This window comes from Alligator mississippiensis, chromosome 3 (genome assembly GCF_030867095.1).
Source record: "Alligator mississippiensis isolate rAllMis1 chromosome 3, rAllMis1, whole genome shotgun sequence".
Classification (NCBI taxonomy): Eukaryota; Metazoa; Chordata; order Crocodylia; family Alligatoridae; genus Alligator; species Alligator mississippiensis.
In genome coordinates, this window is record NC_081826.1 from 133776998 (window position 1) to 133904188 (window position 127191).

Consider the following 127191-nt stretch of genomic DNA (forward strand, 5'->3'; position numbering starts at 1 on the left):
ATATGGAAGTACCCTAAATTGCATTGGCTAGATGCACCTTTCTTCATGTTACTTGTAATAAAAATTAGAGTTGGTTAGCAGTGTGTCAATGAAATGCCTTCTTTTTTTTGTAAGACAATGCCAGTTCATTAAAATCAAAACTGGTCAAGGCAATTGATTGGTTTTGATAAATTTCCTGAAGACAACATTTTGCAAAATGTTTCAAATTGCTGAAATATTCTCTTTCCAGATTTTCTAAATGAAATGGTTCAACTGTGTTAAAAAAGACTGTCATAAATTTAAGTTAAGCACATCCACATATTAAAAATGTAAAAATAAATTTTGAAAGATTGAAATAATTTTTTTTCTTTTTTGCTGATTTTGATTTTGTGTAAACTTTTGAAATTTCAACTCTCCTCCAATTTTACAGAGGAAAATATTGTCAAGCTCTCAAAAATTCTTGTGGTAAAGTCACAATTTCCCACAATACTCTGTTAAAATGACCTCATCATTTACTGACTTAAGTAAACTCTTCCTCCACTTATTATAGCATCCTTGACAATAAATCTTTAAAGTGACCTGTAATAAAACATAATTTGATGTTCTTTCTTTTATAAAATAAATAAATTGGTGAAATTTTATACTTGGTTTTATTTCTTTAGGTAACAGCTTCTGATTTCCAACCCTGTACTCCCTTCCTTTGAGCATTAGCAAGAGATATTACTATTGCCACATTTACAGAAACCATGTTAAAATGTGAGGAAGGAATGTTTTAATAATTTTCACATATAAGAAGAAATTACAGCGTGCGACAGGCGGAGGCAAAGTATTTTTTGGCAAAATGCACACAAAAAAGCTTAAAGATAGAGGATTCACAATTCCTAATTAATTCAAAGTTAATTACATAGCTGATAATCCTGTACTTAAAATCTGCATATAGAAAATGTTTGTGGTAGCAAATAGACAGTAATTTAACAACATTCAGTTTTGTAACATTAAAAAAAAAAAAGAATGTTACATTAAATGCCAAGATTAATGGCAAGTTAACTCAATTACTGACCTGGAATTTCAAAGAGCAGTAATATACAGTATGAAGAGTATATTAAGATGAAGGGAAGCCATGGAGCCCACCTGCTTGCCTTTATTTCTTCATCTAGGTTGAATACCAACTGTGATATGTTTTTTTTCTAGTTATGTTCCTTTGAATAGCTTGTAGCATTCAGGAAGCCTATGCTATGCAGTATATTAATAGCTCTCTGTTTATAATGTTAATTTTGAAATATCTTAATATCTTTTAGTTTTTAGTACCAATTTGCATTATTTTGTTTTTGAACTTATTTCAGATTTTTATGGTACTCATTTTGAATTTATCTCTCCACATTAAATACACCCCAGTTATGCCATTCCTTAATATCCAAAATGATACAACATACGACAGGAAATTTATAACCAAAAGTTAAATAAACAAAAACTAAACTGGAAATGAAGGGAAAAAAAAAGTCTTTGCAGTAAAGGGGAGCTTTAACTTTCTAGCTCAACCATGAGCCAGACTGACAAACTTCAATGTCAAAATATCGTCTCCGTCAGTGATGCTGTCTTTCTTCCCTGAGTCTAGATATGCAGCGTGAACCACCTCACATATGCTCCCTTCCTGTAGGGAAGGTTAGCTCTGTATTAATTTAAGGAGGTCTGTGTTGGTGCATCCTTGGGTGTCTGCTGCACAGTGGGCACGGTTAAAGTGTATTTATGTGCACCTAAGCTTAAGGTGCCTTTTTTTAAGGTACATTAAGGCAATTTAGGTGCACGTCTACACCTGTATGTGCTAATGCCCATTAAGGTGCATTAAATTTAGGTGCAGATAGCTAAGTCACATTAGCGCATATGCAGACGCAGCAATGCACATTAACACAGTGCCTATCCATTGACACACACCGTGTTAATGCTCATTAGTGCATCTACATGTGTACTAACATGACTTAACTACTTGCGCCTAAATTTGATGCCTTCTTTATGCAGGCATCAAATTTAGGCTCACATAGCCTTAAATCACCATTTTTAAGGAGCAATAAGGGCATGCATGTGTAGACACATGCCCTTGATGCACCTTAAAATGGCAATTTTAGGCTAAGCCTGCTTACAAGTGGCATGTGTAGATGCACCCAATAGGAGTAATTTAGGTGATTAAGTGAAATTTGTGGCAGAATTAAGGCACCTATGCTCAAAAAAAGCAATGTAGAACATCCCTCAGAACTCATTAGATGCCTACATTATTTTAGTGCCTACATTTTGGACAGCAAAAATTGCTTGTCATGTGGAAAGAATTCACAGAGAGCATTTGGGAGCATGGTTGTCTAATCATATGCTCAGAGTCTAACACATGCAGAGAAGCACCCTACTTTGAACAGCTGGACACTTAACTGTTGCCTAAGCTTCACTGTGCTCCACATAAGAGGTGAATCAGTTTCTATACCTTGTCTAAATCCTTGGAGAGGCCCACGGCATTAGGTATGCTCCAAGCATGCCTAACACACACCAGCAGCACTGAGGTTGGTGTAAAGCACAGCAGCCACTATCAATTTTAATCCATGTTGTGGTAGTGGTGGTGATGGGAGCTGGTAGCGGTACCTAATTTTGCATAATTGCATCATGTTTACACCACTTGCTAGTTTAGAAGGAGCCCTCTTTTATTTCCCTGCAAATGCTACATCCACCCCAAAAGCTGACACACAACCTAATGGAACATGTACAAAATGCAACATGATTGTGACTTGGCCTGAATAGGAAAGAATCCATTATAGATACTCATTATAACAGCACATGCAGCAAGACGATACTTAGGAATAAGGACCAGCCATGTGTCCTAATCCTTTCTCCTGTGCACAGTTATGGGGGAAGAAAGCAGAAAAATTAGAATCTGAATGGCTTTTGCTACTCCCCAAGTTCAAACTAAGAAGGTAGTGCAGAAATGGAAGTACACTCACCTCTCTCTCTCCCTTTCTCCCCCTCCTCCCCACCCTTCCTTTCTTCCCTGGCCAATAAAAGGTCACCTGAGAGCCAGTGGAATTGTCATACCTCCCATAAGCCTGGGTAGTTAGATTTAGAATGAATTTGGGATTAGTAAGAGGGGGGGAAATCATCTGAAGCCTCCATTAGCATTAAGCATTGATATGTTCTGATGTTTAAAACATAAAACTGTCTGAAAAAATAATTGACATCAGGCTTTTTTTTCAAAAGATTTACAGTATTTCACCTGTTTTCATAACTAGCTTTTCTTGTGGCACATTTTTTACTATACCATACTTTTCAGTTCTCTACCAAAACACACACGTGCCATGCAAAAAGTGAAAAAAAAGCAAAATATTTTTTTCCAACAAAGGAAGTTTAGCTTGTATAGGTTTTAAGTTTTGAGCAAAAGATAGTTGGTTCTTGTTTTACATGGCTTTTTTGGCCATTTTGGAACTGCAAAACTTTTGTGTATGTTTAACTTTAGGCATTACATTACATCAATAGGACTATTCATAGTAATGCATAAAAGTAAGTAGTGCAGCAGTCTTCACCAGATCAGGGCTATGTTGGATCCTTTAGTTAAGTCCAACAATTCTTTTCTAGAGAGTATGTAATAGAGTTTGGATGCTGTACCTATTAAATTTTTTTAATGGATACATATAAGAGAATACGCTCCATTATAATCTGGAAAAATACCTGGCTACCGGTCAGCAAAAAAATAGAGAAATGGAGAGAAGCCCAAACACTTCAAACATTTGTTGGAAGAATATCAAAGAGAATTGAATTAACAACCACTTCACACAGAAACAAATGTGTTTTTATCCTTAGGCTAAACAGCGAAGGTTGGTTATTAGATGTATTTCAACGTGTTCACAGTGATGAAACTGCATTCTTTGTTCCATTTGACCTGGAGATCTCCAATCAGGAGCTGAGCTACATCATGAAAAAGGCTGAGCAATGGAGAGGAATCAATGGTGAAAGACGAAAGGTGAGTAGCATAGAAAAATTCTGTAGAGAGATTGTAATATGGTGGCCTACATACATGCTCTGTTTTCGTGGGTATAAAGTGTAGGAAGAGAAGTTCAAATGGAAATAATTCATAGAGAGCATTTGAGAGCAAAATTACTTAGTCATATGCTCAGAATCTCATACAAATTACATCACCAAAAACAAAGCAGTCTTGGGATGCTCTAACCTCCTAATTCAGCTATGCCAAACTAGCAAGAGCATATGCAACTACACCATCACATAAGCCCCTAAAATAACAGAGTTTTGCAGTCATTGGAAGTAAACATGGCTCATACAAAAAGTGTTTTTTTTTTCCATCTCACCAAATTAAACTCTGAAAGGAATGAGCTTGATAAGCTAGAAACGTCATAGGTGTATCTCACTCAAGGGCACCTGCACCTCAGTGAGTCACAGCTGAACTTCTGTTCCCAGTTACTTCCTAGAGTTCCGTAGAGGCCTGTGTTGTACCAGGAGTTCCATCCAGTGAGGGAGACTAGGATTAGGTGGGCTGAAGCTAGGGTGCTGTATTTGTGTCAAAAGTGGGGAAATCACCATCTGCTGAATGTATAGTCTCTTCTTTTAACCTTTGTTACAAGTTCTATGGAGCAGGAACCATCTTTTATTCTGTATTTGTTTACTGGATCCCCAATCACCACCACAATGCAAATAAACAACAACATCATTATAGACCAGCATATCTGTCTTTTCACTCTATAGCACTAAACTATCCTTACTGACTATTTACAATACAATTATTAAGGAAGTATTAGAGTGCATGTCAACCAGGTTTACAGATTCGTGAGTCCCTCTGGTCCTACCGTTGGAAAAAAAATCTGTTTGGTACAAAATGGACTGTTAAGTCTTGATACTCAGAGGGTGCATCTACACAAGATGCTTTACTGAGTAGTAGACATTTACTTCACAATAAAGCATTGCCATCTACATGTGCAGGCACTTACTGTGCAGAAAATTAGTCTACTGAATTCAGTACCTGCATTTGCAGGTACTGAATTAACTGTGCAATAGTTACTGCACAGTTGCACATGTATAGATGCCAACAAAGAGCAAATTTGCTTCCGGTCACCCTCACCAGCAGGGGGCCAACCTCAGGCTTACCCCAGTGGCATGGGGCTCAGAGCTTCTCCAGCCCTGGGGATGGCTGGGGTGGCTCTTTGCCTGCCCCAGCCTGTTCTTTAAAACTGTGCTGTGACGCCAGACCTATGACACCTGCTGCCTGCCTCTGGCAGTCGGGTCCTGTAGCACTGGCCCTGTGCCAGATGCAGCAGCATCACAGACACTGGCAGTGGCATATGGGCCCAAGCCCACCACCTGCCTGCCTGCCAAGTGCTGTGCCCCTGGGCTGCAGGCACCTGCCCAGACCTGGCAGCATCTGGACCCACAGCCATAGTCCCTGAGGGACATCAAGGAAGCCATGTTACATCTTCCCTAATGCCCTACATCACATCCTGAGGGCCAACTGGTACCAGGATGAGATCGCAGACCTTGTGGCACTGTGGGATGATGCCAAGGTCCAGAGCCAGTTTGCCCAGGGTGGGCACTCCAATGCCCATGTCTGTGATGCCCAGTCAGGTGCTACCCACAGGACCATGCCCTTTATGCAGCAGCTAGACTATGTCCTCACTCCCCTTGATGGAGCCATGCCATTTTCTTCAGCATGGATGGTCTGTCAGAGCCTCCGCTGTGGCCTGGCAATGATGACTTCTCTGTGGGGGAGGGCCTTTAGGGGCACCAGGAGCACATCCTAGTGGATTCCCCAACCCTGGCCTTGTTCAGCACCTCCGGGAGCCTGGGCCAGCAGCTACCACACCAGCTCCAGTTGCACAGCCCCACCCAGGAGTTTGGGGATGGCACCACCTCTCCTAATGAACTCCAGCTCCTACCTGGAGGGGACCACTGTCCAGGCAGCCATGTGCCATGCTCTGCACTCCAGGATGCTGGTGGGAGTCGCATGTCATCACTGCCAACAAGGACAGACTTTGACTGCTGGGGACACCTGCCATTCCCATCTGGTAAGCCCTGCACTGGGAAGACAACGCTTCCCTCCCTGGCCCTGGCCCTGCCCCTCCTCTCTGCCCTGCTTGGCTGAGCTTCCTTCTGGCCCCCAGAGTTCCCCCCACAAAGCATGCAGGGAGGTGGGAGGTAGTGCAAAACTTAATTGAGCAGCCAGTGCTCTCTCAGCTATGAAGCCATGGAACTCTCACACATCAATGCCTGTGGCAATGTCCTCCTCAGCTGCAGAAGGAAGGAATGCATAGCGTAGGCACAGGTACCCCTCCAGGTGGCAGAACATGTTGTGAGGAAGCATGGGTTTGGCCAAGGCACCATCGAAGCCCTGGGTCCAACACCAGGTTCTCACATGCACCTGAGACACCATGGCGATCATCATCAGCTGGCAGTAGTGGATCAGACACCCCTTGGTGTGTGCAAACAGCTCCTTGTGGGGCTTCCAAATGACTCTCACCAGGGGTATGCTTGGAGCACAGGCCATGTGTGGTGGGGTCCCTACCATGGGGCACTTCTTTGAGCCACCCTGGCGCTGGGGACATGGGAGGAGACTGCTTGGCCTGTAGGAAAAGAAGGGGAGGAGTGGGTCTGGAGCAGCTGTGGCAGACACTGCAAGGAGCCAGGCCTAGTCCAGCTTGGGAAGGAGGTGTGGAAAGCAGGCTGCCTGCGGCAAGCACCAAGTGCCCTCATGAAGCAAGCAGGGATGGAATCCATGGCTAGCAGCTGCCTGTACCAGGGTCTTCCTGGCCAGCTTACTATGGTCCCCTTGTGCATGACCCCAGTTTGAGGTCATGCAGTGCACAACCCCCTGGAATAGTCCATGTTACCCCTGAAATGTTGGAAACTCTCACAAACAGCCTCTTTCTCCTGGCTCTGCAGGTCCAGCAGCTGCACACAGGGGAGTGGCACCAGCTGCCACTGGGGATGCACCCTCAGGGTCACCGCCCCCTTGGCTGGGACCTTCCGCATGCACCAGCATGCAGTAGTCCAGCAACAGTGGACCTAGACTGAACCCTGCTGCTGGACCGCCTGGTCACTGTGATGGAAGAGTGGCTGGTAGCTACTCCCAGGCCTGGAATGCTGAGGACATTGCACATGAATGGGAGAGGGATCAGGAGAGGTCCTGAGAGGACTGTGCATTCTGGGAGATGCTCCTATCCCTCAAAGAGAGGCACATCACCCTCCTTGAGAGCATACTGGAGGCCCAGGAGCAACAGGCCACTGCTATAACAGTGGAGGTCATGGAGGAGGACTGCTGCATGTTGGACACCATCCTGGCCCTGACAGTTTCGTTTGTGTGCCTGCTGCTCAGCCCCTGACCCTGGCCCTGATCCTGGCCCTGCCTGGGCCTTTGCAGGATCCTGGACATGTGGGCATCTTCAATGTCCCTGCCAGAGTCTGGACGGTGGCCCAGGGACTGGTCGGCTTCAATGTGGAGGCAAGGGACTTCTGGTGGAGCAGTGAGCATGGCCATGTGCCTGCATGAGACAGAGGGGCAGACGGGGCTGGGGCTGACCTGGGCCAGGTGGCAGTCACTGTGGCAGTGAATGCAGTGAGCATGCCAGCAAACAGAAACTTGGGGCATGGGTCATCACTGCTGGGGCTGTGGGGTGAAGCAGCCATAGCAAAATGGACACAGGCTTTGTAGACAGAGAGAGCTGTGCATAGAGAGCTGTGCCAGCATGCTGCAGACTGCTCTTAGCCAGAAAAACAGGTGGCCAGGGAGCACCATGTGGGACTGTTTTTTAAAGAGTGCCTCGGCACCCAGGCAGCTGTGGCCAGAGCCTCCAGGTCTCCCTAGCTGCTGCAGGGGGACAGAACAGGGCTGGAGAAGTCCTGGAGCAGGCTACTCTCATAAGCAGCAAATCTGCTCCCAAATGGCTGCAGCAGCCTTCCCAGGGCTGATTTACTCAGTAAAATCAAATAACATTAATTGCACGTGTAGACGTGCCCATTTATAGGTGATTTTATTTTATTTTATTTTATTTTACATTTCTTTTTTATACACTGAAACTGCCATTTCAAAATAGGGTCTGAAAATTTGTAAGTCTCTTTAGCTGCATCTACAAGCTCAGCAGTTTATATAAATATATAGCCTCAGTTGTCACTGCTTTAAACATCTGACAGAGTTGTAATTATTTTCCTGTTTCTTTCTTGATGACAGTTTGGACCCCGTAAGGAGAAATAAAAAGGTGAACTGGCCAACTGACAGAAAAAAGACCCAGATAGCTTAAAGGGCTGTGCGAAGCTTCAGTAGCTGATTCAATTCAGAGGAGATTCAGCCCGATTTGGGGACTGAATCTCTGAATCCAAATTGAATTGGGAGATCAATTAAAAGATCTGAATTGATTTGGAAAAAGATTCAGCATTTCAGCCATAGACTAAACAGACAGCTGACATGGATGCCTCTAGCTGGTAAGTCTGTTGGGGTTGAGGGAGTGGGGAGGGAAGAGATGTGGGGGAGGGAGGGATTGGGGCTGGTCCTGGGACAAGCTGCCCAGCCAGGGTGGGGGGGTATGGGAGGGAGCAAGTGGCAGCAGTGCCTGGTTTTCCATGCCAGCTGGCAGGAGGTGGTAGCACCCACCCCTCCTCACCCCCCGCACTGGCTGGCAGTGCTCTCAGTGCTGATGCAGGTGTGGAAGCACTGGGAGCAGGGGCTCTGCCCTGCTGCCACTTGCCCATGCAGGTGCAGCTTGCTCTGGGCGGAAGGGGACAAGTGGCAGCAGGGCAGAGCCCTCACTCCCAGCACTGCTGCACCTGCATCAGTGCTGGGAGTGGGAACTCTGTGCTGTTGCAGCACTGAAAGTGGGGGCTATGCCCTATTGCCATTTTCCCCCTTCCACCAAGAGCAAGCCATGTCTGCATCCTGCCCCTCCATCATGCCAGCTGGGCAAGTGGCAGCAGGGCAGAGCCCCCATTCCCAGCGCTACCATGCCTGAATCCTGCCTCCTGCCCCCTCCCTGAGTCCTGCGTCCCCTGCCCCAGACAAGCTGCTGGGCAGCTTGTCCCAGCCCCAGTCCCAATCCCTCCCTTCCTCCCTCCCTCCCCCCCCACCTCTGCCCAACCCCATCAGACTTACCAGCTGGAGGCAGCTGTGTCAGCTGCCTGTTTAGTCTATGGCCGAATCTCCAAAGCAGTGGCAAATCTTTCAGATCTGATTTGGCCAAATCGAATTGGGACAGATTTAAATCTTCAGATTGAATCACTGTCATCCGAATAGGCCAAATCCGAATCTGAGTCTGAAGTGAATACTTGCCACCATAGGCAACTGGTAGGAGGTGCATAGGGGTGCACGTGCCCCCCCGACGGGGCTGGTACCCCGCCGATGGCTGACACTGATGCTATCGGGAGGGCAGGTGCCCCCCCCCCGACAGGTCTGCTGCCATCGGCAGCTTCTGCAGGTGCCCCCCCCCCAGATTCAGGAGGCACCAGTCATTCATGCTTGCCACTTCACACAGACCTAATAGCTTAGCTTTTCCTAAGTGTTAAGTACTGAGCTTTACTTAAACAGCGTGAAGGAAAGAGTTTCAACTGTAGAACTGCAAACCACAGCAATCTGCTTAAAACAGTCCCACAGTTTATACAGATCAAAATTAGTTCTTTTTTAGCATGAAAAAGGGTGGTTTAATAATTAAACATTCTAAAGTAAATCAAAGGAAAAAAGACATTTTATGGTAATTTTCTGTTTCCTTTAATACATGAGAAAGAAGGTGAAACAAAGAATATATAATTAACTTCCTAACATATCCAACCAAACTATATAGAAAAATGTGGTATATTAGGCAACTGCAAATATCTTTTTTTTCCTATTGAAGAGACAACTACAATGTACTGATTGTATTCAACACATTGTTTTCAGAAGTAATGCAAAAAAGATTTAGCAAAGAAAATGAATGAAAATAAAGGAGAGGAGTAAAAGGTAAGTGGAAGAGAAAAAAATAAAGGAAAATGACTTGTACAATGTTAAGTAGTTTAATATTGAATAGAAACCTAAAGTATTGAATTGAAATCTATATTATTTACTTTTATAATAAATGGCAGGTGTTTTTATCCATGTTGAAACACTGAGAAAAAGATCAATCAATCAGGAATGGAAAAAAAAATCCTATTTTGCTGAGTGTGCAGTTTTCCATGGCCAGAATGCCATATTTACAGACCATGGCTTTGGTTTTGCCATGAGACCTGTCAGCATGGAAATCACACACCTGTGTGGAGTTCCAAAATGTCCCTTCATGTTGCATCCATACACTCCCACATCTCACAACGTGCGAGACCAAAATGCCCTGATGTTCTTAAGGTCTTATTCTGTCTGAGATCCACTAGGGCAGTTGTGTGTCTTAGTACCACTGGATTGACTGAAACCTGTAGGGAATTAGCAAGCAAAAAGATTTAATAGATTTCCTAGATTTTTAGGGTTGGAAGGGACCTTGTAGAGTCTGACCCCCTGCCCTGGATAGGAAAGAATGCTGGGGTCAGATGACCCCAGCCAGGTGTTTGTTCAGTCTCCTCTTAAAGAGGAGGGCCTCTAATGGGCCTCTCTTGGAAGCCCATTTCAGATTCTGGTTACTCTTACCGTAAAGAAATTCTTCCTAATGTCTACTCTAAGTCTGCTCTCTGTCAGTTTGTGGCTGTTGTTTCTAGTTACTCCAGGTAAACAGAGTATCTCCTATTCCTTGATGCCCCCCTAGTGAATTTGTAGATGGCCACTAGAAAGCCTCTCAGCCTTCTCTTGTGGAGGCTGAAGAGATACAGGTCCCTTAATCTCTCCTCATAGGACCTTTCTTGCAGGTCCCTAACCATACAAGTGGCCTTCCTCTGGACCCTCTCAAGATGTATGGATATAAAGAATAGTGCTTTATTCTATGCTACTTAAGAGATGCTTTAGCACCTACCTCAGTGGGCTCAGAAACAAGTCTGCTGTGAGTAAGATCTGAAGGTAGAATATGAACATTTTTTCTCAGCCCAAACTCTTGAGCTGCCTGTGCAAAACATTAATGTAATGGAGACTTGAATGCCCTTTAGACTGAACATTTCTTCTGTTCCAGTCTGTTAATAATATTATTTTCTTTGCTCTTTGTAATTATTAAATGTCTGTTTTTTGCATAGCTACTACTTTTATAAGGTAAAGGTTGTCTGATAAGAAAACTTGGAAAGTACACAGTTCGTTCAATGTTGCACCTAATGATGGCTCATGGATCTGCATGCATCTGAGGACAAGATCAGGGCCCATGATTGCAGGTTTTTTCTGCTCCTTGGCCTGGCAGATTCCAAAGTGGCTTTTCTGATATGAATTTGCATAAGATATTTATCTTGTCCCTTTCTTTTTCTTATGTTTAATTGTTCAAAGTAATCAGTATGGAAGACACATCACCAGGCCTAATAGCATACATTATTAATGTGTTAATTTTTAAATAAGATACCAAATTAACTGTGAGGATTTTTATAAATGAAAGTAGGAGAATGCCATATCTTCTATCTCTGTATATAAAAATACATTTTAAATGGAAGTAGTTCAAGTAAATATTCAGTCCAATCTTTAAAAAAAAAATAGATCTAGGCCTTTTCTTGCTATGTGCTTCTCATTTCTATTCTCTGGATTAAAAATTACCCCATAAATGGATATTTTATAATATGCTTAATTTCCTTTTATTAAATTGATAAATGCAGCAGCAGAGGACACATTTACAGTATGATCAGAATTTAAGGTTATTGCATTTTATAATTTTTATATTGTTCAGACAAGTGATTTGTCATTTCTGGAAAGACAGCCAGGCCATCATTTCAAAGTATTTTTAGCCATTCTTTTGATAGGAAAAAGGTCACTTTCTGTAGTCAGGGAAGACATCACTCTATTAAACTAATTTGCCTACATGCAAATTTTGTCATTTTTACCTCATTAACTATTTATCATAGAGTAAAAAAATATATATATTCATGAAGGGGCAGCTAGCAGCCTGATGGAGCTGGAACTAATATTTTGCAACTCTAATGATTTTTTGCATCCTTAATTAGATAGCATAAGGTTGATATGATTAGGTCAGGATGTAGTGTTTTTCATTAAAATACATTTTAGAAGCTGTATTCATAATCTGCCCTTGCAATTAAATAATGAGCCTATGAGTTTAATATTATCGACCCAATTATTATCCCATGGAAAAGTATACCTTTAATAAATTTGTGCCGTAGGACCTTCATTAGCAACAAAGCAAATTGTATTTCCAGGTATACAGATTACGCAGCCACAATCACATTTATGTAACTGTTTGGAAAGTATTGAGTGGAAAGGAGGGGGAATTTTGAGGACCAATGTATATTTCAGAAATGTGTTTTATTATTTGTGGAGAGCTAACTTACATTTTATCTAATGAGGCATGCTTTAGAGCAGGGGTGTCAAACTCATCTTGCCAAGTGGGGTGGATGAGTGACATGAGGCTAGTCTTCCAGCCAGATTGGGCCCACAAAACAGTCCCATGCACTGGATCCAGTGTATAGGGCTAGTCAGGTGTGGGCGCTGTGAGCACCCAGGACAGAGCAGGTGTGTGGTATGCTATGCGCAAGACAGCTCTAGTCCCTCATGCTGCATGGAGCATGCATCAGATCTGGCACTGTGCACCACAAGTAGTACACACCAGATATGGCCCTTCATGCAGCGTTCAGTAGGCACAAGTTCTGGTCCCACACATAGTGTGCAATGCCTGATGGATCCAGCTTTGCATGCTGCATTTAGTGTGCATAGCTGGTCCAGTGCATGCCACATGTGACATGCGGGTCTGGTCCAAGATTCACAGACAGTCCAGTGGACTGGATGGTAGAGCTCCAGGGACCACATCTGGCTTGCAAGCTGTATCTTTGACATGCCTGCTATTGAGAAGTAAAAACAACACCTACAGGGCATGTCTACAGGTGCACTTTAATGCAAAGTAGACTATTGTACTGAGCATTAGAGCGTCATGTAAAAACCCATGATATTATACTAATGCACAGTAAAATAGTCTACTGCACATTAAGTGTCACTAAAAAAGTGTGCAAATGTGTTACTGTACATTAGCACAGCCTAAACGTGCATTAATTTAGTACCTCTGGGCATTTGTAGACGTGCTCCAGGGGACGGAGATTAGGGGTTGGGTGACGCAATTTAATTAGCACATCTCAAAGAGCTGCACTAATTAAAGCAGCCAGAGTGTCACGTGTATCAGTGTTCCCATGCTGAAACATGGTGGTAGGGCACTTTGAACTAAAACGCATCAAACAAGCTTAGTTTAAAGTGCCCTGCCACCATTTTTCAGCATGGGGAGGATGATACACATGAACCTAGAGTCTGCTGGAGTGCAGCAATTACCATGCTCCAGCAGACTCAATTGATCAAGTCTGCTCTGATGCATTGTAATTACAGCATGTCAGAGCAGCCTCCTTGCACATGTATAGGAGCCCTCACATTGGAGGTAGTAAATTTAACATGCATTAGAAAAGGCGCATTAATATATGTGTGCTGTGAGGCACAGGAAAACACAGTTGGTGATGATGATAGTGTTACGCATATGGGCTCATAGTAGAAACAGTAGGCCCTGATGTTACAGTCTGATCCAGGGATGCACACCTCTTAAGCCTGTAGGGAGGCTCATTTAAGTTATTCTTTTCACAGGAGCAAGAATCTTCTGGACATAATGCACCTCAGGGTCAATGCCATGATTAGGACAGAAAACAGAACTATACAATTGGTTCAGCACTAATAGCAAAGATTATGGGATCAACATTGTTGAGTTAGTCTGCCCTTTTCTTTTTGGTCATTGAGTCCAAATGAATAGTGTCAGTCTGGTAAGCCTGTATACTTGGGGCTGTCAAGATCAGACTGTTTGCAGGGTCTAGTTCTTCTACCTTTAGTAACTCATGTTGAATCCAAAACCTTTGGAATTACTTGTAAAGCACTGAACTGCTCAGCTTGAGTAAAAGAGATGGGGTCCAGCTTGCTATGAAGTTACTGTATTTGGGGCCAGGTCCTATTCTGACTAGTAGGTATCTACATGGTACGTAGGGGTCTAAGTGCTATTCCATCTCACTTGAGTTCCTGGAAAACCATTAGCACCAAAGCTGTTTGGTTTCTTCCCCTCATTGCTTTTTGGGACATAGTCTTAAGGCTAAGATATTGGTGTACAGAAGTAAATGCATCAGTGGTTTTTCAGGGACATGAGCAGGCTGCAATAGGGTTGCATTAAGACCATGTTGCACAGGACTCTTAGACTGTGTTAAATGCACTTAAAACACCAACATCTGCACGTTCAAACAGGATAACATGTGCTAAGTGCTCTCATATCATGTCACATGGTAGTAAAGTTCCAGCTTTTTGAGCAAGGATTATCTCAAGGTTGTATTGAGTAACACGTATTAAGCCAACGTGGGACTGCTCCATGGAAATAATGTGATCAATTGCAGTCCTGGGACTGGAACCCAAAATCTGCCCCATGGATCCTTGAGGTGATAGTGTCAGTCAGCTGTATGGTGTGGTCTAATATTTTAAGTCATAATATAGCATGGTGATGCTTACTACAGTCTCAGATAAAAAGCATGCTAAGTAGGGTGACCACCTGTCCCTAATTGAATGGGACAGTCCTGAAATGTAAGTTTCAAGTCCTGGGCCTGGGCTTAATGTCTCTGGGACAGCATTTGTCCCCGATTCCCCTCAACACAGTTCCCATGTGTCACCCTCTCAGTATGCTTCAGAAGGACAAACCCTCCCTTAGAATGCCTCCCCCCACCGGAGGAAAGCAGCACTCCCCACCACCTCCCGCTTCTACCATGTGCATATATGTGGGGCTGGGGTGGAGGGTGGTTGGCTCGCCTCACCTCTCCCCACTTCTCCAGCCATCTCCCACTGGTGCCCTATGTCACCCCTACATGCTCATTTGTTGTAGAACTCTTCCAGCCGGTGCCAGTGGTACAACACCAAGGCAGTTAGACGTCTAAGTGAACATAATGCCTGATAGGTGGAATGGAATCTGGCTGTTACTTCTTATCCAAGGAAGTTAAAATTCTGGCCACTACACCATTCAAGAAAAAATAAATGCTCCAAGCAAAAAGTGAAGGTATAGCTAATGTGAACGTAAACTGTCTCCACATAGAGAGAATTCCTGGAAAACAAACCCTATATTCAAATAAGATAATATGAAGCGTGTACTTGAAATAAATCCTGACGCACTGCAAAATGTATTTTAATGAGACTTGGGCTAATTTTCTAATTCTAAAATGATATTATAGCAAACTATAAAAAATTACACAGCAGTAGTTTTTTGAAAGGACAATATATTGGTAATTATCTTGAACACACAAGATTACTGGAGGGCCCATTATCAATACAATTTTTGGTAGCACTTTACACTAATTTGCATTTATTACTCTCAGGCCAACTATTAACATGTTAATAAATAAGTCATTAATACTTATTATTTAATTGCTATCTATTTATTCCTGTTCAATAATGCATTAATTACTCATTAATAGTTAAGGGCAAAATTCTGTCCTTGCAAATATATCCTGAAGCTGAGGGGGGCAGGAGCAAGTCTGGCCATGTATGTCTCCATTACCAGAGCATTGGTCCAGCACAGGCTGGAAAGGCTAAAGGGATCCGCTACTTCAGAATAGAGTGTGAACACTAGTGGTCCTTTGAAAAGAAGCAGTGGTAGTTCCCAGCTAGCTGTGCTGTGACATAAATAGTTGGAGCTGATTTAAAGTCCTTTGGAATTAATTAAAATATGTCCATGATGACTGGGGACATGGACAATGGTCTGCTGTAGTGTGGATTTGTGTCTATCGTCCCCTTACCAAGCTCATTCTGCTTTCTTCAGGGTTAAAAACCAACTTTGCTGGGCATGGGGCAAGCTGGATTAGGAAAAGCAAAGGAAAAGACTAGCAAGGCTAAGACCAATAAATTCAGCACTGGGCAAGATCTGGCATTTACTGTGTTGCAAGAAACTGAGCTTCTCTTTCACCCCTGAAATCTGGAAATCTCAGAAAATATAAATGATTGTTCATTTAAAACAAAAAGGGGTTTCCCATTTTGAAAATCTGAGCATCCAGGATTTGTACTTTGCTTATCTGGATATATTATAGGAGAGTTGAAAAGGAATGGCTTTTTGTAATGTAAGGACTCTGTAACTGGCATACTTCCTGGGTGAAGTTTGATGCTCCTCTGAACATGACCGCTTATAAACAGAGAATGCTAACATTTAGACACAGAGAATAAGATTGCGCAAAATGCTGAAAATAAATATCAGTCTGATCACATAGCTCAAATGCACCTGAAGTTTCCATCTAAATCCATAGACAGTTATTGGGTGACATCTTATCCTCAGTGATGTAAACAGGAGATTTGCTATTTACTTCACTTGTGGCACAGTTTCACCCATGACTCTTCAGAAACAGAGGAAATGTGGTGTGGGGAGAAATTAGGATAGGGTTTAGGCAGTTTGTTGGTTAGAGCTAGATCCTGACAGCACACTGAACACTTTCTGGGAGCTGCTGAAGATCCTCTGCTCACACTGACTTAAATAAAAGATGAGGGCACTCAGCTTTTTGCAAGATCAGGCAGTTAAAGAGGGGGAAAAAAAGAACCAAAGGTACGAGTGAAGGTTCAGACTGATGGGACAGGGGCTGAGATCACAACAAAGGAGAAGGTGTCTGTTAGAGGACAGAAAAGCTGGCAGGAAGGAATGCTAGAGATAAGATGACACACTAGAGAGACATTAGAAGAAGACATTAGAGAAAAGGCAGGTAGAAGAAATGGATGGAGAAAATTGCAATCTGTCACAGTTACTCTTGTTAGCCCTGAAAGAAAGCTCTGCCTCAAGGACTGCTGAGTCAGATATCACTTAACCTTAGGCTGAATAACTAAAAAGTGTTGAAAACAAACGTGAAGAAATGTGTGGATTTGTTTGTTGCAGAATTTTCTTTCTGTGGAGTACTCTGAGCACTGAGTATAACTTTTTTCAGCATTCACTTACTGCACAGTAAAAAACCCTAATCACATGTAAATTTGCTACCTGCAAATACAAGTAGCAAATTTACAAGCAATTAGTTACTGTGCAGTTATGCACATGTAGATGCAGCCCAGGAGCAAGTTTGCTCCTGGGTCAGTCTTGCCACTAGGACTAGAGCCAGACATTACACATAAAGTGATTTAAGTGATCAGAGACTGGTTTAAACCTGTAACAGGACAGATGTTCAGTGCACATAAACCGGTTTGAGAATGGCTGAAACTGGTTTGAGATAAACCTGGTTGAATGTAGTATTAGACTTATGTGATTTGACTCCAAATGGTTTCTGTAATGTCTGTCCCAGACCCCTTGCTGGTTTAAGATAAACCAGATACCTCCGCATCCCAGCATGCTCTCTAGGCTGGACTGGGTGGGGCTCTCTGCCCCAAGCAGGGCTGGCCCCTCTCCTCTGCTCCCTGGCTGCAGCTCCTTCCCCCTCACTGTGCCCTGCTAAGCAGGAATTCCCCCCTCCCCTCTTCTCTGCTCAGGAGGTGTCTGTATATTAGCTAGTAGACCACATGCTGGCTATGGTCTGTGCTGAATCAACAGGTAGAATCAATAGGCAGAATCAACAAGTAGCTGGTAATGTCCCTCTGTTCTTTTCTTAATTGTGTGATAAACACTGTTATCAATTCCCTGCTGGGCTAATCACAGCATCCTGCAGGAGCCTGGCCATGCCCTCCCTCAGCTCCATGCTGTGGAAGGAAGAGAGGGCTGCTTTAGCTCTCCCCGATTTCTAGCCTGAGCCACTGCAGGCGTTACAAAACTGATTTAGCCTAGCCAGGTTAGACTAACCTGCAAAGATTGAATCAATTCAGGCTCAGGCTTTTTCAATGTCTGTCCCTAGCCTAGGGGGCTGGCCTGAGGCTAGCCCCATGGCTCAGCTAGGAGCCTATCCTGCAGGCAGATGCCCAGTCCAGCAGCACAAGGACAGCTGTGTGGGGGCCCAGAGATCCTATGTAGGATTTCTGATGGCATCCTCCTTGCCCAGTCCCATGCCCGTGCCTATGCCCACCACCTAGGGCCCCAACTGGTCTAAGGAGGTGACTGGTGACCTCATGGCATTGTGGGATGAGGCAGAGGTGCAGCACCAGTTTGAGCAGGGCAAGGACTCTAATGCTCTTATCTATGAGGCACTGTCAGGCCAGATGTAGGAGTATGGGCACAAGCAGTCGGCACAACAGTGCTGCATAAAGGCCAAGGCTTTGCACACAAAGTGGGTCACCGTGATGAACCACAATCATTGGTCTGGCAGTGCCCACAAATCCATGTCCTTTATGCGGCAACTGATGGACATCCTGGTGCCCTGGGATACAGGCCACAGCCATGCTGTCTACAGCAGCATGGACGGCCTGCCCAAGCCCCCACCCAGCCCTGGCAGTCCCAATGACACATCGCTGGTAGAGGGCTCCTCAGGTGTCCAGCAGCCCATCCCAATTTGTTCCCTGGCTGCACCCTCAACCAGCAGCTTGGGGAACCCCTGCCCAGCACCTGCTTCACCAGCTCTGCAGTCCCAGCCCCTACCACAAGGTGCAGCCAGCCATGACACTACCAACTGCCAGCAGTGCCAGCAGCAGAGGCAGGGAGTTATGTGCCTGCATGCCACATCCCACCATCTGAGGACACCACCCAGAGCTGCACGCCATTGCTGATAATCAGGACTGAGCAGAGCTGAGAGCCATGCCAGCCCTGGCCATGTGGTAAGCCCTGCACTGGGGGGAGTCCCCTCTCTGCCCCTGTCCCTGCCACCCCACCCAACCTGCCCACATTCCTCTGGCCCTGGGTTCCCCTGCACAGCATGGAGGCAGGTGGGAGAAAGTGCAGAACTTTATTGAGCAACCCATGCCCCCACAGCTAGGTGGGCACAGGCCTCTCACATGCCAAGTAATGTGTAGATGCTGGCAGGGATGTCCTCCTCAGCTGCGGGAGGCAGGGATATATAGCACAGACACAGTAGCCCTCCAGGCAGTGGTGGAGGTTGTGGGTCAGTCTGGGCTTTCCCACTTTACTGTCAAAGCTCAGTGTCCTGTGCCAGGTATGCAGGTTCACCCAGGGCACCATGGTGATCAGCAGCAGCAGGGTGTAGTGGGTTGGGTACCCCTCTGTCTGTGCAAATGGATCCTTGTGCACCACCCATGACACATGCAGCAGGGGCACGCTTAGGGTGCAGCACTGGGGGCCTGGCCCTGGGGCACCTCCATGGAGGGGTCCCTTGCAGGGAGGGTGAGAGTGCGGGCAGCTTCTCATTCCAGTCATCCGGGAGCCCTGTACATTCCCGAGCCCAGGCACCATGGACTGGGTGGCAGCACAGGAGAACAGCTGGCCTGCAGGAAGTGAGGGGGAGAGTGGAGTCTGGAGCTGCAGCCAGAAGCCTGATTTGTCCTGCCCTGAGAAAGGGGTGGGAGAAGCAGACTGCCTGCAGGCTGGCTGCCCACCAGCCCTGGGGAGCATGCAGGGATGAGGGGCTCAGCAAAGAACCAAGATTGATGGTGTCCTTGTATCTTTGTTTTATTGTCTCTTTTTTTAGTCGGGCTGTGGTGGCCATTCAAAATCTTTGCAATAGCAAGCATGTACAGATGCTTATTTCTTTTCCTCAAGTCCCTGTTTGAATTTCTTAAGAATTCAACTTCTTAAAGCTGCTGCATCAGGTACCTTATTACATTTTCTTTAGCTGTTTAATCTTTACTGAGACCCTAGATGAAGCCTTTTGTAACAGCAATAGAGGAGTCAAGTCAAGAGCAACAAGGAAAGTAGCAAAAAATAAGTGTAGCAAACAATAAGAAGAAATATGCTATAATTCTTACATAACACCAAACCACCACATAAGTCTAGTTTAGGGTGTTGAACTGGTAGAATAGACATATGAAATATCCATCTTTCTCCTACATAAATTCTCAGAGTGAAATACTGACTCTTAACTCAGTGGGGGACCAAGATTTCACGATAGCAACATAAGAAAAAGAGAATTAAATTATGCCATGTCCTAAGGAGTTGTCAAGGGATCTGTATAGATCAGGGCCTGGAAGCCTTTTGCTGGCATGGCCACCCTTTGCAACATAGCCCCTGCCATGGGCTGTAAGTTTCTGCCCCACCAAAGCAGCCTGCATTTACCCTTGCTGCTGATCTCCACTCCCTATGCTGCAAGGGTAAGCACAGGCATAGGAGAGCAGCAGGCTCTACAGCCAGAGGAAGTGCTGTGAGGGAAGGAGGAGTACAGCATAGCTCCTTGCCACTGATCCCCCACACGAGCCTTTACATGCCAGGTTGGACCTCTTTGCAGCTGTATCCAGCTTATGGGCTGTAGGTTGCCGACCTCTGGTACAGATGAATACAAGAGCCAGATTCTCAGCTGTAGATGCATTTAAGTTTTGATCTATGTTTTGAAGTCATGAAAGACAAAGGCCAATGGTAGGATTCCATTGGGAAAATGGCAAGTAAGGTTAGAAAAAGAATCAGAAACTGTTTGATATTTGAGCTTTCATAGTCTCACAAACATAGAAATGAACATTTCATGAAGCAATGAGGACTTGGATTATGTGCGCTTAACTTTGCCAGATGTTTTTTGAACATTGCACTCCCTCTGCTTTTGGTATATTTAATCTCTACAGAGTGGGGGTGAGAAGGAGAGAGGCAAACACAGATATGGGATGCTGGTATAATCATGAATGTCATTAAACCCCAAAGTCCTTTGTGTCTGTATAGAGGACTGTGTGAGTGAAGGGGGAAGTGGATCCCTGGGAGAGGACAAGTCAATGTAATCTAGAAAATGTGAAGGAATCTTTTTTGCAGGTAAGCAAACCTACAGGTGGAAATATCTGAATGAATGTGCACACAATAATAAGCCCTGAATAGATGGAATGTGATGATCCAATATACTAATGAGAACAGTGTTATGAATTGAGGCCTTTGTTGGTGGAAAATATTTAATTTCCCTTTTTTATGAATAAAAAAGACTGAATAAAGGCTATAGTAAGGCTCAAAGCCAAATAACCTCAAAGCCTTTGATCTGCAGCACGCATGGAAATACATTAATAAGAAAAAAAAAGAGATCGCATGGAAATACATTAATAAGAAAAAAAAAGAGATTGCATGGAAATACATTAATAAGAAAAAAAAAAGAGATCATGGGAGCAAGAGAAATTAAAAGGAAATACTTTTGTGAGATGCTTCATAGCATGTTTTTCTTTGCCACATGAAATCTCATACAATGTTCAGTTGTTCCACACTGTGGACTTAAAATGAAATGACATAGTGAAACTTTATGGGGTTTATTTTGAGAAGGCATTTTTGAACTTGATGCTGGTTTTATAAAACATTCGTTTTATTTGCCACAACTTAATTTGAATGTGAATTTTTTTATACGATTCTACCTAAAAATGTCCCATACGCATACTTGTATTATGTGTGTGTATACAGACACACACACAAGTTTTCAGAGTAAACACAAAAAAATCATTTAGAACCTGTAATGAATACATTAATTATGTAAAGGCAGCAGTGCAGATGTACCTAATTAATTGTCTACTGTCATCCTTCTGATTACTATACCTGGAAGGGAGGTGTTAATTTCTATAATACTTAAGCAGATATGCAAACTGTTTTGTCAGAGTGCTTGGACAGTGATGGAGGAGGAGTACACTTAACTGTAATTTTTGTAGTAATTCACGAGAAGCTCTATTGACATGTGCTAATGGCACTTGATTGCCCTCAAGATGTTTCCACAACAGAACTCGCAAGTGCCACATCAAGGTTTGCTCAGTCAAATAGTTTTTTATCCCTGCATCTAAATAATTTGTGACCACAGGCAAACTTCTGAAAATCCAAGGTGGTTTGCAGCTATTCATTGGGGTGAATCTGTCATCAGTTGGCTGGTACAGATTGGTGCACTAATGAAGAGCAAGCTCTCTGGGTTTTTTGTCATTCCTGTGCAAGCAATCCATTTCATTTCTCCTCAGTGGCAGGGCATGTTATACATCTCATCCCATATAATCTGACTTACATTATAATTTGATTCATGCACATCCTTTCCACAGAGATTAATTAGCAGCAGGTTTGAAGTTTGCAAGTGAAAATATGATAATTAGTTTTCGTAGAATGTTCACATTTCAACACTTCAGGTTCTCTCTAGCTTTCCTTTCAATGAAGCTGCAGTAAACGAGTGCTATTTCTCTTCTAAATCAGACTCTTGTGAGGTTTGAAATACAGACATTTTCATCAAGCTGGATAATTTCCATAGAAAATTTACTAGCTCATGAAATATTGCAAGAGTAATTCATACAAGGAGTCCCTCCTCCCCTCTGTATTATGAAGTATGAGATGAGCGATTCTGAAAACCCCCAGGACTAGCCACATATTTAACAAGAGTGTTTCCTACTCTTTGGATCAAAAACCAGCTGACTCCTCAATTTTATGCAATATATAATTAATCTGTGAAACCAGTATAGAGTTATTGTGTATTGTTAAACAGTAATAAGCTTATGTTAATACCTTTGACTTCCTGGACTCACTTTTTTTATTAAAATCAACACAGCATGATTCACTCACATCAGACATCACAGACTCCAAGAATTTGCAGGGATTCAAAAAAAGAATGAGATACTCAAGTGAATAGTGACAACATTCGAAGTTACACGTGTGAATTAAAATGCTAGATGAAGTATAAACCTTTATGATTTAAGTTCATAACACAGTCACTAACAGATGGAATTCAAGAGGAAATATGCATTATGGACATTTCACTGAACAATTGTCCATTATAGCTGGGGATAGTTGATAAATAGAGAGAACATTTGTGATTAATATCCTCTCAGGACTATTTTGATACAATTTTAATAAAAATTTTGAAATGTCAACCATCTCAAATTCTGGGATCTCATTTACCTGCGTCCAAAACATATGCAATTAGCTATTGGCCAAGATAGGGTAATGGATTAAAACAGCCATTGACCCAACCTCCTGTGGTAATTTCATAGCTCCTGAGTGTGTCTACATGAGACGCTGCTGTGCAGTGATTACTGTAGATTTATTTAGTACTTGTACAGTCAAGTACTGAAGTTACTGCGCAGTTCAGTGCCAGTGAACACCTTTTAAGTAAGACTACTGCGCAGTAGCCTCATAAAACTGTGGGGTAGCATATTAGCACTGTTGGTGCTGTGACGTGCTACTGCACAGTATTATTCAGCTAGTGTGCAGTCGGCATCTCGTGTAGATGCACCCTCTGTTGCTGTCTTGGAATTTAAGGGTAAGAAATTTGAGAACTCCCTTAGTGGTCATGTGATTGTGCTGTCATTGAATTTGTATGTACAATAACATTTAAATTATAGATACACTTGTATCCACATTTTTGTGTGCAGATCAGGATAGCTGACCTTTAGAAAGTCAGACCACTGGTGAGTTGTTGAAAATCACAGAAAAGGCTAAATTCAAATAATGAATTAATTTGGGAGTTAGCTAGGTGCTACTAGAGATGTAGTGACTGAAGCATAATCTTTATCAACTGATTTTCTTCCCAGTTATGATTTAAATACTTAGCTAGGCATTAAGTATTGTGTTCTTAACTATATTAGTTTTCCCTTAAAAAATAAATTCCTGTATCAAAAAGGGGAGCATGGAGGGTAACCCCTTTCTCAACCATCAGTACAGCAATATCTTCATTATATTATACAGGAGAAGGTATCTGGGAAATAGAGACCAGTGTTCCCTCTAAGGAGTAGCGGTCCATGAGCGCGCTGCCTCAGTCCAGTGTAGGACACTTATCGAAGGGGGCTGAGGGCTAGGGCCTATTAGAGATCCACATAATATTGCAGTACTTGGACAAAAGACATACATAAGTGGAGGAATAACTTGAAGGTGTCCTTGCATGAGGGCAGAGGTATGGCCACTATCTATATTTCCAAGGAGTGCCATGATGCCTATTTTAGTGTTGGATCTAAAGTAGCAGCCATAGAGGAGCTCTATGGAAAAAAGTAAATGTAATAGGTTCCCTCTCTCGACCCTGCAATGCCAGGTCTATGAAGAGCCTATTTGCCTGAGGTCTTTGGAGGCATCATGAATTTCACCTTAATAGCTTATTCAGCACAGATATACATTTTATTTTCATGTGTTTCCTAATTTGCGATGTGCCCCTTCCTCCCCCCCCCCCGTCCCCTCCACCATAGCAATCACCAAAGGCTTCTAAATTATCATGATGGCCTGGGTACATTTGAAATCCAGCACAAGTGTCTAAATAGCAGGCCAACTAGGCTTTGTGATTGTGTGTGTTCATGTTTTCTAATGAATGACAAAAGGGACAAGGAGGTGATGCCCTGGGGAGGTAAGAGCATAAGGAATCTCTTCCAAGAACAAAAAAAAAAGAGGAGGAAAATTGTCTGTTTTATTAGGAACATGATCTGTAGTGTTTTTCATCTGAGGAAGGGATTGTTGCATGTTGATGAATATGGGTATCATATCACAAGAGTGCTAAAATGCCCCTGAGCAAATGCACTCTCCTGGTTCTCTTTCAGCTGCCTAGGAATATAAAGAAAGATCCTACCCCTGCCATCCCAACTACTGACCTGTAAAATGTGGTTACCACCACAAATTTTCCCCATATTTTTAAAGCTATTCTTGTCATTCAGCAGAATTTTGGAATAAGCAGTTCAATGGCACTTGCATATACATATTTCTGCTCATTTGTACTAAGGTGTGTTTGGCAGGCAATGTAGTAGTCATAACAGTATAATCTCATGTTGAGACAACTCATGAATGCAGCAGGTGGTAACTGGATTTTTTTAAACTGCATTTAAAAAAATTTCCATTCTGAAACTGAATGAAAATTTAAAACAATTACAATTTATTTGAAATTAAATTAAAACAAAATCATTCAGATTGAGCTAAATACTTCTTTTTGATGAAGTCAAAATGCTTGTTCTGATTTTAATTTTTGTTTATTTATATGATTTTTGTTTATAAAACTAATGTTTATAAATGTATGACAGTTATTTCTACTTGGAACATATATTATAACATGTACATGCATGCTCTCATAAATGTATAACATCTATAAAATGCATATATATATATATATATATAAAATGTTATATAACATAATACACAATTATAAAAATTGAAAGGAAAGGAATTGCAAGTTACATTTCAAACATGTCAGGACATACTGGACATATGTACACATGCGTTTTAATGCACAGTAGCCTATTTTACTGTGCATTAAATCGCCATGTAAAAGGCCATGCAATTACGGTAATGTGCAATAAAATAAGTTAATGTGCATCAAACATCACTTAAAAACTGTGCACATTTGTTACTATGGATTAAGGCAATCTAATGCACATTTCCTTAATGCACATTGGAGGTACTAAATGTAATGCACTTCTGAAAAAGTGCCTTAATGCACATGTAGACATGCTCACTATTTGTTTTTGTTCCTTTCACTTAAATTAACACATTTCAGTGAAATATTGCCATAACAAGTTGTTTTTTGACAGAAAATTGTTCCACCAAAATTTTTCTAATTAGCTTTAGTCATGTTCTTGCAGCCAGAGAGTCTTTACCATGTACAAACTGCCTGACCCCTTTTTCTAATTTGCTGTTGACGTCATTAATTAATGCCTGATAGTTTAGATTTTACTTAGGTAAAACTCTTGCTGTGTTCATCAGTCTTCCTTGCGATAACAGTCTGAGGATTGGACCATTAATTCATTAGCTCACAGTGAAGGAAGCAGCCCAAATTAACTATGTTAATTTTGGTTTTACTGAAAACATTTGGGGTTTGTGGCTGGATTATTCTGACAAATGGAAATAACATGCTAACAGAAAGGCCCTTTTTATTTAAAGAATAAAATAAATGGGAACAATGATATTTGACAGTCTCCTAAAGAATTGTTAGGCCTCCTGCACTTTTTTCCTGACACTTTTTCTTTGTTTAATTTTGAAGGGTGGCAAATAAACTAGAGGCTTGTGAACCTGGGTGTTTAGAATCTCCTGCTGTTAAGCAAAGGTTTATAGACTAGCTACTTTCATTATTGCTTTATAAATGGTGTAGTTAGAAGCAGTGTGTACTGTAGCTTGAATAACAACTTTGAGAGTGTTAGATGATTTCCTCTTTGAAAGTCTACATCTTTCCATGTAGGGTTTTGGTTTTTAAAAATGGTTTTAGTTTTTTTCTCTGTAGCATATTTCAACTAGCTAGGAAACACTATTCAGTATGGAGAAATGTTTACCCTGTCTGTCTTCTCTGTGCAACTGGATCTGCCATTAATACGTAGGTAGAAATGATGGTTATGAGTGCAGACTCATGTTCACACGTGAGCCTCTTAAACCCCTACCCTATAGCACACAGTATGCAGGCAAACTGGGCTGCCAATGTGGAGCCTTGTTAACTTGAGCGGATGATCTCATGGAATGCGTTCACACATACTAAATCAACTTAGAATAAGGCAACTTAACTAAGTTCACTTAAATTAAGCCATATTGGAGTGTACACATATACCATTCCTTGACATGGTAACAGCCATCTTGTGAGCTAAATTGACTTAACTAATGTGACTCAAGACAATACACCTTAGGAGTGCATCCACAAGAGTGCACACATGCCTCTTGCCCCGCCTCAAACCCCTTTGAGGTGGGGCAACAGGCACTTGTGGGGACAAGAAAATGTTCCCTGCGCTGCAAACTTGCAGTGCAGGGAGAAAATTAGACCCCTGGATATCCAGGCGTCTAAAAAAATTGATGTTTAAAAAAGCAGTGGCGGACTGCGCCCTGAGGTAACTGGAGGTTGGGTCCTCCACAGAGATGCTCTAACTGCCAGAGCGTCTCTATGGCTGCCCCTTGCCCTGGGCCACGCTGCATGTTTCAGCACCAGGGCTCCGGTGCCGGTAAGTAAGGGGTTGGGGGGGCTGGAGGAGGGGGGAGGGGATCATGGGGGGACCCCCAATGGCGCCACACACTCCCCCAGCCCCCCTCCCCCCGCCAGCCCTCCCCGAGGCCCCCTACCCCTGCTGGGGCTGCAGGGGGAGGGGGCCAGGTGGGGCAACAATTGGGGGGCTGGGGTGGGACGTGGGCCTTGCAAGGGGGGTGGTAGCCCCTGTGGCGGCCATACCCCTTGTGTGTGGGGGGGCATACCCCTTGTGTGGGGGCCATCGCCCTGTGGGAGTGCAGCAAAACATATATTCATGAATTCATGAAATATGTATCACAGTTCACTTTATTATTATGATATGAGATTTGCTTTAACACTGTAAGATATATCAATAAAACATTGTCCAACTGATCGCTGTCTCTGTCTTGCTCTCTGTCTTTATTGTGGTCTTTTGTTTTCCTTGTGGAGGAACATGGATTTGGGGGTATTTTACAGACTGACTTTGGGATTTTTTTATCAGGGATTTTTCAGTTTTCCAATAGGGAACACCAGAATTCCTGCTAGGGAGGCCAGTGGCAGGACCCTGCCTGCTCAGAGCTGGCACCTAGGACCCATCTGGCTGTGGCTGACCTCCTGGCCAGATGGGGTCAGGAGGACATGCTTTGACAGTTCAAAGCAGGCCACCACACCTGGAACATCTTCTGGGTGATAGCTGCCCAGATGGCTGGGCAGGGGGCACAAATGGCAGTAGTGCCGCAGAAAGGCCAACCCTGCAAGCGCAGTCCACTGGCAGCTGGCCCAGAGGGGCAGATGCCTCTACTGGCTCTGCAGTCCCCATCCGAGTCTGGCAGGTGGCAGCAGGTCACAGTCAGGCAGCACCCCCACTGCCAGACTGCTGCAGTGGGTAGAGGGTACAGGGAACTCTGAGGGCTGCTTCAGCAGTCCAGCTGGCACAAGGGGTAGTGTCCCCAGGTACCAATTGGCTGGGCCCCAGAAGCTACTGAGAGTGAGTAGCCCTGAGCTACTTGCTAGGGCGGCTTTTTATACTGCTGGGGCCAGGACAGGGTAGCTTTTTATACTGCTGGGGACAGCACAGGTGCTGGCCCTGGGCTCTAGCTACCCCTGGCTGCAGATCCAGGAGGAGCCAGGCAGGGTTATTTTGCCCCAAGTGGCACAATTTGCTCCACAATAAAGTGCATGTCCGAGCACATGCGCTGAAGCAAAAAGCCCCAGCTCAAATTTGCACCGCTTCTATTTGAGCTGCTGCAAGCGCACATGCTTGCATGTGTGGATGGGCCCTAGAGGTGCTGCATTTAAGTCGACTCTGCTCCACGTACATGTGTACACTCTGACAGTTAAGTCGACTTTAAAAAGTTAAGTCAGCTTAACTGTCATTGTGTATGCACCTATGAGTGCAGCAGTCCCTCAAAGCTTTCAGGGAAGATCGTACCAAGGGAAATCTATAATACCCACTGATATTCCAGTTCTCCATTTATATATATATAAGCCTATGAGGCCTACAAGACCCAGATATTTCTATCTGACAGGGAAACAAAAAAAGATCCATTGTGTTTACTATCCTAAAAATGTATCTTAATAGTATCCCCTTTTTCACCAGACCCCAGAGACATGACTAACGGTTTTTGTATCCTGGGCAGAGATGCCAGAGACTAGGAGAGTGCTGAGTAACAGAGACTAGGTGAGGGTACTGAGCCATTAGCCATCATCCTGGTGCCCCCTCAAACCACTTCCCAGCTCAGGTGCCCTGCTCACCCACTCCTCCTTACACTACTGGCACACTCTTTCAGTACCCTTCTTGAGATGCAAATTTACCTGTTCATGATTGTTTCTCTTTCTCTTGGATCTCTAGACCTGGATCAACTGCTTACCCTGACCACAACCTTATCTCAACCCTCGGCTTGCTACCCTGGACTAGTATTGACACTCTGCTTTGGCCTCGACTTCCACTGGGAACCCTTTGACCCAGTACAGTTCACTTACAATAACTCTGATCAGCCCTTACACACATCCTACATGTGGTGAGGAGTTTTACTATGCAGGAAGTGAATGTCTACTGAAATGTTTGGCATTACTTTATGACTGCCCCTTCTCATCACCATGAGGCAAATCCTGCTCTTACCTATGCAGGAGAGAGTTCAATGGCAACAGAGTCAGGGTTCAAGGGGACTGAAGTCTGAACGGTTGTTTTATGTGAAGCCAACACTACGGAGGACAACCCTAGCATGTTTGAATCTGGGATGTAGTGGAGCTCAGGAAAAGCAGGGCAGGAATAAGGAATGTTAGAACATTTAAAATCACTTGTCCAAGACACTTTAAACACTTCTAGGTTTCTGAATGAGATAAAAAGAAAGCTATAACAACAGATTTTTTTTATGTTATGGAGACTTTAAACTTAGCTTTCTCTTATTGTAAGAAACTGTATGTATGTTGGCCAGGTTTGCAGGTTTTTGTAATACAGGCATGAAAAGCACTCCTATCAATTATTGCTACAGCTAAGAATTAAAAGAGGCACTTTTGCCTTGATTTCAGTGAAATATTAATACTAGCCCATCAATGTCAAATATGGACAAAAGACACTACCTATTATTCAGCCCCTAACCTTAAATTTTGTAGTGAAAATGAAATTTGAACAGAGAAGTTTATGGGGGACAGAAACAAAAGCAAAGAACAAAATGTTTTCATTTTTACTTGAATGCAATGCTCTTTGGTAGCATTTACAACTTGAAGATTGGGGTCGTGGAAAAAAAGAAAAACAAAATGTAGTTAAGCTTAATATGATTTTATTATTCTTTTTGCCTGTTGTGAGAAAACAAGAAAAAAGCAAATCAACAGCAAAATGTTGATAAATCATATTCTCTAATAGTAAACTTATTTTAATCAGCTCAGGATGAGATGAATTTAACAAAGAAGGTTGTTGCCTACAAAAGCTCGTGCTCTTCTGAATCAGTTAGTCTCTAAGGGCATGTCCCCACATGCAGGGGTGTGCATTTGCAGAGGCACAAATAACAGCAGTACAAACTTGTACCTGTGCGGACCCCAGCAGCCATACCAGGGGTTGGGGGGAGGGGGGTCTCTTGGGCAAGCACGCTCTCTTTTTGGCAGCGCACACATTTTTTTTCCACGGCTTTTTTGACACCAGGATGTCCCGGTGTCAAATTTGGTGTCCCTTTTCAAATCAGCAGTGCAGCAAATGCTTGCATGTGGTTTGCAGTACCTCAAACAACGTTGGAGTGCTGCAAACAACACATGTGGGATCATCTGGATGCTCCCTAAGGTGCCATCCTGATCCACCTTCATCTTAGGAGAAGGTAAATATGGGATAGTAGTTGAGTTTGTTTTAATTATTTGCAGACTGATTCTCATTTACACCACACTGATGGTTAGATAGGGCCCTAATGTGTGTGTAATTTGCATGTCAGAGCTGTGTAAAGAGGCTTTTTATGATAGAAGAGATTTGGGCTATGATTTAGATTTTAAATCTGGCAGGGCCTCTTTAAGCTAACCATGAAGAAACATTACACACACATGCACTCTGTTTCTTCATCTACAAATACTAAGGGTTACTGTTGTCTTTTGTTGAATATGTAGTATGATTTAGAGATGGATTAAGCTAAATGTTTTTGCTTTCCAAGTTGTATTTTTTTTCTTTTTCTTGGAACAAGTTTCTTTTCCTTTTTGTATGCCCAGAAAAGGTTGTGCAGTTTAAACAAAGCTTAATGGAAATTTTTGAATGAGCCAATGATGCCATAGTTCAAACAGATTTGTTCTATTTTCCGGATGATGTGGCTTTATCATAACAATACGTTTCTGTATTTTACTGGCTGATCAGTAGCCAAGCAAATATTAAGCTTGAGATTCTGATTCCCAGTCCATGCCTTTTTTGAGAATCATTGTCATTACAGCTAGACACAAGAGGCTTTATGAAATGCTGTAATCAACTAAAATAAAATCAGAGCTAAGATGAATTTTGTTTTCATTTTTTTACGCACAGTCTCTTATCAGACATCTTACTTTTCAGATTTTTATTGGGCAGTACATTATGAATTGGTCCTGATGGTCATAGGTCAGGGGGATGATCTTTGTTTTTAGCAGGGGGTTGGACCTCATGATTTCTTTAGGCCCTTCCACCCCTTTTCTTCTATGACTCTGTAACTCATTGCTGATTTTCTTTTATTTCAAGAAGGAATAAAAATATTTGTCTTCTCTAATGTTAACTTAAAAAGTGGGAGTGGGGGGTGGGGGTGGAGAGGACTGTGCTTCAAACTCTCTGTATCTGGTAGCATTGAAATGTACATGGCATGTTTTGTAGTAGTGAACTATTAAGCAGCTTGTATTCAACGTGGCTGTTCAATTAAGGTGTTTTAGGTGGGCCACGAAAACCCATCTTGCCATTAGTCTTAAGTTAGCTCTTTAAACTATCAGTTTTCTTTTCACATATACCAAAATGACTTGGTCAAATTCTGTTCTCCTGTACACATGTATTTTCATAGCAATCAAAGGAATGGCATCCATGTAACTTGGCAAAAAATAAAGATAAAAAACAATTCCCCCACCACCAAAAAAAAAAATCTCCCAAGAATGCTCAGGTAGATTCCACTAACAGTTGCTAATGGAATAGTAGGAAGAATAATACATGCGTAAAACAAATAAAAAGAAACATCTTTATTATTTTAAAATCATACTTGTTGCTATTCTTTCAACTTTCCCTTTCAACACTCAAATGTATTCTAGTATTGCCAGGACTCCTACTTGCTGACTGTGGTATTGCTGTGGTATTTTTCCAGAAAACAATCCAAGGAATAGTAATATTTTGACCAGGACAGACATGAGAAATCACTACACTGCAGCATTAGGATGGCTGAATAAATCACAGTTACTGATGTCAGTGGAGTTGCAAGGGTCTAGCTGAGGATATGGAAGATCTGTTTCCAATGGATCTTGCAGGGCTTGCAGTTGGTAGATTTTGAATCTAATAACAAACAGCTGGAATTAAGTACCAGTTCATTAAAAAAAATACAAGCATATGTTTCTAAAAATCTTCTAAATGTCTTATTTAAACCTTGCAAACATAGAAAAGTAGTTGCCTTTTGTTTTAGGCTGAAAGTATGTCTACACCAGTGGTTTTCAGTAGGGCTGTGCGAAGCTTCAGGTGCTGATTCGATTCAGAAGAAATTCAGCCTGATTCAGCAGCCAAATGTCCAAATCCAAACTGAATCAGGAGACCAAAGAAAAGGTCTGAATTGATTTGAAGCTCTCTGAATTGATTCTGAAAAGATTTGGAGAGCTTCGGAGATTTGGGTAGTCCCTGATCGTAGCTGCAGGGAGCTGGACCCAGACTCCGTGGTTGTTAAGTAGGGGGCAGGGGAGCAGGGGATGGAGAAGGTGGGAGGGGGCCGGGGGGGGCCCTACCTGCTCCTTCCTGCTCCCCCAGCCCTCCTGAGTGCCCCCCAACCCCTGCCTGCTCTCATAGCCCACCCATGGCTGCCCCGCCCACCCCAGCTCCTGGCTCTTAAAAAAAAAAAAAAAAGCCCCCACTCACAAGCTGCTGCAGTGGCCTTTGGGCTTCATCATAGAGCCCCCCACACAGCATGGGGATGTAGGTGAAGCGGGGATTGCCCCCTCACCTGGCAGGACCTGATGAGTTGAGGTTTTTATTTTGTTTTAAAGAGCAGGGAGCTTTGGCAGGCAGGACAGACATGGGGGGGGTGGTGATAGTGGACAGGAGTTGGGGGGATCATGACAGAGACCCCCCATGTGGTGTGGGGCAGTGAGGGGCAGTGGAGATTGCCCCCCTGCCTGGCAGCAGCCGGTGAGTGGGGCTTTTTTTTTTTTAGAGCTGGGAGGTGGGGCCAAGAGAGTGGGTGGGGGATAGGGGCTCATGACAGAGCCCCCTACACAGCATGGGGCAGTGGGGAGCAGTGGGGATCACCCGCTGCCTGGCAGCAGCCAGTGAGTACCAGGCTTTTTTTCCAAAGAGCTGGGAGCCATTGACAGGTCTGGGAGAGCAGGTGGGGGTTGGGGCCAATTTGGAGATTCAGCTGATTAGGCAGTGGCTGAATCTCTGAATCAGATTTGGGACAGTGATTTCAATCACCAAATCGAATCACTGTCCCCCTAATCAGCCAAATCCGAAGCGAATACTAGTGGCTTTGCACAAGCCTAGTTTTCCACTTCCTAAAGGCACAGAATGCTTTCATTTCACTTCTTCTGCTACAGAACCCCTATCTCTGCCTTGCCAGGCCATGTAAGGTGATCAAGACCCAGGAGACCTGGCCTCTTGGCCTTCTATGCCATTACCCCCAATCTCTTTCTGGAGCCCTTCCTGAAATAATGAGTCAGTTCACCTGCACCCTCATAAATCCACTGATTTTAATACAATTATTCCTGAACTGTACATGCATAATAATCAGGCCCAAGAAGTGTGTCCTATATGCTATGGAAGTTACCAAAATTTCAAGTCAGTAGAGGTGGATGATTGGTCCATCCATACTGCTTCACTTGACCTTGCCATCTTTTTGCCACAAGATGAGGTACTTCTATAATTATGATCAACTCATGAGCTCAGCTGCAAGCATCTGTATATGAATACATTGGTCAGGAATGATAGCCATGAAAATATTTTCTGGGCAATACTGCTGAGTTCCAAACTGCATGTGAAGTGTTGGTCATATAAGTTTGATCTGCCCTATTGATGTTTTTATTGCAAATATAATTTTTGAAAACTGTCCTATATTGATTTTTATTCAGTTTGGTATCTGAATCAACACAGTTAGTTCACATGAGTTCAACAGCTTGTCCCTTATTCTTTGCCCCTTCTCAGCCCCCTCCCTGTAGTGTTGTACAAGTGTGAAATATTGCACGTCTGTCTTTTTTTTCTCACTGTAACCTATACAAGACTGGCATTTATGCAGTTTGCAAGTTATTCATGAAACAGACCTGAATGGTTTGAACAATTAAGGTCAACACTTGAGATTATGCAGTTTCCTTTCTTTTGTGTTCCAACTGATACCCCAGCCATAAATGTAATGTTTGTCAGATTTATGTCACTCACATTACACCAATGGGTGTCAGACCCTCATAAATCTTCACTCGACTAGTGCCAGAGACTGATCAAAGTATGCTAGTCTTTTAATATTGTTCAGTTGCTTTCTGTTTCTTTGTTCTTTCTGAAAAAAGCAAGACAGTCTACCAGCAGCCACTGACTTAGCTCTGCCAAGTGAAACTTAAACATAGAAGAAAAAGTGCAAACTCTTGTGAGATCAGGTGGCTTCTCCCCAGGAAACTGTCTGTTGAGGGAATGTTGCTAACACCCTTCTTATGTTAAAAACTGTTTCTGCCATAGAGCTGTGCAGTGAAAACAGCAGACTTCTTGGGGGCAGTGGGAGGCTATACATTTAATGAAACCAAATTATTTTTAAAGCATACATTATAAACAGATGTTGACACTTATATCAGTCTAAATGCAAAGATACCTGCAAAATGCAACTTTCAAGTACAGATAAAATGGGAAGAAAAAATATACTAAGCTGTTGGGGGGGGGGAGGGGTGCTTGTTTTTGTTTTTTTTTATGAAATACATCACTTCAATGAAGACAAATTGAAAAGAGAAGATAAAATGGAAAACAGTGGGAGAGAGCGGTCATAATCAAAAAGAAATTTAAGAAAATGCATTTTAGTATGAACAGGTTTATGGGTCTTCTAATACATTGATCTACAGGCATAAGGTAATTCCACCTCTGGAACGTACAGCATACCACATATCAACACAGTAGCCCTGTCACATTCTAAATAAAAAAATGATATGGTTGTGAGAAAATGAAATGGATCTTTTATCTAAAGAAAAGGCTTTTATTTCCTCTTCTCTTCTAACTCTGTTTCTTTTTGTTCAGACCACTACTACAAATGAAATGTTTGAAGGAGGGGTGTTGATGGATCAGTTCAACAAAGAGCAGGGTGATCTGTTGAGGGGCCATTTTCCCCCAGATTTACCACCTAAACTTATCCACTCTTCAGATGTTGATTTAAAAGTTCAGTATTGCATGTGTATTCTATTTTCCAGATTTGTATTGTGTATGAGCATAACTGATTTGCCTATACAAACAGGTTGGCTGGAATTCACTTGGCCTTTTGTTTTCTTTATTAATCTAAAATTTCATGTAGTATTATAACTCCCACAAACCTTTTAAGTATTTCCCCCTGAATGAGATTAAAAGAAATGCAAAATTGAGCAGAGACCCCTGAAAGAATCCTCATGGTTGTGTATGTGTGTCTGTGTATATATATTTCCACAGGAAGTTGGTGATGAAGAGGATTAGACATTTGTATCAAAAATATCTCATTTAAAATGATAAAAAATGTTTTGAGAGATTCATGCTTTACAGTTGAAGACTGTCACAAATAGAGACCAGTTCAGATTAATTCACCTCTACCCTCTATGGGCTGCTTAAACCTTCTGAATTAATTGGTACTGGCCATAGTTTTAGAGCAACTAGACAGCCATCAGGTCCAATTCACTGCTGTAGTTCCTACCTTCATAATGTAAACGTGAGAAATAGACTGTGCATACCTTTAGTGTTTCTTGATTTTTTGGCAATTCACTATTAACATGCCTTTTTCTTAATATAATGTTTCTGGAAATTGACTGGAACTAATCAAGAACGCTTAGCTTGTCTTAATGATGGAAAATGGTTCAAACTGAATGAGCTGGCAGGTGATTCACACGTATTATTTCACAAACCAAGTGTCCAGTAAAGATCTTTTTTTTTTTTTTTTATCTTGGAGAAAGTCCTTAAGCACGCTCATTATTTTTTTTTCTTAAGGCTTTTTTAAACTTTTAGTATGTTGGTAATAATTCCCTACATGGACTGAAACATCTTAATGTCCAAACCATTAAAGTTTAGTTGAAAGTACAGATGTGCCATGAGTTTCCTGATTTTGTTTTTTCTGAATTGTCCACCCATCCCCATAAGAGAGCTGTGGAAAATGACATACAATGTTCTTACTGGGAACTAAAATTCATACTTCTACATGTATCAAAAAATACTGGTTGTCAGCTGAATCAAGTTCAAGTAATCAATATACAGAAACTGGCATTTCTCTTTGGGGCTTTTGATGAGGTGACTATATTTCTTGAGTGTCAAAATGGGACAACCTGAAAATCGTTAATGGTGTATGTGTGTGTTTGTGGGGGGTGGGGGGCACTCTATTTCCTCCCCTTCTGCATCACTCTGACCCAATCTCTGGCATGCATAGCTGTTTCCAAGCTCTGGTTTCAGCTGAGTATGCTGGAGAGTGAGGGTGGAGTGGGGTGGGCTGTGGAGTGGAGAACTGCAGTGTCAGCTGAGAGTGCCAGAGAGTTTTTGTTGGGGGAGGGAGGAAGGAGAGGGAAGCAGAACACTGTGGGATGCTGGAGGACCAGCAAACCCCTATTGCATTCGCTGGTTGGAGAGCAGAGATTTCTGAAAATGTGATGAAATCATTCATTTGAAGAGACTGATGGGATGCCTAGAAAAGACATTTATAATGGGGCTGTCCTGGCCTCCTGTCTTACGGGCACCCTAGATTTTGATAAGTGTTTGGTATTTCTTCTGAATTAAGAAAGTGTTGTAGTTTCCTTCAGAACATTTAAATACCGAAGCAATATAATTGATAATACACTGTTCTTTGAATTATATTGAACAACATGAATATTATAAAATTGGAAAAAATGTTCAAGTCATGTTTCAATACCATTCGTAAATATATTGAAGAGAAAATTGGCAGGCCTGATTCACTTGTAGGTTACTACTGTTTCTCCAATTTTATGTCAGTCTCATTTTATCAAAGGAAGTACATCAGTTTAAAAGAGGGTAACTGCAGTGAATCAGATACATATTTAGGACATAAAAGCATGCTAGTTTTTAATGAGATATGAATTATTGTGATGCATCTAAGCTACTTGTACTGTGCACATTTTTTAATAGAAATGAAAGATTTATATAGTGTGATGCAACTCCCAATATAAGTGGCATAACATTATCCTAGAACAAATATTGAGAGGATAATAGAAACATTTTAGAAACAATATTCCAGATGACAGTATAGATAGAGAGCTTTGAATTTTAATTTTCAATCAAAAGTGAACATTTGCAGAAGGTAGATAAAAAGTAAACTGGACATTAACTATATATTTTTACATGCAATATGACCTTGTTGGAACACTAATCAAGAGTATTCAATCATCAAAGAATGAGTTGGGTGGTTGTGTGTGAGATTTAGAAGTGACAACAATGACAACTGGCCAAACATGGTAATCGGATGTTATGATTCCTTAATCAAGCTTCAGAAAAGGACCAAAGAACAAAACTGCAAAACGGATGCTGATGTAAAATAGGTTGACCACTGCAAGTATGACTTGTTTATTGATTATAGGTACTTTGATTAAGAATGCTACAAGATCTTTTAGAGCTCCTTTGTTACGTTCTAGCTCAATGTGGCTTTTGGTAATTCTCACTTTGTCCCTAGAGTTCCTAATTTTTAAGAAGTAGCCACCTTTACTGTTTAATTACTTGCCCCCCACCCCCTTCCTTGTAGAACCTCTGGTTACTTTGATATCCTTTTTTTAAATGTTGCCATTCATTTAGTTAGGTCTGGAATCCTTTCTTACAAAGTTTCTCCCTTGTTTGCGATGCAGGTACCAGAAATGTTTTATGCCTTTGACTTAAAAAAAATTCAAGCACATGCTCTATTTATGTTAAGCAAAGTAAACCTGTGTTCCTTTTATTGTTTACGTTCAATGACTCTCTTTACTACAATGGCCTCACTACTTTCCAAAATCAAGTCTACCCACAGCATCTCCTCTTATTTGTTCCATGAGTGTTTGGTAAAACAATCTGTCAGTTATCATGTGCAGGAAGAATAATTGATTCTATTAGCAGTTTTTTGCCATTCTCTGCCTGGGAAGTTCAAGTCTCCTGTAATAATACAAATTTTTGTATTAGATGTTGTTGCCATAATGGTCCAGGAGATATGCAAGAGGCAAGAACTCTTGTGGGTGATATGTTTTATTGAACCAACTGCATGGTTGATATAGACATAGGAAAGCTTTCATATATCTAAATTAAAGCAATTTAATTGATAATATGCTGTGCTTGGAATTATGTTGAGCAATATAAACACTATAAAATTGGAAAAATCTTCAAAACTTTTTCTGATACCTAAATACATTGAAGAGAATATAGGTAGGCCTGATTCATTGCTAGTTTACTACTATTTTCACCACTTTTATACCAATCTGACTTTATCAAAGGAATTACATCAATATAAAAGCAGAGTAATTGCAGTGAATCAGAAATATATTTAGGGAATAAAAAAAGAGACCTGAATTATTGTGATGCATCATCTAAGCTGCCTGTACACTGGACATTTTAATAGAAATGAAAGATTTATATAGCAAGATGTAACCCCCAATATAAGCGGCATTACATTACCCTGGTACAAATATTGAAAGGATAATAGAAACATTCTTGAAACACATGTACCTGAGGATAATGTGATACCTGAAAGCTTGCCTATGTCTATACCAATCATATAGTTCGTCTGATAAAAGTTATCACCCACAAGAATTCTTGCCTTGCCTTTCACAAATCCTTGTAGTCCTTATCCTGTTCAGTCCCTGCTGCCCTATTAAAAGAAAAGTTTTGGGGACAAACATAAAGTTTTCTCTATGTTTTTATTTTTTTCTACTAGTACGACATCTCCATTAAAATCAGAGCAAAATGATTTTGAAGCAAGCAGGATCTTGTTTTAGGTTGTCCAGGACCTGATATGTTATTAGATTACCTGATATGTTATTAAAGACCCTGATATGTCATTAGATTAATTCATTGAAATAGAATAAATCAGCACATTTACTTCATAGCTGGTATCAAGTACCACTGCCTAGCTAGAGATAAAAAGAGGATTGTGTAAAACTTACAGACTTTCATTTTTTCTCATTCTGCCAACCTCACTGCATTGTTTCATATTTTTACATGAATAGACAACTATATATCTTCAGTTCCCTTTAAGATCAACCACAAAGTAAGTGGTCTAAAGTATTTAATTCAACATTTTTTAATATTATATTTTGCATTTTGTATATAATGCTAGCAGTGGTAGTGATTATTAAGATTCTGTCCTCTATAATTATATATAGAAATAAAGGCATGAGAGTAGGTACCTGGCTGTGTTTGAGGCTTGTAAAAAGAAGTTAAAGCTAAGCAAGTGGGGACAACTTAAATTTTATTATAAATTGGACTGTATTATTAGCAATATTCACTAGTTCCCCTTGGGGATGCTCTGAGCCTTCCAGACAGAAATACTGAGTTTGGAAAATGTTTTATTTATTTATTTATTTTTTTAAAATAAAAATGATGCTTTATAAATTGCCTGCTTTTGCAAAAAGCCTCAGAGGTAACCATCAGCTTACCTCCCTCCCCCTGCCCCAAAACACACAACCCCAGTTCTATGAATGGTCAGGACTGCAATAACAAAAGAGCCAGATAATGCACATAGATAAGGCTGTGTAACTCCCATTGAAGCCACTGAAAGCCATACATAAGTATCTAGGGACGGACATGGACTCTATATGATGCAATGATACTCAGACTGCACCTCCTGACCCACAGGAGAATGTACGTGGTTTGAATAGATAATAATGGAAATATTTCCTTATTTAAAAAACCTTTTCAACTGTCCTTTTCACTCATTTTTATTTTCTCCTTCCTCTCTTGATTATATAAAGGGGAAATACTGTTTCCATTTGGCATGGAGCATGGGAGGGAGGCTGTGACTATTATGACTCTGTTTGGGGAGAGGAACTGTGGACATACTCTCAAAGGGACATATATGCCACAACCATGACTTCAGGGATAGAGATTAGCAGAGTGGGAAAGATGTGTTGTGTGGTATAGTTCTGAGGCTACTGGATTTATCATGGATCATGTAGAGGTTATATAAAATCCATTTCTTTCTACTAAAACCAATGAGTTAGAAGCCGTGGGTAGTACTAGTACATGCTTGAGGGAGTTGATCTTTTTCACTTTTATTGGTGTTTTGTGAAATATTATAAATAAGTCCATTAAGTCTGTGGAACAAATGACATTTTGTGTGATTCATGACTGACTAGCCAATCCAAAACAGTGGGTCTCCTAGATATTTGTGCAAATGAGCTAAGCTCTAACTAAAATACAATAGGAATTGCTAGATTTAAAGCTAATAATGGATTTGCAATGAAAAAATAAAATGTGGCTTTGGGTTTATTAGACATAAGACATATATAAGAGCAATGATCCTAACATGTACATATATATATATATATCTGTATATTATCTAGATATCAGCCGTATTGGTTTAGAGGCAGAAGGAATCAGGGCACCGAGATATTTGCAAAAAAAGGTCTTTATTTACAAGCTTTCGGGCATAAACACCATTCTTCAGGCATAGGAGAAAAGATTGTAAAAGTTCTCTTGGGTAGAAATGAAAGTTCATATTTCATACGAGAGTTGAAGGTTTGGTAATATCTTCTGTTCTCACTGACATCCTGCCACACTTTCAGCTTCTCTCATTTATTGGAGTCTCAGAACAAGAGACTCCTTATGCCTGAAGAAGGGTACTTGTGCCCGAAAGCTTGCTAAGAACTTTTTTCCAACTATTCAGTTGGTCTAATAAAATATATCACATCTACTCAAAAAACCTTGCCTGCCTATGAAATATGAACATTCATTTCTGCCCAGAAGAACTTTTACAATATTTTCTCCTATGCCTGAAGAAGTGTGTTTGTGCCTAAAAACTTGCAATTAAAGATTTTTTTTTTTTTTTTTTTTTTTTTTTTTGCAAAAATCTAGCTGGTCTAATAAAAGAAAGCACCTCTATTATGAGCCCTGATTCCTCATGTATGTATATATACAACCACCCACTCAGTCCCCTAATATGTTTTAAAATTTATCTCTCAGAAGTCCAGCAAAAATTGGTAATTCAATAGCAGCTTCTACCTACTTCAAATCTAAAGTATTCCAAGGTACAGATTACAAGTATTCCAGTACAAATTAAGTCAACTAAGTAAAAAACATTTTTTTTTTTTATAGGCACTACTTAGTAGATTTGTCTAAACAATGTTTTTGGTTCCAAGAATCTTCTTGTCACCTGGCTGGCTAGCATGTGCTCTGCAGGCTGTTTGCATGTGATTGCACCCCTGGAAGTGGGAAGGTCATATCCCTGGGGATGGAAGGGGAAGTTGCTGCCAGAGCCAGCCCCTGGGCGGTAGAGTTCAGGGAGTAGAAAGTTTACATACAGAATAGGCAACGTTCTTTGGGTAGACGCAATATCTTTTATTAGAGCAACTAAGTAGTTGGAACAAAGTTCTTTGCAAGCTTTTGGGCACAAGTACCCTCCTTCAGGCACAGGGAGACTCTGCTGTTGTTCTGAGATCTCCAAGGAATGAAAGAAGCTAAAAGTGTGACAGAAGGTCAGTGAGAATGTAAATAGGTGGAAATTGGGAAAGCAATGGGTAGAGAAGGGAGGGGAGGGGGAAACACCTGGGGAAAATGGGTGAAGGAATGCTAAAGGTAAGCAAGGGAGACTCTGCTGTTGTAATGAGTTCTCCAGGATACAAAAGAGGGAGTCTGTGAAAAAGTAACCAGCTAGAAATTAGGAAAACAAAGGGTAGAGAAGCTGGGGGTGGGTGGGAATGTAAGGGCACTCAGTACCTTTCTGGCTGTGTTTAGCAGGTTCTATTCTTTATTGCACTTAGTTATATGTTTCTTAAGGTAAGGTGTGCCTTTTGTACTGGTATTTTGGAGCTCTAGTTCACACCTGTGTCTCTTACCCAGTAAATAATACACATCAGAAATATCAAAATAATGAAATGAATAACCAATGAAATATTATTTTATTAATAACAATAATAAAATAATGAATACTAATGAATTAACAAAGTAATAAAAAATGATTACAGAAGTTTTTCATCCCTCTCATCTGTACTGTGGGTTTTGCCACTTTTAGCCTTGTGTCAGATATTACAGTAATGAGCATGTTATAAAAGCCTAGCCAGATAGGGATCCCCCAGGGGAGCACACACCCAAATTCTTTTTCTTCACTAGCTTGTTTTATGTTCCTGCTTCCACAAAAATTATGATTTTTCCCTAATATTTGTTGTTTAATGAATTTTCACATTTGTTCTTGGTGAACATTAGATACCATGGCAGTGTGTTTGTAAACCTACTTTTGCTTTGCTTAGGATGCCAATGCTCAAGACCTGCACCATTGTCAGTTGTGAGGGACTCATCCGAGCTGAGAAGGGGTCAATGTGGTGGGCACTTGCTGAGCGAAGGATTTGAGATGAATAGTCCCTATATTGATTTGTCTATAATGGAGTATAAAAGAAAAATGTACAGGTTTTGTTGCAGGTATTTTCACGGGGTATTAAATTGGTGGATTAGTTGCAAACAGCAGTACTGATAAAGTCTCCTGTCCATCTTGATGGTTGGGCCTTTCTATTAAAATGACACATAAATAACCTATTATGTCCCCCACCCATGGAAATTCAAATGCACCTGTCAACTTGATAAAGCACTTGCCTGGAGGGAAGCATTGTTTACATTTTCACTCCATTCTTCAGAAAAAAGTGAGATTCTAATTATTTTTTCCACTGTAAATTAATGCTGACTATGATGGTTAGCATATCTCTATATTGTTATATCAATGGGAAAGTTAAATAATAGAACTGATCTATCATGTATTATGCAACGTGCATTTTTATGACAGGCTTCCTTGTGATCTTATTATGCCTCTCTTCATAAATACTCACTTCTTTTCAGCAGCTGGGGGAATCTTTTTTGACTGCTGGTTCAGAAGTTGAAATCTGTCCTATGTGTAATGGAAAATGCAATTTACATGCTTACCAGGCACTGACCTTTGCTATTTCATCAGGGAAAAAATAAGGATATAAAAGGTACACTCCACTAATCATGGGCATCATTATGACAAACAATTGATTGCAGTACACTAAAACAGTTTTGTCAAACTGAGCATGCTAAATTCAGTAATACAGCTTATTCTAGATATATTGGACAGAAACTTTTTGAATGAGGAGTGGGCAAATTAGTTCAAATCAAACAAAATATGATTGGGCAAATTAGTTGAGATAAAATGAAATGTGATCTAGACCTCTGTTCAATGCACACAAAAAATGAATAATAATCCCTCCAAATTAAGTCCATGATTGAAATACCATGAGGGAGGCTGCTTTTGCCATGCTGCTACCTAGGTTGCAAGTGAGGAGAGTTCTTTTCAGGAAGCAAAAACAAAAACCACCCTGTTTTCTGGGTTTTTTTCACTAAGTCAAGGAAGAGGAGATGTTCATGTACTATTGGTATGTTCTGAAAACCACGAGAGGGAGAGTGTATTTTCAGTCTCTTTGGTTACTTTTGCAGACCCAGCTGGTTTGAATACTCTTGTGGATGCTTGTGCAAACAGCCTTGAAGCTTTGAATGATTGGCTCACCCATCACTGGTTACAGTGGAATTCTAGATTCATATAATAGCATAAATAGATTATGGTTAAAATATCTGTAACACATCAACAAAATGAGACCATGACCTGGAAAAAGAAAGAGAGCAAATCTCAACTGGAAGTCCCTTTGCATTTGAGGCAGTTTAGCTTTAGGTTGGAAGGAGATTGTTAGAGTGCCTTGCACAATGGAGTCAGGAAAAAGGGGCAGGATAGAAAGGTGGGAATGCCCAAGTCCTTGACAGCTGTCTTTGATGTTTACATTTGAAACTCTTCACTGTCCCTCTCTCTATTTATCCACTTTTGTCTCTTACTTCTGGAAAACGACTCTCCTCCTCTCCACCAAGTTTTTCTCACAAGTATTTGACACCTTCTTTCAGGATCCTTCTTGCATGTGAAACTAGATTGATACTCTTCAAGTGTCTTCGCAAGAACCACTGTATTAATGAGGCCCACATGGGATCAACTAATTGACTGTGATTACATAAAAGAACAAAGGAAAAGGGTCAACACATTTTTAATATTTCTATATATTGATATTAAACATATCTATATAATATATAATTCACAGTTTCCTTCTCCCTTTGTAGATCTAGTTGTAAAGTCTTTGCAATATAAATGGTCTCATTCTAGCATTATCAGACCCAAATCATAAGTTTGGCAGTTCTGGATGCTCCCACAAGATATATTATAAATACGAGTAAGAGGTGCATCAGACCTGTTCAAATATGAAAGAAAAAAATATATGACAATTTTCAAAGATGCTGAAAATATTTCCTTTTTTAGTTTGTGAAGATAATTTATTTTTAAATAATTTTCATGAATTTGGCCAAGATCTCCATTTGGGGAAAGACTTTTACTTCCGTTTTGATTTCCCCAAATTTTCCTCACCTGCCCACCCCCACCAACCTGCCTCTTCCATGTGGCTGCCAGTCCCATGCTGGTCCTCTCTATTGGGTGCTGCAGGCAGCTGCCCAGGCCTGGCACCACAGGGAGAGGCCCAGAGAGCCGGTGTGGGACCCACGATGATGACTTCATTGCCCATGTCCATGTCCAAGCATGTGCCTGCCACCTGGGGCCTCAACTAGTCACAGGAGGAGACTGGCGACCTTGTGGCACTGTGGAGTGAGGCAGAGGTGCATCGTCAGTTTGAGCAGGGCAGACGCTCTGGTGTCCACATCTATAAAGGGTTGTCAGCCCAAATGCAGGAGCGTGGGCACAACTGGTTGGCATGACAGCGCTACATAAATGTGGCGATCGTTGACTACAGTCATTCATCAGGGAGTGCCCGTAAGTCCATGCCCTTTATGTAGCAACTGACAGACATTCTCATGGCCCAGGACCCAGGCCACAGCCATGCTATCTACAGAAGCACAGTCAGCCTGCCTGAACCCCCACCCTGGGCTTGCACCTGTTGTAACACATCACTGAGGAAGGACCCCTCAGGCATCCAGCAGCCTGTCCCACTGAACTTCCCAGCTGCACCCTCTACCAGCAGCTTGGGAAGCCTGGGCCATCACAGCCCCAGCCCCTGGCACAGAGATAAGATGCTCTGTATCAGGGGCCATGCACTTCCTAGCCTCAGGTTGGGGTTCAGGTGTGCATGAGTGCCCAGGGACCATGGTCAGTTGACCAGGCAGGCCTGGGTCCAGGTGGTTGCCCCTGGGCGAGCCCCCCCACCTGCTGCACTCACTGCAGCATGTGCACCCATGGGGAAATGGCCAGAGGCTGAGGTGTTAGCCACGTGTCCCCACCTGCTCCCCCACCCCAGGATGGCCTACAAAGGATAATTTACAGTTTTCATAGGGTAGAAGATTTTTTATTACTGGTGGTGGTGTGGGTGGTGGACAGGCTCTGTTTGCTGAGGGGAGAGGGAGCTCTGTTTATTGGGGAGGTAGAGGAGAGGGGCTGTGGTTGACGTGAGGGGCATGGGATGAGGATGTGGGTCCTGTCCAAGGCCCTGATGCACTGGGGGAATCCCAGGGGGTCACATATGCAAAGCACAGTGCTGCACACCTCCAAGGCAGCCTCACTGGTGATGGCCTTGCCCAGGCCAAGCAGATGGCCAATGTACTGCAGGCTGGCAGGCATGGCCATCTTTAACAAGGTGAGGGTCAGCTGAATGTCTGTGGGGAGGGCAGCTGCATGCCAGTGTCCTGCCACTCCAGGTGTGGCTGGAGCTGTTCCACAAGGTTTCAGAAGGTTGTCCAGATTGTGCAGAAGGCCTCCAACCACTACTCATCATTTCAGATGTGCTAGATGACTTGCCACCACCAGTCTTGGCTTGACTGGTAGGCCCAGTGCTGGCAGGGCTGGAGGCCCATGAGGCTGACAGCAGTCTCAGTGGTGGCATCCTGGAGCCTGTTGTCAACATTCCTATTGGGGTCCAGCCAGGCAGATGGGGTCAAGGTGGCAGGTGTGTGACAGCAACCCTGGGATGGTGTGCGATGGCCTAGCAGGTAGTTGCTGCATGTGGGGGAACTGGAAGGGGTGAGATGGCCATAGGCCAGGTGGTAGTCAGGATGGCAAGCCAGCAGGGTCAGCACAGTCGCCAGCAGGAGCCCAGAGCACTGGTTGTCGCTGTCAGAGGCAAGGGTAGGAATAGGCACAGCCATGGCGTAGAGAAACAAGCAGTGAGGCAAGAGCTGCCACGTGCTGTCCCTGTGCTGTGTACGTTGCTCCTAGTCAGGGAATTGGCTGGTCAGAGAGCAGTGAACAGGGCTGCCTTTTCAAAAGAGCTGCCAGGTGCTGGCAGCAGCAGCCAGAGACTGGAGCTCTCACTGGTGGTGGCAGGGGCCCATTGCAGGGCCCCAGGAAGTGGGAGGAGATTGACAGCTGGGATGAAATTTGCTCCTGGCCAGCCCCACCACCAGGGGGTCACTCTCAGGTCAGCCCCAGGGTCCTGGGGTTGGGAACTTTTCCAGCCCCAGGGCTGGGGTAGCTGTTTGTCTGCCCCAGCCCAAGCCACTTAAAAGCATGTGGGGACATTGGGGCCCTGGGCCACCTGCAGCCAGCCACTGCATGCAGAGGTCCCAGGCCATCCACAGCAGCCTGGCCAGGCTCTGGCACTGGTCCCTGGCACCATGGTGCTGTGCGGCTGCCAGGCCTGCACCATTGTGCTACCATGCTGCACTGGGTGCTGCAGGCTTGGCATCATCCTGGGCCACCTGCAGCCAGTTCCTGGCCACTAGGTCCCTCTCCAGCTGGCCCCAGGTCAACCACAGCAGCCTACCAAGATACCAATGCTGGTGCCCAGCACACCCTCATCATGCACCTGCCTGTTCTACACTGTGCCCTTGTGCTGGGTGCTGCAGGCAGCTGTCCAGGCTCATCAGCACCAGGACTGCCACATGGAGGCCCAGTGAGCCATCAAGGGAGCCACGCTGGTGTCCTTCCTGATGCCACACTCTGGGACCTCAACTGGTCCCAGGAGGAGACTGCAGATCTTATCATGCTGTGGGGTGAGGCCAAGGTCCTCACCCAGTTTCCACAGAACAGGCACTCCAATGTGAATGTCTATGAGGGCCTGTCAGGCCACATGCGGAAGCATAGGCATAACCAGTTGGTATGTCAGTGCCACATAAAGGTCAAGGCCTTGCGGGCACAGTGGGTCATGGTCATTGACCACAACCTCTGGTCAGGGGTTGCCTGCAAGTCCATGCCCTTTATGCAGCAGCTGGATCACATCCTCATGACTCGGGACCCTACCCTGAGCCAAGCTGTCTATTTGAGCATGGGCAGCCTGACTGAGCTTCCACTGCACCCTGGAACCCATGGTGATGTGTCACTGGGGGAGGGCCCCTCAGCCCTGGCCAGGAGCCTGTCTCACCAAGCTTCCCACCCCCAGCCTCCTCCAGTAGCTTTGGGAGCCTAAGCCAGTGCCTGGCTCACCAGCTTCATGTCCTCAGCCTCACCCACGAGACCAGGCTAGCCATGGCACTGTTGGCCTCCAGCAGTTCCAGTTCCTCCACAGAGGGGGCCCTGCCCAGACAGTTGGATGCCACACCACTGCACCCTAGGGCACCGCTAGGACCTACACATTCTCACTGCCAGTGGGGACTGACTCAGAGTGCCATGCATGCTTGCCACAAGTACTTGGTAAGTACTGCACTGGGGAGAGTGCCCAGACGCTGTCCCTGCCACAGTTCCTGCTGCTGGCCCACCCATGCTCCCCCAGGCCCGTGAAGACCCGCCCCACCACAGCATGCAGAGGGGCAGGAGACAGTGTAAAACTTTATTGAACAGCCTGTACCCCCACAGCTAGGCAGGCACAGACCTCTCACATTCTGAGAAATGAGTCACTGCTGGCAGTCATATCCTCCTTGGCTGCTGGGGACAGGGACATGTAGCTTAGCCATAGGTTTCCCTCCAGGCAATGAAGGAGGTTGTGGGGCAGGGCAGGCTTGCCCTCCACACCATAGAAGCTCAGGATCCCATACCAGGTTCGCAGATGTGCCTGGGGTAACATGATGATCAGCAGCAGCAGGGTGTAGTGGGTTGGGTACCCCTTGGTCCATGCAAACAGTTCCTTGTGGTGTGCCCAGGACACTTGCAGCAGGGGCATGCTTGGGCCACAGCACCAGCATAGGCGGGGGTTGGCCCCAAGGCACCTCTCTGTAAAGGCCCCCTGGGGGAAGGTGGGGGCAGCAGCAGCTCTGTGTCCCAGTTGGCTGGGAGCCCCATGCCCCCTGCACTTGGATACCATGGGCTTGGCAGCAGCACAGGAGACAGGCTGGCTTCCAGGAGAAGAGGAGGTTGGGTGTGGCTCTGGAGCTGAGCAGTGAGAGTGTGCAAACATCTCTTGAGGTGGCCAAAGGCACACTCCTTCAAGGTGCAGGTCTGGCCCAGGCACCAGTTGAAGTGTTCCTGGTGGGGGTCCAGCTGGCTGGTATAGGGCCACATGAGCCAAGGGAAGAGCAGGTAGGTGGGGGTCCCTGATGAGGAGAGGCAGGACCACCATTGAGCCCAGCTGGAAGTCCAGCATCCTTCGCGTAAAGCGCCCACTCTCCACCAGGGCTGGCATGGCAGGCTCACGGATCATGTGTGCATCATGGGCACTGCTCACTGAGTCAGTGCTCATGTTCATGGAGGCACCGTGGTGGTCGATGATGGCCTGGAGCATGATGGAGTGGAATTCCTACCGCCTGTAGTAGGGATGGGGCTGCCAGGGCTGAGATTGCCCTGGACCAGGCAGTGTACTCTACGGTGGGCCAGCAGGAGCCTGGGGCAGTGGACATCGCTGCCAGGGCCTAGGACTAGAGAAATCATGGTGTGGGAGGCAGAGGTTGCGGAGACAGAGCGGTTGAGTGCTGCCACCACACTCTGCATGCTGCTCTGGGCCAGAGAAGCAGGTGATCCTGGAGCAGCACATGAGGCTGCCTTTTGAAGATGGCTGCCAGCCACAGGCAGCTTCAGCCAGAGCCTCCCACTTCCTTTGGTGGTGGTAGGGGGCTGATGCAGGCTGGCAGGGGCAGGAGAAGACTGCTGCCATGAGCAGCAAATCTGCTCCTGCTTCTCTGAATGTGTAGACTCCTGCCTGGAGTGGGTCTACTCTACTACTCTAGAGTAATTTACTTTAGAGTAAACCTACCCGAGAGCAAATGCATGTGTAGATGTGCCCACTGAGTGAAAATCCTAAAGAACTTCATGCTGCGCCTAGTATGTACTTCTATTTGAATTTGTATTTTCTTTACAAATTTCTCAGATATAGATCTTTGCAATTTTATTAATAAAGATCTGAAATGGCAAGAAGTTATGGGACTATGTTTGGCAAATGTATCCCCAACAATAGGTTCATAATACATGGACTATGAAATACATGAGTATGTATTATTGGTCTGTGAAGACAAGTCACTTGGACTAGATCTGAATGACTGTCTGCTGAAATCAGTGATTCTCAGTCTTCAGATTAAAGATGCACCTTAATAGGCTCAGGACACCCCTGAATAGACTCAAGGCACCACTTAGAAAATGTCAGATCTTAGTTTTCACTAGATTTTTGACTAAAGGAAAATAATAGATTATTTTTTTCTGTTGCAAATAACTCAGAAAAGCAACAACAAGTCAGAATGTTTTTTGCCCTATGGATTCCTATTTGAAATCTCTGGGCATTTTTTCACGTGTTCCCAGTGCAGTGCCGGGTGCTTTAATTAGTGAACTGTTCTAATTTAAAGCGCCCATGTGTCATATGTATCAGCATCGCTGCACATCTCTGAAGCTGAAAAAATGGTGGCAGGGCACTTTGAACTAAAGTTCATTGGATGTATTTTATTTCAAAGTGCCCTGTCGCCATTTTGTCAGCACAGAGATTCATGGTGATGCTGATACATGTGACTCATGAGGCTTCTGGAGTGCATCAATTTCCATGCTCCAGCAGACTCAATTAATTGAGTCTTCTCCGATATGCTGGATTTCCAGTGCATTGAAGCAGGCTCCCTGCATATGTGTAGGAGCCCTCTTGTTTTATCTTGTAAATCATATTTTCACACCTAATAGTGCTAACAATATGACACCCTGTGGCACCCTTGAAAGGATCTCAAGGCATTCCAGGGTGCCAAGTCACTCTGACTGAGAATTACTGACTTAGACATATACAGCATTGGGCATAATGATATTTCACATTTTAAAAATAAATTAAACTACTGCCTTGTGTTGCTTTACAAAACAGCTCAGCATAAAAATCATTCTTGGATTACTCTGAAGTCATTTTAAAAAAAAGTTGCTCTATGTATATTGTTATTTTATCAATCAATCTGTCCAAGTCAGGTTGTTAAATATTTCAGAAAATTCTGTAACAATAGTGTTTTGGGCATTAATAATTCAACTAAAAAAAAAGCCCCAAACCAGATGGTACTATTGGTCCATTATAGCCATAAATAGAAGCATTTAGAAATAATTTTGTTCTCTGCAGAGTTACACTGCCCAGTAGTAGGTGGGGTTATTATGCTGACATAACTATGCCTCAATTGGATTTTGTAAACATTTGCAATACGGGCAACTCCCGCTTAATGCTGTTTTGCTTAGAGCTATTTCACTATAACGCTCATTTTAAATTGATACCTTATTTCACTTAGCACGCAACGAGTTTTGTTATAATGCCCACGGTCACCATCTTGGGTTATCAGATACTTTCGGTTTTGCTTAATGCTCAGCTTAACACTCGGTTTTTCAGGAACCAATTAAGAGCGCTAAGCAGTGCTGTAGGGGTGCATGTAGATTACCTTCTGTATGTCCAGAGGTGTCAGAATAGTTGTAATGAGATATATATGTGCCTGGGGGAAGTCTTCCTCTGATACCAGGCCAAAGGTCTTGCACTTTCGGGATCCAAAACTTGCAGATGCTTCATTATGTCTCTAGATTCCAAAGAACAGTATTGCCCATGAAACCCTTCTATATAAAGGAATTAAATACAGAAAAATATTATAACTGATTGTTATTTTTATATGAGGATACACATTTTGACAGTCATAATAAGTAGTCACTTTTGTTTATACCACACATTCCATTTCACAACTTGTTTGATTTATTTACAGTTCATTTGATTTTCACTTCTGGTAAATACTGACCTTATTCCCCACAGGAACCCAACATCAACTTGCTTAGTGAGTTCCGAGTTAAGCTTCAGCATGAGAATGAACTGACCTGATCTGAGCCCAGGATGCCCTTGGCTTTAATAGGGTCACAGTGGTGTGCATGCAAAGGACAGAGTCAACTCTTTCTCACCCAGGACTTCTTGGATCCTTAAAAATAAGGATTTTCACAATAGTATTTCAGAGATGTAAATAACCAGTGAACCCCCCTGTAACTTTGAATTCCCATAGGACGAGCTACTTCCTTGGAGGAAAAAACTCCTGTTTTTGTAGAATGGGATTGCTTTTTTACAAAGACTACCTACAAGATGACAATTCCCATGTTCACAGCTCTTACCACAGAAAATTACCTGGTCATATTATGAAAGTCATTTGGGATAACACAACACCGTGGACTTTGGATCTCCTTTGACTATAACTTTATAATTTGTGTCTTTCTCCCCATAGCTAGCTTGTAACTTTTGGTAATTAAGTGCCATGGCCATACTGTAATTCTGTTGACAGGCAGTTATGATTTAGTCCATTTTTTCCCATTTAAAGAATTTTAAGTAGCGATGCCATTTTTTAAATTATTTTATTACAATTGAGAAAACTGTTGTTCAGTATAGCTAAAAAGCTTTGTTTTCCTATATGTGGTAATGATGTGTGATATCCTTAATTATTACAGAAGTAAACAATTAAATACAGGTACAGAACAGAGTTAAAAAAATAAAACAAATTGCCTAGTATTTTTCTATAAGATAAGCATGAATGTTTGCAGAAAATGTTGAGCAGAGTTTTCTCATATTGTATTATATTGCTATTCTCATTTAATCTCAGATAAACCTGAATATCTGTTTCTCTGTTGTGCTTGTTATTTTAAGTCTATCAGATTGGTATTGTAGAATTGTAATTGTAGAATATATGAGAGATCCTGCCAATCTCACAGAAATCTTTATTTTTATCCAGCAACATAGCATTTTCTACTTCCTAACTTCTATCAGCATTATATCAAACAGCCATATATGACGTGTATTTAATTGTATTTAAATACAATTTAAATACATTTAAATGTATATTGCAAATATACATTGCTTGATAGACGTCTTATTAAAAATAATAATACATTCTGCCTAGTATGTATGTTTGTAGGAAGATACAATGGATATTTGTATGTGCATGTACAAATATATAATGACAACATATATATATAGCTGTATAGAAAATACATACTCTATCGGCTCGTCTACGTGAGATGCTACATTGCCGTAGCGATGAGCTACAGCGATGTAGCTCATCTCTACAGCAACATAGCATTGGCAGGCACTAACCATGACGCCGCCGCTACTGCACACTAGCAATGAGCTACTGCGCAGTAGCTTATTGCTATTATGCTGTAAGGTAAAATGTGCTGCTGGGACTGCATAGCATCTGTGGGTACTGTGCAGTCAGGGGCACATATAGATTCACCCTGTATGTAGCTACAAATATGCCTATGGCCCATGTACTTCAGTTTGTAATATGAACTATAATTTATTTTCCTTTTTAAGGCATATGTTCCAATCCTGTAGAAATCTATGCCTTTTTACGTCACAATGTACGTTACAGCAGCAGTGATTGAAATCATTGTTGTCAAGGTATAATGCATTAAAATTATTAATAAGACTTAAATCCACACGAGACTTACTAAATCGTCTGATCTGACCTAAATTTATGACCCTTCCTTCCACTTCTTCCTCTTGCCTACTTGCACAAAAAGAAGCAGTGAAGAAAAAGCAACATTCTAAGTATAAGTAAAAATTATATTACTGCACTAAATCTATGTAACACTTTGTAATTATAATAATACAAACAAATCAACTATAAGGGCATTCACATCAGACCTAATTTCAAGCTGAACTATTATAAAACGATTAACAGCCTCATACTCCTGCTTTAATTATGCTGTGAACTATTCAGCATTTGAACCTGTTCTGGCCTGCCTCTTTTATCATTGAATTACCATCCTTAATTTGTTTCTCTGCTGAAAAATGAATTTCACTTAAGGATTACTGTACATTGCTCTGGCATTTTGTGGTTTCTTGTCAGCCCTTGTGAATCTAGATCATAGCCAGCTTCTGTTCCTCTGACATGTCCTATATGCACAGTCTCTTGACTAGCCTGTCTCAGTGAATTTATTAACTCATACTGTGCTCTTGTAGAAATGAATGGACATTTTTGATTAATGTAATGATAAAGATTTCCGATGACAGTAGAGTTTACTTTTGGAACTAACTTCAGGTTATGCAGGCAACAGTAATTATCTAGCAACTTAGCTTAACAGAAATGCATTGTGAAAGATTCAGTGCTGAGTGGACATTAGTCTGCCAACTACTTTGAAACATTGCCAAGGAGGAGGCACTTCTCAGGGTGCATGAGATTTGGTACATTCGACTCCAGAAACACCTCAGTCTTGGAATTGCAATACTGCTCTCTTTCCTCTAATTTAGCTCTTAGCTTTACACAGAAACACTATGGCTATGTGAAACTTTGGGTGCTGATTCGATTTGGAGGAGATTCGGCCTGATTTGGTGGATGAATCTCTGAATCCAAATCGAATCAGGAGACCAATAAAAAGGTCTGAATTAATTCAAAGCTCTCCGAATCGATTCGGAAAAGATTTGGAGAGATCCAGGAAGATTTAGAGACTCAGGCAGTCCCCACTCACTGCTGCAGGGAGCTGGACCCGGACTCTGTGCCGGTAAGTAGGGGGAGGACGGAAGGGACCATAGGGGAACCTCCAACAGGCCCCATCCCCTGCCTATTCCCTCAGCCCCTCTGGGTGCCCCCAGTTGCACCCACTCTCCCAGGCACATCAATGGCTACCCTGCCTAGCCCCAGCTCTTGGTTCTTTAAAAAAAAAAAAAAAAGCTCCACACTCACGGGCTCCTGCCAGGCTGGGGGGCAATCCCCACTGCCCCCTACTCACCCGCAGTGTGTTCAGGGCTCTGCAAAGTTTTCACTTTCCTTTTGCTCCATGTTAAAAAATGAAATTATTATTCATTTGTATCATAGGACCCAAGTGGCAACAAGATCCAATTGTGCTGTTCATTATACAAATAAAGAGTAGGAGATGGTCCTAGACAAGACTGAGAAGGATTTGGGGAAAGGGTGTAATGTAGAACAGAGTGAATAATATATTGGTTTACAAACAAATGTTTTTTCATTAATTTATTTTTTTTTATTATTATTTTTTTGAAGTTGGGTTTTGTTGGAAAGAGATTAGCTAAACGGTGACAAAGGGAGTGGAAGGATGCTTTGGAAGGAGGGAGGATAGGAGGAAAGGAGAAAGAAGAAGAGGAGGGAAGAAAGGGGCACATGGAGAGCAGATGCAGGAAGAATGAAGAGGGAAGGAAGTGAAGCAAGCAGAGAAACAAGAATGTCTAAATTAAGAGCTGTAAAAGCTTGCTGGGCAGGATAGCATTAGCAGCATCTAAAGGTCCTTGCTGTATCTACTTGTCTCTGCTGTAGGCTGAGTTTCTGGGTGGCTCTTCCCTAAATTCATAAGGCTGGAAGGAGAGGTGAGGTCACATGGGTTTTTGAACATGCAGTGGCTATGGCATGCTCTGTTGCAAAGCTCTGAGTCTTTGAGAGAGGGGTGACCTTGTCTGGGTTCTAACTTTCCCTCCCACATTGACAGTACTTCAGCTATTTCTCTCTGCTCCTGCCTGTGCCACTCCTCCCAGCAGAATGTAATACCTGTTTTGCAGGGTGCATTTACACATACGTATGATCCAGGAGCAGTTTGCCCTCCCCACTGCTCCCGCTGGTGAGTGTGGTCCTGTTGCAAGTGTCCTGGGTGCAGCATGGGGAGCTATTTGGGCAGACTGAGGGGTGCCTGACCCACTCCACCCTGCTGCTGCTGATGACAGCCATGGTGCCCCAGGTACACCTGCACACTTGGCATGGGACCCTGAGCTTCGTTGGTGCAGCGGCAATCCCTTGCTGCCCCACAGCCTTTGACACCGCCCAGAGGGCTACCTTTGGCTGCACTAAACAGCCATACCCACGCTGCCTAGGAGGACATCGCTGCCAGCATCAATGCATCCTTGGTATATGAGAAGCCCATGCCCACCTTGCTATGGTGGCACAGGCCACTCAATAAAGTTTTGCACTGTCTCCCATCTCCCTGTGTGCTGTGGAGGGGGAGCCTGGGGGCCAGGGGAGCATGGGTGGGCCAGGCGAGGAGGGAAGAAGTGCCAGGGGTCAGTTGGGTTCACCACGTGGGTGGGGCTGGTGTGCCTAGAAGCTCAGGTTGGTCCCTGCTGGCAGTGATGGAGTGCAGCTCCCAGCCATGTCCTGGGTCAGAGGGATGCAGCACGTGGCTGCCTGGGCAGGGGCCCAGTCTGGGGAGGAGTTAGTGCTAGGGGCAGCTGGCAATGACATGGCTGGCTGGGCCTTGTGGCCAAGGCTCAGGCCATGGAGCTGGCAGGGCAGACTCTGGCCTGGGCTCCCAGAGCTGCTGGAGGACACTGAGGGTGGAGAGCTTAGCAAAATGGGCTGCTGGCTGGCCAAGGGGCCCTCTCCCAGGGACACATCACCACATGGGCCAAGCCATGGCAGAGGCTCAGGCAGGTCACCCATACTACAGTACACCACATGGCTGTGGCCTGGGGCTTGAGGATAGCATCCAGTTGCTGCATGAAAGGCGTGGACTGAGCATTAAGCATCACCAAAAACAAGTTTGTCTTTGCACATTAGTGCAGCTACTGTGCCTTTATCGAGTACCTCATATTAGAGGTAGTAAACGTAATGCACAGTAGCAAAGGCGCACTAATGAACATGTAGATGCGCCCAGTGTGTAAAAACAGATGAATCAGCATGGATTTAAAAAAACAAAAAAACAAGAAAGAAATGAGTTTCTTCATTCTGCTATCTGATGCCCACTCAAATGTTTCCTAGTTTCGGAGACAATTTACTTATTGCGATTTTGGGACCTTTTTAAGATTTGGTGACTCCTTTTTGCTATGTAAAGAAGCAAAATGTGCAAGAAGTTGCAGTTCTGCTTACAAGCTACCTGAAATGTAAAGCTGGTCTACCATTAAAAAACCCTGTCAGCCTAGCTACACTGGTTAGGAACATGAGGGCTGAAAAAAAGTCATCCTTCTAGCTCTCTTAACATAAGTCCCAGCATAGTTGCAGTTGTACAAGCAAAAAACATCCTTTTACCAGTACAGCATACTTCATTCAGGTAATGGAATCTGACTTATACCTCATACCAAAGAAAGCTTTTGACAGTACTGGCTACATCTCCACTAGGAGAGTTAGCCAATATACTATGCTGAGATAAAATGCAAACCTTTTCAAGTGCAGACAAGGCTCAAGGCATACAACTCTAGGCATCACACAGGAAAAAACCACTGAAATGTCTCTGCAGAAGTAAAGGGTTAAAAAAATCCTTTTTGAAAAGTACTATAAAAATAATATTGCTCAACATCAGTTTTGGTTAAAGGTAAGAGACTCTTAAACTGCATTTTGTGTTCCAGCTGTGTTCCTGAATTTTGTACAGCCTGTTAGCAGAAATGACATGAAAATGGTTGTGGGAATTTTGGCTCAGACTAGAAAGCACAGAGTCTACCCAAGCAAATATGTTTATAGCCACAACAAGAAAATATGTAACTATGTCAATAACCTTGCTCTGTAACAACACACACCGTCCTCCCTCTGCCTCATCTACTATTCAGTTGGCAGCACAAGGTTACATTAATGCTATACAGGGATCACAGACTGAAAGTGCTAGTGAGTAAATGAGAAAAGGGTTCTTAAAGACAGAGAAATACAAATACTCATTCACAAAACTCTCACTAAGCATTTTTTTAATCAGCATTGCCATTTTATTGTTTAACCTCCCCTGCTTGATCTCCCTACTTTTGGTTAATATGGTAGTCAATTATAGCTTCATCTGTGCAGAATTAACTTTATGGAATACACACCAGGGATTTGTCTATCCTCTCTATTTAGATCTCTGTCATAAAAATATGTAGTAGAACTGTGTGCAAGTACTGCATATGGCACAGACTTCGTAGATTTATTGTAAAATCATTTTAAAATCGGTTAAGCTTTTTCCAGAAGTTAATTAAATATATTTCTTGGGGGGGGGGGTGCTTTTTGGGGGGGTGGTGGGGGGTTCTGTCTCACTAGGTGGCAGTGTATGATTACATCTGGAAGGACTATGTCAGCAAATCTGGTGTCTCTAGCTGTGACCTCCAGCACCAGGATGAAATCTTCAAATCCAGAGCTACCCCAAGAGATACCACAGTTTATGTTTCTATCTTCACTGTTCACCTCAGTGGCTTCCAGGAGCTCTACAGACATTTCCTCAGGCTGTCGGATGGGGCTATTGTAGAGGTAGGTCCAAATACTTGGTTACATATAGAATTTACAGAAACAAACATATAATAAGTCAGGATCGAAACAAGGAAATGCGTTCAGCCTGTGCCCTCACAAAACAGTGAGAAATTTTAATAGTGTTTTATTACATGTTTACATGCAAACTACATGGGCTTATAGACTTCATATACATACAGAAAAAAATTGTGGGTACTAGGTGCATTAGTGTCATTCACAATGTAGGTATCTCAAGCAATAATTATAACTCAATAAGAGAATAAATATTGTACTTGGCATAGACTTTCTCTAGATGGGTTACGTCATACAACAGTCAATAAAAAGATCTTTAAAAGAACTCAGAAACTGAAATATAGGGCAAATTAAAGAGGGAAGGAATGCTGCCTTACCTACCCGTCTAAGAAATGAGAATGTTGCCATGGAGAGTCTGCTCTCCATTTAAAGTAGTATAAATGAGACTAAGCTGCAAGGTCTGGAGCTACTCAGTTCAGGAGTCTTGACTGAGAAGGAACTTTACAAAATGGGAAAAATCACTGTTTCAAATGATCTCTTTTGATCTCTATTTGAAGGAGATCTCTCCCACTTTCAAATCTACTCCTCTGATCTCTAGTTGAAGGATGTTTTCTGCATTAACATATTTTATTTTAATGTTTTGGGTTTTAAAGAAAATGAAAGCTAAAGGAAGTGTAATTCTGTCCCAGGCAAAAAGATCTTGCAGCCAGCCAGTCTTTAGGCAAAAAGATCTTGCAGCCAGCCAAAGAAAACAAGAGAATGAATGTAGTCTACATAATGTCGAACTTGATGATTTAAATGAAGAAATTTACAAAGCCAGATCCATGTCGGTGTGTGCTAGATAACAGAGGTTCTCTGTACAAATCTTTGGCTGGATTTTTTTTATTAGAGTGCACTTTCCCTATCTCCACTTTTGGAGGTCAGTGGTCTAACTCTATAGTAGCCTGATTCACATTCTTGCTTCTCATACCACTGCTAGATATGCTTTTAGAACTGTTTCTCAGCCCTTCAGGTGTGCAGTTTCACTGAAGATCAACAAGGATATGAAATTAAGGGGGTTCAAATACAATAAGCAATCTGAATGCAGTGCATGAATTCACTAATCTCTTTTTATATTAATAAGAGGAATGTGAGAACATGATTTCCTATATAATGCAGTTTTCCCTTCCCAGGTGTATTGTTCAACAGTCTCTCAGAGCCTAGCCTGACAGGGACCTGCTTCATTCAGTTCCTGAACTTTAACTGATCAGCATTTAATAACATGAGCCATGTCCTAGCATAACTGTCTCTAATTGACACATGGCAATGCTCCTTAAGGGTACAGATCCCTACACAAATCCATGAACTTACAATTCCTTCTTATCAATAGCATGGCTAAGACCAGTATTGTCAGTAGGGCCACATCTCCAGTTTAAAGTGTCTAAGCTTACTCTACAGGTTTTATATCTACACATCTAAAATACTATTTAAAAAAATCCCTTAATAAATAATAAATATAATTGCACTTATATCCAGACCTTAGAGGTAGCTGACAAAGGAAATTCTTTTCATTTTTAAATTTTAAAGGCCACAGTGCTTTTTTTTCTTCAGTCCCCAAGTTAGAAATCCTCTATAAATTTGTAAAATTTTGAAACTGTAGATCAAATCGTAGCAAGCCCTACACAGGCATTCAGGGGCATACAAAGAACTCTCACTGTCTGTGCCTTTCCTTTCCTCCTTCCTCACCCACCTCCCCCCACTGCAACCACTGGCCCCAAATTCTTTAAAGTCCCTGTAGAAAATATCTCATTGGGCACGTCTACATGTCGCTGTATGGTGACATTGCTATGGTACCATGCTTTAGTACTTCCTAAAGCATGGCGCAGTACAGGTGGTTACTGTGCCATGTGTGTAGCACATGGTTAGAATTCGCTGCTATGTCACTGTAGTGGTGCACTATACCAAGGGAGTGTGCCACTATGGTGACATAGCTGGCAAAGTGGCAATCTCATGTAGACCCATGTGATTGCTACGTCGCCATAGGGCAACATGTATATGCTCCCATTTTCTACTATGTCCTATAGCTTTTCAGAGTATAGGGACTGGAATGAACTTCCTGGGACACTGCATTTAGTCCCTTGCTATAGCAGGAAGCATAGTACGGTATGTGTTTTATTATGTTTTAATACATTTTTCAAACTCAGTCTCTTGAAACGAGTTAAAGTTTTTTCTTCCTACTATTCCCACCAAAAGGTATTTTTTTGGAATCTCACTCAAATGGTTAGAAATCTCCTGTTTTCCAGCTTGAATTTATTCCTGGATACTTTATACATATTTATTCTTATGCCTATCTTGCCCATCATTTAAATAGCTACTTTCCTTCTCTGATGTTTACTTCCCCGATGGGAGCAAATAAATATCATGTCCCCTCTTCATTTCATGTCAGACTTCATTTTGCCAAACCACTAATCTCAATTCTTTGAGGGTACATCTATTTTGCATCAATGGCAAGTCCCAGGGGGGATAGGACTGAACATACCTCACCCCCCAAATCTGCTTATACACTCCAGAACCAGGAGTTCACTAGTGAAGTTGTTCTGTTTTTGCCGTCAGCACCCAGTATCTCACCTACCAGAGACCATGCTCACTCTCATCCTTCCCAGTGTCACTTCTGACATGGTGTAGATAAGCTCTTAGTCTCCCCTGTTAAATAGGCTCTCCATTCCCAGATTGTCCCTGTAACAGCAGTGACAGCAGGAAGCAAAGATGTAGGCTCCCTTTTCCTCCTCAGGAGTGACAGCCAGTTTCTCTTAATGATCATAGTCTTCCTTTCTCCATTAGAGGAGCAGTGGCAGCTGGAAAATCTCCCTTCTTACCTCAGTTAAGGTTGGGATTTATTTGCTTGCATAGATGGGCAGCGCTGACCTCTTCCTTCTTCTGCCACAAAGCCTCCTTTCATCCTTGTCTCCTTTGGAAAGGCTAGCTTTCCTGTAGAGACACAAATAAATATAACTTCAGATGCAATGGCATCTGACTCTTGTACAAAGACATCATATTCTGTGGAGTGGTTTGTACCTTTTCTCTTCTTTTGCACACTCATCCAAGGTAAGGAAAATTCTAGAGCAGAGTCTGAGAAGATCCTTTGAGTAGAGAACCCCTCGAGACATGTATTGAAACATGATGATTATTTTAAACTAAGGGATTAATCATAGCTGCAGAAATCTTTTCCTGAAATCCAGAAGGTAACCCCAGTGCTTCCACCGACCATTAAGATGTTCTGCTTGGCTGACCTATCTTATGGCAGTTCTCAGTCATAGCAGGTGTGGCTAGCTATTCAGGGGCATAGCCAATTTCCAGTCCTCTTACCACCTGGTGAAGTTAGGAAACAAAAGCTGGAGAGCTAGGAAAGGAGGTCACGTTTCACCCAGCTAGTGAGAGCTCTAAACCAGCATTTCTCAACCCATGGGTCATGACCCAAAAGTGGGTTGCAAGAACATATAAAAGGGCAGTGAATAAACTTTAAAAAGGGATTCTCCTTTAAAGGAGAAAAATGTGGGAAACTGTGGCTTTTCCCTTGCAGGCTGGCAGAGTTCCAGCTTGCAAGAGACTGATTGCTTCCCCTGCCTCCACACACCCACCCACTGCCCCACATACTGCAAATCAGGCAGGGAGCACAGGGAAGAAAGTAGAACAGCAGATTGGGCAGGGGAAGGGGACCTGAGTGGCACTTGGAGAGGGTGCAGAGATAATATGTGGCATGCTTGCCAAAAGGGGTGGCCCACAATGCTCTCAACAGCTAAGTACAGATGGTAAAAAAGCCCAAGGCTCAATCGATTCAGTCTTTGCAGGTTACTCTAACCTGCACATATTAAACTGAAACAGAAGTGAACAGACATTTACTTTTGATTCAGGAAATGCAGCCACATACCTATAGAGGCTCAGGCCAGAAGCTGGGGGGACACTAGAGCATGGCTCTCTGGCTGTGTGTTCACTTCCTCTTCAGACTTCCCCTGAGGTTGCTGGGATTTGCAATCCAGAATTACATCAGCAGGACTCTGCAGAGTTGCTCATCACTTCCTCTTCCTGCTTCCAGGTGCCTCTGGGATATGTACTCCACAGTCACAGTCAGCAGTAAATTTGAATGGGGGAAGGGGTGTTTAACCTCCCCTCCTGGCCCCAAACCCCAGCCAGGGTTTGCCTGGGGGAGGGGGGGTACCCTTTCCTGTAGACTGGGTTGAACTCCCAGCCAGGCTTTCCCCCCTGCCCTCTTGTCAGCCAGCTTTCACTGCTCCAGCTAGGGAGCAGAGGGACAGAGCCAGCCCTGCTTTCTGGTGCAGACAGCCCAGCCCATCCCAGCCCAGGGTAGGGGAGAGGGAAGCAAAGGGCTGGGGGCCAGATCAATGCCCCCTTCAGTGATGGGGGGACTGGGACTGGATCAAGAGCTGCCCAGCTGGGGCTTGGCAGGTGTGTGTGGGGGGGGGGCATTGGCTCTCACCATAGCATGGTGCTCATCTGGTGACTCAACCAGTGGTTCCTGCCACTGCTCTTTTTGCTGGTTCAGGAGGGCATGGGGGGTGGGCAGGGCATGTGCCCTCGGATCTCTGTGGGGTGGGGCGGGCTGCGCCAGGGCTGCAGGCAGGTGGAAGGGGCTACAGTGAATTTTTGGGTGGCTACAGCCCCCCATAACTCCTAATCCGCCGCCTGCCCCACCTTGATCCAGGGGCACACCTCCCCTATACTCTCCTGCCACTCACCCAGCCAGGGTGGGACGGACATGGGGTGGAGCCACTGAGCTGCCTCCAGACAAGTGGTGCACAGCAGTGGGAGCTGCACCCCTCCCTCCCCGTGCCCCCCAGATGAGCCGCAGCTTTGAAGGCATGGTGAGGGCATGTGCCCCTGGTTCAGGGTGGGGCAGGTAGTGGAGCAGGGGGGCTGAAGCTACCCAAAAAGTTGCCGTAGCCCCCGCCACCCACCCAGAGCACAGTCCAGTGCAGCCCCAGCCCAGCCCATCTCACCCCATGCAGATCCGGAGGCACCCCCCCACCCCCCATGCCCTCCCAAACCACCAGCGGGAGCAGAGACAGGAAACACTGGTTGAGCTGCCAGATGAGCAGTGCATAGCAGCGGAAGTCAGCACCCTGTTCTTCCCACACCTGCCCAGCCTGGCCCCAGCTGGGTGATGCTTGGCCCAGCCCCAGCCCCAGTCCGGAGGGGTTGTTGATCTGTGCCCCCATGTTCCTTCCCTTCCCTCCCCTCTCCCCTTCCACCACTTACCAGGTGCACACAGTATCGACTGTTGTAAAGATGAAACCCATGTCAGAACATCAAAATGGGGTGTCAATTTGTAAATATCGTAAGAGATATTCATCGCCACCCGACAAGTCATAAGTCAAGGACTGCCTGTATAGACAGAGAGGTATGTATGTGTGTGCATATATATATACACATGCAGGTATACACACTTTTGTATATATGCCATATCTTCAATATAGGCAACACTCCCCTCTATCTTCAGATGCACAAGCATCTTTCTAATAAGAACAATTTTCCAGCAAGCTGTTTAAATGACAAAGGGCCTGACTCTGCATATCAGGAATGCTCATTATCGCTTAACAGCTGCTTGGACATGAAAAAAAAACCCAGCACTTTCCTTTAAGCTCAGCGTGCTCCAACACTAAGCGCAGCACATGCCAAGAAGAAGCATTTTGTTAGATTGACTCAGCTCACTCAACCTCTGTATAGACTGTACAATTCAGAGGGACTTGTTGGTGCTTTTATCTAACAGCTGATTGAATCAGCTGTTAGATAAAAGTGCCTAAAAGCCCTGCTGAAGCTCCTGATTTATACAGATGCTGGAGAGCTGGGTCGAACTAACTTGCTTCCTCTTCCGATAAAGTGCTGTTTTGTTTTGTTTTTTTCACATCTGTCAGCAGCCAACATGTTGTACTGTGATACTTCTCTTGGCCAATGTCTGAACACAGTAAAGAACTAAGGAAAAACTTCTACTTGAGAGCTAGGCCAATTTTATCTGCCTCAAACCAACATAGGTGGAAATGTAAATACCATAACGTATTTGTTCATTGGTATTAGTCTTTTGTTTAGAATCAAGTAATTCTGAATATAACAAAATAAAAATCCTCATGTAGTTGTATTTTCCCCAGACTTCATGACTCAGTTAACATTGAGTCTTAATTAATATTAATTATCACATATACTGATCTAAGCTCAGTCATGGGATGATGTATTTAATTTACCAAGCCAAATTCTGTCCTCAAATAGATACACATATTCTCTTCCCAATGTTTTCAGCTGCAGTTACGTTTGCATATCTGACAGAATGACTTGGCCTATTTGAAAGTGATTTTGCATAGTCTTATTAGAAAGTTCTTAGCTACTTGTAATGATTTCATTATATTATCAAACGAATCTTGCTCTTTTTCACTTCAGTAGGAGCACTATTGTCCCCAACCTCAGTTCAACAAAGCACTTAAGTGTGTACTTTAAGCAAGTTCCTAAGCCTTCTTCAGTTTAATAGAACTATTTGCTTAAGTGTTTTGTTGAATCAGGATTTGTGCTAGTCCAGAATAAATGTGTGTGTAATAAATTGTTTAGACAACTTGCATTATTCTAGATGTGTTGTTCCATTTAAATACATTTTTCCCATGTCTAGAAATTTCATGTCCATCATGAAAAGTAGTTTTATAAGCTTTATGAAAACCATGCAAAAATAACTGTTTAAAAAGGCACATTAAGTACAAGGTGACATGAATAAATTGCCTCACAAATGTTAAGTAAAAAGTTTTTTTTAAATGCACAGCATAAAAATTATAGAGGTTAAACTTGTAAGTGCAATCCTTTTATCAGAAGCGTTGTAAAACTCAAAGAATTCACTTGCAATAAAACCCATTTCCATTTTTACCTATAATATATTTCTGCTTTATAGTACTCAATTTAGATGCTAGCTACCCATGGAATGACTTTCCAAAAATAAATCATTTTTCATGCCTTTCCTCATTCATTAATCTTTTGTTATTTTAATGTATGGAAAATTATTAAGTTTTAGCATTTTAAATGTATTTGGAATCCATGCACAAAAAAAGTTAATGCTGGTGATAAGTGTTTGCAGTCTATACTGTGATAACACCAACTCAGTGATTTTTATTTTGACTTCTGCTGACTGGAGTTGATTTCTTATTAAAAGGGCAAAGATAAGTCACTTTAACTCAGCAAAATATCAGTTTCTTATTATAGGCCTAGTAAACCCCAACATTGTAGAGAATCTTTTTTATAGTATGATTTTATCTATCAAATAAACCTAAACAAATGTCAAGGATCCATCCAATTTAAACATTCGGGATAAAAGAGATGTATTTTCCCTAATTACTTGAAATATACCTAGAAGTAATAGGATAAGACAGTTTAGGTAACTAACCAATTATTTAGTTTAAGCTATTTACATCCATCCATATGCTATAAATTATGTTTAAACTCTCTTGCACTTCTGGAAAAGTGAATAAAATCACATAAGTTTATTTTGAATACAAGATCAGATATGGTATGCTGAGTGACACTTAAAAAGAATGAAACAGTAACCGTAGCTTATTTTCTGAAGCAATCTTGACACTAATGCTAAATTACAGCTTGGAAACATCTAGCATTTTTACCTTTATGAGAAAAGGCTTTTTACATATTTAACATAATTCTAGGGAAAATATACTGGAATTATGTATAAAGATATGTACACTGTAACCAAAGGGCATTTATATTCCCCAGTAGAATACTTACAATGATTTTATTGCCATTTGGTGTCATTTTCTAACAGATATAAAATACAGCCAGTAAACAAACTAGACTTTAGATTTAAGCTGACAGCTGTTCCTTCAGAAGCAATATTCAGATATTTAATCTTAAGAATACTGAATATTTTACAATTGTTTGAGCAAACTGTGCTTTTATAAAGTGGAGGACTGTGTACTTTTTTGTATACAGTTGTTGAATCTGATAATGACATGAAAAAACAACCCGAGAATAATCTACACATTTATTGCTTCTATACGCTTCCTGGGCGAATAAACAAATTATCTCATGCATTATTCCTAATGTAGCATAACCTTTTTATATGTGAAATGTGCCTTTGAGTACCCTGGGCCAAATTTTTCCATGTGGCATATAAGTAACATAGTTAATTTCAGTGGTGTTGTATACATGGAACTAAGGATGGATGCTGTCTCTGTATCTTCATTCCAATTTAAATAAACTCATTTGCAAAGCAGCTGGTATGACCTTATGCACCTCAGTCCTGAATCCTCCTCCCCGAACCCTTTTTTAAAGGGCTTGATGCAGGGGACATAGAAGAGATGGGGAGCTTTTGTGCAAACCCAAAGAGAAGTTAGGGTCGGGATATAGGCTGATGGATCTATGGTTAGATGGATGAGTGGTTAAAGTGATGGATCCATGGTTACAGTGTCTATCAAAATTGTGCAGGGAAAGCTGGAAAAAAGCCCCATTGGGATGTGCTCTCTCCTCATGTCTTGGACAGAGATTGGGTCAAATTATCTGCTTTTGCAAATTGATGCATGTCCATTGTCAGTTTACTGCAGTGAAGAATGTGGCTCATTATTTTCTCAACCTCTTCCCCAGACTTCCTTGTACAAGGGCCACCAGTTTAATCCTTGATCAAGATTATGTAGCAAGATGGATTATGTAACAGATACACTTTGCTGTGTGCTAACCTGCCAAGTTTAAGGGCCAAATCTATTCACTGCAGTTAATGAAAGCTTTCCCATTGGTTACCATTGAACCATATGCATCCTAACAATATTAGCTGATAATTCACCATCATATGGCCTGATATGTTACAGATAGCATGACATGGTTCTGCTTAAAAGGAAGTAATTTAAAATGACATGGTTTTCATGTCATTTCATTCATTTCATTGTCCCATCTTTTCTCCTGTACGATGTATTATTAGCATTAAGGTCTAACATTGTGATCATTAGTAAACGAGAGTTGGCAGTTATTTCTTTATTTCTGAATTGTCTTTTTAAAATTGAATTGAAGATGTAAATTATATATTGACAAACTATCAACCGCCATTGCCAGCTCTCCATGGAGATCCATTCAGCCTGCATGAGGCAGTGCAGCAGAGCACAGCCATTGTGTTCTTATGCTCTTTTGATCTCAGGTTGTTTCTACCACCTGCTATTGGAATTAACAGAGCCACAGGGAATTGGAAATGATGTTCTGAAAGCAAAATATCCTGTTTACTTGTGGTTAAAATCTATGATCCAACAGAATAAGGAGGAATCTAACATTTAGGTTATACTCTGCTTCAGAAGGATAGGTTTGGGAGGAAAGGTGGCTATGTTGTCTTGTATGTCAAAAACACATACACTTGTTCCCTGGTTCAGGAGGAAGAAGACAACAAAGCAGAATGCATTTCAGTGAAGAAAAAAGATGAAGGATGCAGCACCGATATAATGGTGGCATTTATTATAGGCCACCAGATCAGGAAGTGGAGGTGGAAGTGGTACTCTTCAAACAGTTTAGAAACATACCCAAAAGTTATGAAATGGTACTGATGGGAGACCTCAATTTGTTGGTCATTTGCCAGAAGAACAACAGAGCCAAACATAAAATGTCAAGGCAGTTTCTAAATATTGTGGAGAACAAATTTCTTTTCCAGAAGTTTGAGGTCACAACTAGGGGATCATCTGTCTTGGATCTTGTCCTGACCAATAGGGAAAGGTTAGTGAAGGGTGTGAAGACAATGGGCAACTTGGGAGGAAGTGATTATGATATAATAGAATTCCAGTCTGTGGGATGGGGAAAGCATGAATTCAGTAAAACTAGGCTGCTAGATTTCAAAAAGACAGATTTTACCAGACTGAAGGTGTTAATAAGCATGGCAAGACAGACTGAAGGATAAAGGCATCCAAGGGGGCCGGGAGCTTCTAGAGGTTACAGTGTTGGAAGCCCAAAAAGAAACTATTATAATATTATTGAAGCACAAGAAGAATGGGAAGCAACCAATTTGGCTGCATGAGGGGTTTCTAGGATGCCTGAAATGCAAAAAGAAAGCATACAGGCAATGAAAAAATGGTCCAGTGACCAAGGAAGCTTACCAGGAAATAACAAGAACTTGCCAGGACAATACCAGAAGGCAAAGATAAAGAATGAGTTGCTCCTGGCAAGGAAGATTAAACACAAAAAGAAGAGGTTCTATCAGTATGTTGGCCAAAAAAGAAGGATCAAGGAAACTGTCGGTCCACTGTTAACAAACCAGGGGTTACTCTTAACAGAAAATGAAAAGAAGGTAGAGCTACTCAACAGCTACTTAGCCTCAGTCTTCACAAAAAAACTTAAGCTGCAACCAGACACCTAATAAGGATTATTTAGATAAACAAAGGGGCAAGCTGTAGGATGAGATAACAAAAGAGACAGTCAGAGAGGTTTTGCTGGGTCTGAATGAATTCATATCAGTAGGGCTGGATGAACTTCATCCCAGGGTGTTGAAAGAACTGGTAGAGGAGGTCTCAGAGCCCTTGGCAATGATCTTCATGAAGTTGTGGGAGATGGGCTAGGTAACAGAGGACTGGAAAGGGCCAACATAGTGCCTGTCTCTAAAAAAGGCGAAAAGGAGGACCCAGGGCACTACAGACCAGTTAGCTTCACCTCCATACCTAGAAAGTTACTGGAGCATAGCCTAAGGAAAGACATTTGCAAGCATCTGGAGGAGGAAAGTCTCATCACAAGAAGCCATCATGGATTTATGAAGAACAAATCATGTCAAATAAACTTGATCTCCTTCTTTGACAGAATAACTAGTTGTGGCAATGCTGTGGATACAGTGCATCTGGACTTCACCAAGGCTTTTGACAAGGTCTCACATGATCTTCTCATAAACAAATCGGAGAACTGTGGGTTGGGACAAAACTATGATGAGATGGATAGATAACTGCCTCAATAGCCAAAAGCAAAGGGTCATTATTAATGGATCCAGGTAAAAATGGCAAGAGGTTTAGAGTCCCACAGGTGTCCCTCCTGAGATTAATGCTGTTTACCTTTTTTATTAATGATTTGGATGCTGACATCAAAAGCTTCTTGAGCAAAATTGGGAAAGATTGTGAACACATTGAAGGATGGGGACATAACTGAGAAGGATCTCAAGAGACTGGAAAAATGGAATGAAGTTAACAGGATGAAGTTCAATGCCAAGAAATGCAAGGTGCTACACCTCAGAAAGAATAATCAAAAACACAAATATAAAATGGGTGACACCTGGCTGGATGGCAGCACTATGGAGAAGGGTCTGTGTGTCTTGGTAGATTGCAGTCTCAATATGGGTCTGCAGTGTGGTGCAGCTACAGAAAAGGCAAATGTAGTTTTGGAATGGATTAATAGAAGCTTTAGGTGCATGATGTGGGAGGTGATAGAGCTTCCCCATTTAGTACTGGTTAGGCCTCATCTAGAGAATTGCATGCAATTCTGGGCTCCATATTTTAAAAAGGATGTGGAGATGTTCGAGAGGGTCCAGAGGTGGGCAACAAGGATGATAGAAGGCTTAGAATGGAAGTCATACAAAGAGAAGCTGAAGGAGCCAGGCATGTTCAGTTTGAAGAAAAGAAACGTAACAGGGGATACAATAGCAGTCTTCAAATATTTGAAGGGCTGCCATAAAGAAAAGGCAAAACACCTTTTCTCACTTGTTGCAGAGAATAGGACATGGACCAATGACTTGAAGGTGCAGCAAAGTGGGTTTATACTGGAGTGGATATCAGGAAAGACTTTACTGTTAAAACAGTGAGGCAGTGGAATAGACTGCCTAGCGAAGTTGTGAACTCTCCCTCACTGGAAGTTTTCAAGAAAAGGTTAGATAGGCACTAGTCAGGGATGATCTAGGCATAGGTATGCCTATGTTCTACTATGGGTATTTCCCATGCTTCTGGGCTTTGTTGGTTGTTCCTGCCCCCACTTTCTGCTATACAGGGTCTTCAAAAAGTCCTTGTTCACTTTTAAGCGTTAATAACTTAGGTTGTGCACAAGGACTTTATGAAGACCCTATATGTGTCAAGGTGTTTTTAAGCATCCTTTAGAAGTATTGGGTGTTGGCTGCAACCAACACTGGGGTTTTTGACTGAGTTGTGGCAGTACTTCTGGTGGGATGAAAGTCAGAGGTTCCTGGCTAGTTGGTCATGCCCCTCAACTGAAAATCAGACCAATCACCATGTTTGTGGTCAGGAAGGAATTTTACCCCATTGTCACATTGGTATGGACTGTGGAGGTTTTTGAGTTCTTCTGTGGTGGGGGGCATGTTCTTCTACCTGGGATCTCTTGGACATATATTAACAATCTTTTATAGAAGCAGGATATTGGTTGCCATCATTCTCCTGCTTTACCTGTGGTGGGTTAGGGTGTTATATCTTGAGTTGCATCAGAGTTGATGACCGTCTTACAAAGAGTTTTTAGATAACAGTTTGTATGAATAGTTATGAACGATCCTGCAGAGGGGTTGGACAAAATGACCTCTGGAGGTCCCTTCCAGGCCTACTTCTCCATGATTTCTAATGAGATCACTGGCTCACAGCATGATGTATATGCTGTAAGATAACTAGCACATCAGAGAAACAGGCACACAGTAGCATTATATCCTCACAATATATATGGAATGCTGATTGCAAAAAACATAGGCTTCTTAACTGCAGTGTTGAAGGAAAGAGCGTGTGTGGGAGACAAAACCATAAGTATTTGAACATGTATATTTATATTTATATTCCATGAGGATCTGTATATTGCTCAGCTATTCAGGGATAAGATAATAAAATAAAGATGCAACTTCTACCAAAATGAATTAATTTAACCTGAGTAAAACCTCATGGGAAAATGTAATACATATACAGTTCTACTATATAACAGATATGAAAACCGATAATTATGATAGGTTTAAAATTGCTCTTCTATTATGGGCCATTTCTTTCAACTTCCCTTTTACCTTCAAGACATTTTTTAAGCATACAAATTTGTTCTGAATGTGTGTTTTGTGACTGCTTTTAATGCTGTAAGCATAATGCTTCTTATTGCTGGAAAGTGCATGTTAGACTATTTTAAATGCTTATAATTCTTATTCATCTATCATATATTTTCACTTGAATCAGCAGTAAAACCTGTAAAGTCAAAGGATAATTGCTAAAACACTGTTAGCTTTTTTACCTAAGTAAAAAAAAATAACCTTTGAAGAAGTACCTTGCAGCTACACCGATTGACAAAATGTATCAATTATATTTTTGCTCACTTAATAATTACACTGCAGTAACTATAAAGTGAACTTTAGTGTATGGTTGATTAATTATAAGGTTATTGCTATTAAGTCACTTTTCTGAAACAACAGCTAGCCTTTAATTAATGTAATATCAGACCTCTGGCCAACAGCCGATCAAATCTAAAATCTGAAGTACATGTACAAACTACAATTCAGATTACGTAAATCTGAAGTCTGATGCACTATGGCTACGACTGTGTCTCCTAGCACTAAAAGAAAACCTTTCCAGTGAATTTTATGTATCTCCTATTTTGACTCTTTTACATATAAACATGAAAAATCAGGAACAGGTCACAAATGACATTTCCATTCCATTTCCTTGAATTGATAAAACTCTGCAATAATCTGTTTAGTACTCAATAGCACCAAAGTAGACCCTAGTATTTGAACCAGTGAAATGACTGGAATTTTCTCTTCCAGACTTTGTATTCTGGGACAAAAGATGTCCATAGTTTTAGAGTCAGCTCTGACCTTTTTTCATGCCCTTCAAAAGAGGAGATAAAGGTAGTCCTTTTTTTTCTTTTCTTTTACCCTTTGGGTAAAATAATTAATAAATATAAAAAGGGTAGGTGCTATTGGTAACTCTATTAATGACACTTACTAATAGGCAGTTATCTAGGGACGCAGGACCAAGCCTTCATCCCACCACAGACTTCAAATATATCCTTGGGAAACTTAGTTTCTGAGTATCCCACCTGTACAATAGAGATAAGAGGTCTACTTTACTTCATAGGGGTGTTGTGAGCATAAATATGTGAAGAGTAATATATTTTAGCTTTAACAGGGGCTGTATTAGTACCAAAGACAAGTAGGAACAGGTATAATTCCTCCTTTCATCATTTATGCACTATCCTGCCAAACAAATGTTATATAATTTACTGCAGGAACCTTGAGCCATGGCAACATGGTGGGATTTTAGTGTACCAAAAATATAAAATGCTAATGTACCAAAAAAATAACATCAAACAGAACAGTTTGCTTGTTAAGCCACAAGAGAGGGTATAGCATTTCAGCAGCATTCGTTTTCTTCCTGGCTCTGCCACTGGGCTGGAAATGTAGACAAATTATTTTACCTCTCTGCACCTCACCTTTATCATCTGTAAAATGGGTCTAATGATACTGACTTCTTTTATAAAGTTCTCTAAAATCTATGATTGAAAAATGCTATGTAAGAGCTAGATATTATTTGTTTTGGTTGATAAATGTACCATTTTTTCTCTGCATGTGAGTTGTCCCTTCATAGAACACAATGCATTACAGATCTATTAATCATATTACACTGCATCTGGATTGAGGGATGTGGGTATTCCTTATTTAACAATGACCAAAAACATATTTTGCCTTTATATACCTGAGTGATACCTGCTTCCTGGAGAAGTGCTGTCACCAGTAGAGTACTGGGCTAAAAGATGGGAAAGCCTCCTCCCTTCAACTTCAAACAGTGACTAATCATGTTTTTTTCCCTGCAACCATGCTTTCAGGAACAGGTGGATATTGGATCTAAAATATGTATAAAATGAAAAAAAATGGGCCTTTCTTGACTGCAGAGGTGGCACTTAGGTGCATAAAGGTAAAATAAGATTTGGCCCCAAATGTCTGGACTGCATGAATTTGAGTGGCAGGTAGCTGGGATGGGTAAACAATGGGGGAAAAAGAAAGTATTTACAATTTTCCATGAACTCTGAATCCTGGCTTTTCAGGGAAGAATGTAAGAATAAAGTTGGCCATGTTTTCTGATTGGGTTACCTGACCTGTATAAATTCCTTCTGCCTGAAGTACAGGTCTGAAATGAGCTTTCTATCCACATTCACTGAACTAAGCTTCTTTTCTATGCATGCTCATATAAAAGCAAACAAATCAGGACCACTGAATCATTATGGGATGTGCTGTACAAATAACACAACATGAAAAACTGGGCTGTTTTATGGTAGCTGCAGTTGAGCAGGCTGGACTTGAATAGGTGACCTATATCCAATTACCAGCCACGATTTATTTACCTCCTAATTTCAGAACTGTTCTTTATTAAGTCAAATGTTCTCCATGTGTCAAGAATCTCATAAGAAGAAATTATCAAAAGCGACCAGAAAAAAATCCTTTTCTATTGTTGTATTTAGCATTTTAAAGTCTGAGCAAAATTAGGCGAATTCACATTTCACATGTACTTAAATTGCTAATCTCACTGCTGTATCTGTATTAGTGAATATATTTATGATAACTTTTATTCTATAATGTTTTGGCAGCACCGTTATAAAAATTGTTAGAAGGCCCAGGAGTGGAACTGAACCATGAAACCCAAATTGTAAACTGCTGCTGAGCTGGGTTATTAGTATGACAGTACAAAATTTCACACACAAAAGGGCTTCTAAGCTTTTAAAAACAAGAAGTGTTGGGAGGAAGAGAGGGAAGGGATGAAATCAAATTCACATTTGTTCATTCTAACTTAATATTTCACTGAACTGTGCCATGGTAATGCATCTCTATTTTACATTCTATTTTTTAGGCATTTGGCGATATTAGTGGAGTAACTCTTTTATATAATGAAGTGAGCACAACCATTCAGGAACATGTAAGTGAATCGGACAACGTGCTGGGAGCCTCTTCACTTATCAAGCTGAGGGAAAGAAAAAAGAATACAGCAAGGTGGAAAGGTATTACTTTCAGTGGCTGCAACTGACTCAAACATGCAAATATAAAGCAGCATGAGTTATAAAAGGGAACAGATTATTCAAAGCAGTTTCTCTTGGAAAGACTAGGCCCCAGTCATTTCTGACTGAGTTTGTATAGTGGCATTTCCAATTGCTGTTCACCTCAGTATGGTATCTTAAGTCTATCACAAGTGAGTGTCATGCAGAGAGAACAGCTGTCATTCTTTTGCTGATGAACACCAAAGGTTGTAACACTTTCCATACTGAAATTCATTACAGCTGTAATTCAACTCAGAGCAATATATCTTGAACTAGAGTCAACATTTAAACTGTGATGAGGACATAAATCAGCTAGTTTACTTATAATTAGGTAAACATACACACACAGTGCGCATGCGTGTGTGTGTGTGTGTGTGTGTGTGTGTGTGTGTGTGTGTGTATACATTTAGATACCATGGCCCCCATCCAGGAAAGGCTTATTTCACATTTAATCTTACGCACCTTGAGATGTTGAACTACTCATAGTGGGTAGAGATAAACACACACATAAATCTTAGCAGATTAATTCTTGTGTCACCCAAATAGTAACTGAAGTAGCTGCCAGTAAAAAAATTGTACCAAAGGGTGGGATCATGTGAAAGTATTAAATTAAATACTTTCATAGACCTGGTTACTAAGGTAAGCTATATATTTATTCAGCCCTGCATCAGAATTCACAAGATCTCTAGGCCTGCTGGGAGTCCTACAGATTTCAATGAGACGCCATACAAGCACAGAAATCTTAAACAGCAGACTGCAATGCACTATATGGAACAAAGTTTCTCTAATAATGCCTTGTGTTATCATCAGGCCTGTCATAACTTGGTTTCTGATGGGGAATGTTTAAAAGGTTCAGATAACACCCAAAAGATTTAAAGGGACTTTTACTTGGAAAAATAATGGAATTTAATGTATGATTACTTGTTTGTATGGGTTGCTTTTTGATTGGGGGGGGGGATAATCAGTACAATATCAACTCTTGGACTATATTATAAATTATTTTGACTTCATTAGGAGATCATTTTGTCTCCTGCAAGAGCTACATCTGCAAGAGGAATGTGTAGTTCACAACACTGATTTGAACCCATGGTTCAATGAGTTGTCTACTTGATATGTGTATACTATTTTAGATGCTTCATACTGCTGGTGTCTGTGCACTGCCCTTCCGTTGATTTCTACAGATATTCCCAAGTGAGATGCTTGGAGGATCAATTCATATGTACAATCCACAGATATAAATATTGTATCTATCTTTCTCTCCAAGTATTGGGATTTTCCTATTTGGTCTATAGACTTTTGCCGAGGTTATTTGTTATCTTTTGACATTGTAAAGATGGAAGAGATTCACTGATTTGCTTTCTGATATTTATGAATAAAATATTCCCATATTTGATAGTAATTGTTTAAAGCATGGCAATATCTCTATTGTAAATGGGGGAAAGATGACCCCAGTTCTGTGACCATCTTCCAAATGCTTCAGGGATGCACAGCCCTATGAAAGGCATTGCACAGTTATAACCATTGCAATGGGAGCTGCAACAGCTCTGCATTAGCCAGCAAGAAGGTTTATTATGATGATGATGATGATGATGATGTAATTGAGAGGCCACCACCTCAGTCAGTGGCCCATGGTGCTCATTCAGATGGAACAAATGTGGTTAAAGAGATCAAAATTTCATTAGACATGGCAGACAAAAGACAGCACAGTGAGGAAAGCACAGAAGCAGTCAGGGAAAGTTACTTGTCCATGATCACAAAGTGAGAAAAGTTACTTGTCTGTGATCACAAAGTGATAGAGGTGGCAACAAAACACAGAGCTTCTGGACCCTAACCTAATGTCCTATTCGCTATTTTAGGGTCCTTTTTGGGTATATCTACATCACTGGGTCTCTGCCTTTTTAGACTCTAGGCACCCCTATCTTTCACCTGTGTTTTTGACTATGAAAAAAGGTAGAGCAATTCTTCTGTTGCAGAGAACTGAGATATATCACAACAGGCCAGTATGTGTTTTGACAGTATGGATTCCTATTTGAAACCTCTGGGTTTATCTTGTGAATCATGTGTTGGTGTTTCCACCTACCTAGAGATGTTAATATTGTGTGGTACAAAGCAGCACCCTTAAAAGGATCTCATGGCACCATAGGGTGCTGCACCAGCCTGGTTGAGAATCACTACTGTTCTACATCATGTTCACAGCACTCTTGGGGCGGACTGCTCTCAAGAACACCCTGCCCACCCACTCCCATTCACACATGCCAGATCTGGAAGGGTGCGGCCTATGGCTTCTCTTATACATGCTGGACATGGAGATGTCAAGAGTGGCCACAGGGGATGATCCCAGGGTATCTGCCTTACTGCATTTCTGAGTTCTGTACATGTAAACCAGTGGGAGGGACTGCTTCAAAGTTGTCTTTCCCAAGAGCATTAGGGACGCACTGTAGATATGCCCTTTACAACCTGAAGAGGTAGAACACTGGTGTTGTATAGGGAAGATTCAGTCCCCAAGTGTCTTGAACCATTTGTGTAGCTTGAATTTACTATTTTATTTATTTATGATTTGCAATTTTGCTGTTCTGTTTTTTTCCATGTGTATACCAGTGTTCTGAAAATATTTCATAGAATTTTACTTTCTCTTGTACTTGATATTGTACACATGCTAACCTATTTTTATATTGAAATCTTTGGTTCTTAAAAGTCTGAGAAAGCATTAACTGACATTAGGTAGATGTGCGTATGTGTACGTGTTAATTCTGCAGTTTGTCTCTGGGTTTGTATACCATGACTCTGGTTTATTTCCTTTTCCAATTGGCTTTTTTTAAATACAGTTAAAGACAAAAATGGTTTAAAAATCATATGTATACTTACAAATGGTGAAGTAATTTCTTTGGGTTGTATGACATTAAATAGTCTTTGGATGGTTTCTCTCGGTCATCAGAGTAATTATATTTGCATGTTTATTTCACTGAATCTTCAGACATTTTAAATCAGCATTTGCGGTTTTGAAGAGGGAGCTAATATGAGTGGGTTCTGTTTTATTTCGTGAAATTTGGAGAAAAAATAGTCTGTACTGGGACTTTTCTATGGGTTTCTTATACTTGAGCTGAGTAGTATTATATATTCCTATTTGACTAATAACAGTTCACAATATACACCAGTACATCAGGACAGCAGCAGTATTCATGTGCCAGACTGTGGCCCCCTTAATGGGTGAGAAGTTAATCATGCAAATGACCTAATTAAATTCAATGGAATTACCTGTGCATCGTGGTCTGGCTCCCTGAAATTTTGACTTCAGACTGCCTTCTTTTGCCTGATAACAGGACTAGCCAGGAGACAGGGCAAGGTCCTTAACTAATATAAATCAGCACTGCTTCAGAGACTCCCATGGAGTCAATTGACATCTGCTGAGGATGTGGCCCTGAATTCTAAATTAAGATATACAGGATCTCATTTTTCACTGTTTTCCATGACTCTTATGCTGGTATAACTCCATTGGTTTTACTCTGACTTGCAATATAACAATGCTGCAACATGCAAAGTTCTTAAAATTTGAGTTGTTAAAAAATAGATTTTCCTTTTGCAATTCATTTGACTGCAATCTTTAGTACCAGATCTTACTTAAATTTAGCTCCACCAATGTCAGTCAGCATGCATAGGGTAAAATTTGGCCTTTATGATGTACTGTTTTCTGAAGCACCCTTACGAAAAACATCATCTGTATCTCTCTGTTATAGTCAGATAGTAATTGTCTGCCAGCGCCTATGCGGTGTTCCTTTACAACAATTTTCTCTCATGTAGCTATATATATGTAGTCATTACTGAAAAGTGTAAATAAAAAATCCTTTTAGTGGTGTAGTTTCCCTAGGTACCTACTGTGCTCTTATTATCTAAAACATACTCCCCCATCTGTAGTTCTGTTCTATTAAAGGATAAAGGCATAAGTATGAATTAAAAATTAAAATGCTTGTTGTAGATTGGAGAGGAAGGTCTATTAAAATGTATCTGGTGCTAGGCTTACAGTACAGTAGATAGATTGCACCGAGCGCCAGTTAAGCAAGTGGATGAAAAATGAGTGATGTTCATCACTCAGTTAAATATAGTGCTAAGTGGTATGTGCTAGCATTAAAAGCAAATTACTTAGCACTTCACCAATCACAGCATGGGAGCATTCCATTGCAAGCAGTATTTCCAGTGATGCACAGTCCTCAGTTCTATTAAATAAATCAACTCTTAATGCTTAAGAAAGCAGTTGAAGGCATATTGCTATGATAATAAAAAAGATTTAAAATGTAAAAAAGAGAGAGAGAGAGAGAAAGAAAAAGAGAAAATACCTCATTTTAATACAATAATCTTCAATAATGCCTAAGTATGATCCTCTACTGCAAAGCTAGTATCTCTGTAATGCTTCCATCTTCTGTAGTGTCTTCATTTTTTTTCTTTTCCCATTAACATGTCCTTTTCTGTATTGTTGTCTTTATAGTCCTGCACTTTTTCTTTAATCTTCTAATCTTGCACTGAACACACTGATGAGCACTTTTCCTATACTCCTTTCTTTTGTTCTCATTTGTGGCAAGGTTAACATTGTCCAGTGAAGTTCGAAGACTAAAAGGAAGCATGTATAAGTTTGGTTCTGGTTCCAACTCCTCACTTTCCACTCTAACCCAGTTTTCAAAATGCTGCTTTCTCCATGGTGCTAGGTGATGATGGATAATGTTCACTGGCAACACCATCAGAAAATGGCTCTGGTAAGAGGCATGTTGATGGATGGCCAGGGATAGCCTGAAAGCCATGAGGCATAGGTTCTCCTTAACTATCCAGAGATCAGTCTAGACATCTGAAATTGTAGCACTCTGCAGAGAAAGACCTCCCTCCTCCTCATAGAACAACCTAGTGGAAAAGTCCATATGTTAGAACTGATGGGAATAGTTTACATAGGTGATGACTGAGACCTTTAATTTGTAACTGATTGCACTGGAATTGCCACACCCTGGGCACATCTACACATGCACTTTAATGTGCATTAGCCTGTTTTACTGTGCACTGAAGTGTCATGTCAAAAACAGTGTTGATAATGCACAGTAAAAATAGGCTACTGCGCATTAAGCATCGCTAAAAAAGGGTGTGCTTTTTCTACTATGTCTTATGTCAGCCTAATGCACACTTATTTAGTACCTCCCATTAGAAGTACTAAATTTAATGCACATCAGCAAAAGCGCATTAATTAACATGTAGAGGTGCTCCCTAGCATTTAAAATGCACATGTCAGGCCCCCAAAATGTTAGGATTGGCATAAAAAATGATCAAAGTTTGAGAAATAATTTGTTTTGAACTGTTCACTACAAGCAGAGGTAAGCACATAGATAAATCTTAGCTGATTAATTCCTGTATATGTCTTCTTTTACATTGTGGTTCTTGTCAGCTTTGGGAAGTCAACAAGCTGAGAACTTCAGGTAATCAGGAGTTGAATGTTTTTGTAAAACACTTTGGTACTCCCAAACTCATAAAAATCATGAGACTTGGTTTGACTGGGAACCCTTCCATTTGGGAAGAACTCTGTTATTTCAAATGGCCTTCCACTTCCGTGTCAATGCCAAATTGGTTCACTAGGCATAAGAGATAATTTAGAACCAGTTTTTTCTTGTTTAAAAATGTCTTTTTTGTAGGGCAAGACTTTTCAGCATTCTAGAATAATGACTCAAAACACTGAAGTAAAACCCTGTTCTGCTCCCTAAAATCCTACAGTTCTTCTTTGTAGATATCTTCATTCTTGCTGGCAAGGACATAATTATATGCATGCAGAAGTTCACTGTTCTTGTTTTACAAGATCTATATTCAAAATCCTCATGCTCAGCTCTTAGCATAATAAGGTCTATTTTCTTGAAGGCTGCAGTGTACTGCTTATTAAAACTATTGGGATAATTAAAACACTGGGAGAAAATACTGTTTAACCTAGTTTTCAAAATGTAACACTTTTTGCCCTCAGTTTTCCTGGCCAGCATGTAATTGTTCTGATGCATTTTGTCCAGTCATGCCAATCCTGTCACATACACTAATATGAAATAACGACACGAGACTGACTTAACTAGACATAATAAGGCACTTTTTAAAAACTGTGTGCACAAATCTTCCTATTTGTTAATGAAATTTTTCCTCATCTTCAAAGCTTTCACAATTTCATATATTTATAGCATTATCCTAGAAAAATTCAAACCATGGGATACCTCCTAGCAAATAATGAATAAGTAAAAAATCAATAAATAATAGTTCCTAGACAACATTGCATCTTAATAAAACCCTAAACACAACAGAAACAAACTAAAGATGAATTTGAAGCATGTTTATTAAGTTGGTATTTTTTGCATCTGAAACTGTGTGTGTATGTGTGTGTGCGTGCACATATTACATATGCAAATGTAATATGTGTAACGTGTATTATAAAAGTGCGCATGTAATATAGGTACATAAGATGGATGTTCTATCAGTGTCAGTATTTGCATTCTTGCCTTTCCAGCTATCTTGGCTAAACAGTTGTGAACAGATGACCATGACATCCTTCAAACTGTAGTTTCATACATACTTCTTAGTATAAATTAATAGTATTGTTACGCAGGTAACACTTTAGTATCTCATGGCAGAAGTATCAAATTTCAATAAACGTAATGAATATATTTTGTTGCCGTGATTTCCTAGTGATTTATTTTTCTGTCTGTATTGAGAATTAAATTCCAGTCTGAAAGCCCAAGGATAAGCACTGTGGACTGGGGAGTGAGGAAAGAGGTGGGGAAGAAATCTATACAAGTTTGTATGTTCTTCAGTGGGTGGTAGCCCTGCCACTCTTCTAAGACTCTGCACTGTAATAGAAGATGCAAACCCTGCTTGTATCCTCTCAGAATACTTCTGGTGGATGCTGGATTGCATCAGTAGTTGATTCCAGTGGTCAAGCCCTGCCTTTCCCCCAATACCATTTCCAAATTAGTCTCTGTAGAGCTGACACAAACTCCTACCCCACTACGTTGCCACAGGCTAAAGGCATGCACTCTGCAGTAGCAGCTGGCAGTTCTCCAAACAGCAGAAGCATTTTGGTTGTGACTAGGCAGTACTCATCAGTACTGTGCTGTCCCGGTAGCACACGTGTCATTTTCAACCCTACTGCTCAGTAGCAGTTAGCTCTGCAGCGGCATCTTGGTTAGCGCCTGCCAATATTATGTCTATGTCACCATAACTCATCACTAGGGTAACATAACGTCTCGTGTAGATGTGTCCTCTGTACTGCGACCTTTTTCAGCCCCTCTATCTCTCTGTGAGGTGAAAATGGAAAAAAAATATATCACAAATAGCACTGGTTTGACTGAGGAATCCTAACTTGGGGTCTTCTCCAGCATTTGGAGTAGATGAAATCTGAAGTGGAGTGCAACGTGGCTTTAATAGTGATTGGAGTTTGATCAGGAACAGAAACATGGGGATGTGATCTGTGCAGAGGGCTGCAGTATTTTTGCCAGTTTTCCAACAGTTCTAAAATAGGAGTAGTTTCTCTAGGTAATTAGGTCAGAATTATAATAGTTTGGGTTTCTTTTATCCTCATTATGTGGATAACACAGATTTATTTTTCCTCTTCCACAGACGTGGTACAATTTCAAAACTGACACGGCGCTTATCAGAAGTTAATAATTGGATAGTGCAACCCATTTGTTTGATAACGCTGAACTGTTCATTTTTGGTTTCTCAAAGCTAATAGGCACTGTTCCTTCTTTGACATTTGATTTTAATGGTTGTAATGTTGCTCCTGTCTCAACAGTTAAATGTCTAGGTGATTTTCTTGACTTCCAGCTTTCTCTGCAGAATGCAAGAGCCTGTTTTTAACTCGTTCGTGTCTGGAGTAGCATTTCTGATTGCTCAGAATACTGCAGTGTTTGGTGAAGAACCAAAGAGGGAATGTTGAATTCCCAAGGCAATGTAGGTCACGTGTGTGGGAAGAATGTAGTCTGCCGTAAGTGCTAGAGTCAACACCTGTTAATAGCAACCTGCCAGTGCTCTGGTGCTATGTTGCTCCTAAGTAGCTGTTGCTTTTATAGGGAGTCTCATCTGAATACATGGTACTGAAATGTTCTCAGCAGAACTGTTGCTGATAAGCAGTTGTTGCTTTTACAAAGATTTGCTGCAAACAAGTATTGACTGTATTTCAGTAGTAGCTGATCAAGCAGTTGGAGCATTGTAGAATTTGGCATAATACACGATGGTCTTCCTTCACTCTTATTATACCTCTACTGAAGCCAGTTATTTTGGTATAAATCTGGATGAATGAAGTGGTGGATGAAGCCCTTCTGAATGCATGCACACAGATATAGAGTTCCCTTGAATGTCTTCATGTGTTACTATTGGACTGGATTATAGCAGTTGCTTTTTCTCTAGCCTTCCAGCAAAATCAATTCATGAACTATAGAACACTGCTTTAAGGCACTTTTTATGAGATGAGCCTAATCTACATATGGCATTGTCCCTGCTTTACAGTCTTTTAATTGGCTACAAGCAGCTTACCATATTGATTGAAAAAAATCTTCTAGTTACATTTAAAGCTATAGCTAATTATGATCTTTCTTCCCTCCTTGTCTTTTTGATTTGTAGTTCAATCCTCCTTATACAAGAACTCACACTTTCTTGCCAGCCCAGAATCTCCTTTTATGGAATTCCCTTCCACCCTTGCTATTAATTTATATTAAACATCATGTAGCAAGATACTAAATTTGATGGACTAATAATTTGGTGCACTGTGGCAAATTTTGCTTTTCAAGTAAATACTGACAAGCACATCAAAACATCATTAAATTTGTGGAGGCTGGGAGGATCTTACATTTAAGCTGAAGGTAATTAAAACAAAAAACATTTCGTTAAAATAAACACCGGAGGGAGAATGATACCTTAAAGTTGTTAAGGTAGAGAGACTAGCTGGTGGAGATACCCAATCCATAGATAAAATTATATATTTTAAAATTTGTATAAAGCATTAATAAGTAATAAGTGAAGAAATAATAGTCATTAATAGGTACAATGCTTGTGGTATTAACATTGAGGACATACTATTTGGACCAAAAATATAATTGTAAAGTTTTATTTTCCAGTTGTTTTCCAGAACTTTGACAAAATGGTAATTATTCTCAGACTTTGATTCAAAGGATCCATACCTTAAAGTTCTTGATAAAGCCCAAATGCTGTATCAAAAACTGCAGGAAATACAGTTTTCACAGATTTCAAGACTGGTGAGTCCTTTTTTTTTTTTTTTCTTTATTTTCAGTTCCATTAAAATCAATGGAAATGCTGAAATTTGAGAACTGTATGTAATGCCATGTTGTGTCAACGATTAAGGAAACGAATACATTTTTAATAAATGAACAATGGTACAAAATGATGGCCAGGATTTCAACATAACTTAGGGATTCAAATGAGATTTATTCATGTTAAAGATCTAGAAAATATCATCAACAATCCCTTTAATGTGAAATATTATTTTTATTGCTCCATGTCTTTGAAATCCATATTTACTCTTATTATTTAAATTGTATTTAATTCAGATTAAGGACAATAAGTCCTGACTGAAAGTTTAGTCTTTTTTTTATAGACCTGTGATCAACTATATGAATAATTACCAGCTAGGAGTAAACAATGCAGAGGGATAGTGTCATTAAGCAAACAGCGTGGGGTTATTACAAGGTTCTGGTCACTGGCTCCATGTTAGAAAAAAATATAGTTCTTTGAACCACTAGACTAAACTGGTGATAAAATACCACGCATAGGCTCACATTAAGCTGGATAATATGCAGGCTGCTTGATTTGTATTGAATATGTGTCTGGTGGCTGGAACCCACTGTAATGAACTAGCCCACAAATCACAGCTTAATGGGAATCTACTTATACGTATTGCTTAATTAAAAGTTGTGAGCTTATTAACATGTGTCTTTGGCACTGAGCTTTGGGGATGTAATCTCTGTGCAAATAAGACTAGGTTGTAAAAGTTTTATAGATTGACAATGATATTAAATTCCATACCTTAATAACCCATCATTTTCCCAAAGAATGGTTCATATTCTATATTTATACACTGTTTTGGCAAATCATTTGTTTATAGTCTTTACAACATAAGATTGATTCGTTATATTTAAGAAGCCAATGCCATGGATGCTTCATCTGTTTTCCCTCTTTTCTGAGTGTTATTAGCCATTCTGCCTGACATACAGTCTCAGAGTCTTTTTATTATTATAGCAGCACCCAATAGCATAGCAACATTAGTTAGGGTAATGCCAGAGTTTCCATTATAAACCTCTATTTTCATGGGTTTAAAATTCCACTGTAAAAATTTGCTCCAGGCTCAAACTTGGAATAGAAGCTCTAGAGTGGGAGACAACATTTTTAACAATTAAAACAAAAATCTACAGTACGGTGTTCTTTTTAAGTTATAGATGTAAAAAAAAGTAAATATCATATAATTACTTTCAAGCAGTTTTTGCACTCTCTATTTTTCTTCTATTTTTACATGACATTATATTTGCTGTTAAGCCTTTACCTTACCTTTTGACATATATTTGTATTATAAAAACAAAATAAAAATACCACGTCTACATCTTTGAAATCATGAACCCTAACATACGTACTTCCTCTTCCCAACATCATGGCTGGACTGTCCACACTTAAGCTATTATGCCTTATTTGCCCTTTCCATCTAGGGACTCCTCAGTAGAGCTGTCACCAGGGGCCAGCAACAGTAAATGGAAAGAGATGGACTTGTTGACAGTGTGCCAGTTTGTGGCACACAAGATGTATGATCTCCACGTGGTTTTATGAGTACGACTTGGAACAGTCCTTGTTAATTAGATGGTCCATTTGGTGGTGGGAAAATAGCAAACTGAAGGGAACTTTGCCTGCAAGGATGTAACAAATGAATCAAGGACCCTCAAAACTGAATGTACCTATCTTCTCAAAAGTGGGAGTTTTCTTTTTTCTTTCAGTAAGCCCTTTGTCTTTCAGTGGGGTCTATCTTGACAAAACTCCACTTGAGAAGGGGAGGGTTTGGGTTTTGGGTATGACCCTTGCCTCCACTTGTGTTTCTAGATAGGGAAGCTTTTTCCTGAAGCTTGTCATCTGGTCAGAGGGAGGGAGATTAATCTAAAAGGTGTGCTTCTCCAAGCCAGAGGGAGAAGACCATGAAGGTACCTTGCCTCACTTAAACAATTTGAATCAAATGCAATGACCCACAAGGAAGAGATCAGATTAAGGAGGACTGCATTCAGGAGCCTGTTATTTTCTACAGAACTGCACATTTCTCTTGCTTTTTAGAAGTACAGTGTATGCAACTTTGCTAAGCCTGTCTCATTGCTGTACTATCATATGTTCCCAGAGAGGTGCAGCTAAGGAAACCAGAGATCTTAAACGCTGTCTATGAACTGGATTGTATGTAATGATGAATGGTGAAGCAGCCAGGGAGATTGGGAGGGCTGAGACACTGTTTAAACATCTAGAGGAACAGATTGCAGGGCCTCATTGCCAAAAGACATGAAGGGTGTGAAAGCCCGAAAGCTTGAAGAAAAAGATTTCATTTTTTTTTGTGATTTCTTAGTTGGTCTAATAAAAGGTATAATCTCTGAACCAAGAGTTCTAGAGTTTTGCATTTCTTTTTGTCTCAGACCAACACGGCTACCAAATACATCCCTGTTACATTGATTAACGCTCTTGAGAACATGTATTTACATCACATGCTCTGTGAATGCCCAGCATGTCTCAAACTCTGTATTGTATCACCATGCAGCTGATCTTGAAATTGTGAACAGTTCTTCATTTCTTAATCAGTGTAGAGGGCCCTGTACACATCACAAGTATTACACAACTAGCTGCTTAATTATGTAATTACCTTGAGAATAGCTACACGTGCAAAGTACTTATCATGCCATAAAAAGCCCCAACTAGCGATAAAGTTAGACCTCAAAAATGCGTACTAACTTTAGAGCTGGTTGCTATCAAGCTTTAATTTGCATGTGTAGCAGGGTCTCCTTTGCAGCAGGGAGCCCCATCAGCTGCCAAGGATTGCCGCTGCAGGGGCACACTATTCCTGGCTGAGATTGAAAGTCCTGCAACAAAGGGGACTTTCAGTCCCAAAGGCTGCCGACTCTGGGTCCTGGCAGCTCAACTTCCTCTACATTCCCCATTCCCCAAGCACGTGGAGGGAGATGGGCCTGCTTGCCCTTGTTTGCCCCTTGTTTAAGTGCTTACAGATGTGGTAAAGGAATGTACTATCACTGCACTATGTTATGAATGGAGAATTTAGATTCTCTCGCATTTTCCACTTATTTTCCAGGGATATAAATGCCTACACAATATATAAGACCATGGAAAATCAGGCCTCCTTAAGGCTTATTTAGATGTAATACCTTGTTTTTCTCCTGTTTGAGTGTTTCAACTGTTATGACTTAAATCACTACATGATTATACATGTGCTACATCTAGGCCTCTGAAGGTATTGCAAAGCCACAGCTAATGCCTTAGGTCCAAAGTTCTTTGTCCTTTGTGTTTGAGCAGGGGCATAATTTTTATTCAAACCTTTCCCCCTTACAATATATAATTATACTTTTTGGTGTTTTAATTGATATTCATATCAAACTTTCCTCACATTAATGGAGTTCACAGTTAATCTTCAGGGAGAAATCAGCATTTTTATGTGAAATTAGGTGTATATTGCTTAATCAAGGCTTTTTCAATTTAATTTACTCACAATAAGTAATCATGCTGGTTCTCTTTCAAAAGTCCCTTTGTTTCATTATAGCTAATAATTTTAACACAGTTATAGCTAATTATCAAAGAAAACTAATGAGGCTTTTCATGACATAGTGTGATAAGTATTCCTGTTAAGTTGTTATGCCTTTTTGTACAGTTTTTCCAGAAAAGCCCACAAATGGTTTGATTCAAGCTTTTCCTGTACTATATGTACTCTGTGAACAGATTACACATATTCAGGAAATCAGTTTTTCAAGAATTCAGGTTTCTACAAAACAAGTTAACTGCAGGTTATAATCATAGGTAGTGACTTGGGTCTTGTGTTTACCTATCCATACTTCTCAGACAGAGGGAACACCCTCTTACAGAGATGTGACCAGCATTATATATATGTGTGTGTTAGACACTAGGGGTGTGAAGTGGGCCCTATTTGATTTGGATTCAGCCCAAATCATCAACAGTGATTCGATTAGTTGATTCGGATCGCTGTCCCTAATTTGATTTGGCTGAATCTGAAGATTCGATGCTGATTCAGAGAATCAGTGATTTGGACTTGGACACAGCTTTAAAAGTTTTTTCTACATACCTTGAAGTATCAATTGTGGCTCATGATTGCTGCAATGCTGGGGCAAATGGAATATCCCACAGGAGTGTGGGGGGGCCCTCCATATGATCAATGGTAAACCTGGAAGTGGACTGGAGCTACTTCCGGTCCACTTCTGGGTCTGCTGGTGAGCACGTTGGGGGGGGGGGGGGCTGCACCCATCTGGCTCAGTGATCAGCTACAGGGGGACCCCAGGTGCCCCCCCAGACCCAGGAGGCACCAATCATGAAACCATGCACTTCCTGGCAGACCCAAAAGTGGAAAGGAAGTGCTTGTGATCCACTTCTCGGTCTGATGCTGAGCACGCTGGGGACCCCCACCCCCATGCTTCTGTGGGACACTCCATGCACCCCCTCATTGCAGCATTCACAAGCCCCTGCTACCTAGAGGTACATAGGAAAAACATTTAAAGCTGTCTCTCTGCCTGAATCTCCGAATCTTTCCGATTCTCTCTGATTTGATTCAGAGAGATTAAAGGATGCTCTGATTCAATTCAGATTTGGAGATTCGGCCACTGAATTGGGCCGAATCTCTGCCAGATCAAATCAGGGATCAAAGCTTCACACAGCCCTATTAGACATGAGAAAAATAACCTCAGGAATCTCAGGATCTATGAGAAGAGAGAGAGCAGTGAGTAGTGAAGTCTTGAGATGAGTGGACAGAGTGGTGGGGCTGAGGCAGCAGTGACATGACTCACTTCATGCCATATAATTAAATAAACCTTAACTAGATAATCAAAACCTTTATTTCAATTAAAGCAAATAGGAAACTTCTCTGGAAAAGTATATCCTCGCCTCCCTCTGACTTCAAACTCAGGAATATGTCAGTGAAGATTCCCTGCCACATCCCTCTGCAGATGCTCTCAAGATCATAGTTGCTGGCATCCTTGAGAGATGCTGCTGAAGACAATCCTAGAGTGGTCTCATCAACATATTTCTAGGTCTGGACAATGTAAGGGGGCATGCAAAGCGATATTCTGAATGGACCAGGCTGCTGCCACAGTATATACATACCCTTGGGCGGATTTTGTCTAATAAAAAACTCACAGGTGACATCTGCGATATATTAGATGTGTCTGAAGCAACTATATTAGATAGAGGGTGTTGGTTGTAGCCATGTTGGTCTAAGGACATAGGCAGACAAGGTTGTTTGTGGTGTTTGTGCCCAAAAGCTGGCAAAGAACAATTTTTCCAACTATTCAGTTGATCTAATAAAAGATATCACATTTACCCAGAGAACCTTGTATGCCTATCCGGACAATTTTATGGTGGTGCAAACACATTTTTAAGTGATAGGTTTCAAAATAATGCTTGCTGAATTCAGAAACAAGCTGAACTATATAGCTTGATATTATACAAATGTTTTGGTCCACATTTAAAAATAGGACTTGTGATTCTAAGGGCCTTATTTTTGGATGTTCAACTTAAAAGACCTTAAAAGGGGTTCTCATCTATGTGCCTTCACAGCAGGTAATAGAGAAGATTGGGGGGTGGCAAGGAAGAGGATGGGCTTCACATGAGACTCCTACTCCCACAAAAGTGGGGCTTTCCTGGGCCACATGGCAATAATAAACAGGGAGGGCAAGAAGTGTACCAATAGGGATAGTGATTCCCCAATGACCAGTCCAGGGTTCACAGGAAAGGATGTCACTTTTAACCTACAACCTACTCTTTCCCTGCCATCTGCTTTCCCTGAAGGCATTATGGCAACATTATGGGCCTAGACTTGTAGCATGCAGTTAGGCACCTGCCATGTTGAGATGCGTTATTCAGTATAACTATCTCTTGTTCTTGCTTTTCCCTATCCTGATCCACAGGCTCACACTAACATCAATAGTCTTCTTATCATGCTACCAATATCTAACTTCAATTACCTTGTATTTTTAATTTCACAGCTTTGGTCTATAAGAGAAATCTTACTTTCTTAGATTTGAAAAAGAAAAATAAGCTTAATAATGATAACTAACACAAGATTTTCAAGAAGGGTTTTTTGGCAGTATCTTTTATTAGACCACTAGGCATTTTGTGCCTGATAACTTGTCTAACATCTCTCCCAAATATATAATAGATCCAATAAAAGATATCACCAAACAGTTCCTGCTTCTCACCTATTTTCAGGACCATCTCACCTACAATAATACTACTACATACATATATCTACTTTCTTGTTCTTTATTGCACATGAAGGTGAGAGTGTAAAATATTTCAAGAAAGGCCATTTTGATGGCATTTGGGTCAAGTGGGAAAAGGAAAGATTGGCAAGCTCACATTCAGTTTTCACGAGATTTCCTGTCTAATTCTGTATATTAAAAAGGTTTGAATTAGCATGCCAAAATTCTGAGAATTCTGAATTACTCATTCTAATCAGTACCTTATGCTTTACAATGAGCTTTCCCTTTTTATTCCTCCCATGATACAAAACAGTGTCTTGCATTATCCTATGTTTAGTGGAAGATTAGGTGCCATAAGAAACACAATCAAGACATTTCCCAGTGACAGCCGATACGTTACTACCACAACTTCCTCTATGCTACTGAAGCTTCCTGTACTCCTGGTAACCTTACAGATAGCTCTCTGTGGGTGTGTCTACATGTGCATTTACTGTGTAGTATGTTACTGTGCAGTAATCGGCTTTCATGTCAGTGTTTACATGTGCAGGCATTACAGTGCAGTAACTCTGTGTGTGGACTGACTTAGGACTAAAGCTACTCCCAAGTCAGTCCATACAAACAAGGCTACTTTGCAGTAAGGTGTCTACATGTGCCTTACTGCACAGTAACTATTCAGGCATGCAGGTAGCAAATTTATACCCAAGTCGGCATAAGTCGCCATAGTTACTGCACCATACAGGTACACATATGTAGATGCACTTATGTCATCTACAAAGAAGGCAACATCTAGCAGACTGTTCTGAACCAGCAACAGTATGACTGAAAGAGAATAAGTTCATTCAATCATTTGCTTCTTTAATCTGGAGGGAGGGAAAACTGTTGTTTCACATGTCATCATACTATTAATTATCTGCAAATGTATGCACTGTAACCTGTATTTCATGGGGGAAATTAAGCAGGTGAGGTTCTTTGGGTAAATGTGATATCTTTTATTAGACCAACCAAATAGTTGGAAAAAAATGTTCTTTGCAAGATTTGGGGAACAAACACCCAAATCATGGACTAAATATAGACATTGGATATATGGCACATTATAACCTGCCTGACATCTGATAACCCCAGGTAACTTGCTTTCATTTTACCAGCTACATTCTTCTATCACCAGTTCAACATTCCTCCTTCCCTTTCTCCCTTTCTGTCTTGCATCTATTGTCTTCTACCCCTCTGATCTTCACTGCCAGGCTTGTGCATTTTCACAGGCCTGCATTTTGCATTTTGGCTTCTGTTCTACCGAGGAGAGGTCACAATTTACCAGCAGACTCTTGATATGCCTGAAGAGGGGTGTTTGAAAGCCTGCAAAGAACAATTTTCCAACTATTTAGTTGGTCTAATAAAAGATATCACATTTACCTAAAGAGCCTTGTTTGCCTTTGTCCTTAGACCAAAATGGCTACAACTAACAACCCACTATGGGGGAAATTATATATTTCTTTATGTTGTTTCCTATAGCACACAATAAAAAGATACACCTGTTCTGACAGTTTTCCTCTGTCATTAATGCAACTTTTATTTGGAAATGTAGCTGGAAATGTGCTAATTGTATCTCTTTATATTAACAAGAAGCTTGCAGCTGGGCCAGAGAATTATTTCAAACCTAATATGGGAACTCTAACTCACTGGAGCTCAAAATGGCAGCTAACATGAGAGTCGGCCTCAGGACTGAGGGACTGAGTAAGCAGGCCGCCAGAAGCGGTTTGTTCAACAGTCCCTCAGCTTAAGACTCAACTCTGTTATAGAGCCAAGATTCCCTTTTGCCTGGGGTTAATGTGTTTCCTGCAATGAATGTGCCTCGTTTTTGTCTTCAGTGTGGTTGCTGGCAAGGTTAAGAATACAGCACCTCTTCCCTTGTCACCACTTGCATCCTGGGCCTCATTCAGTAGTGCTGAATTATAATGAACTTCAAGGTAAGCAAATGATCACATGATTTATTGCACTGGGACCAGAGAAATTTGTGGATTTTGAGGCCTTCAGCAGGTGTGGCAAGATTTAAAATATGCAAAAATGATATGGATTAAATTCTACCACTCCTTCTCAGATTAGCATACTCCCCACAGAGCCATGTGCTTCTCTGAGAATGAGTTGCAGAATCTGGCTTGTAATTTTTACCACAGCAATCTGTCTTATTCACACTTTTGTCTTTAGATATTTTATTAACCATGCTTTATGAAGGTCATTTATATTTTTTGGCTTTGTGCTACCACTATTGTAGTACTTACGGCTGTGTTTAAATTTGCAAGCTGATGTTTTCTGTTTTGAATTCTATAGGGATTTTTTTTTATTCCTATTGTATTTGTTCTTTACATTTTACCCAAATATTGTAAAATTCAATAGAGATTTTTTTTTTTTAGTAGCTTAGAATGGAGGTTACATTTCAGTACTTTGAAATCTTGGCATGTTGAGATCAAATGTGTATCTCCTAACTGGACTCTAATCACCCTCTGGCATGCAATCCTAGCCCCAACACAGTCCGTAAGTTTCACCACTGAGTTCAATGTGGCAAAGATTTCATCACACGTTCCTACTGAAATTCATTAGATACTTGTTGATGTTGTCACAATCTTAACATTTCATTTCAGTCAGCAAAACCTTTTAATTTGATCTTCTTGCTACAGAGGTAGATTTATAACAGGGATTTAAAATAGAGAATATTTTCTGCACTTATAGCTGCTCCTAACTTTAGAGATTTGGTACCAGAAGTAGGTAAAATTGATTGAAGAAAATAGAACATATTGGATCTGTTTATTCAACAGAAACTTATCCAAAGCTAAAATCATCTTTTTTATGCTTCTGTTTCTGCCTTTTCTGCTTCTTGAAATCTTTTCCATCCTTGGCATCTGTGATAGCTTCCTTTCTTCACTCACTTACCTCTGCTAATTCTTTCAGCGAATCCTTCAGAGAATCCACTTCATTCCCTTTGTGGGGATCACAAAGAGCTCTGTCCTTGGTCCCCACTGCTTTTGCATTGTATTTCTGCATGATCTGATCCAGAAACACAAAGTCAACTACTATCTCTATGAAAATTACTCATAGATATACCCACTAGGGCTGTGCAAAATTTCTCCAGCAGTTTCGTTCTGATGCTGTTTCAACTTGTTTCAAGCTTGAAACAGAGAAATTGAAATGAAACAGAGAGCTTTGAAACAGCTTCAAAATGAAATGAGGCAAGTCAAAATGTTTCAAAATTTTTGACACATTTTGAGTTTTGAAGCTCTGGATGGGCTTGCCTGCAGGGAAACAGGAACTAAAGTAAAGAGATGGAAGGGGAAGAGGGGCGAAGTGGGAAGAAGAGTGCTCTCATATTGACTGTGTAGCTGGCCAGTGACTGTCACCTTCCCTTAGGTCCCTTCCAATCCCAGTGCTCTGGGGGAGGAATGGAAAAACTGCATAAAAGGCAGCATTGTTTGAACTGTCCTGCTTTCTGCTTTGGTGTCAGTTAGTATGTCTTCCAGTTTTGCCTGTCAGCATCTAGGGGTACAGGGCCTCAGAACCCAGACTCCCCCTGCACCTACCTCCTTGACAGCTGGCTGCAGCAGGGCTGCAGCAGGAGCTAGCATGCCTGCAGTTTTCACTCCTCCTGCACCCCAAGACAGCCACAGTCCCACAAGCACCCATGTCACGAGTTTTGTCTGTCAGCAGCCAGAGGTGCAGGAACTCAGAACCCAGAAGGCCCTGCACCGAGCTCCTTGACAGCTGGCAGGCTTCGTGGCCTCAGCAGGGGCTAGCAGGCCTGCAATTTTGAGCCTGCTGTGGCTTAACACGTACATGTGACATGAGTTTTGCTTTCAAGATTTTGAGGTGCAGTTTCCCTGAAACCCCTTGAAACTTGGCAGGCTTCATGCCCTCAGAAGAGGCTACCATTCCTGCAAGTTTAATCCAAATCAGGCTAGAAATGACCAAGTTATTGGCTGTTATTGGCTTCCCTATTATAGCCTAAGGGGGAAACGTCGAAACAGCAAAACTGTTTCAATGAAACAAAATGGAACAGCGGTTTCAAATCAAAATGAAATTCAAAACGAAATGCTGTTCCGTCGAAATTCAAGTCAAAACGGAACGGTGCCGTTTCGCATAGCCCTAATACCCACCTCCTTCAAATCCATTTCTTCCTGTCCTAGACAAAGTTTTGGTACTTAAAAAAAAAAAAAAAAAATCTATTCCTGGATCTATTCATGGATGTCTAATTATCAGCTCCAACTCAACATGGCTGAAAGAGATCTCTTAATCTCCCTTCCTTTTCCCCCAGGAAACCCTTCCCAGTGTCAATCACTGTGGACAATCACTTCCCCACCAGCCTGGAAGTCAGTCAGGTCCATAAGCTGGATGTCATCCTCAGCTCAGAGCTCTCTCTTGTTCTTCTCATCCTGCTATATTCAGATATTATGTAGAAACAATCTGCATAGCATCTCTAACTTTTCTTTCCCTCCACACACACACAACTCTTGTTTGGGTTTCATCATCTCATGTCTCAATTTTGGCAATATCCCTTCCTCTGGCCTTTCCATCACTTTGACCATGTCACCCCTCAATTTGCCTCACTCCTCTGCAACCCCCTTCTCTGTTATATCAAGCGTAAGTTGCTTGTTTTCACTTTCAAGGTTATTTACAGCCTATCCCTACCCTATCTGTGATCTGTCTTTCAGGATCATAAGGTCAACCTCTACTGCATTCCACAACTCACTCTGAGCTTCCTCTCTTGCTGCCCCTACTGCGAAGTTGCCTCACTTTTCTCCTTCAAGATAACTTGATTACCAGAACCAGTAGAGAAGCACTAGTGTATTGCTCCGTCTAAATTCTTGGCTTTGTTAATTGGAGCACCATGCTAATGTGGATATAGTGCTTCCAGTACCTGAGCTATCTCATTCAGAGGTAACTTGGATATCTCTGCATGTCACTCCACGATAACATATATACATAACCCATTGTAACCTTTCTGAGTCAAGGATCATCTTTTTCATCTGTATTTGCATAGCATCCAGTTCAGAGGGGTTATAGTCTGTGCCAGGGTTTTCTAGGTACAGTGATGATGCTAATAGTAACAACATTTGGGTAATCTTGAAAATATGTAATATAATGAGGGAGATCAATTTGGTGACATTTCTGGTTTGATTGAAATCAGGTTGCAGTAGAAATCAAAGTTGATTTCCAAGTTCAATTCAGTGTATGAAATCTTATCCAGCTCATGTGCCTGATCCTGAGAAATGCTGAGCCAGCAGAAGAGGCAGATGTTCAGCAGTTCTGAAATAACTCCAACCTGATAAGTTTGTGCTTTTCTAATCCAATACAGTATATAACTTTTAAAGAAAAGTCTTAGTTTACTTATGCTTTTCTCTAGTCATCTGGTTAAGAACCATCCTGAAAGACAAGGAATTATTCCTTGGTTGCTGTAGTATCACAAAGATCTTTCAAGAATGCATCTCTGTAGAGAAAGAAATGAGATAAAAGTATAATGATCTATGTGCCACAGATATTCATAATTTGGGCAACTTTGAGTGCCAGTTAATTGCTAGAAAGACTCCTAACAAGGTAACTCATGCTTCTATGTAAAGTTTATGATGTTAACCCTAAAATTAAAGCAGAAAATAGTTGTAGATAACACTGTACAGACGATGACAGTGCAGATCATTTCTTCTTTAAGTAGACGCTTTATGGTAGCAGCTGGATTAGTTTTAAGATAGGAGCTTCTTTATCCAGGCAGATGTAGCACTCATCAGAAGTTAATTTGCAGGGATATTCACATATGCAAATCATGTCACAATGCTGAAATGCAACCACGTAATGACTGGAAAATGTTATACCCATAAATCATTGTACCACGATCATCAAAATTTCCACTCAGCCAGGACAAATTCAACAGCATTTATGTCTTTCCAGCTTTTAGCCCATAAAAATTCTGTGTTTTTGGAGAGAGTGTTACACTGGTGATCTTAAAACTCCCAAGTCTGGTATAATGAGTCCTCAAGTGCGTTATAACTTACCAGTAATTACATTTCAACATTTCTGCTTTCAGCAGTTAGTGTTTTATTCATAAACATTTAAACACTGAATTAGGCATAAAATAAGAATGTTGGCAACAACCCGGCTAAATTTCATTAAATATTAGGTAAACGTAGTATTGCTTCTTCAAATAATCCTTGGTTTGAATGCTAAAGATGTAATGAACTTCATGGTTCATAGCATCTGACATTGCTTAATTAATGGGTGCATTTATAGTACATAGGCCTTGGTAATTGATTTATATGCATGATTTGCACATACAGCTGTTAGTTCCTGTAGGAAAGTCATAATTCAAATGTGTGCATATTTTCTAGATATGGGGAAAGAGAGAAAAAAAAAAACCTCTCACAAACCTGTCAAGTTCCCAAAAAACATGACAGTGAATTAATAGCACAGGAAAAAAAACCCTACAAGAAGAAATATTAATGTTGCAGCTTTCAGTTTCCACAGCTCATACATTTCCAAGGGGAAACATGTTTTTACTATTACAGTAGATATGGTTCTATCTGCGTAGCTGAAACATCTTTGTGATTCTGTGTGTATAGGAGGTATGAAAGTAAGATAACATTAAAATAAGATACCTTTAAATAACAATCCAGCCATACCTTTAAATGAAGTAACCGTATTAATACATAGCCAAAATACAGAACCAAATTTGTTGCAGAGCTCAAATTTTTAAAACATTTCAGTGATGTGCAGATCTGTGGTTCCTGGCTTGGTTAATGGATGCACACAAACATGTGCACTCTTTATATTTAGGGGGATGTGCAGTAAAGTAAAGAAAAGATCATGGTTAACAATATGTGCGTTTAGTCTTGCTGCAAGTCTTCTCCAAACCTAAGCAAAGCATTGCTGACTGGGGAATTCAGCATTGGTTTTCTAACCTGTCCAACAGATTACTTGTGAAAGCCAAAGTGCTGTGTTGAGAAGTCAACACTGAAGAATAACTGAGCTCAGAGTGGAAAGAGGTCTCCTGTGGCAGTTTAAAGAAAAGCTTGAGGAACAGAAACAGCTGTTTCTGGATTATCCATTACCATAGAGCTAAGACTGCATCCTTCCTGTTTATTTCTAGCTGTCCACAATGCTCTAAGCAATAATCCCAGGCTCCATATCATACCTCTAATTCCAGCATGCAGCACGCCTGTCTCAGCACCTTTCTCCTTTCCCCGGACTACTACCTTCCACAGCATGTTAGCTGCTAAACTTATTTCCAGGGTGCTTGGAGGAAGCACTTTCCATTTGGGGGCTTTTGGTATCAGCTATCAAAGCCCTTCGTTGTACATTAAAGAATTCACAGCATAGGCAGGCTGATGGTTTTCACAATGCTGGCTCCGTTTCCTGATGCTCTAAGGCAACACTTAGCTTTTCACTTTCTAACCCTTTATACTCTACATCTGGCTATTCTAATGCTTCCATTCATCAGAGCACTGGCAATAATAAATTTTCTTTTTCCAAAGCCCTCCCCACACATAAGGTTGCCATTTCTTCTACGCTGATTGCTGACTTGGGGACTCTGAGGTTACAGAGATTCCATAAGCCTTAATACTACTACAATCCAGGGTCTGTGGTTGGTTGGTTTTGGGACTCTGTGTTGTGTGTATGTATAGGCTTTTTTGGCTTTTTTTTTTATATTTATTGATCATGCTTTAAACTGTCATGTTGTTACTTGACTCCTTTCAACATTCCTTGAGGACCTGTAATGGAAAATATATTTCCTTCTATGAATCTGTACTGCCTTCCAGAATGGTATGCCTTGAACTAGAGAACATGCAGTATCAGCTCTCTCTGCCAAGGTTTGCCAGTTGAGAACATTAACCCTTTACAGTACAACATAATGAACATACTTCTTCACTGGAGAGCCAGCCTCCCTTTTAATAGGCAGATCTTGGAAGAGTCTGAATACTTTCCACTCTCATTAAGTTCCTTGAAACCTAAGGACACTCCTCACCTTACAAGATTCAGCCCGCTGTCAGAATGGGTGTAGAGCTTATTCTTTCAGTGGCATAGGAAGCAACTGCCATAAACTAGGCTGGGAATTAGAACTGTCCTGTCATTTGAGTTATGTTAATTGTTAAAAATGATTGTTATTCAAAACTTCAGTGCTAAGGAAGATTAAAATAGGGAGAAGGTAACAAGAAATATATCTAATATTCTAGAAGAAATAGGTAAGGTTTCTCTCCTTTTATGTCTTCAGGCTGAGCTCAGATACTCTACAAAACTATTTATATATGCTGATGTCTGTGGTTAGATTGTCAACATTAATTCTTCCTTTTGTAATTTTTTTTTTTAAGAGAGAAATTGAATTTGGAAATGTTTCTCTCATGACATGGGAAAAGTTATGTCTATACCAGCTGGGTACTATCCCAGCAATGGTAACATGATAAGTTTAGGGGAACAAATATTTAGTATTAAATCTTGTATTAAAGCTTCTTTACTAGGACATAAGCCAGCTCTCACTGATTTCAAAGGGACTTGGAAATGATCCCTAGTTATGAAGGAATTTCCAAGGATTTTAGGAGGAAGCAGCAAAAGAAAAATACTTTTATATCTCCCTTACCCAGAGTTCTTCAAGCAGTTTACAAATACGCATAAAAATAATTATCTCCCTTTTATAGGCAGAGGGTTAAGGCTGGTCATATTACTTAGTGTTGCAGGGGGTTTTTTGGAAAGGAAAAGAAATATATTTTTTTTCATACAAATTTGCATGATAAATAGTCTCGTTTTTTACTAAATCCTAAGCCTGGTTAGATTTACCTCGTGATTTACTCATGCTCAGCCACTGAATCTGAGGGGTAAACACAGCTTCTGCTCTAAAGAAAAAACTAATTTATGACATTATGAATTAATCTATAAGCACCTTTTCTTAAGTAGGGGTCAAACAGTGAATTTGTTAATCACACCTTGTGTAATATCTAATTTTGCAGTTGTTCTTATTGTTCTTACTAACTTCATGTGGAGCTACTCAGTATAAGTAAGGGTATCACAATTTGGCCAGACTTAGGATGTCAGAACCACTTAGCTTACACTGTTTACCATCCAGGATAGATTAGCAAACAAATTGTTATGTTCACTAACAAATTGCTTAGATCAGGCTGTCCAACTGGTGGTTTGCAGGCTGCAAGAGGTCCAAGAGGGGTTAATGTGTGGCCCCTGGACTCCTGATCCAGGCATCTCTCTCTTCCTTTGTCTTCTGTTGTTGCCACCACCAGAGTCTCCAGGCTTCTCCTCCCTGCTCCAGCTTTTGTGTTTTGCCCTCACCCTTGGGGGTACAATGGAAGCATGCAGTCTAGGTGGTATGTAGCCTGAGGGGCACGTGACCTTCAGCTGCTCAGAAGTTGGACAGCCCTCACTTAGACTATAGCTCAGAATCGCTGTACTATTTTACCTTTTCTGAAAAAAATAGATTCTTGGAAGCTTGAGCTACGTTCATGAAGTAGGGTATTGTTCAGAGTGAATAACAGTATCAGGATCTGGCCCAAAAGGTGAAGTATCGTGTTGTCTAAATATATGAACTGAGGTCGCTTGCGACTTCTGCATTATTCACCACTCGTGTTTCAATCACTAGCCTCGTTAATCACTTGAGGTGTGCATTACTTCTTCCAGATTGGTTACCGTTCTTGTTCTGTTTGTTGCAGAAGTTACACCCCTCAGCATTTGTGCTCCCCTCCAGGCCAAGGAAATGTGTTTAAAATTGCTGTTATTGCCTTTGAAATGTGTGAGTAATCCTGGATATAATTCTGTGATTAAAAATAAGTTTCACGTAAACAGGTTTCTAGGGAAGTATTCCTCAGCTTTTCTAAGGGATTACAGCTAATTCTAACTAAGGCACACTTTAAAACTATTAGGAGACAGTCATTTTAGCAGTTCTACAGATGATTAAAAAGTCATTTTCTAAAATATTCTCACTGGAGGTATTTTTTCTTAAAGAAAACATTTAATTGCTCCAATCAACCATAACTACTTTCTGTATATGGTGTAATTGGTGTACTCTGATCACAAGGTATGTCACTATTTGTCATATTTGCTTATGCATGTATTCCCCACTGTTTTGATCAGTCACTTTTAATTGAATATAATTCTTTACTTATTAAAGATGGAAGGACTTAAATGAAATTTTAAAAAGAGCAACATGGTTTTTCAGCAGTGTGTCCCACTTGCAGTCTTCGGGGCCACACTGACATACACATCTCTTATTTTTTCTATGCATATTACAGTACCGTTTAGAAGCACTCTTGTGTACAGATCCATAATGTTGGTTAAAAGGCTGCCATAGCAGAGTTTTAGCCATTGTTACTGACCTGTGTACTTCAAAGCCAGTTGCATTTATGTTCACAAGAAAGCAGGACCCAGTATTTATCAAATGACCTCCCCATCATTGATCATGCATTTACGTCCCTGTCATGAAACAAAAACTGCTCTGTCTGTATGGCTCCTTGAGGATGTGACATGTGAAGGAACGTTTAAGTGTCTAGATATTTTACAGTCTCATCAGAATCCTGTCCAAGTTCGCAGTCTGTTCCAAGAAATTATATTCACCTTTAAATTCAGGCATCAGCTGACCAGAAACAGACATCCATCAGTTAATAAGCCTTCATATTAGTACTGTTGCCTCATTCTATGTATCCAGTGAAAAAAAGGAGAGTTGGTAAGACACTCTGTTATACAACTTGCGTAAGGGCAGCTTATGATTTCTCAAAACTGTGCATACTTAATGTGGCACGCAGCCAAATGCTACTGCTGCTGACGGGAGCCATGCAGTACTTAAGTATTTAGTTTGAGGTGTTACTCCAAAGTAAACTTGGCATTTGGTTACAGGATTTGGAAGCAAAGCAACACCAATAAATGCACTTAGTGGTTTAGATTTGAAAATTCTTTCCATACTCTATTTAATGTAGAACTACCTTGAAGGAAGAGCCACGGATTGGCATCTTTCTGCTCTTTCCTCCTAAAGTAGCTGGCCCCCATTTCATTAGCAACAGGTAAAGTTTTAAGGTTCTAAACTTTTTTCAGCATGCAGAGAGGCCAAGCCTATAACCACTCATAGATTCATAGATTCATAGATGTTAGGGTCGGAAGGGACCTCAATAGATCATCAAGTCCGACCCCCTGCATAAGCAGGAAAGAGTGCTGGGTCTAGATGACACCAGCTAGATACTCGTCTAACCTCCTCTTGAAGACCCCCAGGGTAGGGGAGAGCACCACCTCCCTTGGGAGCCCGTTCCAGACCTTGGCCACTCGAACTGTGAAGAAGTTCTTCCTAATGTCCAATCTAAATCTGCTCTCTGCTAGCTTGTGGCCATTGTTTCTTGTAACCCCCGGGGGCGCCTTGGTGAATAAATCCTCACCAATTCCCTTCTGTGCCCCCGTGATGAACTTATAGGCAGCCACAAGGTCGCCTCTCAACCTTCTCTTGAAGAGGCTGAAAAAGTCCAGTTTCTCTAGTCTCTCCTCGTAGGGCTTGGTCTGCAGGCCCTTGACCATACGAGTTGCCCTTCTCTGTACCCTCTCCAGGTTATCCGGATCCTTCTTGAAGTGTGGCGCCCAGAACTGCACACAGTACTCCAACTGCGGTCTGACCAGCGCCCTATAGAGGGGAAGTATCACCTCCCTGGACCTATTCGTCATGCATCTGCTGATGCACGATAAAGTGTCATTGGCTTTTCTGATGGCTTCATCACACTGCCGGCTCATGTTCATTTTGGAGTCCACTAGGACTCCAAGATCCCTTTCCACCTCTGTGCCACCCAGCAGGTCATTCCCTAGGCTGTAGGTGTGCTGGACATTTTTCCTCCCTAGGTGCAGCACTTTGCATTTCTCCTTGTTGAACTGCATCCTGTTGTTTTCTGCCCACTTGTGCAACCTATCCAGGTCTGCCTGCAGCTGTTCCCTGCCCTCCGGCGTGTCCACTTCTCCCCATAGCTTTGTGTCATCTGCAAACTTGGACAGAGTACATTTGACTCCCTCATCCAAGTCGCTGATGAAGACATTAAAGAGTATCAGTCCAAGGACCGAACCCTGCGGGACCCCACTGCCCACACCCTTCCAGGTTGAGACTGACCCATCTACCATGACTCTTTGGGTGCGACCCTCTAGCCAATTCGCCACCCACCGGACTGTGCAGTCATCCACATCACAGCCTCTTAGCTTGTTCACCAGTATGGGGTGGGATACCGTATCGAAGGCCTTCCTGAAGTCTAAGTATACGACATCCACCCCTCCTCCTGTGTCCAGGCGTTTCGTAACCTGGTCATAGAAAGAGACTAGGTTGGTCAGGCACGATCTGCCCGTCACAAACCCATGCTGGTTTCCCCTCAGCATAATTTGCCCTGCCGGGCTCTCACAAATGTGAGCCTTGATAATTTTTTCAAAGACTTTACCAAGGATGGAGGTGAGACTGACTGGCCTATAGTTGCCCGGGTCCTCCTTCCTCCCCTTTTTGAAAATGGGGACCACGTTAGCCCTTTTCCAGTCTTCTGGGACTTGGCCCGTGCGCCACAAGTGTTCGAATATTCCCGCCAGTGGCTCTGCAATGATGTCGGCCAGTGCCTTCAGCACCCTCGGATGGAGCCCATCCGGGCCTGCCGATTTAAAGGCATCCAGTTCTTCCAAATGACTCTGCACCACCTCAGGATCTACGTATGGAAGTCCGGTGCCTTGCTGCTGCCTCTCTACAACCCCAGTGTGAGACTTGTCGTGCCCCTCGCTTAGGAACACTGAGGCAAAGAACTCGTTGAGGAGTTCAGCCTTGTCCCCCCTATCTGTCACCAATTGTTTCTGCCCATTTAGCAGCGGTCCTATTCCTCCCTGGGCCTTCCTTTTACTCCCAATATATCTAAAAAACAATTTCTTGTTGTCCTTTACTTGGGTTGCCATCCTCAGCTCCATGGTAGCTTTGGCCCACCTAACTGCCTCCCTACAAGCACGAGCAGAGGAGGTATATTCATCTTTAGTGATCTCACCCTGTTTCCACTTTTTATGTGCTCCCCTTTTGGCCCTTAGGCTGCCCTGGATTTCTCTGGTCAGCCATGGAAGCCTCCTGGCCCCTTTCCCTCTTTTGCCTCGCTCGGGGATCGTCTTGCTTTGTGCCCGAAGGATCGTTTCCTTTAGGCACAGCCACCCTTCTTGGGCTACCATCCCATCAAAACTCCTACTCTGCAGTGCTTCCTTGACTAATCGCCTGAGTGCATTGAGATCAGCTTTCCTAAAGTCTAGCACTTTCACCCTACTAGTTACCTTACCCACTCAACGTCTTATGGTGAATTCTATTATTAGGTGATCACTGTCCCCAAGATGGCTACCGATCTGGAGGTCCGCTACCATGTCATCTCCCGTTGCCAATACCAGATCCAGTATGGCATTCCCCCTAGTGGGACCGTGTACCTCCTGAGTCAGGTGGAGGTCCTGTACACAGGTTAGAAACCTGCGTGAGCGGTGGGACTTTGCTGTCTGTGACTCCCAGCAGATGTCCAGGTAGTTTAGGTCCCCCATGACTACCGCCTCTTTAGCTTTTATGGTCTCCGAGATTTGCCTCAGGAGCCCCGAATCTCTTTCTTCCCCTTGATGTGGGGGTCTGTAGCAGACCCCTACCACCAAATCCCTTTCTCCTTGCCCCCCATGTAGCCTAACCCACAATCCTTCTACTTCCTCATCCTTGGATTCTGTCTTGATGAGGGTTGATGTATAATGCTCACTGACATAGAGTGCAACCCCTCCCCCTTTCTTCCCCACCCTGTCCTTTCTGTACAATATATAACCCTCAATATGTATCCCACCAGGTTTCCGTTAGCCCTACTAAGTCGTAGGTGTTTTGTGCAAGCAGGAGTGCTAGTTCATCCTGCTTGTTTCCCATGCTCCTAGCATTAGTATATAGGCACTTGAGCCCTGCGACTGGTACCTTTGCTGCCTCCCCGCTCCGAGTCCCAAGGGGCCCTTTGATTCTTACCTTCTCATTTCTTACCTGTGCCATAGTGCTGGCCTCCCCATGGCTTTCAGGTTCCCAATGCTCTCTTTCTTCAGGCTGGGCTGTCCTTGTGGGTGCCACATGGTTTGGTGGTCCACAGCTATCCCCCGCCCTCATCTTCCCCTCCCTCCGGCGAGCCTAGTTTAAAGCCCGCTGGAGGAGATCCGCCAACCTAGAAGAAAACACACGCTTACCTTTGGGGGACAGGTGAAGCCCATCCCAGCTGAGCATGTCCCTCGTCGTGATGTGCGGGTCATTGTCCAGGAAGCTGAAGCCTGCCTCGAGACACCACTGCCGAAGCCGCCAGTTGGTCTCTCTGATGCAGTTCTCCTGCCGTCTTCCTCGTCCGGTCACTGGTAGGATGGAAGAGAAAACCACCTGGGCACCGAACTCCTTCAGCACGCCACCCAGAGCACAGTGGCAACACTCTTGCTTGTTTGTTTCTCAGGTACCAATCCTTATGCTTTCATTTAATCTGAGCATCTGTTTCCACACCAATCTTGAATTCTTGTTCTCTGGTTCACTCATCTTACCATAGCCTTTCTTCTGACCTTCAGATAAGCATTTAAATAGCATATCTACACTCAAGTTCTCCTTGTCTGCAACACCTATTGGACCTCAATGCCAACATGGCCTTTTTTCTTCTTAAAGCAGACCTAGGCAGCCAGATGGGTTAAATCAAGTCTGAATTTTCTTTTTTCCTTTGAGGGAATGGTTTTGTCCTCTGGGTCTTCTCAGAGTACTGAGCTATGGCTCACACTGGAATTGCTCAGAGACAGACCTTGGGAAAATGAAGCTTCCATTTGGCACTTCAGTTTCTACAAGTAACTAAATCCAGAGGCATAATTTAAAATGTTGATGCCATGGACAGCACAAGGGTGGAGGAAGGGAGCACTTACCTGCTTGCTGCAGCCGTGGCAGTGCAGGCTGCTGCTACCTCAGCAAAGGGAACACAGGCTGCTGCAGCAGTCATGAGAAACATTTTGTTCTCATGTATTTGCTATGTGTTAAGACCAGCCAAAAAAGACAGGCTCTGCCCCAAAGATCTTTCATCCTTCGGATAAAACAAGGGAAACGTGGCTATATACAGAGAAACAGGAGAAGGAAACAATGAGACAATAAGTGGCCAGAATTTAGCACCTTGTTAACTGGTTTATATTTTTGAACTAGGAAAAACAAAATTGATGTGAGCTTGCTTTTTCATATTGTGTCTTGCCTTGACAGATTCAACGGGGAGGAGGTAGCTTCCTTTTTACAGGTAAACTATAACAGGAGGGAGCAAGAACATTCAGTACTGCTCCTTATTAGCATTCTGTCTCCCTGATTTCTCAGATGGTTTTCTTTACATGTGGCTGCACGCCCACTCTCCAGGTGTTTAGCTAGAGCACAGGAGCCCACACTTTATAGCCAAGGCCTTAGCTAACATAAGCAGCAAAATGCTTTGAGTCATCGCTAAAGATTGCCCACACCCATGATGACTTTTGGCTTTAACATTGCTAAGACTCATTGCTGATGCAAATGTTGGTCTCGCTCAGCCTTTCAGTTCTGCATGGAACATTTGTGACCACTGTCATGCACAGATGCTACAGTGGTGAGAGATGGAGAAAAAGACCCTGAGGCTGTCTGTGCAGAGTAAGAACCAAATCAGAGCTCCCCACTCCCTTGCTTTTCTCTCCTCCTTACCCCTACTTTTATTGTGCTCTTCCTGACAATATACCATATCCTAAGCTGGTACAGGACATGAAATAGGAGGAGAGTGGCAGTGATGAGCCAAGAGTTGTTTATAGTCTTTCCTTGTGCTATAATCATCAAACCTGCTAACACCTGGAAGAAAATATTGTAGAAAATTACATATGTTTGCATGTCCTGTTGGTACGAAGGGCTGCATTTGTCCCTGAAACACCTGTGTCCCTCAAACCCCATATCTACTTGTCTCTAAACCCCACTCACATCAAGTAACTATGGCTCCCATTTCACCTCAGCATTAGTTAATTATGATGCCACCATCCCCACATTATTTGCTTCTGTCCCTATCTGCCTTACATCAATTACCTTTGTGTCCCGCACCCCAAATACATGTTGTACCCCTTAGGCCCAGATACTGTTTCTGTGCCCCTCAACTGCCAAACATTTCTTGTTCCTGAAACCTCAAAACAATTACTTTTGCAGTTCGTAAACACTCATAGTTACCCAAACCCTGCGGTTTGCCCTCCCACCACTCTCCTACTTTGGTGATATGGAAGTTTTCCTATTTCCCTCCCAGGCCTTCCAGAGGTTCTTCATCCTCTCCCCTTACTTCCAAGACTCATGGAGACGAAAGTTGATAGAGAAACAGAGAAGAACCAAACTCTTTTTCATAGGATTGTGGTCTTTTAAATCAGGAAGAAGTGAGAAGGGAGCAGAACTGCCCAGTGCTGATGCAACTTTTTGCTCTCTCCTCACTTGTGGAAATGGTTTTGTCCACACTCTCTCTACCTTCCCTTTTTTGAAACTCTCTTCTTGGCATGTGAGAGGGAGGAGGAGTCTTCTTCATCGTGTCTCCAATCCAACCTTCCTATATGATTTGTTCCCAATATTCTCCACAGGCCACTGCTTCTGGCATTGGTGTTCCCAGAGCTTGTGGGATGCATTGTGGTGCTACAGGGCTCCCAGGAGATGATCTGTGGTTTGCTTCTCCTGACAAACACATTGGTCAGTTGCATAGAGGCCCCATGATTTCATGAAAAAGTTGTGTTTTTCAAGACCACTCTCAATCTATTCAGGCTCCACTATGTATGTTTTTTGTAGTTGGAGCTGGGTGCTAACTTCTCACTGGAGGTCATTCCTCACTGGATCCATTCAACAGCTTTTGCGAGAGGGTAGTACTGGCTGATTCTGGTGATGCGGTCAGTTGGTAGGGGACAAAAAGCTATTTGTTGATGAGAGATGAGGGTGTACTGCTTGATGTCCATATAGCGTGTGGCAGTCATCTGACCATCTGACTTTTGTACCTGCCCGTCAATGTCGCTTGCTACTTTCCTCCTGATGTAAGGGGGCACTATGCCAGATAGTGCGTATAGGCAGAGACCAGGGGTGGATTTTAGGCAGCCTGTTATATTTCTACATGTATCATTTAGGGCGTTGCCAATATATTTACTGTGACTTGAGCATCCCCAGGTGGTGCAAGCATATTCAGCCACAGAGAAATAAAGTGCTAGGGCAGTAGTGCATAGGGTAGATGGATGTGCTCCCCCCTTGGAATTTGCAAGCTTACGCAGAATGTTGTTTCTTGTGTTGACCTTGGCTTTAGTATTTAATGTGTGCTTTTTGTAACAAAGTGTACGGTCCAGTGTTACCCCTAAGTATACTGGGTGTTTCTCCTCTGCGAGGAGCAGTGTGAGAGCCTGAACACCTTCTGAATGCTTGACTTGACCAGGAAAAAGCAACCAATCAGAGGTTTTGTATGCATATGCTGATGCGTTTACTCAGTAGATCCTAAAAAGGACTGAAAGAAACCTACACAACAGAAAAATGAAGTGTTTGGTGGTGTGCATACTGCTTTGTTACTATCACACATACGTTGCTCCTCTTTTTTACCCAGTATACACCACTGCATCATTAGGCTACATAGAAATGTTGCAAGAACCAAAATCAGCATCTCAGCCTCAATCTTTAACCTTTGTTTCCTTGAAAGTGGAGACCATGTGTGATGGACTATGGGTTTTATTTGTAAGATTTCTCTTTTAAATGCATTATGTTGTTATGATGGTTAGTGCCTCTGTGGCAGCATCTACATGTGCATTAATGTTTCTTTTGTAATGTGCATTAAATTTAGTACCTCCAATGTGAGGTATTACATTAATGCACATTAGGCTGCGCTAATGTGCAGTAGCGCATGTGCATGCTTTTTTAGTGATGCTTAATGCATAGTAGACTATTTTACTGCGCATCAGCACAATGTCACTTTTTTATGTGACGCTTTAATGCACAGTAAAATATTATGCATTAAAGTGCATGTGTAGACATGCCATTTTACCTGTAAAGCTAGTACATGGGGAAAGAAGAATTAATAGGGTCCCTGATGTGAAGAGAGCTACTTTTAAGAGAGAGAGACTCAAAATATCCGCAGAGACTTGAATAGTTTTTTTTGCACATCATCAAAAGTAGGATTGCTGGTGACACCCAGGAGGCTCCAGGAAAGCTGAATGGACAGAGTGGGGTGGACCAGAAGAGTGTCTGCTTGTTGCAGGGGGCAGGGAGGGCAACAGGGCCGTGTGAAAAGACTGAAACCAGTAGAGCAGCTTCAGAGGCTCCTAGCTGGGCAGACCAGACAGAGAACAGCTGAGTAATTTTAAAGTAGTCAGGAATGTGAGAACTGGACTGCAGACAGAAGGAGTGCTACCCTTTGAGGGAGGCAGAGATCCCCTGGCTAGGTGGCCTTTGTCCCAGTAAACACTTTTATTGAAGAGGAGTGTCCTGACTGCTGCTTGGAACTCTGGGTTGTACTTGTTCTCCTCAACAAGAAATAAAGTCCCTCTCTCAGGAGCAGAACAGGATGACTCTTTGAGTCAGGGCCATGGACAACCAGGGAGAGTCAGGGGCTGAAAGGCCAAGGTCTCAGAGTGGGAAGGAGCCAGGGCATGGCTTCCCTGTTCTGGAAGCCATACTTGGACTGGCTGCAGGGAGCATTCATGGAGACTAGACAAGTGGTCCTGAACAATAAACCCCTGGAGGGACACTGTTACCAGCTTCCAATGCCACAGCTCTGTAATGCACTGCACACAGAACTATCCACACAGTACTTGTTGCATCTGCTGTCAATTGCTCTAGACTGACTGTGGTCTTCTGGGGAATGTAGTGTGGTATGTGGAACCTGCTCCTTCAGCTATGTATTTTTCCTCTTCATTCTTTAGATATAGATTTCTTTTCCTGGGATATTATTTTAAACATACATATGTTGTTATACTGGAAACTGGAACATGAAACTAAAACCATGAAATCACTGTTGCCTAGATCTCGGTAATACCAAATCATTCTCCTATGAAAAAGAAGTGTAGAATTTGATAAGGATAAGGACAGAAGAGTTCTATCTAAACTCCTATTTGGGGAAATCCTGACTCCACTTAAATCAATAGCAAAACTCCCACTGACTTCAAGGAAATCAGAATTTTCCCCATCTAATATAATATGATGTAATAAAGAATGTGTTATGTAGATGTATCATACCACCCTGGAGATTTCTGTGGCAAAGATATAGCTGCCTAGTTAAAATACTATGGCGGTGCATCTACACAAGATATTTACTGTGAAGTAGACTAATTAGCTCTGCAGTAAACATTTCAACATCTACACATGCAGGGCTATTAGGCTAGAGTAAACTAATAAACTCCATGGCAGGGTAGTACTTGTAAATACTAAGCTACTATGGAGTTTTTTACTGTGCAGCAGTGCACATGTAGATGTTAACACAATTGGCTGGGGCACAAGGGTACTTTAGTGAAGGGGCTGTTGGCCGACTAGCCCCACTTGGGAGCACTCTTGTGCCCCAGGCAGCCCCACCGCAGCACATTAAGCCAGGTCAGAGCAAGTCTAGGCAGGCAGAATGAACCCAAGGCCCCCTGCTAGTTGAAGCTACTCCAACCCAGTTCAACATGCTGCAGTCCTGGGTGCATGTGTAAATGTGGCACCTGGGAGCAATTAACTCCAGCACAATAAGCACCAGCCTTTAGTGTGTTACATTAATATGCACATGTAGATGTGACCTAGGAAGCCAAAATGGGTAGGAAGTCAATTTATTAATATATCATTTATTAAGATTTTCCATATGGGGAAGACTCTGCACTTAACAGGCTTTACATACATGAACTCAGCAGGCCTTACAAACATTATACTAACAATGTGTTATGTCTAAAAGCAAAGCAGAACTAAAAATAAAGGAAATAATAAATAAATAAACAAGCCCTCTTTTCAGTCTGCCTGCCTCCCTTCACAAAGACAGAGATTAGTAACTGATTTCAATCACAGAGATGGTGTGAAGAGCAGCATCAGAGCAGCATTTGTCCCAGACTGTATGAAATACATTGCCATTTTTACCTTTCTTTTGTGCTGCTGGAAAATGGATATAAATTTAATCTAAAAACTTTTTCTTTCTACAGAATTTTTTGCATCAAACTTATCTAATCTCATCATTATATGCGAACATCTAAATATCTCACAGTTTTAGATTTCAACATGAAACATCTGTAAAGCGTAAATACTAAACCCAGACTCACATGGGACAGAGAGAAATTTGGGCAAATAATGAATGACAGAACTTTTAAGCACACCCAGTTGAGATGCATGCTTCTATGTATTAGCACAATATTGATTGTCTTAATACTGCATATGATACTAGGCTCAAAATAAAGTTTCAAAGATAATAAGAAAGTATGGTAGGCACTTGTAAACTGCAATATAAGTATTTTGTTGGGCAGAATCACCAAATCCATTTTGCAATAGAAAATGTCCTAACCAGTTACTGTCGCGTGAGGTGTTTTAATTAATAGACTATTACTGAGAAGTTGTTGGCTCCTGTCAGTATGGTTAGTACTGGACCAAAAGATAAACTAGAATGACCAGATTTCTGCTCCCCTCACATCATCTGAGGGGGTAAAAGGCACTGTGACCTCACAGAAAGAGCACTGGACAAGGACTCTAGAGCAATGGTTCTCAACTATTTTTGTACCAGGACCTATCCATAAATATTGATGGCCAATCCCAACCCAGTAAATAATTTACGTACAAAACAGCACCCCAGGCGCTGCCAGTGCCCCTCACTCCCAACCTACAGACCCCCACTCTTCAGCCCTGCTGGTGTCCCTCTTTACCAGCCCACTGTCCCCAGCCCCCACAGTGTGTGGGGCATGGGAGTGTGTATGGGGTGGGGGGGTACCAGATTTGTATACCCACAGCAAGCATGGGGCTGTAGCCGGACTGGACTGGCATGGCTTGGAGCCACCTCCATAGCCCAGCAGGTGGGACCCATCATTGGAGGGTGGAGAGGGGTGCAAGACTTGTTGCTGTTGCTGCTGGCAAAACTCCCATGCCAACTGTGCTGCCAGCAGCATGAGGAGTAATGGATGGGGAGGAGGGGCCACACTGAACTCACTTCCTCCTGCTGCTAGTTGCTTGTACACCGAGCTATGGCTCTACCAAGCCACCATAGCCTGGCTGCTGCCACCACTCCCCTCATTCCACCACCCACCACCCCTCTTCCCCTCCAGGGTAGAGCCATGGCCTGAGGGGAGCAGCAGTGATGGTTGGGCCATGGTGGCAGGGTGGAGCCACGGCCCAGCATACAAGCAGATGGCAGTGGGAGGAGGTGAGGACAGCATGTCCTGTGCCCCATCTGTTACTCCTTACACTGCTGGTGGCACAGTTGGCATGGAGGTCCCAGTGACAGCAGCAACAAGTCTTGCTGCCCCACTCTGCCCTCCCATGCTGGGTCCTGCCCATTGAGCCATGGAAGTTGTACCTGTGGCAGTCTGGTCAGGCTGCAGCCCCATGCCCACTGTGGGAGCACAAATCTGGGGGGGCATGCACCCCCCAAAACCCCTCAATACATAGCCCATACTCCCATGGCCCCCCAACACATTGTTTATGCTTCCCCCTTGCCCCGTAGACCTACCTGGAGATCTTCAGGACCTGCTCTCATGCTACCTGGCTGCCACATGCATGTGTGAGTGCACACATGCACGTGGCACCCCCTGCCTGATCGCCTTCCTCCTGCCCCTCCCCAACTCCAAGCAGCCCCTTGCAGGCTAAAACTCTGCCATCCTGCAAGGGGAAACCTGTGGTTTCCCATGTTTTTCTCCTTTAAAAGAGAATCCATTTTCATATATTCTTGTGACTCACTTTTGGGTCACGACCCATGGGTTGAGAAACTGATCTAGAGCAGTGGTTCTCAAGCTTTTTTGTACCAGGACCCATTTGTAAACATTGATGGCCAGGCCAACCGAGTGGCCCTCATTCCTAACCCACTTCCCCCCCACACCCAGTCCCCCAGTGTGTGGGGCAGGGGGTGGGTGAGCAGGGTAGGGTGGGTGTACGTGGGGATTGGGGGGCCCAAGCAGCCCTTGCAGGCTAGAACTCTGACAGCCTGCAAGGGAAAAGTCATGGTTTCCCATGTGTTTCTCCTGTAAAGGAGAATCCCTTTTTAAAGTTTGTTCATGACACTTTCATATATTCTTGCCACCCACTTTTGGATCGTGACCCATGGATTGAGAAACTCTGCTCTAGAGGACTGTATTCCACACCAACCTCTGCCATTAGCCGGCTAATGAAATTTGGATCGGTTACTTCACTTTTCTGCTTCAGTTTTTCCATCTGTAAAAACTTAAAATACTTAGTGGCTTTGGTTTAAAAACTTTATATAAGAGCTATAAATAATTGTATTACACATAGGTGATGTCCCTTACCAGTAGTTCTGAAGTAACTTTTTGTAAGGAACTCCCTAATCAGTGTAGTATCAGCATACCTAGCTTCTTCCAGCATTTTATGCCATAGGAACAGGAGTAGGGAAAGGTAGAAAGGATGCACATCAGAGCAAGACAGAGGAATGATCATCATAGCACAATGCGCTTCAGTTATCTCCACTTGTCAGATAGTCCCTTAGGCGGTATTGTCAAATAGTGCAATTTAGAGCAGCCTCCAAGATGCTCTATTCAGTAGCAGGGCTGACACAGGTGCATGGGAACAGACAATCTGACAGGCCACCTTCTCTGCTTTGCCACATTACCAAGTTCAGAAACTGCTTACGATACAGAGGTCTGTATAATTCATCTAGTCATTAACAGACAATCCTCCAGGGATTGCATCTGATGTTTCTACATCCAGGATCTTACTGTTAGAGCTTTGGTTTTAGCTGAAACATTTGTAAAACCTCTTGCAGATAGAATGGCTGTATATCTTTTATTAATTAGCTATTCCAGCTAATGGATGACACAACTGTAATTTCCTGCCAGACCTCTATTTTCCAAGCAGAAGAATCTGAACAAGTTTTGACCTGATCTACACAAACTTACTTTGAGTGAAACCACACCCATCTTGAGTACCTGCCATCTCAAATGTGCAGGAGTTAGCTATCTGAAGACCCATATTTTGTAGAGGAAAGCAGAACTGTAAGCTTTTACCTTGATCACAACAGTGACTATAATTTCAGCGTGCACCAAAAGAACATTTTAACATTGAAGTCACTGGGCCCCGATCCTTGGGTCAGAATTATTTCTACAGGAAAGCATGGGGGACAGAGCTGGGCAAAACTGTTTTTATGTCATCCCCCTAGGGCAACCGAGGGTTACTTTGGCTTCTGGCATAAATTAAAACAACTCAGGGGCCATTTGACATTTGGGTATAGCTGGAGTGCAGTTCTGCTCTGGTGATTCCACTTTCTCTTTGTCATGCATAGCATATACCTTGTTGGGGCAACTAAAAGGATACTGACCCAGTGAAGCCAGCTTTACAGCATAATGTAAGTTTTTTTACACTAACTATCAAGCTGTTTTGCACCCTGCCTTATTGGGAACAAGGCTCTTGTTCCCTGTATATACGTGCTATACTCTACTAATAACATCAGTTACAAATAAGAAACAATGAGCATTATGATAAAAGAAGAAAAAACGGGAAATGGATAATGAAACAGTAATAAAATAGAGAGCAAATGGTGTTTAGCAAGTTTAAAAGCTTCCACGCATCTGAACTTCATTGGGAAGACTTGACAGCCAAGTATTAAACATTACACCATCTAGCTGAATTTTATGTCATTATAGTAACAATGTTATTAAACTTGATATGGTTTTATTTTTAATTTCAATGGAACATATTTCCTGATCTTTTCATAAAAACGACCTTTGGGAATCGCAGTAATCGAGACATTTCCTTATTTATTCTGCTGCATCAGCTAATACTTCCAATCAGAAAACTATATTGGAAAGCATAAGAAAGCCTTCACAAGGTACTGTATTGTTACTATTTAGAAGCTTTATTAAAGAATTTCAAATGAGAAAATTAAAAGCTCCTTTTATGATATTACTATGGAATTGTATTCTTAATTCCTTTGCCTTGTTTTCATTCTGGATTTGAACATGGTACCTATATTTTCTTGTAAGGTGTCAAGCTGTGTTTTCATACTGTATAAAAACTATATTCTCTTGCTATATAAAACTATGTCCTTTTTTCTTCTTTTTCATTTGATAATTTTTTATTTTTAATTGCCACACACAACTCAGAAATACATATATCTCAGCTATATAAATATTGAACTATTTCTTTTTTTCGATACAGAAGGAAAAGGGGAAATACAGTTTTCATAAAAACAGGCTCTTTTTTTCAGAGGGGTAATGGTTTGGAAGGCTCTCTCTCCACTACAGAGAAAATAGGAAACAAACCAGAAATGTTATCTTTTTTTCAGACTTTTGTGCAAGAAGGAAAGAAGACAGAGGAGAGACCGTGCCATTCAGGTAGCCTCCACGATGGATACAGGTCATGAAGAAAGGAGTATACTAAATTCCACATCACCACTGACAGCCACAATATAATTTTGCACAGTGTTTTTAACTTGCTGAAAATGTATTGCAGAATTACAGGAACAGGAATGATTATTTGATAAGCAAGTTATTTTCTAGGCCACCAAATTTAGATGGTAAGGGTACTGAGGAGAGGACCTTAATTTCACACATATTTGATATAAGATATATATTACCTGCTGGAATTAGTGAGGAATTAGAATAAAGTTAAATCAGTCCAAATCCATGGAGTAGGTGGTAAAGTAATTTTCACTACTTTATATATACACTTTTTTGATCTTAGAAAATCTTTCCCTTCAATGGGAGCAAAACAAAATGTGGGTTATTAAAATTCTGAATGTGTTTAACTCCCCCACAAAAATCCCTAAAAAAACCCCTCCAGTGATTTTTCTGAATTCCCTGGAAGAAGCTAGCCTGGGCCAAATGCTTCCTTCATTTGTATTTGCAAAACTTTCTACAAATCAACCCAATCCCTGCAATGGAGTTAGTAATAGATGGGTATAATTACCAAGTGGGTATATTTCTGTCCTGGCTCTCATATGTTTTGCTGACCACCAAATACTGTTGTGATGCATCTTGCTTATGAGCAAGCCATCAGTTTAATGTCAAGTGCAAGATCATTGTTATAATCAGAGCAGACCAGGGATTTTGAGAACTGTGATAGACAATCTATACAAGATATACAAGGTGAGAACGGTAGGGATAGATCTGTTGCTGTGTAAGCTGGTGCTGAAACCAAAATAATTTTCTCAAAAAATAAAAACAAATAAAAGACTAAATTAAATGCTAATTGACCAATTTAGCTCAAATGAAACCAAACAGTGGACTAAAAGGATTTGTATTTGATTAATTAGCCCAACTTGACTATCAATCAGCATAGAGAACCTGCAAATTATAAAATAAAATGCCAAGAATCAGCCACACTTTTAACATCATGGGTCAGATTTTGCCTTCAGTTAAACCCACTGGCCTCACATAGATAACATGGGTATAAATTGAAGCAGGATTTGGTTCAATATTTTTTGTAATCTTAGAAGTCATGGAACAATCAAATAATATGACCTTTAGTGGTCCACCAAAGAATCTAGTTCTGCTCTGTATGGGATCCAGATTAATCAATATCCTATTATGATTGCAGCCTGGGTTTGTTACAGCTGAGGCATGCTAAGAACTGTCTGGACAGTATTTTTCTCCTTGCAACAGCAGTGCGGCTGGTTTCACACACTTTCAGCTTGGTACATTGTTGCTTTATAAGAAAGCCACAACATGTGTTTAAGCAATGTTGTGAAATCTGGCATAAATGTACACAATCTGGGCCCACTCCTACATACACTGCCCAGTCAGAACTCTAAGTGCACCCCAATATGCTAAAAAACATGTTAAGAGTCAGAACTCATCCTGACAATGAAATTCAGATTTTCCTGTCATTTGCAATAAGGGCATTACATACAGGAATGTCAGGGAAAGCAAGGGGCAAGGATTCCCCACATAGATGGATCCAGAAATTAAAAAATGGGGGTGTGGGAGATGCAACTGGCACCACAGGGGTGGCCACAGCCCACTCCTATCTCCCTTTTCCCCACCATTGGCAGACTGACATGGCAGCAACTGTCAGAGACTTTATTTGAAGTCTCTAATGGTCCCAGCTGCTGCCTTTATTGGGGGGCCAGGTACACAAAGGCGGTCATTGCTGTAGCAGCGGCTGATCCCAGCACCACAATTGGCATGGCAGAAGTTCCCGCTGCCCCAGGCACTGTGCAGCTGCCCAGGCATGGAACGACACTGCTACACCTACGCAGGAAGCATATTTGGGCTTCTATTATCTGACCTTAAGTGAGAATCTGATGGAGATGGTGACAACTCAACACAGTAAGAGGCAAGTCCAGGTAAGTTGAGAACATGGCCCCTATCTACTCACTGATCCTTTACCATGATAATAAAAAATACATGAATGCTATTTTCTTGCTCTTTCTCTCTTTTGGTTAACTTGCACGTGAATGCACAGAATGTTGCAAAGCTCTTTTAAATGAAGTTTGGCTCCAGATGTGCTCCTCAGCAAAGGCCTGAGATCTGGCATGCCAAGTTCCAGCTCAGTTTGTATCTTTACAAGTGAAATAATGAATGGCCCTTAACTATTGTGGCATAAGCGGTGACTGCAAGTGTTTGAATGAAGCTGACCTTTTACATACTAATGTTCCATAGCTGCTAATAAAAAAAGCATTTTTTTTCAGAGATGGGAGTAGAAAGAAATATTGCTAATACTTTAGTAAGATGTATGCATTCTAGCTGCAATGAAACAAGAAAGGTCAAATTTTCTCACTCAACTCTCCCCCCTTTCTTTTTCTTGCATTGTCTAACTTCTTTCCCATCTTTGTTGTACTAATGAAATTAAGATATCCTTCATGATATAACTGTGAGCTAAGGGGATCTAAATTACCTTCATCTGGCATCATTCCAGTATACTATAAATGAGGTAATTGTCCTTGACTATAAAATTTGCATTTTCAAGACTTAATTGCTATCATTACATCTTTTTGTAATTCTATTAATTTAACTGAATGGAGCATTTGGTTTTATGGTAAAAATTTGCATTAAAACATTGTACATCTAAATAGAATTTTAATATTTGCGTTGAAAGCTCAGTACAGTTATCCCACAGGACCTAAATAATTTCACAAGAAAAGAATAAGTAGCAGTTGCACTTTAGGTCAACAAACTGGTTTTCTTTAGGTGAATATTAATAGACTGTTACCAGTATAGTGCAGCCACCTGACAAATGCTTCTGTTTGGGTTCTGTGAATTCATTGTTCCAATATGCTCTATGGGTTCTTTCTGCATAATTATTAACAGGAAGGACATTCTTGAGATGCAGTTGAAGTTGGGTGCTTGCTTATATGTTTTGTCTCAGAAGTATTTCATAGGCATAAACACTAGATATGTTGTATTTCAAAAGCATTGTTGTATTTCCTCAAAACTTCTCCTTAGAGTGTTAGTACACATGCTTTGCTGTCAGCCAAGTCTCAAAAGAACCTATGTAATACTGTGATAGAATATTCTTATGTGCATAATATTCTTGATCACTAGCCAAGGTCTACTGCACAAGTTATAGGACCAGTTCATTGCTTAGCAGTTCAGTATTTGATTGGGAAATACTCCTCAGAACCTGTCTGGCCATTTCACAAACAGGTGGCTATGTCCTTAATGGATTTTCTTTGAATGTGGAACATTTCTAGAAGATTAACCACAGTACATTTATGCAGTTAATACTGCGTAATATTTTACTTAACAACTCCATAACCTTTGAGACCTTTTGTATTTTTTTTTTCTTTTGCTAGCATAGTTTGGTTGTGGGCAGATGGTGGGTGCATTTACATGTGCAATTACCCCAACTGAATAAACTCTGATGCAGTTTGTGCCAGAATCAGCTGCTTCTGGGCACAGTGTCTTCATGTGTGCCCAAGACTACAGCTAGGGTGGAGCAGCCACAGGCTGGCAGGGTACTCAGGGGGTCAGCCCGAGGCTCTGAGTGGTGGCATCGGGTGGCAAAGAGGCTGGCTGGGGCATAAGGGTGCTACAGTGTGGGGCAACCAGCAGGCAGCCCCTGCACTGTAGCACTTTCGTGTCCTAGCCAGCCCCAGTCATTGTCTACACGTGTGCTTTATTACACTAAATGACTCCACCATAGGATAGTACTTGTCCTGGGCAGTACTATCCTATGGCAGAATTATTTTATTTACTGTGCCCAAATAGGGGCACACATGTAGATGGTGATGCTTTACTGTGGAGCTAATTAGTCAACTGCAGTAAAGTGCACATGTAAACGCACCCTGTGAATAGAAGTCTGAGACCATGTCCCATAGACCAACACAAGTAGGTCAAATACATTGCTAGCTGGACGAATATCAAATGTATTTTGTGACAGTATCAGTCATGATTGCCATGTAAGAGTAAGGCACAGAGTATAAATAGTTCAGAGCAAAGACCATATTTTTGTCATGAGCTTAATGTGAAGGGACTCAAAGCCCAGAGTTATCTAAACACCTAACTCCAGTAGAAATCAAGGCCTTTGAGAAATGGAGACCTTGTCTTTGTGTAAGGCTCCTAGGTGCTGGTGATGACGAAATCATCAGGGCTGTCCAACGGCCAGTCCAACGGGCTGCCTATAGGCCACACAACGCTCACAAAGGGCCAACCTGTGGCTATCACTCTTCTCAGTCCTCTGACTGCTGTTGCAGCCTGAGTCTCCAGTCTCCCCGTCCCTTCTCTGACTTTCACTTCTTGAGGAGACTTCAGTATGGTGCAATGTAGGAGCCCTCAGCCAAGGACTAGAGGGGGGCATCCTCCAGCATAGTGCAGCAATGAGGCGACTGCCCAGCTGTGCAGTACAGTGGTGGGGGAAAGCTACCTGCCCATGCAGGGCTGTGGGGAGCTTGTAGTCAGAGAGATTGGGGGGGGGGGGGATTATGGCTCCCACTGGTGCAACCCTTGTGGTGTGTGGCCCCTGTTGGTGCTGCCCCTGTGGCCCCCTGGTTGCTAAGAAATTGGACAGCCCTGATATACAGTATGGATAGTTGCACCGAGCTGGCTTTGGATAAGCCATTAGGTTTCCATTATTGCAACCAACTCTGTACTTTTCTTCTGATGCTAATAAGTACCACTGGGATGCAAGCCATACTTGTCACAAAAGAATACACTTGACTGTTTTTATACATTAAATTTTTGTAAGGGTAAGAACAAAATAAAAACAAAACCAACAAAACCTGGATTTGCTTTTTTCCCATTATCTGGTATTCTCCAAGAAGTAGTGCTCTGTTTTAAAAGGAATCTACTAACAGAACTGTGAGCCTGATGCCTACATATATCTAGCACTTTACTGAAGTTATTGTATTTACAGTGGTGAGTGTGAAATAGGTGACATACTGCAAGTATGCACTCTGGCTTACCTCATGGTAACTTCTTAATGTACCCAGACCCTAAGGAGACAGCATACAAAAAAATGACAGGGCATGCAATGTGAAATAAGTGAGTAAGAACTGAAATTTAGCATATGTCCTTTTTGGTTGTAGAGCACTTTTAACACTCTTCCCCTACAGTGTTGTTAACATTTCCTTTAGGCAACCATTATGTTTAGTATCAAAATCAATGAACAAAAGACCTTGTATGTCTACTGAAGTTATCAGGGTAGTACTGGAGAGTCCCTGTCAGGGATTTCTTTGAATCCTGATTGATCCAGGGACTGAATTTGACATTATAGCTCTGAGTAGACACTGTGTATGTAGGTCCACTAGTTGCATGGCACTTTTAGAAGAATAAGTGCTATGTGGTATGAGAGAAGATGACAATGCCAGAGTTTTAATTTACTTTTACAGATCTCTCTCTTTTCTTTGCCTGTAGTGTGCAGTATCTAGTATTTGTGAATTACTCAATTCAGGTATTAGTTTGGAAAGGAGTGTGTAGAGGAAGAGGAGGCATGTAGATGTTGAATCACACACCAAAATATCAGCAAAAATCACCACAGACCTCTTTACTGCTCTGAGGCTGGAATTTATCTTACAACTAAAATTTAATTTACAGGGTAGTCAAGGAGGCCTTTTAACATCCCATAAACAATTCAGAGATGTCTCAAAATGGAGGTGACAAGGTCTTTTGAACAAAATGAAAATATATTGTAAAAACAATTAAAAACACCTTTGTGGTAAGGGAAGTATTTGAATCCTGGCTCCTGCCAGCACACCCCATATTTACAGGGATGTGATGCATGAGTTTGGATGGTAGAGGGCAAAATGCACTCACAGCCTGGAGGCAGACCCACCAAAGGGCTGTGACCACTGCTCCAGATGACAGACTGAACATATGACAAGCGGCTCCTTGGATGGACTATGCTGAGCTTCCCAGTTGCTGGATTTACACAGCAGCAGGTCCTTCTTTCACCTGTTAGCAGTGACTTCACTCAGGCCTATTTGTGGCCAATGCTTTGTGCATTTTGCTTGGGACATGTGTTAGGCAGAGGGAGAGACTTACATGTCATCTGCTCTGCCCACAAAGGCCATATCTATACAGTCTACTGGATGAGCCCAGAGCCATCACCATAGAAATGATCCCCACCCATTCTTTCCTACTCAGGACATATGCAAGCCTAGCCGTGAGAATATATAGCTCAGAGCAGCCCTGAGTGGACCTGAGTGCTGGTCTCTGTGTCTGCAATTTGAAAGAACCTCACTCTCAGTGGGTGAATTTTATTCAATATGAACATTATATTAAGACTGAAATTCTAGTCAGCATGTATAATGGTTAGTTTAATAATAAAAAAAAAAATCCATATTCATTTTGAAAATTTTAGGTGTAGCTGTTAGTTCCAGTTACTTCAGGCATCTACTGACTTTTCTGGCATATCCATGTCACTGAATCTTGGAACTGACTTTGCTTGCTTTAAACATTTGGTTGTATAAAAAGCTCTGCAGAGCAATGCAAAGCTTCCTGTTCATTATGCTTACAGTTGGGCCTTGTCAAACCCAACTCACACAACAAACATCCAGAAACAATTGTTGTTAAAATACATTGCATCACTTTGCACACTAAACCACTTGCTCTGGTAATCCACCATGCTTATGTGTCCTTGTGCTGATGGCATCTGAGCAGGGAAGGCCTCCTTAAAGTTGACATGTGCATCACATTACTGCAATGTATGCCTGTATGACTGTCTCACTGGCATACCGTTTTTTACTGCAGAAAGTCATGCTTTTGAAACATTGCTTGAATCCACACTCATCATGTTCTGATAAATCAAAGCAGTTTTGAAACTTGTTTTATAAAGTCCCTTGGAATATGGAAATGATGTATTAAATCAGTGGTGCTCAATTTATCCCACTCTATAGGCTGGGTGAGTGGTGTGGGGTTGGTCCATGAGCTGGATTCCACACATGGGGTTGGTCTGTGGGCCTGATCCAGTGTGGGGTTGGTCCGTAGTGTTGATCCATGGATGCTATAGGGCACACCAGTCTGTCCCTGTTGGGAGCCATGGAAAATAATGGTGCCATCACTCTCCTTCCACCAAATTTCCTGATATGTGGGGAGACCTGTGAGCCAGATGACATGGCTCTATAGCCTGGATCTGGCCCATAGCCTGTAGGTCGAGCACCAGTATATTAAATACACACTGCTGCATAAAAGTATACCACCTAGTCCCAATGACAGCTATTATTTTAAGGGAGCATTATCAAATGACTCATGGAATTTGAGATCATTAAACATGAAAAAGCATAGTTCTTTATGTTGTGTGTCTGTATGTCACAGGAGCAGAAGAAAGAAGTGCTTTTTATTAACACCATATCCTGAAGTCATTATACCTACAGTATCTTATACCTATGTAAGATATAATGGCACAAAAAAATTGAAGCATCAGGTTCTGCCAAACTTCTGAAAGGATGTCTTCTGTAATTTCATTAGTGTTCTATATTAAGTATACTGAGCCTGCAGTAGTAAAAATGGTAGAATTTGGCTTTCATTATGTAAACATACATGTGCACATGCACACATAATATATGCAGGGAGACAAAAGTCATATGTCCTAAATATTTTCTCACAATACTGATTTATACTGTATATAGTGACTAGTTTTATTCTGTGTATTTTAAAACTGATGTTTCACACTATGTGACTATGTGCATATAATATAGGAATTTTTTTTGCATACTTCAAGTTCATATCTAACAGCTGTTTTTGAATCAATAGTATAGGGCAAACATTATTCTTAGAACTTGCATTTTCTATTAAAAGTTCGTAACTGGCTGTGTATACATAATTCTGTGGCATTATATTTAAAGGGATAGCTTACTCTTCTGAGAAATCAAGTGATTCTTTAACTGCTCTCTGTGTTGTGATATTCATAGTTACATTATATGGTGGGTTCTTCTACTTGTTTTTTTTCCAAGTGAATAATATTTTCATGTTGCCCATTCTGCCATTGAGGGGAAAATCTATCACTTTTTGGCACAATTTTCCCTTTCTTAGGATTCTGCTGTGCCTTTTTCATTAAGCTATGGGCTAACCAAAGTACCAGAAATCTGCTACCCTTTTAGAATGACAGAACAGCATTTTTTGTGAAACTCTCCTTAGTGATTAATGTAACTCTCTTAATGAATAGTGTTGTAATCTGAGCTAGATGGTATGTAAGTGATGACAGAACAGCCTTCACTGAAGATGTTATCTCCCAAGATTTCTTGCACATTAATATATATAACTACTATTTGTAAGCAAAAAGAAGCAGATTTTTTCACTCATTTGGCTCTTTTCTTATTATTTTTGCCTAAGGAAATGGAGTGAACAGATGAATTTTATTTTTTTAAAATACACAGTTCTGTACATCCCTGCTAACCATTGTTGCTATCTGCTACATCTTCAGTGAAAGAAAGTAGGGAACCATGAGTACATTTTCCCAATCTGAGTTCAGCCATTGTGTTCTAGCTGCTGCTCAAATGCTTAACTCTTAACTTACTCTCCAAAAAGTGCAAAGGCCTGTCCTGGAGCGACCAACCTGGGTAAGCTGTAGCACATTCATTTTGTGTATCAGGTGTAGAAGAGAAAGAAAAAGTTTTGAATCATCAAATTGATGCCTGGCAGTGCACCTTATGGGCGTGTCCGGAAGAGCCCACATGTGCCTTTGCAGCATCTCAAACCCCTTTGAGACGCTGCAAGAGGCACGAGCAGGAATGAGAAAACATTCCCCATGCTGCAAATTTGCAGTGCAGGGGAAAAATTAGACCACTGGATATCCAGGGGTCAAGAAACCCCGCAGAGAAAAAAAGCGGGGCAGGACCGAGCCCTGAGGCAACTGTAGGCTGGGTCCTGGTACCCTTTTAGAATGACAGAACAGCATTTTTCTGTTATGTCATTCTGTTCTCTGGCTGCCAGAGCATCTCTATGGTTAGCCCTCGCCCTGGTGCTGAAGCATGCTGCCTGCCCATGCAGGGCAAGCAGCATGATAGTAGCAGGGACCTGGACCCAGGCTCCACAGCCGGTAAGTAAGGGGTCAGGGGGCTGGAGGAGGGAACCATGGGGCAGGGACACCCCGTTCCCTGCCCAGCCCCATCCTCCCATAGCCCTCCAAGCCCCCCGATCCCTTCCCTCCCCCCCCACCCCAGCATCCTGGAGGGAAACAAACAAGCAACCAAAAAAACCCCGGAACTTACCAGCAGTTTGAGCTGCCGTCAAGGTCACTGGGGCCTTGCCCGCACAGTGTGGGACTGGGTGACAGCCCCAGTGGCCCCAGCCCAGTCTCTGCTGCCCCCCACTGCCCTGTGCTGCCCAGGGGGGCTCTGCCAGGAGGCTTGGTAAGTAGAGGCTTTTTTTTTAAGTGCTGGAGGCTGGGGTGGGGGGGGCAGCCATGGGGGGCTGGGGGGCGCAAGTGGGAGATGGGGCTGGGTAGGGAAGCAATCCGGGGGGCTGGGGGAGCAAGCGGGGGTGAGGCGGGGCATATGGGCTCTGTACGGGGGGGGGGGGGGCTGTAGCCCCTGTGGGGGTCCCCAAAACATATATTCATGAATTCATGAAACATTTATTTAGAATTCACTTCCTTATGATGATAGAGACATTGGTAGTCTTCCAAATTGCTTTAACACTACTGTAGATATATCAATAAAACATTGCCTAACTGATTGCTGTCTATCTGTCTAGTGGTCTTTTGTTTTAATTGTGGAGGATCATGGCTTTTGGGCTATTTTACATAGTGTCTTCGGGATTTTTTTATCAGGGATTTTTCAGTTTTCCAATAGTGAACACCAGAATTCCTGCTAGGGAGGCCAGTGGCAGGACCCTGTCTGCTCAGACCTGGCACCTTAGACTCAGCTGGCTGTGGCTGACCTCCTGGCCAACTGGGGCCAGGAGGACATGCTTTGACAGTTCAAAGCAGGCCACCATACTAGCAACATTTTCTGGGCAATAGCTGCCCAGATGGCCGGGTAGGGGGCACACATGGCAGTAGTGCCGTACAAAGGCCAATTCTGCAGCTATAGCCTATTGGCAGCTGGCCCAGAAGGTCAGATGCCTCATCCAGGTGTGGCAGGTGCGCAGCAGGTCACAGCCAGGCAGCAGCCCCCACTGCCAGACTGAGCAGTGGGTAGAGGGTGCAGGGAACTCTTAGGGCTGCTTCAGCAGTCCAGCTGGCAAGGGGTAGTGTCCCCAGGTACCAATTGTCTGGGCCCCAGAAGCTCCTCAGAGCAAGTAGACCTAAGCTACTTGACAGGGCAGGTTTTTGTACTGCTGGGGACAGCACAGATGCTCGCCCCAGGCTCTGTCTTCCCCTGGCTGCAGATCCAGGAGGAGCCAGGCAGGGTTATTTTGCCCCAAGTGGCACAATTTGCTCCACAACAAAGTGCATGTCCAAGCACGTGCACTGATGCAAAAAGCCCTGGCTCAAATTTGCACCACTTCTATTTGAGTTGCTGCAAGGTAACAGGCTTTCATTTGTGGATGCACCATATATTCAGTTCTTCAGATGCCTCTAAAACTAGCTTTAAAAGCATTACTAAGAATCAAATTCTGGTCTAGTATCACCAAATCAATGACAGCTTCTATAAAGGATGAGACATTATAGGATGAGGTCCTGCCACATGTTTTGTAGCAAGGGCTGGATTCTGGAGACTGCACTAGGGCCTGGTGAGTGGCAGGACTCAGCAGGGGAGGGTTACTTGGGGCTCCACTGCCTGGTCCTAGTGTGTTCCCTGCCCTCAGACTCACCTAGCAGCTCAGGCAGCCTGGGCTGTCACCTGCAACTCCAGCAGCGGACCACCAGCAAGGAGGACAGGCTGGGGATTGCCCCAGCACTGACCAGCTCAAGCTCCTCCCTAGAGGGGGCCACTGCCCAGGTGACCAGGCATTATGCCTTGGTGCCCTGGGACGCTACAGCCAGCTGGACTACTTCTCCACAACTGGGCATGGAGTCCATCCATTGGGAGTGTCTGCCACACCTGCCCAGTAAGCGTTGCACAGGGAAGGGGGCATGGAGGTGTGTGGATGCTCTGGACACTCATGCCCAGGCCAGCTCAGCCACCTTCTCATGGGGGGTTAGGGGGACTTCCTTTCCCCTTCCCTCCCTTCTCCGCCTTTGCTGGCTGTGCTCCCACCATGACCACCAGTCTCCTCACAACATTCAGGGAGGCAAGAGGCAGTTCAGGACTTTATTGAGTATCCCAAGGGCTCCTAGCTAGGCAGCCAGGGGCCAATTGCATGCAGAGAAACCGGTGGATGGCAGCTGCAATCTTTTCCTTGGCTGCAGTAAATTCAGGCACATTAATTGCATTTGGAGAGCCCAAACCTACCTCAATTATCAACACAATCTGTATTCCTTCTTTCTTATTATGTCTTCTGCTTCTCTAACCTAAATCAAGGTTAGATTTCAGACTTAGACATAGACTTAGACTTAACTCTATAGTTATGGATGTTTATTTAAAATGAATCACTAAGCTTTTTCAGATGTATTCATCATTAAGAATATGTAGTTTTTCCTCTGTTAGGTACTTCCAATCTTCCTTAAAATAAGTCCTTGTAAAAATAAGTCTTGGGTCAGGTAATAGGTATTAGAAATTCACAGGGACAGAACATGGGACCTCTAGATCTAAAAGAGTAAGTGTCTGAACTGAAGGACTGGGTTCCTTGCCTCAAAGGCTGCAGGATTCCTAACCTTTTATACTAGTCCAGAAGAATAGTGAGCTTTTTCAGTGCCTGGTGGCAGGGGAGGAGGGATAATTATACTGATCACTGGGAACAAGGGCAAGGAAGAGGGGAGTGGGGAAGAGGGGAGTGGGAAAGAAGTTTTACTTTCCAGGCCTCTCTTCACTAGGGCAGCAGCTGCTACTGCTGTAGCATCCTGTACTCAGGCTGTTGTCACTAGGGGACAGGCAGCAGCACAGGCTGTTTATGGGCCATTCCTGAGCACAGGGCTGCACCTCCCCTGGCAAAACCTCCCTGGGGAGGGGATATTATTCCAGCCTCCTCCCTCCCAGATACACTACTGGTCACGGGGTTGTGCTTGCCCATCTCCTAAGCCTGGGTAATGCCCTGTTTGCCATCCCCCTCCCGCCCCAGTTATACTACTGCCTAGATTGGCTATTGAAAGTGGGAAACCAAAGGTGTTTGTATGAATTAAGTTTACACACTGTCTGAGTGAGGGGTAGTATGTAAATTCCAGCACATTAAGCAAAACCTCAGGATGCAGTTAGTGTAATAATAAATGTCATTGTTTCTAAGCTAATTATTTTAGTATGGGAAATCGTTCACGTATAATGCTAGTATCAGCCTTTTCTTTTGGGACAAAAGTCCTTGGTTTCTTCTTCGTGACCTCTGATCAGAGAAACTTTCCTATCCCCAATTATGCTGATTTGAAGAGGTTAGCTATTGAATGACCCTCAATAAGTTTTTAGCTGTGGTCTGGTTTAGAAATGGTTTTTGAATTCATTCAAACTTCTTTCATTAGGCACTTGATCTGAAATATTTTTCAATTACATGCTCTTCCCCCGACAATTTCTTATATGTAATTTGAGCTGACACATTAAAACAAAGAGAATAGCTCCTATTGCCTTTAGTGTTCTTTACGTAAGACCCATAAGCTGAGTCAGAAAAATTGGGAAAATATACTTCCTTGTGCCATTCTGATTTATTGGGCCAAAGCAGAAAATGAATACCATATAACAAAGGTTCTTTAAAAAGTTGATTTCCTTTATAATAAGGTCTATGAAACTCATTTTAAGTTCTGGTAAAGCTTCCAATTATTTCTTATTTTATCTGAATTAGTTTGTCCATGTCTGGTTTAGCCTGACTCCCTGAGTTTTTTCCTTCATATTTTTCTTTTTACCATCTCTCACAATATATCGTTTATTTTTCTTAATGGATATAATATTTCCTCATATTTGCATGAGCTAGTCAGTTGTGATTGAGAGTCAGAGTGAAAGGAAACATAAGACTGAATTATCAAAACTTATGTAATTTGTTTGCAAATTACTTACCAGGAAGGATTTCTCTCTCAACACATACCGGATATGAACAGTAATGAGACATGTGAGTTGTCTCCAGATTATATTTCACATCCTAGATTTGGTCACCAGGCAGTTGGGAAAACTGCCTTTTCAAGTTCTAATTTGATAGGTATACGGCTACTATTTGAACAGTATATTTAAGTATTTTAATGTGAGAAATCATTCAAGGATGTTGCAGTTCTCAACCTTCTATGCAGGGAGGGGGAAAGAGTTGGGGAACTCCTTGGTTTCCTGTCCATAAGAAATCTATAAAAACAACTAGGCCTACTTGATTTTTATTCTTCAAACTATTTTCCATTTCCCTACCCCATTTCCCTTTTCACTGAACAAAATTATAGTCACACAATAAGATTAAGCTAAAAAATAAATGAAGCATGACCATCACACTAGTGAAAGTTGTATTCCTTCCTGGGATGGGGCACGGCATATTTGTCCTCCTGAGTATTTTCCCTCTGTCAATCATCCCTTTCCCATGAGCCATCCTGTTGGCAACCTCACCTGCCATGCCTTGACAGGGGTTCAGCCTCTCAAAGGGAAAGACTTTTCAGGCATGGAGTCCTTATCTGGTTGGGTCACTGCAGCACAACACAAGTTTACTCTAGCTGCACCTGGTTAGCTCTGGATCCACTATCCAGGATCCCAGGTTTCCATCACAGCAGGATGCACCTTGGCTGAAAGCTGCCAGTCCCAGGTTGGGCTGTCCCCTCTCTGTCTCAGACAGCTCCTCTCTGCTGAATTTACAGAC

General features: G+C 42.0%; 1 long non-coding RNA gene across 1 annotated transcript; it reads left to right on the forward strand.

Annotated features, from left to right (window-relative positions):
* Positions 1 to 57208: 57208 nt before the first annotated feature.
* LOC132249392 (uncharacterized) lies at positions 57209 to 117796 on the forward strand. Its single transcript, XR_009460870.1, has 3 exons — positions 57209 to 57403; positions 73213 to 73360; positions 113304 to 117796. It is a non-coding gene; the product is annotated as an uncharacterized LOC132249392 (long non-coding RNA).
* The last annotated feature ends 9395 nt before the right edge of the window (positions 117797 to 127191 follow it).